Genomic DNA, 144179 nt, shown 5'->3' on the forward strand with positions numbered 1-144179 from the left:
GACAAACTTTTCTAGTGAGGAAATGGTGCCCAGCAGACTCATCCACTCCCTCACCGAACAAGCTTCTCTCTCTAGGAAGGCTGCGACTTTCTCTAACCCCAGTCGCTGACGTTCCTGGGATGGAAACGCCCGAAAAGCCACTGAATCCATCTGAATCCCCAGATACACGATGGACTGTGTCGGGGTCAGATGCGACTTTTCGGTGTTGACCAACAGACCCAGAGACTTTGCTAGGGCTAGCGTAAACTGAAGGTCCTTCAGACACTTCTGCCTCGACGACGCTCTGATCAGCCAATCGTCGAGATAGAGGGATATCCTGATTCCTGACGAATGGAGCCACTTCGCTACATTCCTCATAATCATTGTGAAAACCATTGGGGCCGTGCTGAGACCGAAACAAAGGGCTCTGAACTGCCAAACCCTGTTGTCCAAGACGAATCTCAGGTACTTCCTTGACAGAGGGTGGACTGGGACGTGGAAGTATGCGTCCTGCAGGTCTAGAGACACCATCCAGTCGCCAGGTCTCAATGCTCCCAGCACCGACTGAGGCGTCTCCATTCTGAACTTTATCTTCTCTACAAAAAGATTTAGCCTGCTCACATCCAGGACCGGGCGCCAACCTGATGACTGCTTTGGCACAAGGAAAATCCTGTTGTAGAAGCCCGGTGACTCTAGGTCCAGGACTTGTTCCACCGCTCTTTTTTCGACCATCTGGTCTAAGAGATCGAAAAGAACCCTTTTCTTCTCTCCCTGATAGGATGGAGAGAGGTCTCTGGGAGTCGAAGTCAAAGGAGGAGGATGAAGAAAAGGGATCTTGTACCCCCGTTCTACTATCTTGAGGGTCCAAGGGTCCGCTCCTCTCTGCCTCCAAGACTCCGCAAAGAATTCCAGTCTGGCCCCGACTGGTGTCTGAAGGACGAGATCTTCACTTGCTGGTTTTCGGTTTGAATGAAGCTCTTCCTCTTGGAAAACCTCTCCCTCGAGGAGCTGCTCTCGAGGGGGGTGCCCCGCGAAAGGGTTTGACTTTCTTCGGGGGTTTGCTGAAAGTTGACGTGGAAGGAACCGCTGGACGTCTTGAAGATTGAACCAAGAGGTCCTGGGTCGCCTTCTCTTGCAAACTCTGTGCAAGATCCTTTACCATAGCCTGGGGGAAGAGATGGTCCGAAAGAGGCGCAAAGAGCAAATCCGCTTTCTGAGCGGGAGATACCGACTTAGCCGTAAAATTGCACAGCAATGCTCTTTTCTTTAGGAAAGCAGTTCCAAAATTCGAAACTAGCTCCTCCGAACCATCCCTGACGGCCTTGTCCATACATGACAACACGCTGGACAGCTCCCCCAGACTGAGAGAATCAGGACTTCTAGACTGACGGTCCAAAACTCCCAGACACCAGTCTAGGAAATTAAATACATTAAGGGTACGAAGAAGACCCTTCAAGTGGTGGTCAGTCTCAACTGGAGTCCAGGTCACCTTAGCCGACGCTAAGAGAGACCTCCTCTGGGCGTCCACTAAACTGGAGAAGTCACCCAACGCGGACGAAGGGACCTTTATCCCGACATCCTCCTTGGTCTCATACCAAACTCCTCCTTTCCCTGCGAGTCTAGAGGGTGGATGGGCGAAAGTGGTCTTGCCCTGATCCTTCCTTCTGGACATAAAGTCTTGGAGTTTCTTAAACGCCCTCTTGGTCGACAGAGACGTTTTCATTTCAACGAATTCAGGGGTCTTTACGGTCTTAGACGACGAAAGTTGTGAGGGAGGAGACCTAGGGGCTGTAGGCTGGAACTTGTCTCCGAATGCTGAACGTAACAGCCTAACAAGAACCTTGTAGTCCGAGACAGCTGAAGCTACCGGCTGTTCTTCCTCTACGGAACTCCCTGGACTACTATGCTCCCCTTCCTCCCTAAGAGGAACTGGAGAACGCCTATCAGGAGAGGGAGTACGTCCCTTAGGCTCAATCCTGAATAAAGACTTCCGTTGGTTGGAAGTATCCACTACAGGTACGGAAGCAGCCGTACGTTGCTCTTTAGATGCACGGACATCTTCCGAAAGAGAAGCATCCTTAGAAGCCAAGTTAACTGTCTTAACCGAAGCTCCCCTTCGAAAGGAAGAGCGAGCTTCCTGAAGAGCAGCGCCAAAAGCGTCCTGCTTAGAAGAGCGAGCGTCCTGCTTTGCAGGCTCCAAAGCGTCCTGCTTCGCTCGAAAAGCGTCCTGCTTCACACGGCGAGCGTCCTGCGGAGCGTCCTCAACAGCGTCCTGTCTAAGACCAGAAGCGTCCTGCTTCGAACGCCGAGCGTCCTGCCGAGCGTCCTTAAAAGAGTCTTGAAGAGAGCTCAAAGCGTCCTGTCTAGAACGCCGAGCGTCCTGCCGAGCGTCCTCAACCGCTACTTGCCGAGAGCGCAAAGCGTCCTGCTTCGAACGCCGAGCGTCTTGACGAGCGTCCTCTCCTGAGAGAGTAAAAGATCTGCTAGGAGAGCGAGAACGTTGACGATCCGGAGGCGGAGAGAGAGACGAGCGAGCTGAGAGAGAATGAGGCCGCTTCGTCCTCTTGACGGGCAGCCGAACGTCCTTCCTACGCCTAGACTCGACTGCTGCTGGGCAAGTCCTCTGAGCCATCAGCGACGTAATCTGGTCCTGAAGGGACACAAGGATATCCTTCGTAGGTGACGAAGGAGCAAATGAAGGGGCAGGACTGAGACTGCGAGAAGGCGAGGGGCGAGGGGACGCCTCCTTCCTTCTAGCAGGTACAGCTATCTGCCTCTCAGGTGAACACGCCTGTGCGTGGAAACTAACGTCCTCATCGGTAGAACGCCTTCCTCTCTTCTGAGGAGGAAAGGCGTCATAAGCGTCCTCTGACGAAAGAGGAGACATAGGACGTGAAGCGTCCTCAAAGCGAAAAGTCCTTTTCAACGGACGCGAGTCTCTCCGAGCGCTCCACCCCTTGCGCGGGGAGGACGCTTCGGAGGACGAAAAGCAATCTTTCAGGATACGCGCTCGTGCGCGCTCCTTGGCAGCCTGGGATTTAGCAACAAGGCCTGCCGAAGGGACGCCAGATCGGTGGGGAGCCCCCGTAACCCTCTTGCGGCTTTCGACATACCCACTCCCTGAGTCCTGGGAGTCCGATAGAGGTCTAGGCCTAGAGGCATTATGGGGCCGATCTGACGCCCCCTCCACAACACTAGGGCACTGACACAAACTTTCACTGGGCCGGTTTCTAGGGCCAAAACTTTAGATTCGAGAGCACGAATAGACTCTAGAATCAGAGAAAGGGTGTTACCTTCTCCAGACACAGCACTGGGGCCCGAAGGCAACAAAACAGGATTAGGTTGGGCAAAATCTACTGGTGTTAGAGGAGGAGAAATGTTACTATCCTTACCTTTAGTAGAGCTGCCCTTAGAGGAAGACCTCCTGACTCTATCGCGCTCTAATTTACGCCGATAGGTCTCATACATCCTCCATTTATCATCATCCAAATCCTTACATTCATTGCACCGATCATCAACCACGCAAACATGCCCCCTGCAATCCATACAAACTGTGTGAGGATCAACTGAAGGTTTAAGAAGCCTCACCTTACATTCACTCCTCACACACACTCTGAAACTTCCCGAACTTGATCCAGACATACTGAATCCAGAAAAGTCAATCCAAAATCAAAAACCAATCCACTATTCCGCGTGCCAATCCAACAATCCAGAAGTCGATACCAAAAGTCAATCCAGATAATATTAAGCGAGATAATTGAAAAAATCCTAGACGGAGGTACTGTAAACAGATGTTTGCAGCACCGGCGACAGAAAAAATATGAATAGAAAATGGGAATGGTTCCTGATATCCGCCGCCCAGCGGCGGGAATGGGTACTACCACCTGACCGCCCCACTACGTGTGCCGCGAATTTTGAAATTCTGTCGGACGTCAGAAATACAGCTATATATATATCTGTCAGGTAAGTTTCATGAACAAATCTTAAATTATGACACTGTACCCAAGAAGCAATTCACTGACTTTGCAAATAATTCTTAATCCTTAGGAGCCGGGGTAATAAATCAATATGCAACTTATCTCCTATATAACAACATAAATATTCAGAAATGGTTAAATTCAAAACTGAAGCTTTCTTAGAAAATGAAGAGAATTTTTCTAGATATACAAACTTGACTGTTATCCAGGAGATTCTTCTAGCAATAGCTAGTTTGGCCCCTGAAGCTTGTTAACTTGATAGTGCCTGGTACAACTGATGAGTGACACAGCAGGGGAAAGCAAGTCCCAGCCATGCCCCTGACTAAAATCTCACTTTTACCTGGTTATTTCTTTAAATATACAGTTGAATATGTTTGTATATATATAAAAAATGCAATTAAAAGAAAAACTGCTGTTTATTCAAATGGAATAAACAACCTTTTTCTTATAACAAAGATTCATTTATTGGGTTAGAGGTTTTGTCTCCAGGAACTGCAAGGTAGGGAACTTCAGATACAGTTCAACATTACCAAGAAATGTCAGCATGAACAGGGACAGCCAAGTCCTGCCACTGATGCAGAGGCTAATAAGCTTCTGTGCCAGAGTCAGTACATACCCTAAGTCTGGGAGAACCTCTCCCTCCCAATTATGTACATACATACTTGGTAGGTAATATTTATTCTAAAACACAAGATAATAGTTAGTTCTACAGTAATTCCCCCTTGTTAATGGAATGCAAAGGAACTCACATCCTCTAGCTATAGTCATCAGATAAGAAATTTGGTTATGTAACATACCTGCATTAAGCCAGACCAGCACAAATCATTGGCCACAGACTGTCTGCTGTAGAGATGAAAAGAAAAAAGGCTATCCTTTCCTGAGAGGGAAAAGCCCGAAAACTCAGAGAGTTCAGCCGTATCCCGAGATACACACACTCTTGTTCGGGAATTAGCGACGACTTCTTGAAATTGACGAGAAGTCCCAACGCCTTCGTCAATTCCAGTGTTACTTGCAAGTCCTTCAAACAACGATCTTCTGAATTGGCCCTTATCAGCCAATCGTCGAGGTACATGGATATCCTCACCCCTTTCAAATGAAGCCATTGAGCTACGTTCCTCAAGATCCCCGTGAACACTTGAGGGGCTGTCGAGAGGCCGAAACACAGCCCTGAACTGAAAAATTTCCCCCCCCATCATGAATCTGAGAAACTTCCTCGAGGAAGGATGGATCGGTACGTGGAAGTAAGCGTCCTGCAAATCCAAGGAAACCATCCAGTCCCCTGGACGAAGTGCTGCCAGCACTGATGAAGGTGTTTCCATCGTGAACTTCTTCTTTTCTACGAAGTTCAGGGCGCTTACATCCAACACCGGTCTCCATCCCCCTGAGGACTTCGGAACTAGGAAAAGGCGGTTGTAGAAGCCTGATGAACGATGGTCTGTCACTAGTTCGATAGCCTCCTTCTCCAGCATCTGTTCTACTGGTACATGGAGAGCTTGATTCATGATGGGGTCTCTGTACCTGGCCGTCAACTCCCTTGGGGTGGTCGTCAAGGGAGGTCTTGCAGTGAAAGGGATGAGGTAACCTCTCCTCAAAATTGAAAGGGTCCAAGGATCCGCTCATTTCTGGGCCCAGACTTCCACAAATCCTAAGAGTCTGGCGCCCACCGTTGTCTGAAGGACTTGCAAGTTATTTGGGGGCTTTGACTGACTTGGCGAAAGTCTTACCTCTTCTTGAAGGTCTACGACCTCTAAACGTAGAGGTTCTGGAGGAAGAAGCCCCTCGAAAGGGTTCTCGAGTACTTGACTTCTCCTTCTTAGCCTTGGTAGGGAAGGAAGGGCGAGGTTTTCTTGCCGACTGGGCCAAAAGGTCCTGGGTGGCTTTAGCCGAAAGCGATCTTGAAATGTCCTGAACAAGATGTTTAGGGAATAACTGAGCGGACAGAGGAGCAAACAGCAAAGAAGACCTCTGGGCGCGGAGACAGACTTCGTTAAGAAGGAACAATATACAGACCTCTTCTTCACGATCCCGGCCCCATACAGGGAGGCGATTTCACTCGCTCCGTCTCTTACAGACTTGTCCATGCAAGACAAAACACACATGAGATCCTCCGGAGAAAAAGACTCTGGCACTTCTATCTTCTTGGCCAGGACTCCCAACGACCAATCAAGGAAGTTAAAGACCTCCAGCACTCTGAACATGCCTTTCAGCATGTGGTCTACTTCGTTCATTGCCCAAGCCATCTTCGCAGAGTTAAGGGCAGCTCTCCTTGTGGAATCTACCAGAGCCGAAAAATCAGAATCAGCCGAAGACGGTAGACCCAATCCCAAGGACTCTCCTGTTTCGTACCAGAAACCAGCGAGTCCTGATAACTTCGAAGGAGGGAAAGCGAACATCGTTTTCCCCGCTTCTTCTTTGGAAGCCATCCAGGAACCAAAACTCCTCAGTGCCTTCTTCATTGAAAGGGTCGGCTTCATCCTCACACAAGAAGAACCCTTCGCTGTCTTCGCCGTTGAAAAAAGTGAGTGAGGAGAAGGAGGAGCCGTAGGAGTAAGGGAATCCCCAAATACTTGCAAGAGAAGCTCTGTAAGTCCCGCAAGGACTCTAGTAGGAGAATCTTGCTGTTCTTCCTCAGAACCAGGCGCAGAACAAGGGGCGCGAGAAGAAGAACGATCACAGGATCTCTTGGGTTTCTTCGCCTCCAACGACGATTCTTCCGGGAAAACCTCCGGACTAGAAGCCAAAGGACTGCAGGGAGCCTTCCAAGCCCTTTTCAACGGGCGTGACGCATCCGGGGAGTTCCAACCTCTCTTCAGAGAGGGAGACGACGAAGAGGAGAAGCATTGACGTAGGATCTCCTTCTTGTAGCGATCCGAGGCAGCCTGGGAGCGTACTTCAGGATCTGCCGAGGGGACGCCTGACCGGTGGGGGTTCTCCCTAGCCCTCTTGCGGCTATCGACTTTCCTACTCCACTGGAACTGGGAGTCTGGAAGAGGTCTAGGCCTAGAGGCACTAAGGAGCCGGTCAGACGCACCCTCCACAACACTGGGGACACTGCACTGATCACTAACACTCTCCTTACCTTCCAACTGACGAATCTTCTGATCCATAGATAGAATCGTGGCTCTTAAAGCCTCCGCCTCCGAAGACGAATCTTCGGCTTCGGTGCGGGGAGCAGGGGCTGCAACTTGGGGAGAAGGTTCTACTTCTACATTAGTATTAGGATCCACATCCAACTCACTCATTCTAGACCTACTAGAACTTCTAGAGGAAGCCTTACGTACTCTATCACATTCCAACTTCCTAACATAAGAAGAGAGAGCCTTATATTCGTCTTCATTCAAAACCTTACATTCACTACAAGGATTAGCAAAAGAACATTCATTCCCCCTGCATTTCATGCAAACCGTGTGAGGGTCAACCGAAGCTTTCGGCAACCTCACCTTACATCATCCTTCAATCACACAAACCCTAAACAAAACAGAAGTTTTAGCTACTGAATCCAGGTCAGACATTGTTAAAGAAAAATCCAAATCAAAATCAAAACGGTCCACAATTAGCGTATGCCAAGCCAAACAGAGCGAATACGTCACCAAAAGAAGTCCAAATTAACTCCAGGCAAGCGAGAATCGAAAAACTATCGAGAGGAACCGACAACAGTTGTTATCGTTCCCGCGACAGAAAAAAATCTGACAAGCAAGGGGGATTGGTTCATACACCCGCCACCCAACGGCGGGTAAGGTAGACCACCTGACCTACCTGTCGCGTGTGCCGCGAGATTTGAAATTCTGTCGGGAATGTCAGAGACTATAGCTAAGTATATATCTGACAGGAAAGTTCATGTACAAAACCAAAATTTGGGTGCATCTTTTATGCTGAATACAAACAAATCTCAAAAGAGATCTGCCTTGTAACAACAACCAAATTACCACCAAACTTACCATCTTTGACATCCTGAACAATGACAGGACTTTCTCCTGAAACTGTGACTCCATAGCCCCTCTCTCCTCTACTGATAACTACCGTACGCAACCCATTTGAGTCAACGGAATCATCGCCCTCCACGATGGACTCCAACCTGTAATAAAAATGAAAAATCAAAATCTCTCAATTTAAAAATTCATGAGATTAATTTGGACTCAAAATATAAAATGACAGCTAAAGTAAATGCAAAGAAATGAAAAGTTCTCCTTTTTTCAGTGTTCATATAAAAAGTTTTAAATAGTTGTATTACCATAAAAAAATTAGTAACTTACTACATGGACAGCATGTACCAATAAAAAAATATAAAAATGTGTGCACAACTACTTCAGTATAAATTTACTTATATACTATATACAACAATTCTACATACTCTGAGAAAACTGTGACTTCTTGGAATGCTTAACACCCTTCCAGAGAAGAACATACAGACAAAGAAGGATGAAACTGGAAATGATACTAAAACTAAGTAGTATCTTGTTCATGAAATAACTTACGTGGTGAACTTTATAAAATCTAACTCTGAGGGTGAACTCAAGTTAATGTAAACTAAGCACCAAATGTAACTGACGATATATATATATATATATATATATATATATATATATATATATATATATATATATATATATATATATATATATATATATATATATATATATATATATATATATATATATATATATATATATATATAAAATATATAGAAGTGGAGAATTATGTTGTGGTACAGGGGCAAGTCTCCAAAGAGGTACAACATTCCTTTTACCTTGGGGGTACAATGGACTATGACACAGAAACTGAGAAGGAAGTAAGCTAATGAGTGACTACAGCCTGGACAAAATGAAGAAGAAGCAATGGTGTTCAATGTCTGGACTGTAACATATCTCAAGGAATGAGATGGTCTGGGAATGTGATGAGAAAGGACAAGAAGATTTTAGGATATCATGGGAAATGGGGACACATGAACACCCAGACCTGATGGAAGTCTATACATAATGTGAACAGGGCAGAGAAGAGTGAAGAGAACCGAATTCACACCTGATGATCTTAATTATTTAAGGCTTTGTTAATTTCTTAAGGAAAAATGGTATTTATTCCTAGATATACAAAGCTAAAGTCTTATATACAGGATTATCCTTCGGTGCAGGCTGGTTTGGTTTATTAACACTTGTACCCCACTCCCCTTTCAGCTCCAAAGACAAATACCACGAGGGCTCATTCTAGTTTTGGGGAAACATTCTAATTCCATCACACTGGGGAAAACTGTTAATTGCCTAACTGCAAATAGGTATACAGCAACACAATTTCAGAAGGAAAGGTTTTTAATACCAAACGAACTCTTTGCTAAGAACTCCTGTTCCAAAAATACATTTCTAAAATCTATAGGCTAAATGGTCAGTACAACTGCTTTTAAGTTTACTTGCCCTTTTAAAAACCACTAAAACCTACAAATGGAATTAATGCAAAGCCCATTCAAAACATATTCCATAAATGAGAGAGAGAGAGAGAGAGAGAGAGAGAGAGAGAGAGAGAGAGAGAGAGAGAGAGAGAGAGAGAGAGAGAGAGAGAGAGATGTAAAACTAAATGTATAATTAGGCCATTGGGGAGGCAGTAAAACACGACTAAGAGGATGTCTCTTATCTATCATGACAGGAAAGCTATGATAACTAGAGAAGGTAAACAGACTTCAAAGACTGCTACAAGGCTGAAAATTCCTATTTTCTTTGTAACAGTATTAGCCTTAAACAATAATCTTCAGCAGAGTTCAAATTTGTCAGAACCCAAGAACCAACAGTATGTCAGTCACACTGGTGAAGTGAATATCATCCCAAGTGAAACTGGTACTATAAAACCATTGTTATGTGAATGTGACAAGTGGAAATTCAGCATTAAAGTTCATTACAATTCTGAAGATATCAGCTACAGTACAAATTCAAATTCTGCATAAGGGTTCTTCAATTTCAACGGGAATAATACACTTAGCTAAAAAGAGACTGTTTTAATGGCAACTGTATAGTACTCATAATTAGTATCTGTAAAATGACTATCTGTATTAAATTATTCTGTTCCTCAATGAATGTTCATGTGATTGAGGTTATGGAATACAAAAGGCAGTGGCTAAGTCAGTGAATGTTGAACTAGCCAGGATACAAACATCCACCTTTCTGTTGTACGTGGCCCAACTATTCACCTTTTATATTGGTTCTTTTGAAAATGTCTTTGGGCATAAAAATACCAGTACAGTATTTGGGAAACTAACTAGTATAAAAATGCTTTTACCAAATTTCAAAACATAAGGATTAATTCTCTGATGACCAATCACTTATTACTTTCCAATTTTTTCTTGTAAGACCTTACCAAAAAAGTGCACTACAGTACTTGTAATTACCGTACATTTTGAGAGAAAATTACAAAATGTATAATTACCGAATTTAACTACTTTATTTACATTTTGAAAGAAAATTATAAAGCTGAAATATTAAATTTCACTAGTATGTACTTTAATTATAATTTGCAAGAAAAAAATGTATCATTACCAAACCTCATTATATTATGACGTCAATATGGGAAATTTTTATTTGATTTGCATTTTTCATAGCTTACAAACCTGAGGTCGTAACAATAGGATTATCTTTTAGCGCCAGCTGGAAACTGGTTAAAAGTAAAGATTGTAAAGTAAGGAATCTGTGGCATTTCAAATTCTATACAGTTTACGATAATTATTCATCTGCTTGAAGTGGTTTTAGGGGAATGGTACCTGTGAGTGTTTGTAGTATATTACTTTTGGTATTGCAGAAAACTGACTGATTAAATATTTACTCTACGACATAAATTTCATTATAGTTAGCTGGATATAACAGTGTTAATAAAGAACAAAAAGTTACTATCTCAAGTCTACTTCAAATTCAGGTTTCATGCATGTTCTATCTTTAGTTTTAAAACAACACTGAATTCTGGAGGATGAAATAAAAAAAACATAACAGAATTTTATGATGTGTAACTGTAGGACTAACACCTTTTTTCAACTTTTATGACCCCATAAGGAGGCACCAAATCCAGTATGCACAAAACTCAAGATTCTTTCACCATTCCATTACCAATGGCCCAAACCTCCACTGCTTCATTGCTTCCTGTCTTACTTTTCCATTTTCTTTGGTCTTTAATTTTCATTTTTAATATTAGAGATCTGAAAACATCATCTAGAAGATCACTGCTATTCTTGATATTTATTAACAAGACTCCAAAGGTCTGTATCCTGTATAGTAATCAATTTTCCTCAACTTTAGTTCTTGTATAATGATGGGAACAATTCAGAATTTACTGTACTAGTGCCAGTAATAGTAATATGAAGATGACTTGCACAAAGAACAGAAACTTATGCAGATATCATTCCCTCAAACAGTTGCCATCTTCCATCATATACTGTACAGTAGTTGTTCTGTTCCCTGGACCAATGCTAATAGTATAATCAATTCCACATCACATATATGATTCATTTCTTTTTCCAATACTATTAACAAGTAACCACACATTAAGCTCGAGCATTAAATGCCTGCACTACACAAACCTGACAAAATTAGGAAAATACTAACACCATGATTACATCTAGGATCAGATGATGACCTCTATATGGTAAATTTACTGAAATGTGTATGACACAACATAGATCAAAAGCACTCTACACGGTATATAGTAAATCTTAAAATTAACAGTCAGGTTTCCAGAATAGATGGCTCAAATTCTCACAAAGTTGGTACACAAACAGAAACTACAAAAGTGTTCCGTTGTAATAAAGCCTCCCTCCCTTATCTGTAAAACAATGCTATCATCTAGTAATCAGACAGCATTGATTCTGATTCTTTTTTTTTTAATAAAAAATAAAACAAAATTAGCCAGTTAATATGGATAACTAAACAGGCTACCTAAATATTTCTATACAAGATTTTTCATGAGAGAGAGAGAGCCTTAGTATTCCACTACTGTACATATATCCATAATCAAAACTCTTACAAGTACTGAAAAGCTTCTGCATAGTACTGTAAGTATTATTAGTCTTGAAAGCTTTTACATGACCTCTTTCAGTCAAATTTAATCATCCTAAGGTTTTAATAAGTCAGAATTTTGCTTTACAAGTTCTGGTATGGTATACTACTATATGAAATAATCTCTCAACCCGAATTTTATTTTGATGCCTTTTCCACCTAATTCCTATCTAGTCCCAGTCTTTGGCTATACGCTTTCTATTTTTCTTATTAACTGATATCTCCATCTTATAGAACTGGGTGGAAGGTTATTCTTTTATTATTCTGCACTTCCTTATAACAATTACCAACAGACTACTATGTACTGGTTTGGGAACATGATAAACCCTGTTTTCCTATTTATAGGCATACGGTGTACTGTTTACCATGCAAACAGTACACAGCAGAGTATGGCAATCTGGTATAATGGAAAAAACCACAAAAATTTTCACACCCTAAATCTAATAATGCACAGAAACATTTCAACACTAAGTATAACAAATCAGATCTGCGATATTAGAAAAAAATTATCAGAACCCTGAATTACACCACACCTATGGCACCTGTTTATATGAGAACAGGTTCATACCACAGTCCTATGGAATAATGTCCAAAATAAGCAATAATGAAATTACTGCACTCATATGCATCAGAAGAATTCAGATAATTAGTTAACTTTTGAAATCAAGCTTGTAGTTACATGATGCAACAGAAAATTACATGCATAAATTAAAGAAGGTACTTATACTATTATGGTTTCAAAACCTCCCAAAGCCTGGACTGGCCAGAATAATCTACCTGAAAAAAAGTATTAGTAGGATACATGAATAAACAATGGACAAAACTTTCAAGTAACCATGGAAAGATAGCTGCAGTCTGCTAAACACATCACAAATATTGTATTCAGTTTCCAGCTTCTTACTGAAATAGTTAGGCAGAAAATTAAACAAAACCATACATTCTGGTACATACATGGACTCACATCACTGAAAGAGAATGTTCCACCATGGTGTTCATATATGTTAATATAATAGGCTGTACTGGCTTATTGGTTAATATTCGTTGGTATTTATGTAAAAGTTAGAGCTGGCCGAAGGATTAGATATTTTTGTGGCTAGGAACCAACTGGTTACTTAGCAACGGGACCTACAGCTTATTGTGGGATCCGAACCCCAATATATATCGAGAAATAAATTTCAAATCACCAGAAATAAATTACTCTGAATCTACGTTGGCAGAGTGGGGAATCAAACTCACGACTAGGCGGCAACCCACTTGTCCAATGAGGAACTAAAAGTATGTATGCAATACAGTAATGTATTGGTTTTGTCAGTATCAAGAATTATAGCTACAGTATAGAATAAAGTATAGAATATAGTATTACAAAAAGTTGAATAGGCTCTCTCTTGACTCAAGTATATAAACATGAGATTTTACTACCATAGTATTATAGTATAGTATACAACTTTGTATTTGAGTGTACTCTCTGCAGTCATCAGCAATTTAAGCTTGACATAAAGACCTATATAAGTCTAATTTCAAAGTTAAAACATGGGCTAAATTAAATATGTATTATGCACTTGATCTTGGCCCATAGATATACCACATAAAATGTTGAAATGCCCTCACATATAGATGATTATATGACTTTGAAGTCTACCATACTCTAAAAATTCTTTCACTTTTTCAGACTGTAGGGCAGGCACACAGGTGAATTACTCAGATACCCCTGACAGTATACAGGAGTCATACATATACAGTAATGTATTAGTTTGTCAAGATGCATTGTATTATAGTGTAACAAATATTAAAATACACCCTGCTTTCATAATAACCTACCATATACTACGTACCAAAGAGTATAATGTATTTCACTCCTGTCACAAACAGCAAATCATCAATAACAAACTTGAAAAGGCCCAGAACTATTTTGAAAACTTTAGCAAAACATACCATTATGTGGAAAAACGAACATGAAAGCAAACCACATTCACAACCCGGGCTTTGCTTACTAAGATTACTGTACAGCGCACTGGAACCGAGACATAACTAACCATAATATAAGAGAGAAATTAAGTACTATACACCATAAAAGACTACAGCAGTTAGTTCTACTTCTGAATATTATACTACTGAGTTTATTTATAACTAGCTACAATACTGGCAATGGTAATCTTAATGGCAAAGTGTATAGTTCCAATACAACTATTAAGTAGTAACCTAAAACTACTACGTAATAACCGATTAGAAAATCAATATTAATAATGTTAACTATATTAGTACTTGGCAAGTACAAATCCTAACATACTGAAAAAATTAAAAACAGCAACCAATTACGTTCCTACATTATTCCTACAATCAAGCAAACCATTCTACTATATGTTAATTAAACTTTGAATGAATTCATCTGCTTGCACCTTGTGAGGCTATCCATGAATACCAGTACCTGTACAATACCTCCCCTTTATCTTTCTGGAAAAGAGCCTGGGGACAAAACTTGACCATATTCATTACAGAATCCTTGGAAAACATCCACAAAAGCCATATGTCTTTTCTCACTCGATCGTACGTTCCTAGATGGTTACATCTGGAATCCTTTGTGGAAGATCTAGCTACACTTCGAATGGCTGTGGTAACACACTTTTCACTTTCTATATTTCCTCCAGCAATTTCTTCAGTCTCTCCAATAATCTTTTCCTTCTGCAGACCTTTGTTTCTTTTAAAGGAAACTTGAACAGCAGAAAATTTCATTTTATGCTTTCTTTTCTCCATCTTTAACATTCAGTAACTAAAAGAGAGAGAAACAAGGAATAAGAGCTCTCGTGTTTATCTGAAAGCGGGATCAATAAGCAAATAAAAAAGGAACAAGAATGCTAATGAATTAATCTAATGATCAAATGAATACAGCTCCTGAAAGCAGAATTTAAAAAGCTCATACCAAATTCAAACTATGGGACATGTGGGTCTACAATCATGTAACCTTATAATTTACTGCAAAAAATTACTGGATCTGCAATTCTTAATGAAATTTAAATCAAGCAATCTTTAAAGTAGAATTGAAAACTCAACTTACAACCTTTCATTGGAGATGAAAGTCTTCTGTGGTTATTCAGACATTCTATTATGAAACACCTTGTTTCTGCCTGAAAGTATCACCTGAAAAGGAACGTTGTTAAAATAGATGTTTAAACAACTTCCCTATCTGCGTCAATGCAGCCGAGCACCTTCTTGATGTTAGCTAGGCTAGGCTGTAAAACAAAAGTTTTACCATACTACTGTTGAAAAGTAGCCTACACAGCAGAAGGAAAAAAATAAATGCAAAGACACGCTCAAAAGAATTTTTTGCTGAATTACAAAATCTATAATACAAATAGTTAATTATATGATCTAGATCATCACTATATTTTGATATGAGAACACTTTTACTAAAAATGGAATAAAGACAGCATTAGTGCCAAACCAAAACAGTACAGCACAATAGGAAACGGTGACAAGTATTGAAGATTTAACTTTTACTGTACAGTATTTACATACGTAATGTCATATAGGGTAAAGAATATTCACTTGACATAATCATAAGTTTAGACATACTGTATACATACATAATCTTATAAAAAAAATCCAAACTTATCTCTAAGATCAACCTGTAAAACATAATCTTATAGAAAAAATCCAAACTGATCTCTAAGATCAACCTGTAAAAGCAGAACTAATCTCTAACATCAACCAACTGCAAAATTTATAACAACACCTTGAATTATATTTGTCTTCAATAATAAAACAAAGTAAAGTAAAGGATACTCTTGCAAGCATCACCTAATATCACACATTATAACCAAAGATACATAATTCAAAATTTCATCCCAATGAGAAGCATCAAGTACCCTCATGCCTGTGTGCTTGCCAACCAATCTTTCCATTTACTACCTAGGTAAGTAACAAACATGAGAGGTGACACCAACAATAACAAACATCAATATGCCAAATACTGCACTACAGTATAAGCTATAGCCTATAGTAAATGCATACTGTTTGAAAATGATCAAGTTTCCTTTGACCCTTAAAAGAATATGTAGCTCAAGAACTCTATGTACGTACTACTAATTTTTTTAATTCAAATGTTGGACATCATCTCTTCTTCTATGTCTTTCTCTGTTATTAACTTCACAAACACCCAATTTAATTGTTGTCTGGGTTACAAGGGCCTTAAATTGTGCAAGGATGCATATCTAAAACCACTGAATAGCTTAAGAGCTATTCCTAGCCAAAACTCTTAAAGGGAAAACTATGAACCAAGAATTTCATTCAAGTCCTTATTCGAGCAAAGCAAAACATTAGGAAAGATGTGAGGCAATATAATACAGGAAAAGTTTAAAGCATCCAAGATACTATTAGTATTAATATATAATCTGTAATACTTCACTCAGCCATATTATATATTATTGTAATACAGTGGTCCCCCAATATTCGCAGGGGATGCGTACCAGACACCCCCCCCCCCCCTGCGAATAGTTAGAATCCGCGAATAGTTGCAACCCCTATAAAAACACTAAAAACAGCCTATTTTGTTTGTTTAAATTAAAGAAAAACCCACTAAAAATTCTTATACTTTGTTTTTTTAATAGTTTTATCACAAAAAGTGCATTCTATGATGAAATTGATTAAAAAAAAAAAAAAAAAAAAAAAGGAATTTCTGGATATTTCTCATAGAAAAATACCGCGAACAGGCAAATTTTCTGCAAATAATGCAGGGAAATGTTCCCGAGAGAAATCCGCGAATGTGCGAGTCCGCGAATTTGGAGAACGTGAATACGGGGGGCCACTGTATTACATACATTACAGTATTACTTTAATTCAATCCACAATGAAATAATATACCCTTGAACTTTAAAGAACTGTAAAAATCTTACAAATCAAATTACTTTTGGGTAAATTTATCTTGAAACTCATTGCTTTAAGTGACTTACACAATTCTGTTTACAAACATATTCTTTAAGTGCCAGCTTTCTTCAAATAACAGCTATTTCGTTCAGTCACTCAGATAAAACAGCGGTCATATTATAAAAAGTACACCGAGTTTAGCCTACTACGATATCCTACACACTATACTAATATATGAAAAATCTGACTGGATGTAATGTTATGGAAATCAAAATTTTATTCCCTTGAGGCCCTACTGATATCATTACCAGAAAAAAAATTATATATATATATGTGTATACGTTATCTACTATATATATATATATATATACTATATATATATAGATATAATATTTATTTAAACATATATATTACATAACATATATAAACAATCATAACCACTTTGACAACAGGAATGATTGCTAAAGTTGGTTGGGGGATAGCAGTTCAACTATCTTCCCTGCAAATACAGAGGTGTTCATAGATAGTTATTATTATTATTATATATTATTATTATTATTATTATTCAGATGATAAAACTTATTTATATGGAACAAGCCCACAGGGGCCACTGACTTGAAATTCAAGCTTCCAAACAACATGGTGTTCATTAAGAAGAAGTAGGACACGGCAAAAGGGTTAATACAGAAAGGAGAGATCTTGCGTATTAAAAAAGAAAAAAATTAATAAATTAATAAAGAGATAAAGATGTATTCAAATGCAAAAAGAATGGTATTAGGGTGGTAACTCACTGCATCTTCACTTGAAGTTCCCATTGCATGACATTTCCTATACCAACACACCTACTCCACTTCCCACACCCACACCACCTCCCCCTCACCCATTACTGCTCTCTCACATCCTAGGACTTCACCCACCCACAGCCACCCTTTTCCTTTATGATTTATTTTGATGATCCAAAATGGTTGTGGTTTCGGTCATTTTGGTCCCTTGTCTATCTTCTAGGGAAGTATACAAAGAGTAATTAGATTTGAGTATGCATCCAAATTTGGCTTTCCTTTTATTATTACACACATCAATACATTGTAACAAAAGAGTGCATTCTCTCCTATTCGCAAGACTGTGCAAATATACATGAAAACACACAAATAAACAAACTCAATTTAAACACATGCCATTTCGGATCATGTTAATATTTGCGAATCCATTATTTTTCAAGCCAATATTATACGACTTTGATTTATATATATTTTATGTATACCTACATCTACATATTTTATATATATACAATATATATTATATATATATATATATATATATATATATATATATATATAAATCAAGGTGGTATAATATTGTGTTGAAAAATAATGGATTAACTAATCTTGACATGATCCCCCATGTCTTCTTCTTCCCTTGGAAATAAGCAAACTACTGAGCCAAGTCAAGCAATATCACACTCAAGACAGTAACTGTTTTAAAACTTTTGCATCAATACATAGTATGAAAAAAAGACTTACATATCTAACTATGACATCAATAGCATGGAAAAAAAACTTACATATGTACTTTTACAATAATTTATTTTGAATGCGGCCACTGCACAAAAATTTTAATCACTTATAAACTTCTATCCCTCAGCTAAGGTCTACATATGGAAAATGGTTAAAAAAAATTATGTAAATCTCATCACTAACATTTCATCCAAATGTAACATACCTTACATTTCAAACTCTTATCTTTAATCTAAGCAGTAAACAACTACACTTAAATAATACTCCCTTATTAAGTAACAGCCTTGGCTAAGCAAGGATAGGCTAACCCAGTGTCAAAATGGGACTTGCCTTTACTGCTTTCAGCTATTTAAGCTAATGGGTACTGAAATTTATTGGATTTGAAAACCCACAAATGGGAGCCATATTCAGTGATTCATCAGCCTGCAACAAATGTTCCACCTCTCCATACCATATATACTATATGTGGTGTTGCATAAATTTTATTAGAATATCCATTCTCTTACTTAATTTGTAACATTATTTGTTAATTTATATGCTTTGTGATAGCATCATGAGGATTTTACCACAATCTGGTACAAATTATTTAGTCCCAGTTGTGAACCACTATAGTACTTCATTCGTCTTCAGTTACTATTACCTTGAAAATTTATACAAATTTTCAACATATGTTTTTTTATCATTTTGATTTTGTTGAATTTAATATTTGATTCCATGACAAATATTTAGATATACACTGACAAACTTCCATGTCTAATTAAGTGGGGAAATAACCACTCACTGTATAAGGTAGAACGATGCTGCTTAAGCAAGGATTGGTTAGGTGTAACTGGCTAAGCAAGGATTGGTTAGTTGTAACTGCCTAAGCAAGGTTAGGTTAGGTAAATTAGGTTACTATGTACCCCTGTATTTTATATACCCCACACAGTTATTCTCTTTGCCCAAATATAGTCCTGGTTTTAAATTGGGGAAGGGACCCCTGGTAATTCTATGGAAGATACATAATGCACGGAGATAAGTATTGTTTATTAATGAAAATTCTTTGATTGAACAATTGGGAATAATATGTATATGATGCAGTACAGGTGTGAGAGAAGTTTACCAAAATCATTGCAGAAATTTACTGTCTTGCATTTATACTCTTACACAGAAAAGCTCCACTGGATGCCATTTTTGTCACTACCACTACCAAACCCTTGAGGAATGACACCTAAAAACATAAAAGAAAAGAAAGTGGAAAAATTCTCACATTTTGGTCAATTTATCAAATTACCTCACCCGTACTGTATCCTATAGCTACACCTTCTTCTATATTGTTCAGTAAAAAATTATATTACTATCTTCCTGTAATAACCAAACTTCTTTAAATAATAGAAATGGAGGTTTTGTAGTGGGCTAGCTTAGCATCACTGAAGGAAATACCAAATTTGTCAAAATAATATCATTGGAATAAAATTACATTAGGCGTACCGATATCTACTAAGTAAAATTTTTCGTTTGTAAATTAATACACTGATTCGGCTTAGCAACTAGCTTAGCTACCTATATTCCATAACAAACCTTACCCATCAAAGGATAGGCTAAGTTAGACTGGTTTAGGCTAACAGCCTCTTTTTCCCAAAGCTACAAGATAGACCTAGTTAGGATTGACTAAGGTTACCCTTGACCCTAACTTACCTACACCTAGTATGAAACCTTTACAGAAGAAACCTTTACAAAATGAGTTTGGCTTCACAATGTATTTCTAATTTATTTCTAAGGAACAAAGAGAGCTACAGGTACAGATATTGTTTTGAGGCTATACCCATCCTTTAGCTAAAGATGTTAGTTACCAAACCTGGCTAGGCCTAGCTTTCAGTCGTGGTTAAGGCTAATCATTTTTGAGTGGTAAAATGTCTATGTTTTATCGCCGATGTACCTCATTTTAAAATTAGGTAAATCGATGGTAAAACGTGAATATTTTACCATTTGAAAACGATTAGTAGCCTTAACCTTGAATGAAAGCTATGCCTAGTACCTAGGTAGCTAACATCTTTACAGGATGGTCTGGCTTAAAACACAGCTAGCATCTGTAAATAGGTATTTTTTTTAATAAAGTAATATAAATTCAAAGTTAGTAGTAGAAAAATATGACAAATCGACGGTAAAACGTAAATATTTGACCACTCGAAAACGATTAGCCTTAACCTTGACTGCAAGTTAGACCTAGGTAGGTAGGTAGGTCTAGCTAACATCTTTACAGAATGGGTTTGGCTTTAAATTTATATGTAAATATCTTTGAAGTACAAAAAAGGGTCAAAGTTAGTGGAAAGAATGCTGTAAATCGAAGGGTAAAACTCCAAAACGTAAATGTATTAGGTAGGTATATCCCTCTCGAAAACTGTGACAAATACAGAAGGTGGCAACTGTCATCCTAAACAAAATCCCACTTGAAACCCGAAATGACGAATTGACCTTTGGAAATATAAACGCCACAGGGGGTCACACCTCGACTCCCACTGGAATATGACAGAAAGATGAGAGAATTAGGGAAGAGAAACGAGAAATGAGGCTCCTGGAATGATTTGAAGAGGTCACACCCCATGTAAACAATGAGGGCATAATGGGGTTTAACACGCCCATACCCAATTGTATCTGCCAGGATTCATTACTCACCGCTCATCCATTCTGGAGGGTCATTCCTCAGCATAAAATCCAATAACTGTCCGATTATCATAAGAGTTATCCTTTCCAGTTTAAATTATTTCAAATGATTTCGCCCCGAAGAGTGCTTTTGGCAATGCACACAAACTCTTCTTGTTGATTTCACACACGGTTATTTAGGGCCATTCAAATCGACTTTCACTCACTACACACTTGGCGGATTTTGTTTAATTCTTGTGAAATTTCCATTCACGGATCAACTGACACAAAACCCAGTCCTCAAATATAGGCTGGGACACGTGAATTCATCACTACCACTTCTGTCATTAATGCAAACATAAGGCTGCCATATTGGCCGCCGCTCAACCACTACGCAAGCCAAACTAGGTCGCCACTTCTGTATAATTTCCCTGTTAAAATGGCAACGTAATCCTTTCAAAGGATATGACACGTCTCCTTTACATGAATGTTTTATTTTGAGAAATCTACAGGATTTTATAACACCTACAGGAACCCGGATTTCATTGAGTGAGATGAGATGTTAAGTTTTTTGGCAGACTCTAAACAAAAAGTTGTTCACATTTCAGCAAAAAGGTACATAATAAATATCCATTTCTCTCAATGTCAATTTTCTGTAAACATATAAATCTTGAACTGAAAAAGTAAAAAGTGTGATTTTGTCCGAGTGTGTTTGATACCGAGATGTCGCGAAAGTTAATTTCGGCGAATTTGGTCGCTGACATCACTGTTAATAAATGTGAGTTGCTTACTTTTATCGTAATCACTTTACGTGAAAAAAGTAATCTTTGAAATAATTTCTTCTTAACTTATTAAACCCACTAGCTACTGCTGATGTCATTCTTTTTGTAATAATTACATACAGTGAGAACAATACTAGACAAAGGGCAAAAGAAAAAAAACAAGGTCGCGCCCATAAAGTTTTAATAAATGAATCACATGACAGACTTCATCTAAATATGTACTTCAGTTTTCGAATTTCATCCTCAAATTTGTGCGGTGACTCATTGACACTGGCAATCGTGAACCAAGATAAACGTTTAACGTATCCTGTTAGCCGTACTTTCAAGAAATATTATAGTATGTAACATGAAATTACTCCGACACTCGGACACCCACCCACTCAGGTGCAAGAACTTATCGCATACTTGCAAGTTTTCACTGCGTTCTATTGTCCATCGATAAAGGAATACTGTCGTAAGTCTACTTTCCCTAAATGACTATTTATAATGAGTCAAATTCTATCAAAAATTAGGCCTGAGTAAGATGTTTATTCGCCGATTGTACAGTCAAGATGTTACACTAAGAGCATTCTTAGCATCTCAAGTACCCGAGGCTAGACACAATGCATATGATGGACCGTTATCTAGCATGTAAGATCGTTTAACTCTCGCCTTTTTCGGTCTCTTGCCGTTTCTGAACCAATTTTGACAGCGTAGCGGTTACGCAGACGTAAATTATTGCTATCATTGATAATTGCTCGAAACGTAGTTCAGGGTGACTAACAGTACTGGGGTTCTGGTAGCTAATCCATTAAATCAGTTTGTTGACCTCGTAAGTCAGTAACTCTTACTGTGAAAATGCGAAGTGGAATGAAATCTTGCCCCGAAATGCATTGCCACAGGGCTTTAGAGGAAGTTGAGAATAATATAGTACCTCTGTAAGAAAGTCGCGGGATTCTTGATTAAACGGAAATGCTCCATCCTGGCGGTGTTATTAAGTTATTTTCTAACCTCATGAGGATACACACGGAAGGCTTAGCAAATAAACAAAGGAAATTCAGAAGTTTTAAACGTCCCCTCAGCATCTTTTTTTATTTCTCGACCTCGACTTCGCCCTAGCAAGCGTTATGTATCTGGAGAACAAGAAAGATACAGATACTCGGAGCGAATGATCTGTGATCAATCCCTGGTCCTTACCACTCCCTGCCACTTACCCAGAACCATCCTCACCCACCCCCATCCCCCCACCCCTCTCCCTCCACAAAATCTCCTTCCCTCTCACTTGAGGCTTAGCGCCGCTATGACGCCCTGATCATGTCTTCCCCATTCACGTCACGTTGGCCCTCTCATGTCACAATGCTTTTCTTTTTCTTTTTCTTCTTTTTTTCGAAGGCTGCCTCTTCATACCGATTTGCTTTACTTGTAATTGCGCTGTGTAGGAATCAGGTGGTTGGTCTACTTTAAAGTATAGGATAAAAAGGGATTTTTCTATTGACCTATCCTTTTTTATATATATATTCTTTGGTCATTTGTTTATTGGCTTTATCTAACGGTTCCGTATTTTGTCATTCAAACAACTTTTTAAAATTTCGTAGTGTCCTCTGTGTAAAGACAACTCATAATTACCATTTAGGACAAATAATTTTTTTTTTTTAATTAAGTTTTCGGCTAATGTCTCGTCATGTTTACTGTCCTGATATTTAGACATTTGTAGCGTACTGCAGGACGAATTCATAATACAGTCTATGAAGTCGATATATGTTCAGCCATTGCATAGTATTACACACACACACACACACTAAGTGCAATAGACTGATTAACTGGTACTGTAGCTAGCTAGACAAGAAGGGCGGGAATCAGTATTTTCTCTTAAATCTCAAACGAATTATTTTTAGTAAAAGGTAAATGAGTTATCAATATTGGCATTACATCCTATGTGGGTTTCTACTGAAATAGTACAAGAACCCTCTGAAACTCATGGTGGGTTGCACCTTGTAGATGATGTAATCCTGCTCTCTCCCGGTGCGAAATGAAGTAACTGACAAATGCAAAGAAAACCTACGATTGAGGCTTAGAATGTCTCTATTGGTTGTCTGAGTCAAACAAGGAGGCTCAGCTGCTGTAGGCTATTATAAAACCAATGATTTTCACCGAATATTCTATAATGTACCAAATATCCAAAGTCTTCTTCTTCTTCTTCTTCTTCTTCTTCTTCTTCTTCTTCCCAGCGATCAAATATCCAAAGTCTAAATCTTGCAAATAAACATAATTCCGTTCACTGCGCGATGGAAACATTGTTCTCAATGATTCTTATCATTGGATAATACTTTACCTGGCGTTACGTTCATTTAAAGTGCCTGTCAAATTTTTCGTTCGTCAAAAAGTTAAGTATTTTGTAAGTTTTCCTACATCTAGGGGAGCAGTGATATAATTTCACACGGTTTCTGACTTACAATTTACCTCTGTTAGAATTACCGTCCTCCGGTGCTTACGTCTACAGCGTACAATGACATTTAGTTATAGTGAGTTAGACTATCATCAGAGAGCTTCCTGGGTGACTATTCTTCATAAACAGTGAACTTTTTTCACACCTTCCTGGTAAATTGTCTCTACAAACCTATGTCAAGCGTCTACTTGGCAGTATATGGTATGTGCGCATTGTTACCTATAAATGTGACATGCCTCTGTGCGATATCTTATCTGGATTATTTATCTTAAAGTCATTTATTACATAGACTCACCTTTACTATAAGCGTCTATGTGCCCTGTTTCTTTTATATGAGACATTCTGTTCGCTGGAAATCTATAAATGAATTAGTTTCTTATACTGAATGTTAGCAAGAATGTGGAAAATGAGAGCAAAGGGTAGAAACAGAAGTAATGGAAGAAACTTATTTTGTAGTAAATGTAATAGATGAGAATAACTTATGCCCAACGGAAATTATAACCGATAAGGGCTACTTTAAGCCAAATTCCTTGAAATTCTAGTTACAATAATCAATTGCCTTTCCTTGAGTTTTTAGAAATTGTGTAAAGAATCTTACCGCGTGACGTTATACGAAAACTGATTTCAGATTCTGAATAATATTTGAGCTTGTGAGTTAGCCTTGCCCCACGGCTTTCCTTCGGCTAAATCTTCTGCCATGCAATCTTCAGACAGTCATCTTACCTCAGATATTTCTCATAGAATTACCAGCTTAGTTTAATTTCTTCCCACCTCAGTCAACCAGAACGAACCAGGTCTGCCGCCTAGAAGTCTGGCTGCTTTGTACTTATTCTGGGGTCCTGTGATATATCTGTTTCGTTTCTTCCTTTGAGATTTTGTTCGAGTATTTTTCGGAGAACGTGTGACGAAGAAAGACTTTCTCTTTATCCTTGCCTCTTTTATCATTCTTACGGTATATGCATCCAGACTAATATATTAAGTCAAGTGATTATACAGGTTTTCTATCAAAAAAAAGTTTGTGAATAGTAAATCGTGGGAAATTAAATGAAAGTGTACATGAGTTAATCTTAATATGTGTGTGTGTGTGTGTGTGTGTGTGTGTGTGTGTGTGATTAATTGATATTATTATTATTATTATTAGCCAAGTTCCAGCCCAAATTGGAAAAGGAAAGTGCTGCAAACCCATGAGCCACCAATAAGGTAAAATGAGTGTTTGCGGAAAATTCAATACAGAGACGTCAAGACTAAACTACATCCGAAGAACAACAATGACAAACTTATATATATATATATATATATATATATATATATATATATATATGTATATATATATATATATATATATAATATATATATATATATATATATATATATATATATATATATATATAAAACAAAAGAACTGCGTTCTCACGCGAGCCTGTTCAACAATAAAAAGAAAAAAAAATAACTATTAGACCGAACTTGAACTTCTGGGGTTCCCTAATCCAACTACACGAGCATGAAGATCAATCCGCAATTTCGTCACTACTGGAATAAACCGTCAAGAATACCACGATGAACTCATCAAACAACGGTACCAGAGGTTAATGTTCAGATCTGAAATAAGAATTTTAGTAAATCTCGGGTTTTAGTCTCAAAACCTGAGATGAGAATCTGCTGATGAAGATCGTATTTGGAACGATGGTAGTATTATAATTTAAAACATCCCCTCACAAGGCATGTTTCCAGAAATTCTCTGTAGAAGAAATGGGGTAGATATGTCAAGGGATACTGATTTTTTTTTTTTTAGTAAAGTATGAAACCTACAATTTTCAACGAGCTCTAGTTAGTCAAAGAAAAGATCTGGCTGGGAGTGATCCGTTGTCCTAGACCTAGGAATCAGCTTGATTCCCCACAATTTGCACCAAGCGATAAATCTCTGTAATGAGATTCAGCAATCACGGGCTCACACTCAGGTGATGGAATCAACGCAACTAGAGTAGCATCATCTGCATAAGCAAATAACTTGTTTATGTAGGGCAAACCACGAATCATGCACATATCATACAAATATTAGTGGTCCAAGATCACTTACCCTGGGAAAACCAGAGAAACTGTCCTGTGGTAATTGTCGTGTGAAGCAACGACTCTTTGCCATCTGTTAGTAGAAAAATCCAATACTAATACTGAGAAAAGATCCACCAACTACTATATACACACACACACACACACACACACACACACACATATATATATATGTGTGTGTGTGTGTATGTGTGTGTGTGTGTGTGCTTGTGGTAGTTGGTGGCTCTTTTTTCAGTATCATTATTGGATATTTTACTAACAGGCCAAGAAGAGTTACCATCAATTATATGATTGATGTGCAGAAAACTTCCCAAAGTTAGTCACTTCATATACTTACACAAGACTCATCATCAATATGTCAAAGCTCCTACAAACAGTGTCACTCACCTCTATTTCTAGGAAATTCTCCCTCTGGATATTAATTAATAGGACCTTTTTTCCACAACCAATTCCACTCCATTTATCCAGCACTGTGGTACTACAGTCACTCTTCTTCTTTTCTTTATTATAATGTTTATCAAAGAAACAAGCAAAAGAATGCACGATTAACGAGAGACTGAGCGTAGGTAATGGCTAAAGAAAGCAAGATTTTACGAAAAATACAAGGTAACAAAATGTGAAAAATAATTCTATTATATTCTGATGGCCTTTAGTTGTCAACATCCTGTGTAAGCGAGTGTAGACAATGCAGAATAAAACTTCCGAGATTTGTATAACTTACAATATGCTATTGCATATTTTTCTTTATGAAAGTGTGAATTTGGAGCTTAAAGGTTACGATGTTATAAAATGAAGATGAAAAATATTTGCAAAAAACTGTACCAGGAGAATGGTCTTCTAAAATCTGGATTCGTTCTAAACAGGGGATTAACTATATGCTTCCAAGGTGCTCTACGACCAAAATTATAAAGAAAAATTGATTTCACATAACGCTCAGACTTTATATAGTTTTACAAAAACAAAATATTCGCGGTCGTGAATGGCATTTCTACTTTGATAACCTACATGCATCCGCCATACAAGAAATGTAGAGCAGGATGACAGTTCTCTATAGACGCTGTACAGTTGATTTGAATTTGATCATTCTATTTTCGCATTTTTCATTTTTTTCATTAATTAATATTTACAGACTTCTGATGTGGATGACAAACCTGAATATTTATTAAACTATAGCAATAAATAACAAGGGTAAGTATAGCAAAACCGCAATTAAGGACAACATTACTACCTGCAAAAAAACTCTCCTCCGCACAGAGAGTATTTTAGACCAAAAAGGAGGGGGAAAAAAAGTGGAAATACATCGACGACGACCCAGAATCAAATGTCAGGTGCGCGACCTGGTCTGAATGGTTATATGCTTTAAATTTAAAGTTCTGTGGCTGTGAAAAATGCATTCGCAACCTCACGTAATAATGTTGCTTGCTGCGTTATTATACTTTGGCAAAGCATTTATGCATACATTGCATACTTATGAGTTGATGAATATATATCTATAGTAGGATATTAGTATGAGAAGTAATTTCAATGTGGGTGTCTGTGTGAGCACTCCATGGTACGAGAAAAGCCTCTGGAGTCTGGGGAAAATGTTGAATCTCACAGCTGTAGACAATTTTACACTCAACTAAGATCTCCACATCTGCATTCCTTCGCTCTTTATAATGCCAGAGTATTGACCGATAAAGAAATATGATTAGGATTGCGTAAGTTCTTTATCATCTCTGATTTCTCTAAGCTTTATAATTTTCGTTGAACGACGAGTCTCCCTTGCCTAATCAGATCAGATTCCACATTTTTCTTCATTGACTTTTGCTGCTACGTAACAAGATTGTATTTTTAGAACCCGTACTACTCTGCTCTCCAAAATAACAGTAAAAAATGCTTCGGCGCAATCGAGTTTTCTGTAGGAAACAACGTATAATCAAGGCCACTGAAAATGGATTTACCTGTCTCGGTATAATGCTGTCTAAGCAGCAACCCATGGAACTTTAGCAGCCGCCCGGTGGTGACCTGTCTTGTATCGTTCCAGACGCATCATTATGACTAACCTTAATCTTAAATAAAATAAAAACTCCTGAGGCTAGATGTCTGCAATTTGGTATGTTTGATGGCTGGAGGGTGGATGATCAACATAACAATCCGCAGTCCTCTAGCCTCTGTAGTTTCTGTAGTTTTTAAAGATATGAGGGCGGACAGAAAAAAAGTGTCGAAGGACAGACAAAGCCGGCACCAAGGTCTAGACTAGAGTATATTGTACTCTCTAGACCTTTGCCGGCACAATAATTTTCTGAAAACTAACAATGGATAACAATTAACCTGTGTTTGATTAAAGAATGAAAATAGATCCCTACATTCCATAACCTATAGGGCTACAGTAGATTCACATCAACCGTGCATTTGACGTCTAGGCCAGTCTCTTACGACGCTCCTGATTGGATGTTGATACGCTAATCAGAGGGCTGGAAACTCTCAGTCTCTCGAGAGAGTCCACATAGGCAGGATATATGTTCCACCTCTCCTGAAAGACGTAGCCTATACCTCAGGAGAGATGGAACATACATCCTGCCTGTGTGAACTCTCGAAAGAGACTGAGAGTTTCCAGCCATGTGACTGGCATATCAAGAGCCAATCAGGAACGTTGTAAGGGACGGACCTATACTCTGTTTTTTTCCATCTGTCCATCCGCCTGTGGTGTTTTTGTATGGTAACACTGCGTCCCGGGCTTTAGATAGTTACATTCAGCTTACTTTCAACGATTATAATAATATCCTATTTCGAATATTAACGGTGTAATTCGCATACAGTAAATTATTAAAACACTTTTCAGTTAAAAATGTACACCCAGATATCCTTTTATTTACCTAAAACTTACACAGCGTAACTATCTAAAGCCCGGAACGCAGTGTTACCATACAAAAACACCACAGGCGGATGGACAGATGAACAAAAAACAGAGTATAGACATCAAATGCACGGTTGATATGAATCTACTACAGTATAATCGTTCAGTGCCTTTTCTGATAAACAGTTAAGGCTTAACGCAGCTGCGCTAAGAAACGAAAAATTCTTTTCACAAGTCAAAACGGTTTTCTTTAAAGAGCATAAATGACATTTTTGTATAAATATGCTCGAAGAATAGGACTGCCCTTCTCATTCGGCTTTTGTCGTGTTTGTCACCGTTATGGAAGTCACTTCAGTACGTTTCATCCAGAATCAGAAGCAATCATGAAGCGGTTTTATGTTTCTCTCTCTCTCTCTCTCTCTCTCTCCTCTATTCTCTACTCTCTCTCTCTCTCTCTCTCTCTCTCTCTCTCTCTCTCTCTCTCTCTCTTTGAGTTGTTAGAGGAGCCTCTGATTTATTTTTTTTAGTATGGGTACCACCTTCAATTTAGGGTAAACTATCCTTTAGGTAATAATTCTACTTTGCAAAGAAAAAAGGGCTGATTTTTTCCTCAATCAGAACTTAAACTATCCAGGCTGAAGGAATGCGAAGATTAGACCAAGGCTATATTTCGCAATGTCTTTCTTCTTTCTTTCTTTGATCGCCTGAACTAAAGGATGAGCACATTAATTATTGGCCAAAAATAAAAATACCCAATCACATGCACTACTGGGTGATTGCAATGGACATTTGATATTCCAAAGAATCACGTACTGAGTATCAAATGTTACTGCATAGCACCTCCTTTTAACATCATTTGCTTAGTGGAAATAAGCATCTGACTCTTTTCATATGTACCTAAACTTATCCTTTAACTAAACCACCTCTCTCTCCTCTTCTTCTCTCTTCTCCCTCCTCCTCTCTCTCTTCGCCTCTCTTCCCTCCCTCTCTCGTCTCTCTCTCTCTCTCTCTCTCTCTCTCTTCTACCCCAGCATTTTCGCTCTGTAACCGTGGCTTAACGCCTTCGCCACTTTTAATGATAATTCGATCAAATTTAAAGTCTATTTTGCTGTCTGGGACCATCACACTCTTCGACTGTCCTTGCGATGTAGCTAGTCTCAGTCTTTTTCTCTCACACACAGAGCATCGTTTCTTGATGTATTTGAATTGATCTCCTTTTAGGCTTCTCCTACAAAACTGTTGTTACATCAAAAATCGTGACTCACGTACTAGAAAGATTCGAGAAAGAAACAGATGTATGATACACCCACAGTCTAGGCATAGTAGACCGCGGATACACCGAGACTCATTTCCTGCCGTGTATGAATATTTACATACGTCAACGGGTTATTTTCCACGCATGCGTCATGCAGTTACACATTACCTATTGCACTTTACGTTGTTACAGTAACATTAGCTTGCAGCACAACGGTATATAGTTAAAATTCTTTATGGAAAATATTCTTTTATATATATATATATATATATATATATATATATATATATATATATATATATATATATATTTGCTTGCCAAAAGTTTTCAGAGAGCATATTTTGAATTTTGACCTGAACAGCGCATACGTTAAACTGTATTTTGTACAACGCGTCCTAAAAGGATTCGTCCATTATGCCCGACACGATTAGTTCTTCATTTGTTAGAGCTGAGAGAACACTACGGTACCCGACCATGCAAATCTGATTGGTTGGTGCCAACCAGACGAGGTGATGAATACCTAGGCTTATTTAACCAATTTTTCTCCTCTCAGGTGACTGAGGCCTTTCATTCCGCAATTATGATAGTCTGGTGTACTTTATCGGAGAACTTATTGCTCACTTCATTTCAGTGTTTATGTTAGTTGACTGACCACCAGGAACACAATCAGATCAGCAGACATACAGTGTTTGGTTTATCAAAACATGTTTTTGTGTTTGAATGCATATATTGTTTTAACTGTAACATTCATAAGAAAATATTTACAAAATTAAAGGCTCGAAAGACACGATATTAAGAATCTGGAGGATGAATCCAATAAACGCAATGTATTCATACACATAAATGTACATATCCATAAGGAGATATTTGTGTAGTACTTCATGTGTATATCATCAGAACTTTGGACACCACGTTAAGAACTTTGACGAATCCAATAAATACAATGTCTACATAAACATAAATATCTACATATACATAAAGAACTCTTCGTGTGCTTTATACGTATATGTAAAACTACAAAAAAATAAAGTTTAGTAAAAAATAAAAATAAAAAACATTCACGATATATATATATATATATATATATATATATATATATATATATATATATATATATATATATATACATAAGGAATACCTACCATGAGACGAATTTCACTTGTGGATATAATGGAATGCCTGTGACTCCCACTTGACATTCCATCTTGAGACGTTTTGATGGAGTAATGTTCAGTGTGCGTTATGCTGATGTTACAACTAGTGCTATTATTATTATTATTATTGATTCTTATTATTATTATTATTATTATTATTATTATTATTATTATTATTATTAATTATTATTATTATTATTATTATTATTGGGTAGAAATCTCAATTACGAGGGCACAAGTAATGTTCTTTAAGGTCCACAATATTATACTCATGGTAGCAGTAGTAAAAATTTGAGAAAACTATATAATTATATAGTTTTATAAAAAAAAATTACCACTGCTACCATCAGCATATTATTGTGGACCTCAAAGAACATTATTGTTATTATAGCATTAACATGAAATAAGCCTAGACGCAATTATTTCACAATCAAGGGAACAATGCACTGTTATATATATAATTATTCTATATATATAGATCTATATATATATATATCTATTATATATATTAAGCGAATACCACAGAGGAAAATGATAGTCAGAAATCCAAGCGCTTTCCTCTTTACTTGACAATGTCTTAGTAAAGACGAAAGCGCTTGGATTTCTGACTATCATTTTCTGTGGTATTCGCTTAGTTACTGAAGTCACGCGCATCTACTGTGATTTTTTAAGCATAATAGAAGCCACACGCAACTTCTACGCCTTTTCTGTGAATTTTCCGAGCCTTGTTCTATATGTGACATCCTTCTGTAATACTCTCATCATCTCTCACAAACTGGAACTTCGACTTAACTTTCTACGGAAGTGTATGAACGAGCAAGTAAGTGATGCCCAAGTCGATTTTACTATTGAGAATTCTTCGTCTAGCAGAGCGACCTTTCGACGAGTTTCAACACATCATACCTCAAAAACACATCGACATCACAAATGTGGAAGTAGATGATGCGTTTCGTACCCTTAGAAGCAGACGATATGGCTTTAATCAGACGGTTCCTGTGGATTGGAAGAATCGCCTGGTGGATTGTTGCTACGGGAAATTGAGGAAGTGCTGCAACCGTCTTGAAAGGAAGCTTCAATTCAAGCTGAAGAATCTTATTGCTGAAAGCGACTGGACTATGCATGCCAACGTGGACTTCATGATTAATTTATCAGACAAACCAGTGGAGAGTGCTACTACAGCGGCTTTGGAATATGGATTAAGTTTTGGTGTGTCTAACGGTAATCTGGACTATGTCACATTTCAAAATCATTTTGTTTTTTGGAAAAAATTTAATCGTAATCAATACCCTGAGAATATCAATATTTGTAAGGATATTGTATAGTGCTATGAGCAAGCCTTCTCCCCCTAATGTACCTGTAAGATTTCTCCAGGGTTATGAGAAAATTAAAGACGAAACAGTGCAAGTAACAAAGGCAGATAAGTCTAATGCAGTGGTAATAATGAATAAAAGTGACTATGTAAGTAAAATAATGGCATTGCTAATTGATACTGATATTTACACGAAACTGAGGTCTGATCCTACACAGACAGTGAACTCCCATTTTAATAAACAAATTAAATCCATTCTAAAGGGCTTGGACCATTTACTTAAACAGTTTACACCGCAATGCGCCTCCCTACCTTATATGTATGGTTTAGTCAAGACACACAAAATCAATAACCCTATCAGACCAATCATTAGTTCAGTGGGCTCAGTTACGTATAATTTATCTAAATTGGCTTGTAAAAATTCTTACACCTTTAGTAGGAAACATCTCTAACACGAATGTAAAAAACAATGTTGATTTTATGAACAAATTGAATAGTTTAAATTTGAATTTTGATTTTGATATGGTTAGTTTTGATGTTGTCTTTTTATTTACAAAAGTACCTGTAGATGATTTGCTTGAATTTTTGGAGGATGAATTAGAACGTCATAGTAAATTTTGTTTTAATAAGGAATTTTTTGTACAAAAGTTTGGCATGGCTATGGGTAACCCCTTATCTCCTGTCCTTGGCAATATTGACATGGAATTTTCTTAGACAAAACTCTTACCAAGAATTTTGCCCACAAAAGTTATATGGTTTAGGTATGTGGATGATATTTTCTGTATTTGGCCAGTTGACGAAAATCTCCAGGAATTCCTTAATAATCTCAATAATTTAGTCCCTTCTATAAAAATTTACTGTAGAAGAAGAAAGAAATTGCAATTTGAAAATTCTTGAAGTAACTGTCCATAGAAATGATAGAAATTTCACCTTTTCAGTCTTTCTGAAATCAACTAACATTGCCTCTTTTGTTCATTACCACTCCAATCACCATCAAAATGTTAAATTCTCTGTTTTTTCTGAGATGTTCCTAAGGGTTTTACGTGTCTGTAGCCCGCAGTTTATTGACGCTGAAATTAAAATTATTTATGATATTGCATTGAAACTTAAATACCCAAGGACTTTTGAAGATGTGGCATGGAAAAGAGCTGGAAAAACATTTTATTTAACTAGTGACAAACTTGAATTTAGTAAGCATAACATTCTAAAATTACCCTATGATGAAAGGTTTTTAGAAATTCCTAGAATTTTAAAGCTTTTTAACATAAATGTTGTTTTCAGTAATATTAATGTCAAGAGTTTAGTAATAAAAAAAGTTCTCCTAAAGGTCTTCCAGGCTGCATATATGAAAATCCTTGCAAAAAGTGTGAAAAGTTTATTACAGACAAACCGGTAAATCTCTTTCACAACGTCTCAAACAGCACCAATATTCTGTGAGAACTGGGCAAATATCGAATGCATTATTCGTACATATGAGAGATTTAGATCATCCTATTAACTGGAGTCAAGCAAAAGCCTTAATCCCATGTAATGACACAGTTAAAAGGAATAACATTGAATCTTGTTTCATCAAGTCAAATAATGGAAATGTTCTAAATTTAAGTCTTGGTTTATTTAAACTTGATGCCTTCATAATGAAAAATGTTGTAGATAAATATAAGCAACAAAATTAATAGATTCAGTTTTTACATGTTTTGGACTATACGGATACTTTGTAGTTTCTGTTAGGGTTAAATCTATGTTTAGGTTTGTGACCGTGTGATATCCGATAATCCTGGATTATCTCTTTAATTTTTACCTTTTTGACAATTAACCATCTGGTATTCTTGATTTTGTTGTTTACCTGATAACTTTCTCTCCAACTGTATTTCATTCGTTCCTTGACAATGTCTTAGTAAAGACGAAAGCGCTTGGATTTCTGACTATCATTTACTGTGGTATATATATATATATATATATATATATATATATATACATCTATATATATATATATATATCTGTATATATATGTATGTGTATATATATATATATATATACTTATATAATATATATATAATAAAACCTTGTACCTCCTGCACTTTTTTTATCAAATTAACTTCTGTTTGATTATGATCTTGAGAAAATCAATTTTAAAAATAAACATATATGAAACACGCACAGAACTAAATTAACATAAGTAAAGATGAACCAACAATATATTAATATATGCAGTCAAAATATACGCACATATAAAAACCATTAAACGAGTGCAAAGGTGCAATAGGTTTCAATATAAAAAATACACCCTCCCTTCTACATAAAGAGCATAATATCACCATCATTAGCACAGCTGGGAGACCATCCTGCTTCTTATTTACAAAAGAAATGAGACTGCTGACCCTCTACCGGTCAATAGGACTACCTGTCTCCTCAAAAAAGTGTGGGTGATAATGCTAAGGAAAAATTACTTTTACGGACTAATGACGAAAATCATGTTTACCTATCTTTGGAGAGAGAGAGAGAGAGAGAGAGAGAGAGAGAGAGAGAGAGAGAGAGAGGGCCTCTTTCGATATCCACAGAAGAAGTCTTCGTCAAACATAGATCTTATATTTTTAAATGTACGTGAATATTTTTTTTACTATATTCCTGTTGATAGCACGGGCCTCCATTAAGTAGCTGAAAGCATATTACTGACACAAAAACTATAACTAAAACAATAATGACTTTTGTTAAAACATTCCTCGATTCATAACAGTGTAGCAGAATTGTACAAATATTTCTTTAACGTACACAACCTTTCAGAAAACAAACTATTTATATATAAATTATTGGCATTATACCAAGCACTGGGGCAATTGAGGCCATTCAACGCTGAAACGGAAATTGGCAGTAAAAGGTTTGAAAGGTGTAACAGGAGGAAAACCTCAAAGCAGTTGCTCTATGAAACAATTGTTAGGAGAGGGTGGACAGTAAGATGGAAGAAAGAAATTATGAACGGAGGTACAGTAAAAGGAATGAAAGTAGTTGCAGCTAGCGGTCGAAGGGACGCTGCAAAGAGCCTTAAGTAATGCCTACATTGCACCGAATGAGATGCTCTGATGGCACTAACCCCCCTACGGGGGAAAACAAACTATTACTCCTGTTTGTTTTCACGGCAGTTCCACTGACGCATGTGCTACAAAAATTATCCCCCCCCCCCCCCCCCCCCCCCCAACCTTCACACCTTTACAGCATTTATTACTCCTCAGCTTCTCTCTATTAGAATTTCTTCTGTTTATAAAACTTCTCGTGTCACTCTGCTTACCTCGTTCGCTGACATCACTTTGTATAGCGTAGTGATTACCTGAGATGGTCTGATGCACAAACACTGCATTGTATTCTGTCAAACCATCATCTCAGTCTGTCTGTGAGATTAAGTCACTAACCATCATTCACTGTTATTTGCTTTCTTTTTTCATATTTTACGGAAGAATTTGTAACTCATGTACGCCAATATTTTACTAAATTCCTTTATAAGGTGACTGTAAGTAGGACTATCGTTGTATCCAACCCCCTTCCCAATATCTTGAATTTTCCTGAGGAAATGTTCAGTATGATCTTAGCCCTTTTTTAGGCTTCATTGAAGAATTGAATTTGAGCTCATTAACATTCTATTAAATTATCATCTGAAATATTCAAAGTGTGAACGCAAACTGCAGAACCTTGAATGTCAGTTCTGTTATTCAAATTCAGGATAAAATTGCATCGGAGAGTGTTAGCTATGCTGTTAAAGCTTTAGGTATCTTTGAAAAAATACTTTTCGGTAATTAAACCATTTTTTCCACTGTGCTTGACAGTTACAGTCTCGTGACCATGAATTTCGTAATTTCAAACCATATACAACTATCCATTCTATGTTACACTTTTTTTTTTTTTTTTTTTTGCAGGGGGGAGGCAAAACATTAAATGCAGGACGGATGCAATCAATAAAGGTACCTATAAGTAATTTGCTTTGGTTTCTTGCGATAAAAGGCAGCATCAGAAATACCTTTATTTGTTTGTTTGTTTGGTGTTTTTACGTTGCTTGGAATCAGTGGTTATTCAGCAACGAGACCAACGGCTTTACGTGACTTCCGAACCACGTCGAGAGTGAACTTCTATCACCAGAAATACACATATCAAACATCTCAATGGAATGCCGGAGAATCGAACTCGAGGCCACCCAGGTGGTACGCCAACACCATACCGACCACGCCACTGAGGCGCTATCAGAAATTACTGAAACCTTCCCAATGACACCGCTAATTATGGCCGTCCTAACAGGTTCTCTCTCAAAAACTGTGGCACGAGGGATCGCTCCACAAAATTCTGCATGCCACGGACCTTAGCGAACCATACGAGCCTCAACAACTGGTAGCCCGAGTTCGCGCCCAGCTGCAGGCAGCGCGGAATCAGAGGAATGTGTTTCTGGTGATTAGATAGAAATTCATTTCTCGGTATGATGCTGTTCGGATTACCCACAATAAGCTGTAGGTCTCCTGTCGCTAAGTAACCAGTTGGTTCCCAGCAACGTCAATAAAAATCTAATCCTTCGGGCCAGCCCTAGGAGGGCTGTTAATCAGCTCAGTGGTCTGGTTAAACTAAAATAGTATACTGATTTTTTTTTTCTGTCGTCTAAAGAGACTAACAATCTCTAGAACTCTGACCCAAAAGCGATTTTATAGTCATTTCATATTCAATAGCAGGTTTCCTTGAAGTTATTTATTCCTATAACTTGTAATGCTGACTCCTTTTAACTCTTCTGATAGAAAATGAGATCATAATTCTAATACTATACATACACTGACATGTGAAATTCAACCACGTTGCAACTTTGATTTTCATACGACAGATATTAATGTTCTGACTGAATAAACTGTCAAGTTTTCTTAAGGAATTATCTGTAAATGTTTTTTTGTCACGTTATTTCTATTAATTTTATCATTAGTAAATGGCTCGTTTATCGTGGAGAGATTTGTTGCTGAGCCATTTAAAGGGTTAAAGTCTCTAGACTCATGCAAATAATATGACAATCGAAACTATGCCTGTCATGTTCCAAAGGCTATCATGAATATTGACAATTATCAGCTACTTAGTCTCCAGCTGTTATCAGGCAACTAATATAGCACTGCAAATGACGCATCAGCCACATATAGCGTCATGCTACTAAATGAATTCCATAAAACATGACAACTATTACATTGCCCTGCAAATTAAAGTACAATATGAGGCCTTAAAAAATACAGAATACTTCTAAATAAATTTCATAACCCACTAGACAATCTTCAAGCTTTCTACAAGCTTTACAAAGCAAAAACATAAAGGAAAACCCTACAAAAAGTTTTCATGAATGAAACTCTACCAGGCTAATGTACATTTAGCTTACGTATGCCATACAACCACCTGTTACTTTGTATTTACTATACGGCATGGTGGTAATAGTTCACACTGGCTAAAATAAATGTCTAAAATCATATTGGTTTCGTAGCCATTCAATGTTTAAAACCAATTGAAATACTCGACATTATTCAGTCTACTAGGCTCAATAGCATTTCTTCAGCCTTATTCATCCCCACGACTATCCTTTATATTGACTCGACAAATATTTTACATAAACTCTTTGGGAAAAAGTAATCAAACTGCAAAGTGAAATTGACTGAATATAGAATGTAGGCCAACTTGTTTACTTTTTTTTTTTTTTTTAAGTCCAAGAATAATAATTTGTTCGATTATTTGTTTGGCAGACAGGCAGCTTCCATAATATATATATATATATATGAATATATATAATATATATATATATATAAATATATATATAGATATATATATATATATATATAGTTTTTGTTCTCCGCTCGCTTTTAGACAAGGCCTAACCATAAATTTCCGTAATTAGGACTCAATTACCTCAGGACTAAAGGGCTACAAATTGGTATTTTGATCATCCACCCTCCCATCATCAAACATACCAAATTGCAACCCTCTAGCCCCAGTAGCTTTTATTTTGTGAAAGGTTAAATTTAGCTAGGGGTCGCCCATCAGGCAGCGCTTTCCGGAGGCATGGGACGCACCCTCACTCTACCAGTCATAGCTGATGGTTTTATACAGCATCATACGTTGTGCAGAAAACTCGATTGCGCCTAATAAATTTCGGCACATTATTTTACTTATTTACTATATTTATGGAAAAGTTAAGAATATTTGAACTTTCGCTTTTCGCTCCGTTCGAGAGGTCAAGTTAAAGTCGTCGTCTTCTTCTTTTGAAAATAAACTCAAAAGTTTCCAGGACCCTTCTCGCCTATGTAAGTCTTGGTATGTATTTGAAATCCTGCTTAAAATTCGTCTACAGTGATACGCAAAAGCTAAAGGATTTCGATGCGTTTTTGTAACAATATACCAACATTCACACGCGAGAAAAGGGTCTGATTCTATCCAAATCTTTAACTAAAGAACGTGATTGTTCTTCGTAGTATTCTTCAATATTACTGACTAACACTCGCGAGGAGCATCCGAATAATACGCTATCGCAAAGAGAAAAGAACTCTGCTTTAGGGGGAATGACGTCACGTAGAAATGCCTAACATAGCTCCCACTAATAATCATAATAAGAAACTCTGCAATGAAAAAAACAAAACAAAAACAAAAATCTCGTGAAACTAATAAGAAACTCTGCAATGAAAAAAATGCACACACACACACACACCGAAACAAAAATCTCGTGAAACTAAAAAGAAACTCTGCAATAAAAAAAAGCTCGTGAAACTTAGAAGAAACTCTGCAATAAAAGAAAAAAACACAGAAACAAAAATCTCGTGAAACTAATAAGAAACTTTGTTGTCCGGGATTATTATTATTATTATTATTATTATTATTATTTATTATTATTATTATTATTATTATTATTATTATTATTATTATTCTTATTATTATTATATTATTATTATTATTATTTTATTATTATTATTATTATTATTATTATTATTTGCTCATATTACAGTCCTCCAATTCGACTGGGTGGTATTTATAGTGTGGGGTTCCGGGTTGCATCCTGCCTCCTAGGAGTCCATCACTTTTCTTACTATGTGTGCCGTTTCTAGGATCACACTACTATTCTGCATGAGTCCTGGAGCTACTTCAGCCTCTAGTTTTTCTAGATTCCTTTTCAGGGATCTTGGGATCGTGCCTAGTGCTCCTATGATTATGGATACGATTTCCACTGACATATCCCATATCCTTCTTATTTCTATTTTCAGATCTTGATACTTATCCATTTTTTCCCTTTCTTTCTCTTCAACTCTGGTGTCCCATGGTATTGCGACATCAATGAGTGATACTTTCTTCTTGACTTTGTCAATCAACGTCACGTCTGGTCTGTTTGCACGTATCACCCTATCCGTCCTGATACCATAGTTCCAGAGGATCTTTGCCTGATCGTTTTCTATCACTCCCTCAGGTTGGTGCTCGTACCACTTATTACTGCAAGGTAGCTGATGTTTCTTGCACAGGCTCCAGTGGAAGGCTTTTGCCACTGAATCATGCCTCTTTTTGTACTGGTTCTGTGCAAATGCCGGGCATTCACTTGCTATGTGGCTTATGGTTTCATTTTTCGTATTGCACTTCCTACATATGGGGAGAGATGTTATTTCAGTCTATCGTTCTTTGAACATATCTGGTTCTTAGGGCCTGATCTTGTGCCGCTGTTATCATTCCTTCAGTTTCCTTCTTTAGCTCTCCCCTCTGTAGCCATTGCCAGGTGTCATCGCTGGCTTGTTCTTTAGTCTGTCTCATGTATTGTCCGTGCATTGGTTTGTTGTGCCAGTCCTCTGTCCTGTCTCCATTCTCCTGTCTCTGTATATTTCTGGGTCTTCGTCTACTTTTATTAGTTCTTCTTCCCATGCACTCTTTAGCCACTCGTCTTCACTGGTTTTCAGATATTGCCCCAGTGCTCTGTCCTCTCCCTCCTTCCTTTCGTGTTATGTATAGTCAATCCGTATTTGCTCTTGGGTGTAGTGCTTTGTGTATTGTCATATGTTTCCTGGTTTTCTGATCTATGCTGCGGAGTTCTGCCTTCGTCCATTCCACTATTCCTGCGCTGTATCTGATTACTGGCACTGCCCATGTGTTTATGGCTTTTATCATATTTCCGGCGTTGAATTTTGACTTGAGTATCGCCTTGAGTCTCTGCATATATTCTTTCCTGATCGTGTCCTTCATCTCTTGGTGTTTTATATATCCTCCTTCCATTATTCCCAGGTATTTTGTATCCTGTCTCATCTATGTGTTTGATGTTGCTCCCATCTGGTAGCTTTATCCCTTCAGTTCTCGTTACTTTGCCTTTTTGTATGTTGACTAAGGCGCATTTTTCTATTCCAAACTCCATCCTCATGTCCCCAGATACAATCCTTACAGTCTGGATTAGGGTATCTATTTCCTTGATGCTCTCACCATACAGCTTGATGTCGTCCATGAACATCAGATGGTTGATTCTGTTGCCTCTTTTCTTGAGTTGGTACCCGGCATCCATCTTCTGTAGTACTTTTGTCATGGGAATCATGGCTATACGAAGAGTAGTTGGGGACAGTGAGCGCCCTGGAAATCCCTCTCCTGATATTTAACCTCTGCTAGTCTTATTCCAGAGCTTGTAAGTATTGTATTCCAGTTGCGCATTGTATTTTTGAGGAAGCTGATGGTGTTTTCCTCTGCCCCATATATTTTCAGGCATTCTATTCGCCATGTGTGTGGTATCATGTCGAAGGCTTTCTTATAGTCTATCCATGCCATGCTTAGCTTGGTTTTCCTTCTCCTACTGTTCTTCATTACCATTTTGTCTATCAGGAGCTGGTCTTTTGTGCCCCTACACTTCCTTCTGCAGCCTTTCTGTTGGTGGGGGATGGTGTTCGTCTCCTCTAGGTAGTTGTATAGCCTTTCACTGATGATACCTGTTAGTAACTTCCACATTATTGGTAGGCAGGTGATAGGCCTGTAGTTATTGGCTATATTTCCCTTACTCTTGTCTTTTTGTACCAAGGATGTTCTTCCTTTGGTCATCCATTTGGGTGCATGGTGATTTGAGATACAATGCTGGAGTTGTTCTGCTATTCGTGGGTGTAGGGCCTTGAAGTTTTTGAGCCAGTATCCATGGACTTCATCGGGACCTGGGGCTTTCCAGTTTGGCATTTTCTTTAGTTGGTGTCTGACTGTGTCTGTCGTGATCTCTGTGAATCTTTGTTTTATTCTCCCTGTTTCTTCTTCCTTGACTTCCTGGAGCCATTATTATATTATTATTATTATTATTATTATTCTTATTATTATTATTATTATTATTATTATTATTATTATTATTATTATTATTATTATTTCAGGACACTATCTGGACACTATCTGGATAACGACGCAAGTTCCTTCGCTGGAGGCTGGGAGTCCCTCTCAGAAGTTTATATACGTATACTTAACAGCAACAGCCCTGACCACCACCAGTGAAGCTTTATCCAACATACCCACCCGTCCTTGATAAATTTATCCGAAGCATGTGAAAGAACAATGGTATAAAAGCGAAATTAAATTAAAGCAGTTTTCACGCTGATATTAGTTTTTCCAGATAAAAACAACTGATACTAATTTCAAAACGAATATCAGCTGACTCTTTCTCATTTCTCCCTTAATATTCAACAATGGCCTCTCTGAAATAAAAGATCTGACCAACACGAATTTGTGATTTCATTATCCACGGTCATACCGAGAATATAGTAATTGTTTGTTTGTATGGTGTTTTTACTTTGCATGGAACCCGTGGCTATTCAGCGACGGGACCAACCAGAGTCAAAGCGGCTTTATGTGACTTCCGAACCGCGTCGAGAGTGAACTTCTATCACCACAAATACACATCTCTCACACCCCAGCGGAATATGCCCCAGAATCGAGCTTGCGGCCATGTACTCTGAAAATAAAATATACACTTCAAGCCAACTCGCCTAAAGCACGAACGTTCGTGACTCTCAAAGATTGGCGAGACATTGAACAATATAGCTTATCACAAAATTATTACTAATGTTTTTAACAGTGCAATGGGCAACTGGAACACTCGTTTGACTAACTCTTAAATATGTTAAAGTTCTTTTCCTTCGCTAATGAGCGAGAGTTGATACTTAACATTAGTTTTTAGCTTCTATTTGAGATAGGTATATTGATATTCTTTTTTTTCTTTGGAGGCCCAATCAGAATTGGAACTCAACCTGCCTCTTTCTTCGTATCTAAAATATTCTGCGACTGGATTTGTTTTCCTTCATTATCTTAGAATCTCTGGAAATAATCAGTCGTGTATGAAACACGACACTTCTGGAGTCTCCTATGTATTAATGGCTCATGGGTGAATGTTTTCTGCAATTTGCACGTTACTGCCTATACAGTCTATATCAAAATACTAAGTATTATAAAAAAAAAAGTATGCACAAGACTTAAATAATGACAGTTAGTACTGGCATTTAGGCTTCTAAATCCTGTTTCTTTTTCCAATACCTATTAGATAACCCCCTGCAAAGAGAAAAAATTGCAAAATGAGAACAAACTCGCTACTAGTGTAAACCTGCATCTCATTAACTCATACAGGTATTGGAGGTCAGTCACTCTACCTGTTCCCATACGGCTGTTAAATTATATGAACAACAATTTCCTAGAAATTATATAAATACAATGTATTTCCATATCTAGTTGCAATCCACTCCTGAGATTAAGTAATCCACCCTGAAGTGCCTTCTCCTCAAACAATTGCATTCCTTTCTTTCTTAGTCACAAAGTCTAATTTTGGTAAAAATTGCTCAGTCACTAGTCCTGCCACTTTGCCTCTTGCACTGAATCCTTACCTAGTGATGGCTTAGAAAAGGCAAGAAGCAACCACTATATTGCAATAACCCTGGTCTGTGTAATGACCTTCATTCTTGTCATTTTTCATATCACTGATCATAGTGATCAGTTTTGATCATACATTGGTATCAAACAATAGAGACTAAGATGAAGCCATCAATGCTGAAGCAAATACCAAACATATCATGAGGGTTATCCTAAGTCTACTTCTTCTTTCCCACTGTTATCCGTACATTAAGGGGTCGGTTGCCATATGCGCCGTCTCCACTGCCTTCTATTAAAGGCATCATCCTCTACTAACATCAGACCTGGTTTATTGTTTGACAAAGGGGTTTTTATGGTAGATCTACATTACTATTCCGCGGCGGCCTAGACTAAGGCAGTTGCGGATTTTCTATGCAGTTTTACCTCCTGAACAAGAATTTTAAGTAATATTTATTCGGACGACTGTAATTAACCCCCAGGGGCCAGTACTAAACACGGCGAAATACACTGGATGCCCCAATCCCTAGTGGATGTCGTATCCGCGGTTACGTTTCTTGCAGTCCGTGCTGAACTATTCTTTAGAATTACCGTTTTTATGACTGCATGCCCTTGTTGTATCAACCACAATTATTGGCGTGGGCATTGCCTTTGACTAAGAAGTCCACCTGCAAGGCAGCAGTTTCCACAGTTATTGCCAGTGGGCTTAGCCTTTTACTAAAAATTAAGACTGCAAGGCAGCAGTTTCCACAGTTATTGGCGGTGTGTTGGCCTTTTACTAAAAAGTAAGACAGCAAGGTAGCAGCTGTCCTTTTAGTCGCCTTTTACGACACGCAGGACCTTTGGTGGTAGTATTCTTAGACCCATGCCGCAGGGTTATCCTAAGTGTAAACTACAATTTTAAGTTGTCTTTCTGCCTATATCAATAAAATAATCTATTGGAACATAATTGATTACCCACAAGGAAATAATGCATACAATTTTAAAAATATGTCAAGAGGGACACAAAATTCAGAAAAAAAAACAATGACCTGTATACTGATTCCTCACATGTTAGCCAGATGTGGTTTACTGGGTAAGGAAAATAAATGATCATACAGTATTGAAAAATGACCTGAGCATGCCTGGTACTAATAGCAGAGGGACCACGAGCTGAAGGTGCTGAAAGTTTGTCAGTTCTCCATCAAATGACTTTCTTCTGGTAGGTTAAACTTAGAAAATATTTTAAGTAATTCCAAAGTCCATTGTTATACTGCTGGGCATCTACGTATATACTGTGATACGAAAGCTGAGATTACATATGAGCTGAGATGAAAAGACAGTTTTTTCGTTCGGCCTAGTAACAGAAGTCATTAACTGCTAAAATGCATTGCAATATTAAAGAGACTGTCTGCATCCTATGTCCTCTGCTTACATTGTTAAAACATACGCAGCTCAACAATAAATTCTAAAACTAATATTGATTCTAAGTCATTAATTAAGGGTGTAGACTTATATGATGACTTACATAAGGGGATGAGGCAACACAGAGACAAAGGATGATCAGATCACTTTATGCCCATATGATTATGGATTCAATACATTGCAACACCTACTTCATCATATAATGTGTGGACATTACAATCGTATTTTTCTTATAATATATATGATTGCTATTCTTCACAGGTGGGATTTGAACTAGTGTCAACTGAGTTGCATGCGCTCAGCTTTACTGGATAAATCTTTTCTCCTAAGGTTGGCAGTTAGTGCCAATTTATGCATACATGTACACTGGATTATGTCGTTACCGTGGTGAACACAGAATTTTTATTACATTAATTTTTGGGCTGCTACATAGCTCTTCTAGTTATTTAAAAAAAAATTCTGTGGTAGAATGTTTTCAGTATCTTAAGTGCTGATTTCATGACATATTTCTATTCCTGGCATCTTCCTTCACCAAGTCCATCTCATACGCTGACACCCGACACTCCTCCCCATCACTGACATGTTACATATACTGTACCACACATTCTTCTTACATCCTGAGTCTCCCTCCTTTCTGGGAGTGATACTCCAGCAATCATCTCACCATCCATATCTCAGTTGTTTCCAACATCCCTCCTCTTTCTTCCTAAGTGCCAAAGTTATGCCCATTGAATAGTACTACAGGTCTGATAACTGTCATATAAATCTTCAATTTGAGCCTTAATGGCATTTTCTTGTCTAAAACAACTCCAGTTACTTCTCTCCATTTTTCCCATGCTTCTTCACTTTGTCTCACTGCGTTCTCAGTACCTCCCTCCTCGGTTATTTTTTATCCCAAGTAGTTAAAACTCATTATTCTGCTTTAGCACTGTACAAGCTTCCACTCAAATGTTTATTTCATCATGTCCTTCTCTACTACTGATCATTATCTCTTGTCTTTCCAATGTTCACTTTCAATCCTCATCTTTCTAGGGCTCCTTTCCATGCTAAAAACCTTTCTTGCAGTCCTTCTTCTGTGTGCTATTATGAGTAAATCATCAGCAAACATCAGTTCCCACAGTTCTTTGTTGTTCCTTAATTTTGATATCAGTGTCTATAACGATAAGGAACAAAAATGGAATCCGAGGTGATCCCTGATGGAGGCTAACCTCCATAGGGAATGCCTCAGTCTACTGCAATTGTCTCAGATTTTGTGATATTGTAGGAATATAAACGCTAAGAAATGTTTTAGTGCGCTCTGGGTGTGATATTAGCTTACTATCTACCTAAGATGATTGAAAACTTAAATACATGGTAATGATGAACAAGAGGTTGAATACTTAAATAGGCTGTAATGCTTTTAAATTTTATTCATCACCTACTTCTCCATGTTTTAAGGTACAGTAGTATAACGCTTAATTCTTGTAAGGATGAAATGGTAAACAATTTTTGTATAAATATCAAAAAATAATCTACACTAAAAAACAAAGCAAACTTAATGAATAAGCAAATATATACACATTATTTATATACAATTACTGCATCATTAAGTACAGTGCTGTATACCAAATGCACTTCCAACAGAAAAATTTCTCATAATGAGAGAGGAGAGAGATAAGAGAGAGAAGAGAGGGTGAGAGAGAGAGAGAGAGAGAAGAGAGAGAAGAGAGAGCGAGAGAGGAGAGAGGACGATGTGAGAGAGACGAGAGAGCGAGGAGAGAGTGAGAGAGAGAGAGAGAGAGAGAGAGACACTTGCTAAAAAAAAAAAAAAAGTACTCTTAATTTTCCTAATTTCCACTCAAACATTTCTCTTAACAAGTTTATTAAAAAATCTTTCATGATATTTACTTCCCGACAGTATTTCTATTTCAGAAAGCATATCAAATCAGCATATACAAATGTGATGCAGAAAGTGGCTATATATAAATATATATATATATATATATATATATATATATATATATATAGATATATTATATATATAGATATATATATCTATATATTAATATGTATATTTAATATATAATAATATATATATATATATATATATATATATATAAAATTCTTTTTACTTTGGCTCATATGAAGTCCCCAAATTTCAGACTGCTCAAACTTAGCACGTTCTACAAATCCCACACCCATCAATTTCTTGCTCAACTTTTATTCAGTGACTTAGCTGAGGAATTCATGTGTCTAATCATTTTCTCTTACTGAATACACCAGAAAGTAATCATATTTTCAACACTGCAATTTTAGGTGACTGTAGATATACAGTTCAAACAAAATTACCTAAAATTTGTGTGAGATCAGGAACAATACATCCTAATTTACTTTTTTCAGAACTCACTCCTGAAAATAATATAAAATTTTCATAATAAACTTTATTTGGATACTCACCTACTTTTAAAAATAACTTATATCCCCTTGGTTATTGTTGTGGATCTACAAGCTATCTTGAACGGCTCAAAAATATATAATAATAAATTTGACATATCCTACATGTAATCAGCAATGTCATCAATGACTACAACAAAGAATCAACTACAACAAAGAATCAACCAGAATAGACAAAAGACAAGGTTATAAAACCTAAGGGACATCATTTGGGAAAGGGATTTGACATCTAAAACAAAGGGGTAAAAATGTTAGGCTGATGAATACAGCCATTCAACATATGCACTACATATGACTTTGGGTAATATAAATTGCAGTTGGCTGCTTTCTTGAAAGTATGTATCACTAAAGCTGGTACTGACTGTCAGTTGCTTAGTGTAACCCGCGACATCATCTCAAAGGAAGTCATCAAAGTTTATACAATATCAAAGTACTACTACTTACCCCTTCAGAACACTACATTTACCATCACACTAGACATACAACAGGTGTGGTTCACATCGGTCAACCTAGTGAGAACTGCACCTATCCTTCACCATTTTCCAAGGTTCCAAATAATATAATCACACAAATTAGAGTTTAAACCTTACAAATGAAAGTACAGTACTACTATATTCATTGTTGGATAACATAACATAAAACATCACTATAAATACCAACTGCGGTATTAACGTTTCAAAAAATTCTATGAATTTTAAGTGCAAATGATAAGATAATTTTATGGACAAAAGAGAGAAAATCATCAAAGTTGTCTGTGCAGCTACTTCTCAATACTACAAAGAATTAATTTCCACTTCGGCATAATATATACATTTTTGCTTCCAATGTTTTCAAGGTTCATCAGATCCATTTCCTCAGATTTCCAAATCATTTTCTACATTACACCCAAAAGGCCTATTTATGTATTATAAACAGGACAATACAATTCATGTTTACCTTAACAAAACTATTCTATACAAAGCATTTGAGTGCTTAGTACCAGTTTAATTACATTAAATGTGAATATATACATGCCAAAATTAGAAATTTTAATTAAAACTATGAACACATCTGAGCAAATTTCAAAATCCACTTTTCACTTGGTATTTCCAGCACAGTCTCTTCATTGGTGACCCCACTGACAATGCCCATAACCTGCCTGACTTTATCAGGCTTGACGCCTTTAGACAACAGATCCTTTACGAGTTCCTTGATGTGAGGTGAAACATCTGTGCAAGAGGATTCCAGGTCAGAATCTACCATATCCAAGTCACTCTTCCTTCTTTTGTTTTTCTTGTTGTAATAGCTTTCTTGACGTCTTTTCTGAGCAACCTTATGCAATTCTACAATACTGGCTCTCATCGTCTGTACAAGCCTTCTGTTTTCTGGGCCTTTAATTTCTCTCAGTAACCTTTCTCTTTTCCCAAGCAGATCAGTTAATCTTTTACCTATCACCTCATTATTTTCATTGAACACCTTCAATTTTTCTTCAACAATTATCATCTGAGAACAAAGGTCTCTCAAAATAGAAGCATTAAGATTTTCATAAGCCATTGTTTCTAATTCTTCAAATCTTTCTACAGCATCTTTAATATCATCAACATCATCATCATAGTTTGGCAAATTATTTTTCTGTTTCTTGAAATTAATTAGATTTTGAAGAAATTTCTTTGATACAATACAGCATCCACCGATAAATGGTTCATCTAATAAAACTTTGGCCAACTCCAATTCTTTTTCTTCATAAACGAATCTAATGAATTTGGTATACAGTCTATAACACGATCCAAAGTAATCCCCATTCCTTATATTGTGAAACTGCCGAAGAGACTGCAATGCTTTGGACAATGACTGGTCATTGGGTTCCTTCCCAAGGTTCCTCCAGGTGCAAAATATTGAAATGACATCTCTGTTGGTTACTTCTTCAAGATTTAGATTTTGGCCTTCAAGCCAAGCATCATCTGCAGAGTATATATTATTAGGATCCCAGTTTTCATTCAAAATTTGGATACTCAGGTCTTTTGACTTTACTCTATTGTATTCTTTTCTAATATTTTCAGTTACTACTAAAAATGTATGGCTATCAGGGATTAACAAGACTTTCTTTCTAGATAAAAGTATTTGTACAAAAACCTCATAAAAGAGACTTATATCTGGTGTCTCTGGATTTAAGATAAATATACTTTGCAATGTCAAGAGCTCCCTCTTGGTCACAAACCTGCTTTTTATAGAGCCAAGTGATGTTACTGAATGCTGATTATTAGACTCATAAAGCAAGAGATCAAAAGCAATTAATGCATGACCATTCAGAGCTGACCGTTCCTTCAACATACTGAAATAGCAAGGTGATATTTTATCTCTCTCAGAGGGACAATCAACTTTCATCTTATTATTGACTGGTATATTACAATATGAAGAATAAATGTTAACATCTTTAATGTCTAGATTTAAGGCCTGTAACATTTCTCGTATAACAGGTTCCTGACTGAAAATCATAGATTCAACTTCTGTTACAAAACCTTTTACATCCTCCTGTTCATCCTGTTCATATTCCATAACATGGGCCCTTTGAATCTGACCTTGGGACATCATTTTACTTAACGGCCTTGCTTGCTGAAGTATGGGCACTTTATTCCCACCTGTCTTGGACAATTCTTTACTGTTGAATGTGTTGCCATGACCTGTAGGTCTGAGAGATTTATCACGACTTGAACTTAAACCAGGCTTTCCTATGGGTGACCTAGAGGGACATTTACTGCTAACAGTAGTTTTACTTTCTCCAGACTTCAAGCCTGCTGATGATCCTAATGGATGAGATTTTGTGCTCGGTCTATTAGGATTCTGAATATTATCTTTAGTTCTCACAGGTACTGGATTCTTCAGAATTATTTTACAAGGTTTCATTAATGATGAAGCAGAGCTTGGAAGAACTGCACTTTCTTCATTGGGTAACGATTTTGCGGAGAGTGCAGATGGCAAAACCGAAGCCACAGCGGGTGCTGGTACTAAATAAACTCTTCCTTTGGGTAAGTCTGGGCAAGTAGCGATAACTGAACTCTGACCTTTATTGGCTGTTGGACTTTGACTTTTATTACCAGTCAGACTCTGACTTTTTGCAACAGGAGGCCCTTTAGTACCTGATGACTTTTGACCTATGGATACTGCTGACTTCTGGTTTTTAGGAATGGGAATGCCTTGGGAAACATGTACTTTTGGTTTTTTTGTTCCTGCTTTAGTTTTATGTAATGCTGTGTCTTTTTTTGGCTGGTATACAGCTGTAAAAACCTTACAACATTTGTTTTTCCCTCTGTGAAGAAGTTCTCCAAGCCACTGATCGAGTTTTGTGATATTCAACTGAGCAATATTACTTCCTAGATCTGTTCTTTCAAAGACTTGTGTGATTGCCTCCTCCTTATCCACACTGAGGTTACGATTAATCCAGTCATTAATACAAACAATTGCACCATATGTAATTTTGGAATTTACAGTAACTGATTCAGTCCCCTTAAAAATCATACGCAACACTTCATCATTCCAAATATCTCTACACTTTTTGCAAACCATATCAATTGCATCCTTATATCTACTCTCTGACTGCTGTTCTTCCTCACTTGAAATATCTACGAATTCCACTTTCATATCCACAGGTGATGTGCCTGAAGAGGATACTTCTACATCATCTTTATTATCATGGTCAGTGTTTTCCTTGGTGTCCAAAGAAACTTTGGAACGTTTGGGCCCAGGAACACCTCGTGATTTACCAGGATCACTATCACGTGATCGTTTTTTCCTTTTCATGACATGTGTACCACCAGAACCTTCATCTCCAAGAGAGTCTCCTGTTAACTGTAATTTTTCATTGCTAAGTGTGGATGATGTGATACTTTGGACTCTTTCTGAAGGATTTAAAATGTCTGATTCTGGTAAAGAATGATCTATTTCGGTATCTTCTCCTGAGACTCTCATTCCTTCATAACTGCCATCACTACTGGTACCTGAGCCTTGATCATTTTCAACATTTCCTACCTTCTGATCATCCTCCAGACTCCTTTCATCAGTTCTTGACTTCTCTTCGGTGTCAGCTGTCAATGGCTTAACATCTTTGTCCCCAACTTCCACTTTTTTTCTTTTCTGGTCAGCCAATGCGCTTCTTTTACAGAGAGAGAGTAAACTACTAGAGGCTACACTATCCACAGGCTTTTTAGATGCTTCATTATCCTCAGGCTTTTCAGAGGCTACACTATTCTCAGACTTTTCAGAGGCTACACTATCCTCAGGCTTTTCAGAGGCTGCACTATTCTCAGACTTTTCAGAAGCCACACTATCCTCAGGCTTTTCAGATGTTACACTATCCTCAGGCTTTTCAGAGGCTACACTATTCTCAGACTTTTCAGAGGCTACACTATCCTCAGGCTTTACAGAGGCTACATTATCCTCAGGCTTTCCAGATGTTACACTATCCTCAGGCTTTTCAGAGGCTACATTATCCTCAGGCTTTCCAGATGCTTCATTATCCTCAAGCTTTTCAAAGGCTACACTATCCTCAGGCCTTTTAGAGGCTACACTATCCTCAGGTATTTCAGATGCTACATTATCCTCAGGCTTTTCAGAGGCTACACTATCCTCAGGCTTTTCAGAGACTACATTATCCTCAGGCTTTTTAAAGGCTATACCATCCTCAGACTTTTCAGGCTTTATAGAGGCTACACTATCCTTATGCTTTTCATGGGCTAAACTATCCTTGGGCTTTTCAGGAGCTATAATAGCCTCATATTTATCAGAATGTATACTGTCCTCAGGGCTTTCAGAAGATATATTCTCATCTGGGTTTTCAGGAGCTATACTATTCTCCTGTTTTTCTAAAGGTAAACTATCTTCAGGGTTTTCAGAAGGCATACTATCCTCATGGATTTCAGAAGGTATACTATCCTCAGGCTCTTCTGGAGCTATAATATCCCCTGGTTTTTCAGAGGTTATACTATCCTTAGAGTTTTCAGAAGGCATATCATCCTCATGGATTTCAGAAGGTATACTACCATCACGGTTTTCATAAGGCATGCTATCCTCAGGGTTTTCAGAAGGTATACTATCCTCAGGCTCATCTGGAGCTATAATATCCCCTGGTTTTTCAGAGGTTATACTATCCTTAGAGTTTTCAGAAGGCAAACTATTCTCACGGGTTTCAGAATGTATGCTACCATCACGGTTTCCATAAGGCATGCTATCCTCAGGGTTTTCAGATGGTTTATCATCCTCAGGCTCTTCTGGAGCTATAGTATCCCCTGGTTTTTCAGTGGTTATACTATCCTTAGAGTTTTCAGAAGGTATACTACTATCCTCATGGGTTTCATAAGGTATACTACCATCACGGTTTTCATAAGGCATGCTATCCTCAGGGTTTTCAGAAAGTATATTATCCTCAGGCTCTTCTGGAGATATGGTATCCTCTGGTTTTTCAGAGGTTTTACTATCCTCAGAGTCTTCAGAAGGTATACTACCCTCATGAGTTTCAGAAGGTATACGAACATCACGGTTTTCATAAGGCATGCTATCCCCAGGGTTTTCAGAAGGTATATTATCCTCAGGCTCTTCTGGAGCTATGGTATCCTCTGATTTTTCAGAGGTTATACTATCCTCAGAGTTTTCAGAAGGCATACTATCCTCAGAGTTTTCAGAAGGCATACTATCCTCCAGGTTGTCAGAAGGTACACTACCCTCATGGTTGTCAAAAGATATACTCTCCTCAGGGATTTCAGGAGCTATACTATCCTCTGGTTTTTCAGAAGGTATACTAACCTCAGGGTTTTCAGGAGGTATAATTTCCTCAAGTTCTTCAGGAGGTATACTATCCTCATCCTTTTCAGGTGCTATACTACCATCAGGCTTTTCAGGAACTATAATATCCTGAGGGTTTTCGGGAGTTATACTATCCTCAGGCTCTTCATGACCTATATTAATCTCAGACTTTCCACGGACTAAACCATCCTCAGGCTTTTCAGGATCACTGTCCTTTACCTTACAAAAGTCCTCAGAAGATGTACTGTTGTTTACATCACTCTCATTTTCATCAATTCCCTTGGCATATAAACTAGTAGTTTCTTTTCTGTAAAAAGACAGAGACAATTTCCTTTCAACCTTCAATAAGGGTTTATTAAGAGGGCTTGCTTCCTTACTTAGCTCTGAGTTTTCAGGCAATTTATCAAAACATGGCATTGGTTTTCCTTCAGTATGTTTTTTGAAAAATTCCCCCTCCATCACATCTTGAATACATTTGTCAGAATCTAACAAATTTAAGTCTTTTGAACTTTCCTCCTCAATACAAGATGATGTAGATGCAGTATTATCAATTTTTGATGGTGAACTTTCTTGATTTTCTGTCACCTGCTCCTTACCCATAAAATCTGGTGTATGCATTTTGTCTTCTTTTACTTTTTTGTCCTCATTTCTTTCACTTGATTGTTCTTGATTAGATGTACCTCCACCTGGAGCACCTAATTCTCTATCAAAGACATGCACTTTTAGTCTCCGTCTCCCACCTAGCTCAGGTGATTTGACAGGTGATGTTTCTGACATTTGAGAAGGAGATCTAACGGGAGATGAAAGAGGTGAAAACTGACTCAAACTTTTCCTTCGAAAACCAATTTCTGGCGATTTCGGTTCTATATCCACAGCAGAATTAATTTCAAAGCTTTTGTCAAGATCAGTTACATTTTCTTTATCTAAAAGATCTATTCTACTTTTATCAACTAATTTAGTAGCTGAATTAGGTTCTAGTTTATCATAAATTTTCCCTGCATCTTCTGCCACAGTGTTCTTTACAGCATCAGAAATACATTTTTCAGCCGGGTTCTGATTTTCCAACTTTTCATCAACCCTCTTTTCATTTTCAACTTTAGCATAATTTCCTACAGTCTCCAAACTATTTCCACTGCCAGGATTGTTCTCAGTCAAATCTCCCAACGAATTTTCAGTCTCCCCACTTGTAAAAACCTCATCTGATTTAGCTGCATTTCCCAACTTTGTTTCAATGTCACCTTTAGTGCTAGAAGACACACTGATATCCACATCATTTTTCACTCCCTTGTCATCCTTGAGAACACTTTCATTAAGACTCAGTTTACCATTAGGTTGTCCTTCAACATCAGACTCCATTATTATTGGTTGCTGCAGTTTTCATCGAAGATAAAATGGTAGCTGTAGTTGTCAGTCACCCTAAGAATACTTCAACCATTTGTCTCCAATATACACTCCTCTCATGGGAATACTTGGGTTCCCACTCCTGTGAAAAAAAAATGGCAGCTATATTTCTTTATATCTTAAATCTTATTGAAGAAAAAGAATTTGAAATTATATTTAGCACTGTGCATATATGATATGCAAATTCAATTAAGACTACAAGCCTGTTAACAGAAAGACTAACTGTTAAAAAGCAACTTGAAATGACTAAGAGATCCTTAACAAAAGTGCAAGACAAAGACCTTCCTTAACAGGAAGGAATGATTTCATTTCTGTGCAACAAGTCAAACATGTTTACTAATTTGGGATGCATGCAAATTGCATGCATTTTTCCTAAATATAGATACCTGAGATCTTTTATACAAGGATTTGTTTCCATCAGTATACAACCCATCACCTGATAAATAATTACCTCGCTCCTTAAGAGGAAGTATAATCTACTGCATTGACATTGATCCAAATAGCATCTGAAAATGTCAACTTCTCAGTTAAAAGCATGATTATGGGAAAGATGATTCCTGTAACCTCCTATACAGTCTGGCATATACTGATGTGACAGGCTCATAGAGGTTTTGTCCAATTTGGGATTTTGTATAAATACACATCAGTAAGTAGTCATTATAACCATTAGATTCTTACAGCTAATAATGCTCAACATCTTGCACCCCACGTATGAAGGAAGGTGCGGGAACCATCCTCCGTATAAAGCCTTTTGACACGATGGTCTTTTGAGTAACTCACTGACAATTTGCCAGTCTCAAAAGTACAATGCCTTGGCTGCTGTGGTCCAGATGAAGCAATACAGAGAGAGAGAGAGAGAGGAGAGAGAGAGAAGGAGAAGAGAGAGAGAGAGAGAGCGAGAGAGAGGAGGAGAGAACGGAGAGATAGAGAGAGAGAAGAGAGAGAGAAGAGAGAGAGAGAGAGAGAGAGAGAGAGAGAGAGAGAGAGAGAGAGAGAGATTCCACCTTGCACTGTCTGATGTATGACAACCCATGAACCTAAGGCAAGGTGCTTTTCTATCCAATGGAGCTAGAGAATGCCACATATGTTGAGCAGCCATCACAGATCCTAAGGAGAACTTGTCCAAGGCCTTGTGAGTGACATTCTGTAAGTATTAAGAAGTGAGGTGGCCTGGATACACATGACACATGCTCTCAAAGACCTGAGCCACTAAAAAGTTCCACCAGAAAACAAGGGAATGGGGTCAACGTTCCTAACCTTTGGGCTCTCACCTGGAGTATGTATAAAGGCCCTAATGTGTGGTTGATCACTAGATGAAGCCAGCAAAAATTGTGTTCTTGAACACCTCTTCTTGTGCATGCCAGTGTTAATATAGAAACACTAACATTCATGCTTTTGATGACATTTTCTTCTCTGGTAGTGGTATAACATAAAGATTTCACTGGACACCTAAACAAATTTGCCTTAATTGTCACCTGCAAAATCCTCTGAAGAGAGGGGATTTGCAACCCAACTTCTCATCATAACCTGACAGGTTCTGAATTGTGTAATAAATTCAGGAATGACTGATAACTTAAGAGTCCAAACCCCTGAGGGCTGGCCTAGGAATGAAACACCCCAAAGCTTGCCTAAGCACATTGTCAATGTTAAGATTAGCAGATTTAGTCATAAGTATGATACCTCAATCTGTAGACTTAATAAGGGGTTAAAGGCCATGGTTTATGGGGGTGGTAAGACAGTTCAAAGCTCCCCATTCTAAAAAGTTGAGCTACAGTAGCCTAGAGTATACAGTATGCAGAATAACTTCTTTTAATTATTGAAAAATTCAATAATTAAAAGAAGAGATCTCTCATTTCTTCTCTGGAATGAATGGAAGTCACAGGAATCTGTACAGAATCCTGGGATGGAAAAACTGACTGAAAGATGTAGCAACTATCAAGACGCTATTACAATGTAGTTGACATAAAAAATTTTCTGGGATTCCTGGTGGATGAGGGAATGCCAGAAATTCTCTTCTAAATGATGAAATCTTTACCCATACCTAAAGGAAGATTGAAGAGTTCCAGTGCAAAGAAGGATAGGGTGAGAAAAATAAACCAGTTCAACTCTGCTCTCCAAAATTGATCTTACTTGCATTTAGTACATAAATAATGGTAGATTTTTTCCAATTCTTTTTACCTAGGTTTTTAATGTTCACCTCAAACAATGAATAGTACGGACAGGAAGTTGCTCAGTTTGTCTAATCTTGGCATATGTCAAAGTAAAAATATTTTTAATTACTTCACTATTCTTATTAACAAAGTTATTTGTATTTTCATTTACTTTGGCGAAAAGTGCTTTTAAATGACGGTTTAACAAAAAAGATAGCAAACAGTCAAAAACAGGAAGGAGACAATAAGGTAAGCTGTTAATCATTGCTCTGAGGTCAATTTAGAAAACCAGGATAAAAAGAATGGATACTTTTTACTTTAAATCTATTATACAAATATATTCTAGAGTTCAACATTGAATAAACAGGTTTTGACAGAGGAAAAACCTATTTTTGGGAGTCAATATAAGCCCTCAAAGAAGCTCCATAAGATTGACCAACCAATATCAAAGAATTATCTTCAAGTTGGTCTCAGCCAGCATAATGCACAGTTGACACTGATAGGGCCTAAGACTCAAGACGAGTATTTTCTCTTGTCTACAGTTACTGCCTAGGGTCTAACCTGTGGATGTGGCAAAAGCACATCGCACAGCAGCTATTATTGTGTCAACCACGTGCTCTGTGCAAGACTATTTACTTATTACTGTCTTGATCTGTATGACCGTAAGACGTGACATTCTTTCGTCCGACTACAAGCATAGATCATAATTTGGTTGTCATAGATATACCAAACTTAGAAGACAGTTAAGTGCATAAAGTCCCAGTGAAAAAACAATTTATATTCTCAGTATATTAAACACTTGAAGGGCTTTCTTGAGAGAGAGAGAGAGAAAAAAAAACATTTCTAAAAGAAACTCACCTCAAACAATGAATAATGTCTGTCTGTTGATGAGTTTGTCTATCCAAGAAGTAGCCCTGGAATTAGAAAATTATTCTGTATTATTTCTTACTCTTATCAAAAACCTTAATGAAAAACACTGGACAGAGAGACCAAGAGTTGTATAACAGACAAAATGGGAAGATAACTAACACACTATTCATACAAATTTCTTACTCTATTTTCATAGCATACAAATTCAATTTTTTGTGCATCTGAAGAAGTAAACAACTATGTTTCTCAACAGTGAGTCATGAATGACATCTGAATATTTAAATGAGCCAATTTCCTATAGGAAAAGCCAGCAGTTGCAAAGATCAAATGTATTTTTAGGTATATTGTGTAGAAGTGTATTGAATTTGAAAATCCCTTTCTAATGGCTTTTGTTGATTACAAGGCGGTATTTTATGGCATCCACAAACCTACAAGTATATTATGGATGGTCTTATATTACTACAGCTCTTCCATTAAATACATATCCATGAACAAAGTACCTGTAGATGGTATTTAATGCCAATGACATCTTGTCTGTGAATCTGCAGTAATATATGGAATGCTGAAAGGGAGTACGTACATATAGTTTTAGTAGTTTTGCATTTTGCTCTTTTCATACATTTTATAATGAAAAAAGTGGTCAGAGATGAAAGAAATTTTACAACAGAAAGTTGCCAGACTTACAATTAGCAGTTGATGTTTTCATCAGCAGAACACCACTAGATCTACAAACCTTGCTTTATTATAGAATACGTATATCACAATCTGGAGAGGTGAGACAGAACATAAATCTAAGGACACCAGTGAGGGCAGAATATCCACAAAGTGATGAAATAAATCATAACAATTAAATTTCTTTACAAAAGTTAAACTATGCAGACGTCTAATGCAGTTTGTACTGTACGCATATGGACTTGAGGCATGGTATGACAATGAAACTACAGTTCATCAAAGAGATTTTGTCAATTTGAGAATGTACCTTCAAGAAGAATATGAGGACAGATGGCATGTTAATGATGGGAGTTCCACATACAGATGAGATAGTAATTACGTATATGTAAAGGCGCTGGAGATGGCTTGGACATAACTTCTGCATAACCTCCAAAAGAATAGTACAAAACAATGTCACTAAGGCTCATGTGGGCACCTAATGCATTGGAAGACCCATACTTACTGTGATGAGAAGTATAAGAAGCAATGCCAGAGATGAGTGGAGATTTGTGAAACGTTAAAGCACAAGTAAGACATGAGCAGCAGGAATTCACAACAGCCCTTATGTGTCATGGGAAACTACAAGTGATTTAGATGATGGATCAATGTTTAATGAGCGTGCAACTAACTTTTGTTCTCCCAGTTAATGTTTACTAAATTAAAAAATGAAATTCACAATTTCTTTTACATCAGGAGGCCTTGTTGCGTACTTTCTGCAACTCCTATGAAACTATGAAATTTACCAGTGAAGGAATGCTAACACAAATGGTTGGATCCCTACGACTCATTTCTCCATGATTTTTAAGGTAAGGCATTTATTTCATTTTTCTGTGTAGGACTGTATGGTGAAAAACAATTCTTTTGGTCTACTATCCCAAACCACGTGTTCAGGTGGAAACTTTGCACTCATCCTTGGACTTCATGCTAATGTTCAATGTCACTTAGAAGGTTCAAGAGGGCCAAAACCCTCCCAGCCAAGTCTGAGAATTTTGTCTCGGGTAAGGTTAGGTAAAAATAGGTCTGGTCAGGTTGTATTACTTCGGAAATCCATTCTACAGTTAAGCAGTAGCTTAGGCCAGGCCATATGTTTAGATTTACTGAACTGCACACTGAACTGAGGGGGAGGGGGGGACCCCATCCAAGGAAAGTAAGGTTGGGCACAACATCCAAAGTTTGGTTATGCAAAGGTAGCTGCTTAGGTCATACTAATTCTGCAAATTCATAGTATAATTAACAGGTAGACTAAGCAGCAACATATATCTGAACATATTATTGCACCCATCGATCATATATCAGTGGGTGTAGCTTAACACTATGTATGAATTCTCCCCAAGGAATGGATATTCCATCCAAAACATTCCAAAAAACATAGGTTGCTCTTACAGTTCAAGATAATGGAACCAATTTATATTCTGCAATCTGGGACAGCAAGTTGGGAAAGTGAGGCTTTTTGGGTTGGGGAATAAGTTTGGATTTCCATAGGTTTCTGCAGTTACCCCCTAGATCTACTTTCTCTTCCAGGCTTTAAGAATGAAAAAGAGGGGGGAGGTTAAATGCCCACATATACTGGTTATTCAAAGAATAAAATATGGTCTTGTCACAGTTGTGCCATTTTTCCACCTGCCTAAAATCTTACTCTCCCAATGTATCCCCCCAAATCGTAGGATGTGATGGAGTTCCATTATCTTTAACAGCACAAAACTTACATTTGTGGCATTTTTTGGATTGGAATTTCCTCTCATAGCCCTAACCCCTCAATCTGGCTTTGCTCCCCCAAAACCCACTAAAGCAGGTTACAATGCCTACGCATCAAACATAATAGTACAGTTACCAGAAAACTGGGATAATGTTTGTTTCCGGTCCAACCAGCCCTTCTTGATTTTTTAGTATATCTTTCAATTCTTCATAAAAAATGAAAAAATACTCTATACAAATAATTCTTGAAAACTAGTATTTATTGTAATATAAAATTAAATATAAGTAAATAATTGCAGATTTTTTCTAAGTGAGAATTTCTACTCAAAGTGAGGATTTCTTCCACGTTTCAGTTTTGCAAAACATGCTTGGTAGGGACATTTGATCCCCAAGGGGCTAGTACAAAACATGCCAAAATACACTTGACCCTGCAGGGCATAGTATAGTTATGCTCAGAACTCATGTTACATGACTGCATAGAATTTTGTTCAAAATTCACTAACTGGCAACCTAACATGCTCCATATTAATCTATCATTTCAATGCAAAAACACAATTACTGCATAAGAGAGAAATCTATCATATATTATAAAACTGTAAGAAAATATTATGTGTAGCCAAATTCCAGAAAAAATAATTATGAAAACTTTTCAAAACTTTTGTTCACTCATCGGTGGAGCATTTGACCAGAAAAAGTTATCGTCAAACCTCAGTTCAAATGTTAAATTAAAAAACTAAAACATTTGTCATAATATTGGTATTACTTCCAATGCAACCATAAAGTTTGAAATAGTCCTATTTGATTGTTTTTACTCCTCAACTCTGAAAAAATATAAACAAGTAAATACAAAAGTAGAATGCATCCATCGATATCAGTGGGTGAGCGGAGTGTGTCTAACGAAAAATAGTACATACTAACTGTGAATTCGCAAACTTGTTGACATATATGACATTGGAAATAAAAATAAAAAGTTTAACACTACTTAACAACGTTACGTTGAGTCTGAGATTGTGGACGATACAAAAAGAATCATGTCGCACCACATTTGAGCATAGCTGTACTAAGCACAGCAAAATTAGTACTAACCCTCATGTGGAACTGGAGTTCTGACCGGAAACGAACTTTTACCAAAAATTTTTGTTCTTACTGACTAAGGTATTTCTACGTATAATAACTCCGCACAGACTGCAAGGAATGGTTCTGTGACCACAGAAGCCACTAGGGGTTTGGGAGTCAAATGTATTAAATTCAGGTTGATTGCAATCAACCGCAAAATGCTAACGTCAAATTGTTAATGAGCAACCAAAATACAATGGTAAGCTGAAATTTCCAAAGAAATACCCAACACACCAATATTGCTCAGATTAATGACAGTTGACCGACAAAAAAATAACAGTAAATTCCTAATACTAAGCAACCAAAATAGTACAGAAAAATGTTATTGTTATTATACAATTAAGTTTGTTCATACTTACCTGGCAGATATATATATAGCTGTATTTTCTGACGTCCGACAGAAATTTCAAAAAAACGTCGCGGCACACGCAGTGGGCGGCCAGGTGTAGTACCCATTCCGCGCTGGGAGGCGGATATCAGGAACCATTCCCATTTTCTATTCATATTTTTTATTAATGCCTCTGTCTCCTGAGGGGAGGAGGGTGGGCACTTTAATTATATATATCTGCCAGGTAAGTATGAACAAACTTAATTGTATAATAACAATAACATTTTGTTCATGCCACTTACCTGACAGATATATATATAGCTGAATCACACCTTCGGATGGTGGGAAGAGACAGAATAGGATTTTTTGGGAAACTTAAATTAAGTAGATGATATACATCTTGGTTCCTTACCTGTTTGCAAAGTAGACTATGTGATTACTGTCACGTAAGGCTGCTTTTGCTTAATCACAGAGTTGCCAGCCAGGTGGAGACCTGTAGTGCTGGTGCGCTCTGGATGATCTGTCAACGGGTGCGAGACCTCAGCGTGACAAGATCATCGAGGCCATACAAATGAGGGCAACGAAGCAACTGACCACCACCTGACCAACTATACACAAAAACCCCTTAAGACTAACTAAAGGATGGGAGATCTTCACATAAGACTCACCACAACCTAAAAACACAACAACCTAACTTAAACCTAACTAAGGAATAGGGAAAGAGCTACTTCCGGACCCCAATACTGTGTCCGCAGAAACGTATGGCCCCAGTGCATTACAATCGTCATAGATCGTTCTCACATCCCTTAGGTAATGTGAGGCGAAGACGGAGTTGCTCCTCCAAAAGGTGCAATCAAGGATGTCCTTGATTGACATGTTCTTTTGGAAGGCAAGAGAGGTAGCGACGGCTCGTACTTCGTGCGCTTTTACTCGGAAGAGGCTCAAATCAGTCTTCTGGAAAGATGAATGAGCCTCCCGAATGGTGTCCCTTAGAAAGAAAGCCACAGCATTCTTCGATAAAGGTAACTCTGGCCTCTTCACAGAGCACCAGAGGTTACCTGAGGGACCTCTTACCTCTTTAGTTCTATGCACGTAGAACTTGAGAGCCCTTACCGGGCAAAGGACTCTCTCTGGTTCTTGGCCCACCAGACTTGACATACCCTTGATCTCGAAAGTCTTCGAACGATGGGTTCAACGAGCAGACAGCATTGTCCCCTTTGAATCCCATTAACTTGCTAAACGCTTGAATTTCACTAACTCTCTTAGCCGTCGCAAGAGAAGTTAGGAAAAGAGCCTTCCTTGTCAGGTTTCGAAGAGACGCTGTCTGAAGCGGTTCGAAAGTGCTCGACATAAGGAATTTCAGGACTACATCCAGATTCCATGATGGAGGTCTCATTTGAGGAACCTTCGAGGTCTCGAAAGACTTCAAAAGGTCATGAATATCCTTGTTGTCAGACAGGTCTAGGCCTCTGTGCCTAAAAACCGCTGACAACATGCTTTTATATCCCCCCTTGATGGTAGGGACTGCTAATTTCTGCACATTTCTGAGAAATAGCAGAAAATCAGCTATCTGGTTCACAGAGGTCGAGGAAGAGGAAACTCCCTCCTTTTTACACCATGCCCTGAAGGAAGCCCACTTCGATTGGTAAACAGCTCTTGTGGAAGCACGTCTCGCATGTGCGATTGCTCTCGCAGCTGCTTTCGAAAAACCTCTCGCTCTGGCCAACTTTTCGATAGTCTGAACGCAGTCAGACTCAGAGCGGAGAGGTTTTGGTGAAACCTTTCGAAGTGAGGCTGTTTGAGTAGATCTTTCCTCCAGGGCAATGTCCTTGGAAAGTCTACAAGGAAAGACATGACCTCTGTGAACCATTCTCTCGCTGGCCACATCGGAGCGATCAGGGTTAACCTTGTCCCTTCCGAGGCCGCAAACTTCCTCATGACTTCCCCCAGAATCTTGAATGGTGGGAAGGCGTATAGGTCTAGGCCCGTCCAATTCCAAAGCAAAGCGTCTACCGCGATTGCTTCTGGATCCAGGACCGGGGAGCAGTAAAGAGGAAGTCTCTTGTTCCTTGACGTTGCGAATAAGTCGACCAGTGGACGTCCCCACAGCGTCCACAGGTCTCGACAAACGTCCTCGTGCAAGGTCCATTCCGTCGGAAGGACTTGGTCCCGACGACTGAGAAGGTCTGCCCTGACGTTTTGCACTCCTGCAATGAATCTCGTCAGGATCGTTACCTTTTTCCTTTTTGCCCACAGCAGAATCTCTCTCGCTAGGGAGTACAACGTTCTGGAGTGTGTACCTCCCTGGTTTTTTAAATAAGCGAGTGCTGTGGTATTGTCCGAGTTTATCTGAACAATCTTGTTCTCCAAACTCTTCTCGAAGAACTGCAGGGACAGAAATACTGCTGCCAGTTCTTTGACATTTATATGCCAGGCTACCTGTTCCCCTCTCCAGGAGCCTGACACTTCCTTCCTAGTGTTGCTCCCCATCCTGTGATGGAAGCGTCTGAAAACAACACTAGGTCGGGGCTCAAAAGACTTAGGGACACGCCCTCTTGAAGCTTCTGAGGGTCCAACCACCATCTTAGGTGGTTCTTGATTGGAATCGATATTCTCAATATTGCATTGAGATCGTCTTTGGCCTTCCACTCGTCTGCCAAGAAAAATTGGAGAGGCCTGATGTGCAGTCTTCCCAAGGAAACAAACCTTTCTAGCGAGGAAATGGTCCCCAGCAGACTCATCCATTCCCTCGCCGAGCAAGTCTCTTTCCTTAGAAAGGATGAGATCTTTTCTAAGCCTAGCCGCTGACGTTCCTGGGACGGAAACGCTCGAAAAGCCACTGAATCCATCTGAATCCCCAGATACACGATGGACTGTGTTGGGGTCAGATGCGACTTTTCGAGGTTGACCAGAAGTCCCAGGGACTTCGCTAAGGCTAAAGTGAACTGCAAGTCCTTCAGACACTTCTCTCTCGACGACGCTCTGATCAGCCAGTCGTCGAGGTATAGGGAAACTCTTATTCCCGAAGAGTGTAGCCACCTCGCTACGTTCTTCATCACCACTGTGAACACCATCGGAGCCGTGGTCAGTCCGAAGCACATAGCTCTGAACTGCCATACTTTGTTGTCTAAGACAAACCTTAGATACTTTCTTGAAAGAGGGTGGATCGGGATGTGAAAGTACGCGTCCTGCAAGTCTAAGGATACCATCCAGTCGCCCGGTCTCAACGCTCCCAGAACAGAATGAGGCGTCTCCATCGTGAATTTGATCTTTTCCACGAAAAGATTGAGCCTGCTTACATCCAGAACTGGACGCCAACCTGACGACTGCTTTGGTACCAGGAAGATTCTGTTGTAAAAACCTGGAGACCCCAGGTCCGCGACTTGTTCCACCGCTCTTTTGTCGATCATCTGCTGAAGGAGATCGAACAAGACTTTCTTCTTTTCCCCTTGGTAGGATGGAGAAAGGTCTCTGGGAGTCGTAGAAAGAGGAGGAAGATCTAAAAAGGGGATCTTGTACCCCTGCTCCACGATCTTGAGGGACCAAGAGTCCGTGTCTCTCTCTCTCCACGCTCCCGCAAAATACTTCAGTCTGGCTCCGACTGGTGTCTGAAGGACATGCTTTTCATTTGGAAGGCTTTGGCTTAAAGGAAGCTCTTCCTCGTGAAAACCCTCTCCCTCGAGGAGCTGCTCTCGAGGGGGGAGCCCCACGAAAGGGCTTTACTTTCTTCGGCGGACGAACTGCAGCCGAAGAGGTCGAAGGTACGGCTGACCGTCTTGTAGACTGGGCCAAAAGGTCCTGAGTTGCTTTCTCTTGTAAGCTGTTCGTCAGGTCCTTTACCAAAGTCTGGGGGAAGAGATGGCTCGAAAGAGGCGAAAACAACAAATCCGCTTTCTGAGCTGGCGTCACCGAACGAGCTGTGAAGTTGCACAGCAAAGCTCTCTTTTTTAATAAAGCTGTTCCAAAGTGAGATACGAGCTCCTCCGAACCATCCCTGACGGCTTTGTCCATACATGCTAACACGCTGGACAGCTCCCCCAGACTAAGAGATTCTGGGCTTCTCGCTTGCATATCCAGAACTCCCAAACACCAGTCAAGGAAGTTGAAGACTTCCAGCGTCCTGAGCAAACCTTTCAAATGATGGTCAGTCTCCGACGCGGTCCAAGTTACCTTAGCAGAGGGTAAAAGCGACCTCCTCTGTAAATCCACAAGGCTGGAGAAATCTCCCTGAGCCGAAGAAGGGATACGAACTCCCACTTCATCTTTGGTTCTATACCAAATGCCCCCTTTTCCACTAAGTCTAGTTGGAGGCAAGGCGAAGGTCGTCTTGCCTTGGTCTCTCCTTCTTATCATCCAATCCTGGAGCTTTTTAAAAGCACGTTTCGTTGATAGAGAAGTTTTCATCTCTACAAACTCCGGGATTTTACCAGTTTTCGATGAAGAAAACTGTGAAGGAGGAGACTTGGGAGCTGCGGGCTGAAATTTGTCCTCAAAAGAAGAACGCAAGAGTCGTACGAGGACTTTATAGTCCGAGATAGAAGGGGCTGTAGCAGGTTCCTCTTCACCCGATTCAGCCGAACTACTTAGTTCTCCTTCTTCTCTAAACGGAAGAGGAGACCGTCTGTCAGGAGAAGGCGTCCTAATGGCGGGTCTTGGCATGATCAAAGGACCCCTATCCTTGCTAGATGCAGCCTTATTTCGGCTGTCTTCTTTATGACGCTTACTGCTCGTTGAAGGTAGAGCGTCCTGAGGAGGACGAGCGTCCTCAGCGCCTTCCGCAACAGTCTCACCTGCCCCGAGAAGCGTCCTTACATTTCTTCGCTGGCATACGTGCCTGAGCGCGTAAAATAGCGTCTGGGGGTAAGACTTCTTGATCAGAATCCCCAAAAACGTCTTGAAAGGAGGCCTGAACGTCCTGGCGAGCTTCCTGCCAAGCGTCCTGTCTAGCGTCCTGGAGAGCGTCCTGCCGAGCGTCCTGTGTAGCGTCCTGGCGAGCGTCCTGACGAACGTCCTGCCTAGCGTCCTGCCAAGCGTCCTGACGAACGTCCTGCCTAGCGTCCTGCCAAGCGTCCTGCCAAGCGTCCTGACGAGCGTCTTGACAAGCGTCCTGACGAGCGTCTTGCCGAACGTCCTGCCGAACGTCCTCCTCAAAAGCGTCCTGACGTAACGTCCTTCTAGCGGACGGACGAGATCGGCGAATCGCCGAAGGAGAAGCGATCGGCGAACGAGACGAAGTAGGAGAAGGCGAAGGAGACTGCTTAGTCCTCTTGACAGGCAGTCTAAGGTCCTTCCTCCGCTTAGGCTCGACTGCTGCTGGGCGAGTCCTCTGAGCCATAAGCGAGGATAGCTGGTCCTGAAGGGACAAAGAATGTTCTTCGTCGGGGAAGAATGAGCAGAGGAAGCAGGACTGATCCTGTGAGAAGACGAGGGGCGAGGGGACGCCTCCTTCCTTCTCACAGGTACAGCTACCTGTTTCTCAGGTATACGCGCCTGTGCACGCAACCTAGCGTCCTCATCGGAGGAGATCCTACCTCTCTTCTGAGGCGGAAAGACATCATAAGCGTCTTCCGACGAAAGCGGCGAAAGAGGACGTGAAGCGTCCTCCGCAAGAAACGTCCTTTTTAACGGACGAGTGTCTCTCCGAGCGCTCCACCCCTTGCGCGGGGAGGACGCTTCGGAGGACGAGAAGCACTCTTTCAGGACGCGCGCTCGTGCACGGTCCTTGGCAGCCTGGGTCTTTGCTACAGGGTCTGCCGAAGGGACGCCAGATCGGTGGGTGAAGCCCCCGTAACCCTCTTGCGGCTTTCGACATACCTCCTCCCTGGGTCTTGGGAGTCTGATAGAGGTCTAGGCCTAGAGGCATTATGGGGCCGATCTGACGCCCCCTCCACAACACTGGGGGCACGATCACACACTTGCACCGAGCCAGTTTCTAAGGCTTTCACCTTGGTCTCCAGAGTGCGAAGAGACTCCAAAATCATAGAGAGAGCATTCGCTTCTCCCGACACAGAATCAGAGCCCGAAGGCAACACAGGTTTAGGGGTTGTAAACACTACAGGTGTTAGTGCAGGAGAGATGTTAGTCTTACCTTTGGAAGAACCACTCCTTGAGGAAGACCTCCTGATCCTATCGCGCTCCAATTTAAGGCGATAGGACTCATATACTCTCCATTCATCATCAGTCAATTTCTCACATTCATTGCACCGATGATCAAGCAAACAATTAAGTCCCCTACAACTCATACATACTGTGTGGGGGTCTACCGATGCTTTCGGTAGCCTCACCTTACAATCAGCCCTCACACACACTCTGAAACTCACAACACTTGATCCAGACATATCTTATAGAGAAAAGTCAATCCAAAATCAAAAAATGGTCCACTATCGCGCATGCCAATTCAACAATCCAATTCAATACCAAAAAATCAATCAGATACTTAAAAGCGAGTCAATTTCCAAAAAATCCTGAGCAGAGGTCTGTAAACAGATGTTTACCGACCGGCGACAGAAAAAAATATGAATAGAAAATGGGAATGGTTCCTGATATCCGCCTCCCAGCGGCGGGAATGGGTACTACCACCTGGCCGCCCACTGCGTGTGCCGCGAGTTTTGAAATTTCTGTCGGACGTCAGAAAATACAGCTATATATATATCTGTCAGGTAAGTGGCATGAACAAAAGTAATTTTCTCAGGAAATACCCCACACGAAGCAATTAGCTACTTAGATTCACCCTGACTAAGCCTAGCCTATCATGATTTGGATTTAGCTAGTTGGGTAAATGACCAGTAGATCTATATTAACATTCCGCGGTGGCCTAGACTATGGCAGTTGCAGTTTTTCTATGCAGTTTTACCTCCTGAACAACAATTTTAAATAATATTTATTCGGACGACTGTAATTAAGCCCCAGGGGCTCGTACTAAACACAGCGAAATACATTGGACACCCCAATTCCTGGTGGCTTTCGTATTCGCGGGGACGAACGGTGAGGAATGCTTATATAGAAATACCGGTATTTCTACAGAAGCAGTCCGCACGGACTGCAAAGAACGTAACCGTGGATACTATATCCACTAGGGATTGGGGCGCCCAATGTATTTTGCCGTGTTTAGTACGAGCCCCTGGGGCTTAATTACAGTCGTCCGAATAAATATTACTTAAAATTCTTGTTCAGTAGGTAAAACTACATAGAAGAACCGCAACTGCCATAGTCTAGGCCGCTGCGGATAAGTACCCTAGATCTAACGAAATACCAAATGACCAAACAGCAACATAGCAGCCACCTCTCTCGGAACACGGCTGATTCTTGTAAAAGCGTTTGAATTATGGCACTAGCCTATTTCGTAACTTAGGAGAAGGATACAAGAATTTAGCTGCCATAGTCCTACGCTTCCTCAAGGCTGAGACAAACACTAAAGTACTCTTAAACTATTTGCAATCACTTTCAAGGTAGATCTATACCTAGGCTAGGTTACGTAGCCTAGGTCGACAGTACGTTCGGATCTAGGTACCTACCTATAGCCTAGTAGTAGTACCTATTTCCTTAGACCAAGTTAATCATTTCCTAGGCCTAGCCTAGTCTCTTTAGCCTTAAATAAGACAAAGCATAGGTCTACCTAGTACAAGTTACCTAGGCTATAGGCTAGTAGTCAATCATGCAAACTAGGCCTAGTACTATATACCTACTACATACCTAGCCTACTAGGTAGTAATGGGTAGAAGTAGCTAGTAGCCTAGCTACTACAGTTGAATGTTAGTATACCTACTAGGCTAGCTAGGTGAGACTACGATGTTACGTATAGGCTAGTAGGCTCAACCTGCTATAAACAACGAGTAGCACAACGAGGTAGGTCTACGGCGCGTTACCGAGTCTTCGGCGGCAATTGTCTACAAAAGGCAACACGAAATATAAGATGTCAATAGGCCTACGCTATTTATACTATTTGTAGTACCTAAAGCTACCTAGGTAGCATGCAAGTTCTCTTGTGCACTTACCTATACTTGCTATACGAGGCGGAAATGTGAATGACTCAGAAAAAAACTACTTACGTAGACCTATGCACTTAAGAGAAACAGCTAAACAGGAACTTAGGTCAATGAGCCATCAATCACCAAGGCTATTTCCGATTAGGCCTAGGCAGTAGGCACAGGAATGGCTTCTGGCTCAGGTTAAAGAGAAGTTGCTGCGACTCCATACAGAAAGGTCCGCGTATTTCCTATGTAACGCGTCTCCCTTGTTGTTAATCGTGTTATTTTACTGTATTTTTATTACTAATTTTTCCTATACATACGCCTTTTGACTTCTTAATGCACTATGTCCCGAATTCACTTTTATATTCATATTATCAAGTGGTTTTTCAGGGTTTATTTTCTCCGTCAAACATTCTCGTAGCCTAAATTTCCTTGCTTATAGTACTACATGTATTCTCCAGTTCATTTGTGGTTGTTTTAAAGATTAATATTATGCATTTATCTAAAATTCATTTGTATAATGCTCATACTCATGGATATAGAGATACTCTCTCTTTTTCTACAGTTCTTTTCAATATCTATATGATACCTATATGTTGTCTTTAGAGTGTATATTTCCCATTTTACACTTACAGAAACTACTATAACTCTTCCTCGTTCTACATTTTCAAGTTCATTTATGGTTGCTGAGTTGAGAATTTCTGTCTGAATAACTAACATTGTGTGTTTATGACAAATTAATTCATAATTCGTGCGTTCCTCGTCGATGTCTTACAGATTTAGCCGACATGAAAGTTATCCTATAGGCTATTGATGCTTTTCTGAATAATTTTTCTTGTCAAAGATCTTAAGGCTGTGAAGCCAGGAAATTTATATTAAAATTAATCAATTCTCTGTAATAACGGCTTGCCAACCCTTCATCCTGTAGTATTATTACGGTTTCAGAATTTATCCGATACAAATATACTTTATATATATATAATAATATATATATATATATATATATATATATATATATATATATATATATATATATATATATATATATATATATATATATATATATATATATATATATAATATATATATATATATATATATATATATATATAATTTTCAGGAAGGTTAAGACAATAAAACAATGAAGAATTTTAAATAAAAAGAAGCCTACAGGAAAGTTGTTTAATTGTGGAATGAGGTGAGTAGGGACAGGCTCAATTAGATTAAATCACAATATGTCTTAAATAGTTAAACTTTTCTTTGTTGTCGATGTTTTTTAATGAAACTTTCCGTGCAATACATTTAACTGATGTTTATCAAAACTGTTATCATATGACATATTGTCTTATATCTATCATTACCATGTTATTCTAATGCTAAATATGACAATAGGACATTCACAATAGCTCCATTGGTTTCTTTACTCATATGAACAGGCCAGTGAAACGACTAAATACTTTCCCTCTGCTTAGACTCAAATTCTCTCAATTCTCAGATATGGTAGTACTAGCTAATTAATTGTTAATATTACTTTCCCATTCTAGTAATTTTCCACTATTCTCTTCTCAAATATGATACTACGTACCAGTAGCTGTAATAATTGTGAATTGAAATTAACTACTATAATAAATATTAACTTTCTTTCCATCTCCTCTACATGATGGAGAGCTGCGATTCTTCTTCTTCTGAATCTGTTCTCTTGCCTAATTTTCTGCAAACCTGGGTTGTGGCCCTCTAGTTTTGTTTTCTTGCGGAAGAAAACTGCGATGTAGGTGGACCATCATCTCATGAACCTTATCTTCATAATGGGTAAATCTTTCTTCTTCTTACTCCTTCGATTCTCTCTCTTCTCCATCTCATTTCCATGATGTTGGGCATTTGCAAATTTTCCTCATACAGTTCAATATATTCTATCAATACTGCCTCATTTTCCACCTCATGATGATTTGCAACTGTCCTTATTTCTTCTCCTGCTCATACATCTTTTTTTTAATCTTTCTCGTAACCCATTTTCAAGGCCTAGCTGGTTTTTCAATGGCGTCTTCTTTTAGTTTTCCAAATCTTGTCTCAGTTCTTTTAAATTCTTTATGATGCTCAAACCTTAAAGCTGGTAATTTGCGATAAAGGCCACTGCAGTGGCAAGTTGACGATGGCTGCAAGAAATCCCGCTATGTCCATCCATAGTACTAAACAGCTTGCTTCCTTAGTCTCCTTTATTAATGCAATATCCATATTTATTGACCACCAGTCCAAAAGTAGAAAATTCAATAGCCTAAAGTTAGTTTTATGATGCTTCAGATACTATGTGTATACTGTCATATCAAGACTTCTCATTAAAATTAAAAAGGCAAAGTTCTGTTATCAAAATTATTTTAACGTACTTTACATCTATTGCAATTGTTAGATGGACATACAAAAATCCCATATAGCGATTTTCGCTGATAATATTATTCATTTATACACACGGATATATATATATATATATATATATATATATATATATATATATATATATATATATATATATATCATACACACACACACACACACACACACACACACACACACACACACACACACACATATATATATATATATATATATATATATATATATATATATATATATATATATATATATATATATATATATATATATTTAGTTTTTTTATGAAGAACGACCTTGCCTCCCACAAAACATTTCCGATTATCTATTGTTTCAACTTAAAATATTAATTCTACATTTCTTAAGTTTTATACACAGACATAAATAACTATTGAAAATCTTGTTTTCATTATGTATACAGACATTTTGTGTCGATATGCTGTGTCCTGTCGAGACATGTAAGAATGCTATAGAGTTGTACTATTTCTGAACGCTGCTTGATCAGTATAACATTAAATTTGTTCTTGATTTTATCCTTGTAGTTTATAAGCATATGAATAATAAAATTAGAATACACTCCTTTACTGATGAACGTTTATGAAAGTTGGTGGCCCAACTGTTTTGTCCTGAAATTCTCGCATAACCGTGGATGTGTTTTGTTTGTGTTATGTCTGTAATCTTCCGAGATTAAAGCAGTATTTAAGGCGATCTAACATCTTTGCGTTGTTAACTGGTAAGTCGATGCTGCTCTGAATATCTCTGGACAACACTGAACTGAAAAAAAATGAAAAGGGACAGCGAGAAATTGACATATTCCTAACAATGCATGATGTTTTGGCGGGATGGGCGTTTTGTACTTGACTGCATTTCATACTGGACATTGTTTACATCTGAACGTGTTGAGAAGAAACTGCGAAGGGGAGTTTTGTCTGTATTGAATATTTCAAGTGCACGTTGTCCTTGTCTTGCTAGGGTTTCATGTGGAATTCCACCCAGAATAAGTAGCCTATGCGTGTGTTTGGTCATTTCACGCTAGAATTTTCTAATGATTTCTGTACCGCCTTTAAAGTTGTGTAGAAGGCGACCATTTTCGGGATGAATTCCTCTTTCAGCGTCGAGGATGATGCAAGTAGCTCTTTCGAGGAGGATTTTGTGGAGGGTTTTGACGAGAAAGCTGATAACTCGAATAATGTAGTGTTAGTTTTATCGGATGACGAGGTCGATTTTGACAATTGCCGGGAGGGGAGGGCACCAGGGGAACAGTTTGTCCCAGTTGTTGTAGGAAGCGTCCCGCTCTATGTGGCAGAAGGTGACGATGGGAAACCTGTTTACATTCGACAGATGCCTCATGAACCCCCTGACCATAAGATCACTTCTAATAACAATTCTGATGACGATGACAATAGTTTTGGAGGCTTTTCTGATAACAGCGAGAGCACATTCGAGGGGTTCGGCCCCGTTATGTTCGAAGGGTTCACAGACGAGGACAGTGATGATGACTCTCAGTTCGATGGGTTTTCTGAAGGGAGCGCGGAGGCTGTCGAGGGAAAGCAGAAGATTGAGTATATTAGGAATTGGCAGAAAACGAGTAAATGCTACGATGACTTAGATGTGTACATGGAGAATTCCAATGATAGCATGCCAGATCTCAGTAGGATGGGAAGGCCCAGCACCTCCAAGGGATCTAGGCCTTTGCCTGGTTCCAAAGAGAGGAAAAATGTTAGTAAGTTGTCAAGGGGCTCACATTCTAAAAGAAACAAAAACTTTTCCCTCCAAGATAAGTCCTGTGTAGATGGCAAACAAAATAAAGCTGTTTTAGACTTAGGTATGCATAGTAACAGTTCTCCTTCTGCAATAGTCTATGAAGGTAAAGGGAAACAACAGTGTCTTGTCATAGCACCACAGTTAAGATCTAAAGATATTCAGTCTCAAAATGAGAAAGATGCTTCTAGGTTTAGGGGTGGTAGAGAGAAAACTGACCGTACGTATGTTGCACCAAACGTAGATGTAAAAGAAGAGATTGAAGTCAGAGAAGAAGCAAATCATCTTTATGAAGATGAAGATTTGATAGGACCATATTGTAGTAATGTAGGTTGCACAATAAGTTGGTTGGAGAGTATGACTACCAAAAAAGTTCCTGTAGTTAATGGTATAGTGTACGAACTTTCTGAGTTTGCCAAAAAGATTAATTGGGAACAATCTGATGTAGCAAAGTGGATATTGCGTCTTCATGGTATCTTGGATGTTGAGCCCACGGAGGCAGATGTAAGTATGATTCGTTCAGTAATGAAACGCCGGAAAGCTTTGATGGTCACTCTAGCAGGAAATAAGAGAGGTCATCTTAAACTCCAAGAATTTGATGCTATTGAATTCATTCTTCCTGCATTTAAAAAGGGGTTGGATGAAGCTGGAAGAGCTCCATGGAATGTCAGGGAACATGGCAACAAAAGGAAGGGGAGAAGTAGTATTGACGTAGGATGTCCTTTACCCAGTAAGAGGAATAGAAGTAGTTCAGTGGATGTCTTGAGTTCTCGACATGGCAAGGTTAGTAAGGAAAAGGAGGGAGTGTCGGTCACATCTCGTGTACATTCAAGAAAGTCCAAGAGGGGACGCAGACGTAGTCATCTAGATACTAGACCAGTGGATTTCACCAATAATGCATTGAAAAAGTTAAAGAAATCTGATAGTAGAGTGTCATTTCAGTATCGAGAAAATTCTGTATATCCACATTTCACAGAAACAGATGAATGTCTTGGAAAGCATTCTAAGAAAGCCAACTTAACGATTAATGATCTAAATTCTTGTGATGAGAAAGACATACATGTAACAAATGGATTAGTTATTGAACTCTATCGTTTTTATCGTGATCGAGGTTGTACTGTAACTTCTTTGGCACAGAGGTTATTACAACTAAAGAATTTGAATTCTTTAAATCTGGTAAGTTTGGTTGTTAAAATTACAAAATTGGCTCAAAAATCACATCATCCTGCTGCATTTATAGAGGAAGAGTTCCTGTTTCCTCGCCCAAAAAGTGAGGAGCAGTCAAAAAGAAGATTTCGAGGTGGTCTGTCAAAGAGTAAAGCCAAGCAGGGGTTACCTGATCATCCAAGTGAGGAGCAAAGAAATCAGCTGTCTTCTGTTGAAAGTATGAGCAAAAATATTTCGGATGAAACACTAGTTGTGAAATCTGATAGTGATGTACTCAAAGATGATGATAGTGGAAATATTAAGCATGATAAAGAGATGGATACACCTGTTGTTCAAATGAAACCAAAAATTGATGTTGAAGAAAAGGCTGTAGAGGAGGTGGTAATGGAGAAAAAGGTTGTTAAAGTAGATTCACCAAAGAAGGGTGGAAGTTTCTTAGTTTCAAGGAAGCCAGATTTAGATGCAAATCAAGAAAATGCTGGGGATACTAATGAATTGCACCCTGAAATGGAACTAGTTCAAGAAAATGGGAAAGAGCTAAAGCTTGCAACTGATGAAGCAAGGGAACTTGAATTGCAGAACAGTACATCAGGAACATCAGGTCAAGATGTCAAGTGTAGTGTGACAAATCTCATTATAAATCCAAATAAAACTAATGAAGATGAATGCCACAAGGAGGAGGCAGTGTTTGAAAATAAAAATAAAGCAAGCTTGGAAGATGTAGAAAGAGCAGAGGACATTTTAGGGGAGAAAGGACCCGACCTCCAGATCAAGGCAGAAAGCTTGAATGAGGGAAACAGAGCTGTGGGCGTTGGAGAGGAGGTTACTGATATTGTGAAACAGGAGCATTCTGGGAATGATTATGATCAGACAAATGTTCAAGATGATGACTGTCAGAGCCAGGGTAGTTGTAGTCATAGTGACAATTATTTAAGTGATGAAAATGATTCCAGCACTTCCGAAGTTGCTGGAAGTTCCAGAGAAATTCTGTCTGAAAGAGAAGAGAGTGAAAATAAGCTGAGTCTAAATAAGGAAAGCCAAAATTGTCAGGAAATGATGGGTGTTCACAATGATAAAATGGTCAATGAAACCTTCAATGAAGATGTGGAAGATAAAATAATTGAAGAGAATAAATGCAAATCTGAAGAACATGGTGTAGATATAGTTGTTAAAAGTGAACAGGGATGGAATGAGAGTGTTTTTTCAAATACTGTTCAAGACTTTGAGTTACCTTATTCTGAAAGGAGTATTAACTACAGTAATAGTCAGTTGGATAGTTCAAGCAATAGAGCTTCAAAGGAAAAGGATTCTGCCAAGGTGAAACATTTGGAAGGAAAACCAAGTGAAGTTCGGAGAAGTGAAAGGGAGCGAACGCTTAGTGCTCGTGTAAAGGAGTATCATAGTGTTTCTGAATTCTATAATGAACCTATACCCCAGGTTTCTCCTAAGAAGTTGAAATTTAGTAAACCTTATGAAAAATTACAAGATAATTATAAGCACCCTACTGCAAGTTTTTCTGGTAAATCTCAGAAGCGTATAACAAATGGTATGGCCTTGGAATTCTTAGCAAGGCAGGACCCTAGAGTATCTTTTAGTATTTGTGATGGGCGTATTACTCCACACTTCAATGATGTTAGTTACTATTTAGGAGAGCATTGTGAGGCTGCCGGACTGACTGTTGAAGATTTAAATTCCCAAGAACCCAAAGATATTTATCTCACCAGAGGGGCAGTTGTGGAACTGATCAAGTTTTACAGATTAATGGGCTGTACTATGACCTCACTGGCAGATCGATTGCTACGTTTAAAAATGATATATCTTGACAGTATTTTGAATCTGGTTGCTAGGTTTCAGCCGTTGATGAAGCAAGAGGGAAATTTTTCCAGGATGCAAGAAGAGTTTGTTTTCCCACCGGGTCAGCACAATGTTTTGAAGAGAACACCAAACAGAAAGAATCCCAAAACCAAGAATAAGACTGATTCATTAAAGAAAGGCAAGAAGGAGAAGGCACCCACTTATACTTGTGAGGTCATTTTCAAACCAAAGAAAAAGAAAAAGAAAAAAAGAGAAACTGACGCCACTTCTGAAAATGTGGTAAATGTAAAGAAACTCGGTGATTTTAAGAAGAAAAAGCAAGTCTCTGAAGTAGATGTTAGTAAAGTGCATGGTCAGGTGGTTGTAGATAAAGAGGTTGAAAAAGCAAGAGGCAAGGAAGGCTCTGTCACACGTGCAGATATTGTCTTATTATATGCTAATTGGTTGAACAATAAACATAAGACAGGGAATAATGTATTTGTCACGGATCTTCTGCAAGATGTCATGAAACTAATGGAAGAAAGGAAGGTGCAAACAATACGCATTCCAGCTGGGACTTTGATGTCGTCTTCTGTTAAACTGTACGAGGAATATAGGCAAATGTGGAATACAAACAAAGCTGATGCCATGATGTACTTAGAGGATGACTGGCTGGAAGATATTCAGTATCTTGTCTCTATTACTCAGACATCACGAAGAAATACAATGGAAATGAGTGAGGGAGATGGAAGTGTTACAGATGATAATAGACCCACAGCAACAAGGAATTTTGAAGATGGGGAAAGAGAGTTTTCAGATTCCTCCAGTGAAAGAAGCTTAAGGATTGATGAGTCATATGTTTCTTCTGATGAAGATCTAAGGGACTTTGAAAATCAAGAAAAAACAAAGAAAATAAGACAACAGCAGAATGCCAAACATGGGACCTCAATAAAAATGCTTATTAATAAAAGTAAATTGAAAAAAAAATCTTCGCCTCACAGTCAGGTCGTTGCATCCTCTAGTTCTGAACTTCAGGAAAAATGTAAATGGAGTAAGAGACATGAAATTGAGGAAATAATTGACTATAGATGCACTGTGGATGAAAATTCAAAGAAACAGGTTTCATATCTTGTGCGTCGTAAAGGCTCTGCATCCCAGAAAGCAACTTGGGTTGATGAAAATCAATTGCGATGTCCTACAAACTTGAAGGGATGGTTGAAGGAAGGTAAATTTTTTAGAAACCCACAGGATAAGCTAATTTGGCAGCAGCCAACATTTCAGCAAACAGTTGGCTTTCCAATAAAGTTAAACACATGTGAAGGTTTAAGAGTTGCAGATTATGCTAGTGTTTCAAAGGCAGGTAATGCATTTCATGATGAAGTAAATGATAAGGAAAACTCACCCCATAACCTTTTTAATATAAAGTATAATACTGACAAGGGTTACATGACCAATGGTGAGTTGTTACACATGTATGATTGCTGGAGACAGGATAATGCACAAATTTCATCCACTAAAGATTTAATTGATATTCATACTTTCACAGAGAAAGTTGAGGAAACAATGCAAAATTATGGTATAAAAACAAATTACTCTGAATATTTGCTGCAAGCTTGCTTCACTTTAACTCTTGTCTGTAGAATGCTTAGCTCTAAGGAGGCTTTAAGGGAATTTCTGGATAAAGATTGTTTGCCTGCTCTAGAATCCAGTAAAGCAAACCAAGAAAGTAATAAGAAAATTAGTGGTATATCAAAAATTGGAGGTTTGTCAGACAGTATTCTGAATATTAAGTCTCTTTTTAGAGAAATGAAAGGTAAAAGATCAGCAAATCAAGCGAGAGTTCATATAATTGAGGATGAAGTGGAAAAGTTGGAAAGATCGTTAGACATATCTCTAGGCCAACCTGAGTTACTGAGTGGAGCTTTGCATCAGGAAATTAATAGGTTAACTAAGAAACTGACCAAACTCAATCAGGAAGAAGATATTCCCATAGCCAAAGAATTTCAGTCAGAGAACCCAGAGAAATATGAAAAGGCTTGCCAAGATATACTAGAGTGTGGTGTACCTGAAAGAAATATAGAATCTATAATGAACTCTGTCTTACAAGTTATTGACAGGTTTTCTGTGGATGCTAAAAAAGCCAGTGACAAATAAAAGTTGTTTCTGTTCCAGTCGTTAAATTATCTTGCTCAACATTAAGTGCTGAGTTCTGAGATTTGCACATGGATACAGTATGAGCACTTGGTTAGTTTGTGTCCTTATGTGTCCTTTCTGTTTGAGTTTAGTTTGTGCAGGCATGGAAGAGAACTTAAAGTTATCGTTTTGAAATGCCTCCACTTGGAGGTCATGGGAATACAGTATGTATGTGTTTACTTCAAAGTCATATCTGTAGTGTTAAAATGTTAATTTTCTCTCTTCGTCTTGTTAGCATTTTATTTTATATGTTATAAATGTGATGTAGCTTTAAACAAAATTTATAGTTATGCTGTGGTAGTATGTTTCATTGCTTGAATGTTTACAGCATATGCAAAAGATTGTACAAATTATGATGCATTCAATATGATTAGTAGAAATGCAGTACTTTGTACCAGTGGTGTTCATAGTACTGTACTGGAATGCTTTAATTGCAAAAATCATGTGCTATAGGACATGTATTTTATTAGTTTTATTTTTCTACCTAGGGATAGTTGTAGACTGTAGACAAATTATAGCTCATTTAGAAAACCATAAAGTATAGTATGTATTTTGTAAATTTGTACCACGATTTACTGCGCAGTTTGTCAAGGAGCTGTTTGTGGGGTTGCATTCATTCTGTGGTATATTGCTAGGAGTAGGATGTGTAGTACATTGTTAAAACCAACACTTGATTTGGTGAGAGCATCTTTGTGTAGGACTAGTATGGTATTGGTAGAATAAAGAAGTCATTGGAATACACTGATTTTGTTCTCTGTAGCTGTCATAATCTGATTGGGTCATTATAAGATAGCAAGCAAACAAGGCTACTGCACATGCACTCAAGGATTTGGGCAAATGTTTGAAAAATCTGATTGGGTCATTATAAAATAGCAAGCAGAAAGGCTACTGCACATGCACTCAAGGATTTTGGGAAAATGCTTGAAAAAGAAGGTGCACAAATACCACTGAAGGTAAGTGTATTAGTTGCCCTGTGTTTTTTAGTGTTCATATGGGATGCTCTTATGATTTTAGATTACCTCATGCAGGCCAGTCCAAATATTCTGAAGAGAAAATTTAAATCCATTTCTTTGCCAAATAGCTGCTATATGGTTATGATAAGTTGTCGTTTTTCCCAAGGGGGAAGTTTGATAGGGTGACCAATGTGAAAGCCCCACATGTTTTTTCATCATAACTTCCAGTCTGTTTAGATGCAAAATTAAAATTTGTGAAAACAGCAATATTTTTTTATACAAATGTGTCACTTTATGTGATCATGTGTGGTCATTACTCCAAGAGACATTATAAAATAAAGAAATTCCTCATTACTGGCCATGAATTTATCATAAAAAGAAGAAAGGCCACCCCTTGCTGGTCATGACTTCATAAAATAGTAAAGAAAACCCTTGCCTTGCTGACCATGAATTCATCATAAAATGAAGAAAGCCCTCGATTTGCTGACCTGACCATAAGTTCATCATAAGATAAATAAAACCCTCCCTTCAAGGTTGATGCATGTTTGATGGTGGCCACAGGTGCATCTAAAACCTGAGGTCCCTAAAAGACTTAGATATCACTTTTGTTACTTGCATCCATGGTAAAAGCTAGGATTCATGAAATGGATCTTCTTCTTTCCCACTGTTATTCCTTCATTAAGGGGTCAGTTGCCTGATGCACCTGCTCTCCACTGCCTTATATCAAAGGCATCATCCTCCACCAAACCTCTTTTCTCCATGTCTTCCTTCATTTTATCTCGCCATTTCATTCTCTGTCTCCCTCTATCTTATTCCTCTAACAGGTTCTTACCAAGTCCTCTTCACTCCCTCCTCAACACATGCCCATACCATCTCAATCATGACTTTTATCAGCTCTGTTATCTTTACTAAGCCTACCCTTCTCATTTTATCATTTTCCAATCTCTCAAGCAGTGATATTCCCATAATCCACCTCAGCATTCTCATTTCTGTTCTCTCAAGCTTTGTTTCCTCTTTTCTTCATAGAGCCCAAAGTTTCCGCTCCATACATTAACACTTGTCTTAGCACTGTGTTATGGATCTTGACTTTTAGCTTGATTGGCATTTCTTATCACATATATATATGTACTCCAGATCATGAAATGGATGGTGGATTATAATTCTTTTATTAATGTTGCTTCTGTAAGATCTCCTTTCTCATAACTCCTATTCTGTTCCTGCAAGACCGGATGCTGGGTCATTTTATTCTTTGGAGTGTGTGTGTGTGTGTGTGTGTGTGGTAAAAGGAGCTGCAGACTACAGGATAGGAAATTGTAGCAATATTATAATAGCTAATCTTATTGATCATTTTTCAAAAGTTTGCTATACACTTACAGGAAGCTTTTGTTCACAGGTTGGTTATAATAATGGCTGCTACTCGTGACCGCCGCAACAATGCTGGAACAAAGATGGCTAAGTTGTTGGAGGAGGAGGAGGAAGATGATTTTTACAAAACGACATATGGTGGATTTGAGGAAGAAGCAGATGACATTGACTACCAGTAAGTTATAAATTGGCTCTGTTGATGAGGGAAGATGAGGAAAAATTTTTGTCCAAGCCTACAAGAACTTCAGTTTTAATGCGTACATTTTTTGCCAAGATAATTACAAATTACAAGTGTTTTGTCACAAAGTTTTAAGTGCTCTGAATTACATGCACCTGTAGCTTTAATGAATAATTTATAAACAATAACTTGAGAATTTAGAATATTGAGATACTGTAGATATTATAATAGAGGGGAGATGTTGAGACCCTTTAGCCTAGCAGTATTTTTTTGTAGACCAAGCAATTAGTAAGCTGTCTCATGTTAGGGATGGAACTGAGAGAATTTTGCAGTATGATATTTGGAACTTGAGTGAGGAGGAGATGATTAGGATAAAAAAAAATGTTCAGATCTACTTTGTGATAAAAGGTCATTGTAGCAACCCTTACATACTCTGAAGATGGAATCCTTTTGATTGAGAAATGGAGAAAAGTTAAATGTTACTTCAACATTTAGCTTGTTGCCCTATCAGGAAAGGATATACATATGTATTTTCCTCAGCTCCAGGGAAAGTACTTTTCATTGTAGAAAGCTTAGTGGTTATGCTAGTTGCAAAGAAAAAGTCTCATTCAGATTCTAAATGCAGTAAAAATAAGCTAAATAAGTAATATTCAGTTTAAGTTTTGAAAATTATATCTGTGACTTATCATAATGAAAGTTATTGAAACTTGAGGGTAGGAAGGGACATAAGCATAACAAGGGTGGAGTTGCCTCCTTTTCATACCAGTGCTATGTAACATTGTTATGATTAATTTTTTATATTTGTGCAACTTTGATTTTTAGGTCAGAAGTTGAACAGGATGATGAAGTTGACTCAGACTTCAGTATTGATGAGAATGATGAGCCTGTCTCAGATCAGGAAGACGATGGTAAAGGAGAGAAGAAGAAACCTCGAGGAAGGCTAGTAACAAAAGCTTACAAGGTAAGTTGTAATGGTTCATAGAAAATCCATATATTACAAATTGCAATTGCATTGTCCTCCAGCAATTTAATTCAAAAATCCTTGACTATTGAATCTATTGAAAAGGTGGTAGAATGATGATTTGATAGTATTTTTAGACATGTCAGTGAATCAGTCTCTCTCTCTCTCTCTCTCTCTCTCTCTCTCTCTCTCTCTCTCAATCTCATCTCCTCTCCTCTCTCTCTCTCTCTCTGCTCTCTCTCTCCCCCCCCCCCCCCCCCATTAGTCAGTACAGTAGTTTTCCCTTCTACAGTGTTTTCAAGGAAATGACAGTCTGCTCATTGATGAACACATGGAATTTATATGTAATTGCTAATTAAAGTTTCATGTTTGCAAAATTCTTACTCTACTGGAGTCACAACCAGCCAGTTGTAATGGTTCTGTAACCAGCTTGGCAATGCTAAGGAATAAGTTTTAATGACACAGGAAAATGGGCGAATACTGTTGGATAAAATTCTTCTAACTTAATAGTAACTATTACTGTAGGATGAAATTCTTCCTTGAATAATAACTCCAACTCAACTCTCCTCCCACTTTGTGATATGCATTACATGAAACGAGGATTGTTCTTAATTTTCAGGAACCCAAACCTGTCCCAAAGGATACTGTGCCAAAGGTTAAAGAGAAGAAGCTTCCAAAAAAGAGCAGCCCTTTCGACCCTGTAACTTTAGGTAAAGTACTAATGTTTTTATGATTTTCGTCTAATAACTGTTAGTGTTACAGTAACTTGCGTTTTCATCATCACTTAAATATAAAAGGCAGTGTGTATCCACATATTTATTCTGACACATAGCATTGATAGTCTGGAAGTAATGAATTTGAATATCTGACAGTCTTTGTTAAACTCCATAGATAATTTTGTAAACTGCTTTCATGATCCCATTGAGTGTATTTTTTTAAATAATAGCATATTTTAAGGTAAGTATAGTTGGATAATAGACCTTAACTGAACAAAATTTTTGCTTTCAGAGAAAAAAGGTATTAGAAAGTCAACACAGTTGAAGTCGGCGGAAACTGTGAAGCGACAGAGGGAGAGAGCAGATCTTGAAAGGAGGAGGGCAATGAAGAAAAGAGACAAGGTGCCTTTGTATCCAAGACTGACCCAAGAGGAATTGTTGGAAGAAGCCAAGATAACAGAAGAGATTAATCTTAAGTCTTTAGGTAAAATGATATTTCCCTCTCACTATATTCTTATGACCTTATTTTCTTCATCTCGGATTTTATCAAATTATACAGAATTGGAAATCCTAGAGAAGACTAATCTTTCTGTGGTATGAAATATAAACATCTATTTTCATATGCTGCTAGTATTGTAATCATGGTTTATCATAAGAATACTTTAGTTTAGATTTTTGCATGATACAAGATATAATTTCTAAGGTATTTTGAAATTTGATTTTAATTATTTTTCTTTTTTATTGAGTGCATTAAAGAAGCATTTCGGCAATGGTGCTATCACTTTCATTTTTTGTTTTATCTGGGTTATCAGTTAAGAGAACATGAAAATAGAATATCCTCATATTATTTGCATTCTCCACAAGTTCATCATAAGACAGCAGCAAGGATTGTATTAAGATTTAAATAAATCACTTATTTAGTTTGGACATACACTAGATGATATATAAATCCAATTTTTATTTTAAACAAGGAATTGAAGAATTGAATTGCAAGCTGCCCATACCTTCATCTTGCAGAGCAATATTTCCAACAAAAGTTTGTTGGAATACAGATGTTATGATTAGGTCGTTGCTATCACAGACAGTACCAAAGCAGTTTTTTTCAGTTTATTCTGAGTAGATTTTTTTTGGAATTTTATTGAGTACCTATATTGTATTTATTTCTGTATTGGTATTTTCAGACAAAGAGCCCATTTCCACCTTACAGGTATTATATACATATACAAATTTTTAATTTAATTTTTATTTTACTGCACATTACTTATTTAAGATTTAAGTGTTGTGGCATAGGCAACATGCTTATTTAATGTTAGTTATGAAAAATACAAATTAGTTACAAATTTGGTATGTTGTGACATAGGCAACGTGCTGAGGAGAGAGTGGAACTTGGAAACCTGTTTGAAGTTTTACAATGAAAGAAGTCCTTATCATCAGTGGTTGTTATTAATGATTAACTATTTTTAAATTATTGTGTTTTCTGCTGTGCAACTGCATAATTATGAAATTTTAGGCAACTTTTTTTTTTTCAGAGTACTGTTGTTTTTATATTTTTTGTTAATTCTAATGTGTTCCCCATTTCTTGTAAGATGGAACTTTTTATGAGTCTTACCTCTTAAAAATCAGGTATTAAAAAGAGTATTAAAACTTTCGCAGAGAAATATGAGCTAGCTGAATTGGATCGTAAGAAACCCAAAGTTGTACGACGAGGTTTCACAACAGCATTCATTCGATATCAATCAACTGCAATGCCTCTTATTCAGGAAATTAAATCAGAAGAGATGGAAACCGAAGAACCCAGTGTTGATGTGGATACACAGGTATTTCTTGCTTCTGCTAGTTGGTAGGGTACTTCATTTGTTCAATTTTTTAACATTTGAATTTTGTTTTGAATTTTTGGATGTCTATACCTGGAAACCCACTTATTTTACTTGAGCCATATCCAGACCTCTTGAGTGTAATAAAGGCTTTTGTCAGATTGGTTAAGAAAAAAGTATTATTCTTACATTCTCCAAGTTTACAATATTTTACCATTGAAGGAAAGTTCCTTTCTAAAAATTAGTGTGTGAAATGGGCTTTATTTCATAATTTGTAACCAACCTTGCATAAAAGGAATTTTGCAGCTTAGGAACTTTTTTCGTGTAAGAATGGACTATTAGAAATTAAAAGTAATTCTATAGTACGTTTACTTTTCTAAGATCGCTCTGGTGGGGCCAAGTAGAAAAGGCAGAGTTGTCATATCTACAGGTATGTAATGCCCTTTAAATGATTCCCACAGATATAATCCTTAGGAAGGTTTCCTGTAGACTTTCTATAACTATAGAGGGGGTGAATGGTTTGTTGGCCTTGGGACATAAATTCATAAGTCAGTCGATCTATTATGACCTTAGAGATTCACCATCTTGTTTTGTTCGGTTCATTTTATAAGAAAAGACATCCAGTGATTCCTTCTTAGCAGAACATTTTTATCCAAATCGTCCAAGTCAGTCACAGGGCTCACTTTTTGTCTTTTCTTTTTTTGGAACACTGGATATTCCACTATATTTTCCATCTCTACGAATAGTCATTTCTGACACTTTTGTTGCTTCAGATGTTCTTTGGATCGCCTTCGAAACATCAGTTACAAGACCTCCTTGTTTTTCTAAAATGAAGTATTTCAGGACATTATAGACTATTCCCTTGGCCTCAGGTGGTGGGGGAAGGGATTTTGGGGGAGTCACTTGGGCTGTCCATACCTATCACAGTCCTTGATTGAGAGCCAGTATCCTTTAATGATATTGACCATAACCTCTTAAATCCTCTTATAAATTATAGGACCCCTAAACTCACATCTGGCAACGCCCTGGAAAAAATATGCCATAGCTTAATGTTTATTAATGAAACTGAGGTTTTAACCAAGAATAACCAAGCTAATATGATTGTCAGAACACGAAAATTGGCAATGCATGATATCTGTACAAGCCACACTGCAGCGATCTTAGAAAAGTAAATTCCCTGTAGGAGAATCTTAATGTTATGTAAAATTATCAATTACCTGAACACACACCCCTCCATCACAAAGGAATTTCACTCATATAAGATTGTAGTGATTTTTTGTAATTACATGTTTTTTTAATCAGAAATATTCCATCATTAGTTAGGTGTGGTAGAAAGCAAAGCATTCAAAATAGTAAAAGTGTTGAAAAGTGAATAAATAGAAAGGGGTATTATATTGTTAACAGCAGCATTCACCACCCTGAGAGCTGTTACCACCACTACCAACTACAGTAGCTACTCTCACAGATTGTATAATTGTCTCTTAGTCATTGATTGTGTGTTGCTACCACTACTTGTTTATTTATTGGTAATGAATGGAAAAGAATAGGAATTCTTAAAGAATATCATGAGAGATATATAACAAAAGCTCATTTACAAGATATTGCACTTTCATTCCTTGATTGTTGTCCGCTATCTTCCTCATTGTCATTGTCATCCTTGTATTTTTTTTTGCACTCAGCATACATGAAAATTTTTTTTGACAACCTGTATCTCAAAAGTAAGTTTTTTATTTTTATTTTGTAATTGAACTTTTATTGTTTATTCTTTATCCTATTCATTATTTATTCATATTTTTATGTATGCAACCTACCAAGTAGTTACATAGCTATAGTTTCTAAAACCGTCGGCAGCTAGAAATTTGCGGAAGCGCTAGTTTGTTTTGGTCACTATCGGGGGAGTGAGGAACCAACACCGTCCGAAAATCAGTTGTTTCTGCCGGCTGGTACTGTCAACACAGTTTCAGTAGCAGCAGAATTTTTGGAATTCTTTGCCGTTGCTCATTGTTGGAGTTATTTGGTGAAGTACTCTGAATATTGGAAGTTTTGTTTTCGGTGATAGCTATTTAGGAATTGAAATAGTTATAAATATTTTTGCACCGATATTCGCTAGTTTTGAATTGGTGTACATAATGTCAGACACTAGTTCATCTGGGATTAGGTATTGTAGTAAAGGCTGCAATACTAGGATCGCTAAAGCGGGTAATGATCCACATTCAGTTTGCACAGGTTGTGGGGGACAGACTTGTACACCAGATCAAACTTGTGGGGAGTGTATTAATTGGGATCAAAGAACTTGGAAGATCTTGACTAGTTACACGAACAAGTTAAAGAGAGATAAAAAGAGAAAAGTGGCTTCTAGAGCTAAAGCAAAAAGCTTAATTAGTCAGGAATTGTCTAATGATAATTTGTCTCTTTCTGAACATTCCCCTCCACCTGTCATTCCCAGTCCTAATCATGGCTCTCTCACACCCGTACCCGATGCTGTGGCCAATTTAGAGGCAAGAGTCGATCAGAAATTTTCGATCATGCTCCAAGCAATGGAGAAATTAGGAGCGTCCGTGAAAACCCTAATGGACAAGGTAAGTGGTGAAGTGAGTGCAAGTGTAAGTGTGGTGGAGGAGGTGGCTGTTCAGCCCACTGATTCTCCTAGGCAAAGGTCCCTGTCAAACTCCCCAGAACCTGGGAGGAGGCATACTGGTAGCCCAAGGGAGGTTAGTGGGGTCTGCCCACGAGCAGTCGCCCCTTCAGGCGATTCTGTTGACAAATCCCAGGCGCCCGTGGCGATTCCATGACAAGTCCCGTTCATTGAAAAGGAGGGCTCGTAAGTTGTCTCCCTCTCTAGTCCCCTGTAAAAAGGCTAGCCCTTTACGGAAAGAACAGCCTTCGTGTAGTTTTTGGGACTCTCCAGAGAGATTCTCTCAGGATACGGTAGGAGAGGGACGTCGTAGTGAGAGGAGGATCCTCTCTCATCCTCTAAGTCGAAGTCGTCGTCGAGAAAGTCTTCCTCTAGCAGACGTTCAGAGGTGAAGAGTACGGGGAAGAGTAGACATCTGGAGATGTCTTCAGCACCGGTCCGCACCTGTAATACTGAAGGACAGGTAAGACTGCCATCAGTCCCTCATGTAATTCCCGAGACTCCTGGGAGACATCTTCAGCGTTCGGAGCATGAGAACCCGCCGACTCCCGAGCACCCATCAGCGCCACAGTTTGCCCGCTCGCCAGAGCAGCCTTTGGCACCCGGAACTTTCGCGCGACGTTAGAACAACCTTTGGCTTCTGAGCGTCCATTGGCGCCCAGGAATACAGTTGCAACCGAGCGCCCACTAGCGCCCGAGAATCCATGAGCACCCGAGCGTCCAAGAGCGCCCATTAGCGCCCGAGCATCCACAGGTATTTATGCAACCAAGTGCACAGAGGGACCAGTCTGAAGCGCTCGGACAGTCTGTCATCAATTTCAGCTTCGGGCCTACTGACAGGACTTCAGGTGACAGGTGATGGCTGCCCCCAATCCTTCTCTGTCAGCCATCCAGATTAAATTAGACAAGCATTTTGGGCTTTATTCAATCTGTGGCGCCCCCTATCCAACCTGTAGAGACCTTATCACCTATTTCTACAGCTGAAGAAGAAGGAAAAGGAGAAGAGGAGGATAAAGAGTCTTCTCTCACTGCCTTCAAAGCCTTGCTTTTTTACTTTGTAGACAATTTTTCAGATTCATTCTCGCCAGTAACCCCCATGTCTCCAGTGTCTTCTTACATGAGGGACAACCAGGAAGACTCCAGGAAATTACCGAAACTAGTACTGTCCTTTTCGGCTCGAAAAGCGTTTTAAGGAAATTAACCGTTGGCTTGAGGAGAAGAGGGATCAAGGCAAGGTCAACTTCTGCTTCCCTCCTTGTCTTTCAACTAGGAGACACTTGTGTTACGAAACCGGAGAGGCGCTCTCTCTGGGTGTGTCTGCCTCTGCCCAGGGAGACTTCGCGCGTATTGACTCGGCGAGAAGATCGGCTTTCAACTCGGCCAAGATAATGTTTACGACATCAGAATTAGACCACCTCATTAAGAATATCTTTAAGGTATTCGAAGTTTTTAGTTTCCTAGACTGGACAGTAGGAGCCTTGGGACGTAAACTGAAGAGCTATTCAATGTTGAGTGAGGAAGCTTTTACAGACATTTCGGGAGTGATCTGTTTAGATAAGGGGATTAGAGACAGTTCTGCGGAACTAGCCTCTCTCTTCATGTTAGGTATCCTAAAGAGGAGAGAACTATGGTGTTCTTTTATATCCAAGGGAGTATCTTGTACCCAAAAGTCTGCCTTGTTGTATTTGCCCTTGGATAAGAAGCACCTGTTTCCAGAAGAGACAGTAGTGCTAGTTGCCTCCGAATTGCAGAAGAAAGCAACACAGGATCTTCTCTTGCAATCCACTAAACGGACTGGAGAAAATATCCCTTGTGTACGCCCCTCACCAGCCAGCCGAGGACAACCCTTTGGGGCAGAGGATTTGGTAGATATTTTCCAAGATCAAGGGGCAGAACACGTTTCACCCTTAAATCTATTAAAAAATCCTCAACCAACCCCTCGACCAAGAAGTAGTGTATCAGTCCTTCGTGTGCCAGTAGGAGTGAGGCTCCATCATTTTTGGGAAGAATGGGAAGCAAGAGGGGCGGAACCTTGGATCGTAAAGGTTTTAAGAGAAGGATACGATATTCTGTTCAAGAGAAAGCCACTGTTATCAGGCTCTCCGATAGCTTTGACAGCTTACTCAGAAAATTCAAAGAAGTTCATCGCCTTTTCGGAAGAGGTTTCGTCTCTCTTGCAAAAGAAAGCAATAGAGTTAGTAGAAGAGCCACTAACACCAGGGTTTTACCATCGTCTGTTCGTTGTCCCCAAGTCATCGGGGGGATTGAGACCCGTATTGGACGTAAGCACTCTGAACCTTTATGTGTAAAAGACAAAGTTCAAGATGGACGAATCAGTCTGTCCTTTCATCAATCCGTTAAGGGGATTGGATGATCTCCATCGATATGGAGGATGCATATTTTCACATCCCAATACACCAAAACTCAAAGAGGTTTCTGCATTTTGTCTTCAGGGACAAAATATACCAGTTCAGAGCGCTGTGTTTCAGGCTTTCGACCGCACCACAAGTGTTCACCCGAGTGCTAGCTCCCATTGCGAAATGGTTACATCTAGTTGGGATAAGGATATCCCTTTACTTGGACGAGGAGAGGTGCACGGAGGACCTTCAGAAAACCCTGACTTTAGCTCAGGATCTAGGACTGTTAATAAACAAACGAAAGTCGCAGTTACTCCCCAGTCAGGAATTAGTCTGTTTGGGGATGAGGATCAACTCAGTGAGTTTTCAGGCTTTTCATCCCCACAAAGAATCGAGTCATGCCTACAGAAGGTAGAGAAATTTTTAGTTCTCCAGGAATGCTCTGCAAAGGAATGGATGAGTCTTTTGGGCACTCTATCCTCAATAGAACAGTTCGTGACACTAGGGAGACTGCTTTTGAGGAACCTACAGTTCTTCCTCAGAGCGAATTGGAACGGGAGAAGTTTCTGGACTCTTTTGTGTTCCCTATCACACAGGAAATAAAGGAGGACCTGCAATGGTGGAAGTTAAGAGACAGACTTGCGGAAGGGAGATCCCTCCTCCCACAGAGCCCCAACCTAGTGTTCTTTTCAGACGCATCAGATCAAGGTTGGGGAGCGATTCTGGGGGAAAAAGAAGTATCAGGCGTTTGGAATGCAGAACAAAAACAGTGGCATATAAATCAGAAGGAACTGACTGCCATCCACTGGGGATTGCTGAAGTTCGCAACAAAGTAGTGGCGATACTCTCGGACAGCACGACAGCGCTCTCCTACATAAAGAAACAAGGAGGGACACACTCGTTTTCTCTTTGCTAGATGGCAAGGAGCCTGCTGGTATGGGCGAATTGGAATCAAACCACGTTTATTCCTAGGTTCGTTCAGGGGAAACTCAATGTTCTCGCGGACGAACTGAGCCGCAGGAGGCAAGTACTTCACACGGAATGGATGATGAACCCAGTGGTATGCCTTGAATTGTGGAAACTCTGGGGGAAACCTATGATAGATCTGTTTGCCCCGGCAAGAAACCATCGTCTCCCCCTTTATTGTTCACCAGCCCCGGACCCGAAAGCATGGTCGACAGATGCGATGCTTTTGGATTGGTCGAACAAAGACTTGTATGCTTTTCCTCCATTCAAGATGGTGAGAGAAGTCGTCAACAAATTCGGAACGCATCACAATGTTTCGATGACTCTCATTGCTCCATTCTGACCAGCGCAGGAATGGTTTCCAGATCTTTTAGATCTTCTAGTGGATTGGCCAAGGTTACTTCCTCAGAGAACAGATCTACTCAGACAACCCCACTTCAGGAGGTTCCATCAAGGACTATCCACTCTGTCTCTTAACCGTTTACAGACTGTCTGACAACTCTTACGAGCAAAGGGGTTTTCAAGAGAAGCGGCGAGAGCTATTGCGCAGTGCAGAAGGGAATCTTCAAGTAAAGTCTATCAGGCAAAGTGGGCTGTGTAAAGAGCATAATGTTTCGTCTTCTAAAACAACTATAACAGAAATAGCAGATTTTCTTTTATATTTGAGAACAGATAGAAATCTGTCTACTGCGACTATCAAAGGCTATAAGGCGATGTTGGGACCTGTTTTCAAGCACAGAGGATTGGAAGTGTCGTCGAATAGAGATCTTGCAGATCTCATTAAGTCCTTCGATATAGAAAAACCCAAAGGTTCGAAGATATTATCTTGGAACCTAGATGTAGTACTTAAGCGGCTGTCGGAAACTCCGTGTGAGCCATTGCAAAGAGCATCGTTGAGAGATTTGACGAGAAAGACCTTATTCCTAGTAGCCCTTTCTACAGCTAAAAGAGTGAGTGAAATAAATGCCATGGACAAGAGAATAGGCTTTGCACAGGGTAAGGGGTGCGCATTAACCTTGGGGTTTTTGGCAAAAAACGAGATCCCGTCCAAACTGTGGCCTCGTTTGTTCAGTATCAAAAACCTCACAGACTTGGTAGGACCGGAAGAAGAGAGAGGTTACTCTGCCCGGTCAGAGCTCTGAAATGTTATTTAAGAAGGACAGAGAAAGTTCAGGGCCTGTCCGATCGTTTATGGTGTTCAGTAAGGAATCCGGCATGCCCGATGTCTAAAAACGCCCTGGCGTTCTTCTTACGTAGCATAATTGTAGATGCTCATTCACAAGTGAAAGAAACTGACCTTAATAAACTTAAAGTGAAAGCTCACGAAGTAAGAGCAGTGGCAACCTCTCTCGTTTAAATGTAAATCAGTATTCGCCTCGCATTACTTGAGTGATATTGAAACAGTATATGAAAATTGCAGTACCCTGGGTCCGTAGTTAGAGGCGGGCACAGCAGTGGGTAAGGGTGTGTAGGAAGTCATACCTTCCTAGCCTATATCTTCGCCTTGAACGAGGTTGTTGAGTTTTTTAGGGGAGCCTGGAGGTACTATGGATGTACTAGGAGTACCCTTCAGTCAAGTGTAGAGTTGAGTATGAATTTTATGGTTATGGTTGAGGTGATAGGTTTTTTACTCTGGTATCATTTGGTTATTTGGTACTGCACCTTGGGCAGGGGCATCCTTTGGTTGACCATGCTAGCCATGGACATTCCTTAGCTGCATGGGTCCCACTGTTTAGAGGACGAGCCATGGCTATACCGCCACGTCCCTATAAGTTAAGACGAGCGACTTCTAGAGGCAGTAATCAACTGTTCAGCTCTCTTAACAGGTAAGGAACCAACAAGCATCTGCATGGATGCTAGCACTAAATATATATTTTGTATTTATTAAATTTTAAAAAGTTATGAGCATATCCATGGATCCCACCTCCTACAATGTGGGATTCAGTTATGTAACTACTTGGTAAGTTGCATACATAAAAATGACTTTTTTATGATAAAATAAGACTTTATGTATACTTACCAAGTAGTTACATGATCAAAGCCCGCCCTCCTCTCCTCACATGGATAATAGGGCATAAACAACTGATTTTTGGACGGTGTTGGTTCCTCACTCCCCCGATAGTGGGCGGGGGTATCACCTGACCAAAACAAACTAGCGCTTCCGCGAATTTCAAAAATTCTAGCTGCCGACGGTTTTAGAAACTATAGCTATGTAACTACTTGGTAAGTGTACATAAAATCTTATTTTATCATAAAAAAGTAATTTTTTTTCTTCACTTATGCATAAATAAGCAGTAGCAGTAACATAATCAACTAGGTAAGGGGCACTTAAACCATCCAGTTATGGAACTAGTAAATGTATTGTTGGAAAAAGTATATAATCATTTATAGATTGTAGAAGGCATTCAAGATAACTAAGTTTTTAACCTCTATATTATAAGGATCATTCAGCAAAAAATAAATATGTACATGATTTTGAGATTTTGGGATAAACACCAAAACTGGGCAGGATAGGAACTTCAAATTTTAGCTGGTTGGTGAGAGAACATGCCTATACAATAATTTAAATGGTATATGAACCTTGACAATTTTATGATAATTTAATGTTTTGTGAAATATTACCTTCTTTAAATTAAAGTTATGCATTTCCTTGTAAAGCAATTCTTAATTTTGGTTTATGTAATTTGCAGGAGCATTTGGTAGACTCAATAGATGTTTTGAAAGCTTCCAACATTAACAGTGAAAATCAGCTGGTACGTAAAACTCCCAGCAAACCGGTGGAAAAATGTGAAAGGTCTTTCATTACATTTTCTAATGAGGGGACATATAAGAGGGTTTTTCGTAAAATCAAACCCAAATTAGTACAAAAGAATGTCTGCCCCATCACAAGGTGAGTACCAAAGTAAAACTTCTTTACATATTCAGAATTCAAAGTAAGATTGTAAAAGTTAAAAGACTTTTCTAGATAATGTACTGTTGTTGATATTTACAAAATTATTTTTGAAATAATGTTAAACAGTAATTATTAATAGGATTAATCTCAGGATAATCTCCTTATCCATGTAAATGATTTTTACTTAGAATACTCGAATAGTTTGCATTTTAAGCTACTTTTAATATGTTGCCAGTGATTTGGTGCATTTCATCATTTATAAATGTAGTATGGTTTTCTGTTGATTAGTCATTATAGAACTGTAAGACTTGAGTCTGTGATATGACAAAATTTATTTTCTTGGTTTTTCAGTCCTCTCTTTCAGAGAACTTTTTCTGAGAACACTTTGTGAAAAATAGACACAGCAAGTGGTTGGTTTGGGTTGGAAAACTTGATCTCACCTTATTAAGCATTGCAGATATTCTTGATGCTTTTCATCATTTCAAGTATGTATACTTAAGTTGCCAAATATAACGTTTCAGTGGATATGAAAATGCAGTCTTCAGTTGTGGAATATTTATTGTTTCAGGTTGCCAGCGAGGTACTTTGATCCTGTAACACAGTTACCGTATGCCACACTACAGGCTTTTCGTGTGTTACGTGAGGCATATTACCAACAACTCGAGGATAAAGGTGATCGGAATAATAAGGATGTAAGTGTTACTTTTCAATCTTTCTGGTTAGCTACACCATTGGGATAATTTTAAAATTCGTTGATGATTTTACAAATCCGTTATGTAACCATAGTTTCCAAATGCTTTTTACTTAGAGCAACAAAATCCCAGTGAATGAAGCTGTTGTTAAGCGGTTGAAACTTTTTGTTGAAGAGGTCCTTAACTCTCATACCTAAAACTCTTGTTAATGCAGCAACCCAAAGCAGTGATTTTAGAATGTTACTAGTTTTTTTTTACTAAACCATTTTTAGTAAAATAGCCTCATTTTGTGGAACACCATGAAGCACTGAAGGCAAAATTTTCAAGTAGAGAAAATACTACTGCATATTCCACCAACAGAAAGCTATCACTTACTTAGTGCCACACTCCTTGCAAAAGGAAGTGGAAGGAAGGAATCCTTTAAGATGATTATTAATTGTACATAAAACTTATATTATGAGAACAATAAGGTATTTGACAATGTCTGTAGAGTGAGGTTATATAAGAGGTCTTTGTTCACTGGTAGTATTTCCATTGAATATGTAAAACTAATTGAAATTTGCCATAAACGAATTAAATAAAAATGTTTTTATTGCAAAGGTAATGATGTTGAGGGTGGGTGGAACTAATAATTTTATAGATTGGACAAAATCCGTATGAATTATGCATTATTGAAACCCAACAGTTGGGTAATATTTCTGGGGTATAACAAGCATCATTAACCTTGTAATACTAATTCCTGATTCATGTATACCTTTACTGAAGTCACCTAAATGTAAAAAAAGAAAGAAATAAAAAGTGGTTTCCTTTATGAAATCTGTAAGGACAGTATTTATTAACAAAGAATCTTGAAATTGATTTACTCCTACATTTCAAAGTGGCAGGAGCCCCAGGAAACTAAAGAAGTCTTTATAAATATGATTATTATTAGTGTTGAAATTTGTATTGATTGATTTTTAATCAGGTGAGAACTAGAGCAAGGAAAAGTTGTTCATATGCGAAACAAAACTTCGGTCTTGATATTAGGACAGTCTTTTAGCACCAGCTGGAAATCCGGTAAAATTAATTTGAAAAAACTTGTGTAGTCTAGGAACTATTTGCATCTGTGCTCTTGATCACGGGGTATGTGGGAGCTCCCACAATGCCTTGGGCATCCTGTGAGTGCATCAGTTACTTCCTTACTGCCTTTAAGAGAGGATGTGATTACTCTCTGTCTCTTTAAAGCTGGTTTAGTTTGCCATTTTTTCTTTTTAATCTTTTCTCTTGGTGTTCTCAGTGTGTGTGATCTTGTAGGTTTGTATAAGTTGTGAGAGATCATGGAGTGTATTGCCTCGCCAACGAAGAAATTTTAAATTTAAACTGCCAGGTGGAAGGAAGTTAAAAGGACTGAATGGTAAGTCAATGGCAGGAAGTAGTGTTACTGGAACTTTGTGTGTGTGTGTGTGTGTGGTGTTAACCTCCTCTGAAGCTGTACATAAGATAACTGTAATTATTTATTTCATAAGTTGTTACTATAAATTACATTATCTGTACAAACCCCAAAATGTTTGTAGTGTTTCCAAACTCATTGTCTTTACGATAAATGACCTCACTGCCATGTTATTTTTATTTATAGCGTTATGTCTTTGCATGGTTCAGTCATGTTTGCAATTGTAACAGTTTGATTTCTTGAATATTTTGGTTTCTTAATGACTATTTTGGTTTTAGGTAGCTAAATGGTTAGCATGGCGACGAGAATATAAGAAGGCACGTGCATCAGCCCAAAACATTAAACCTACTGTAACACCAGTGCAACCTGCAACAAATTCAGCTACCCCAGTTTCAGTAGCACGACCAGTAACTCAGGCTGCTCCTATACCAGTATCATCGGCATATACATCAGCCATCACTTTAGCTACCACTCCCACCTCAACTGTCACCTCTGTTGCTGCTGTGGCACAAATACTTCGATCTGCTGTGTCAGCAACTAGTGCTATGCCAACGACTATTCCAACTACTTCAATAGCAACTGTGCCAACCTCTCTTCATATACCTCGACCTGCAGTAACAGCTGTTACTAACGCACAGACAGGTACAATATACTTTTCTGTATAGTTTTGTGTTGATGTTTTGGACAAGTTAATGAGATATATTTTGTTAGTGTTATTTTATGGAATATAAGTACTATTATGGAACTATGAGTCATTTCTCTTACTATGATGTAAAAAAGACTTCAGTAATTGATTTGACTCCTTTTATGGTTGGAGTTTCTTTATTTTTTTAAAATTATGCATTTTTTATTTGATCCTGAATTCAGGTGGAGGATTTACTAATCTTCAAGGGCAGACAGTTCAGTTGGTGCAGACAGTTGGACGTAACATGGGAACTGCAGTGCGTCCAAGCCATCAAATGGTGGTTGTAACTAGCGCAGGTCCAGCAGGTGGTCTCCAGCTTGGTGGAGCCAATCTTTTGGTTCAGGGAGGAACAGGAGGTACTACAAATCTGCTGGTCCAAGGCAGTGCTTCCGGTACTGTTGGTAATCTTCAAATTGTCCAGGCTGGTGGAGGAAGTGGTGTGCAGGTATGGTTTCACTTGAGTCTTTTTTTATTTTTTTTTATTTTTTTTTATTCATATATATTTGTCTTGACCTGAGAACTCCTGATGGAAGTACTGTTCAGATTTATTTCATAAGTATTGATTCGTTTCCTCTCCTTTTGTGTTGCCATTTTTATTGGTGTATGTGCACCTTTGTGAAAAGTTTTATGTAATCTTACTGTTGTCCTGTTTGGTAGTTTTGTGACAAGGAAATGTATTTACTTGTATCCTATTAGGAAAACTACATTCATCATGTCTCTTTGTTGATAGAACACTTGTAGGTGGAATCACAAGTGGTATGATTCAGGAAATTTTATTTAGGCCAGTTTTTCATTTAGGTAAATTGGATAAGATTATTTTACATTTTAGTGATAGCTTTTGATCAAATATTTGTAATGCAAAGTGACCCACTAATAGGCATGCATTAGATTTATTGAAAGAGGAGGCAAGTACATTTTTACAAGTGTATATACTTTTGTAATGTTTGACTTTATGTAATGTGCAACCACTGCTCCCATTTTTCTCCTAAAATTAATGAATATTATACTTCAAGGTAAGTTTAAGTCCAGATTTTCCTAGGCCTCCAAAAAGATAAATACTATACCAGGCCCATGTAAATGTTTGGAAGAAAACTTTGCTTTGTAGGCTACTTTGCTTATTACTATCAACATATCGTAAGCTATACTAAAGATTCTAAACTTAGTCTAGCCCCAAATTTTTTATTTTTCAATAGTCTACTTCACACAATGATCGACCCATAATTATCTGGGAAAGAAATCTTTAAAAGTTGAATATTACAGAAGTATATATGGTATTTGCTGTAATAGCCTCTTGAGCTGTCAGGGTAGAGTAATTGATGGGAGGCCAGTATAAGTTTTTAAATAGTTTTCCAGCATAAATGAAATATTTTAATTTGTTAAAAGAAGGTAAAAACTGCTTAATAGAGATGGTGAAAAGATAAGAGATGTTCAGGGGAAAGTTGTAGATGTATTTTGAGTGCAAATAGTTGAGATTCCCACTTTCCTCCATAAAATGGTTTCAGATGAAAATAACCAACTAGTTTCTCTCATTCGTTTGTGCCAAATAATTCTCAAGGTTAGGTTGTGACAGTTCTATATATATACATTTCCATAAAAGACTCGCTGAAGAATTTGTTTGGCATTAACTGCTAAAATATAGAACATGAGATAGCAGTGGAAGATATATAAACGAGATTTTGCATTTTGCTTTTGTTCACTCTTGTGTTTTTTTCCATGTTACTTCTGATAAGGCTAAGCAAGAAGAGCTTTGATGGTTCATCCAGTGAAATATGTGTAGGCTGCTACAAGTTAGTGCCCAAACTGCATCCACGTATCAAGTTGAAGGGTCAGAGTTTAATTTGGGTTACTAAATGTGCCAAGTTCTGCCAGCTTGATAAAGGTCAGAAAGAATTGGTCAAATATTTACCCATCGAAGGCCTGTGAGGAGAATTTTAAAGATATGCTTATGTAAACCTTTAACATGGCAGTCATAAAATATATGAATAATCTTTAATTCAGTTGCATAAGCCCTCTTCCTGATAAAATAGTGAACATCACACACCCTAGGGCTCATAAATTATCTGCTTATCATGGTATGTTTGTACATATTGACTTATATATGCCATAAGGTGCACATAGAGATGACTACTTCCTATTCTTCATAGATATGGGCCTGCTTTGTTCTTCCTTTGAATGCCACATTCTTAATGTCATTCCAGAAACTAACACCCTAAGCATTCAGTAGATGGTCAAAGGACAAGGTACTCTCGTAGAAACACATTGTGTTTACCTGGAAATGCACACTCAAAATTGCTCTTATAGAAACACTTCAGAATTTATGGGCCTAGCTCATATCTATTTTGACAACTATGAACCTGATCGGTTCTGTTAAATTTTGACAACAACTTTGTCTTATGAAATATTGAACCTTGTTTAGGCCATTTTTTCTAGGAGTGATTTTTTAAAACTAATCTAGGTATTTGTAGTTTTTGCATGAATCACATGTTTTAATCTGCTTATATTTCTGCAGACTAAATGGAAAGTGGATTTTAATAGGTCATTGTATACATGTAGGTTCGGTATCAGTAAAGTCTTTTGATACCATGAAAAAGGAAAAAATGAGTGCATTTTTTATATTCATGACTCTAACCCTAGGATACTTTATTTTAACTATGGGTATTTAAATAAGAGGTGTCTACTCATGATCAAGTACAAATCACATGTACGTATATGTGCTCAGTTTACTATTGCCTGCAGTTGTGAGGTTGTATCAAACCCTTGCAGTATGAAGCCAAGGTATCTGAAGGTGAAAAATACTCATGAGCAGAGTCAGAGTTTCTAGCCTATATGCACATATGTTAGTTGCCCAGTTCTGCTTTGTTTTGAATGGTGAATTTTCCTATTTTGATTGTTGCCTGTAGATATGTTAACCTTGATTATCTCCAGTAGGTAACTTATGAGAACAAATCCCTCAGGCAAGTCCTCTGTTAGTTATATGTGACTCTTGCCTTGTTAGAGTAAATTATAATTGTAGGACAGTTTATAATAATTGTGCATGACCAAATTTATTCATCAAACCTGTTAATCTTGTATACCTGTATTCATGTCACAAATGCTTTTGGGTTCTGTATGCCAGACAAAAGAAGGTAGTCTCAATACGCACGCAACCATATGGATCTTCAGGAGTGTCTCAGTCAGTTATCTCATATTTTGTGTAGACTTTTGTTTGTTGTAAGACTCCTGTGGTTTGAAGGAGACTTTTCACTAAATGATTTATACATCTTAGCTGGGTCAAAGAGATAGAACTTAATGTGACAAGTTGAGTTGACAGTGGTAGACTTGTGTTAGAAAACCGAAAGACGACCATCATCTTAAGAACCCTGAGGACCAAAGACTCCAAGGTAGTACATTGTTCTCCCAAACTTGCCTAAAACTCTGGAGACATGTTCCTACCAAAGAAAACCCAAGTTTGTTCATGAAACTTACCTGACAGATATATATATAGCTGTATTTCTGACGTCCGACAGAATTTCAAAATTCGCGGCACACGTAGTGGGGCGGTCAGGTGGTAGTACCATTCCCGCCGCTGGGGCGGCGGATATCAGGAACCATTCCATTTTCTATGCATATTTTTTCTGTCGCCGGTGCTGCAAACATCTGTTTACAGTACCTCCGTCTAGGATTTTTTCATTATCTCGCTAATATTATCTGGATTGACTTTTGGTATCGACTTCTGGATTGTTGGATTGGCACGCGGAATAGTGGATTGGTTTTTGATTTTGGATTGGCTTTTCTAGATTCAGTATGTCTGGATCAAGTTCGGGAAGTTTCAGTGTGTGTGTGAGGAGTGAATTTAAGGTGAGGCTTCTTAAACCTTCAGTTGATCCTCACACAGTTTGTATGGATTGCAGGGGGCATGTTTGCGTGGTTGATGATCGGTGCAATGAATGTAAGGATGGATGATGATAAATGGAGGATGTATGAGACCTATCGGCGTAAATTAGAGCGCGATAGAGTCAGGAGTCTTCCTCCAAGGGCAGCTCTACTAAAGGTAAGGATAGTAACATTTCTCCTCCTCTAACACCAGTAGATTTTGCCCAACCTAATCCTGTTTTGTTGCCTTCGGGCCCCAGTGCTGTGTCTGGAGAAGGTAACACCTTTCTCTGATTCTAGAGTCTATTCGTGCTCTCGAATCTAAAGTTTTGGCCCTAGAAACCGGCCCAGTGAAAGTTTGTGTTAGTGCCCCTAGTGTTGTGGAGGGGGCGTCAGATCGGCCCCATAATGCCTCTAGGCCTAGACCTCTATCGGACTCCCAGGACTCAGGGAGTGGGTATGTCGAAAGCCGCAAGAGGGTTACGGGGGCTACCCCAACCGATCTGGCGTCCCTTCGGCAGGCCTTGTTGCTAAATCCCAGGCTGCCAAGGAGCGCGCACGAGCGCGTATCCTGAAAGATTGCTTTTCGTCCTCCGAAGCGTCCTCCCCGCGCAAGGGGTGGAGCGCTCGGAGAGACTCGCGTCCCGTTGAAAAGGACTTTTCGCTTTGAGGACGCTTCACGTCCTATGTCTCCTCTTTCGTCAGAGGACGCTTTTATTTGACGCCCCCTTTCCTCCTCAGAGAGGAGGAAGGCTTTCTACCGATGAGGGACGTTCGTTTCCACGCACAGGCGTGTTTACCTGAGAGGCAGATAGCTGTACCTGCTAGAAGGAAGGCGGCGTCCCCTCGCCCCTCGCCCTTCTCGCAGTCTCAGTCCTGCCCCTTCTTTTGCTCCTTCGTCACCTACGAAGGATATCCTTGTGTCCCTTCAGGACCAGATTACGTCGCTGATGGCTCAGAGGACTTGCCCAGCAGCAGTCGAGCCTAAGCGTAGGAAGGACGTTCGGCTGCCCGTCAAGAGGACGAAGCGGCCTCATTCTCTCTCAGCTCGCTCGTCTCTCTCTCCGCCTCCGGATCGTCAACGTCTCGCTCTCCTAGCAGATCTTTTACTCTCAGGAGAAGACGCTCGTCAGGACGCTCGGCGTTCGAAGCAGGACGCTTTGCGCTCTCGGCAGTAGCGGTTTGACGACGCTCGGCAGGACGCTCCGGCGTTCTAGACAGGACGCTTTGAGCTCTCTTCAAGACTCTTTTAAGGACGCTCGGCAGGACGCTCGGCGCGGCGAAGCAGGACGCTTCTGGTAGACAGGACGCTTTTCCGCAGGACGCTCCGCAGACGCTCGCCGTGTGAAGCAGGACGCTTTTAGAGCGAAGCAGGACGCTTTGGAGACTGCAAGCAGGACGCTCGCTTGTCTAAGCAGGACGCTTTTGGCGCCGCTCGTCAGGAAGCTCGCGCTTCCTTTCGTAGGGGAGCTTCTGTTTAAGACAGTTAACGTGGCTTCTAAGGATGCTTCTCTTTCGGAAGATGTCCGTGCTCTAAAGATCAACGTACGGCTGCTTCCGTACCTGTAGTGGATACTTCCAACCAACGGAAGTCTTTATTCAGGATTGAGCCTAAGGGACGTACTCCCTCTCCTGATAGGCGTTCTCCAAGTTCCTCTTAGGGAGGAAGGGGAGCTTAGTAGTCCAGGGAGTTCCGTAGAGGAAGAACAGCCGGTAGCTTCAGCTGTCTCGGACTACAAGGTTCTTGTTAGGCTGTTACGTTCAGCATTCGGGGACAAGTTCCAGCCGACAGCCCCTAGGTCTCCTCCCTCACAACTTCGTCGTCCAAGACCGTAAAGACCCCTGAATTCGTCGAAATGAAGACGTCTCTGTCGACCAAGAGGGCGTTTAAGAAACTTCAAGACTTTATGTCCAGAAGGAAGGATCAGGGCAAGACCACTTTCGCCCATCCACCCTCTAGACTCGCCGGGGAAAGGAAAGGAGTTTGGTATGAGACCAAGGAGGATGTGGGGATAAAGGTCCCTTCGTCCGCGTTGGGTGACTTCTCCAGTTTAGTGGACGCCCAGAGGAGGGTCTCTCTTAGCGTCTGCTAAGGTGACCTGGACTCCGGTTGAGACTGACCACCACTTGAAGGGACTTCTTCAGTACCCCTTAATGTTTTTAATTTCCTAGACTGGTGTCTGGGAGTTTTGGACCTTCAGTCTAGAAGTCCTGATTCTCTCAGTCTGGGGGAGCTGTCCAGCGTGTTGTCATGTATGGACAAGGCCGTCAGGGATGGTTCGGAGGAGCTAGTTTTTCGAATTTTGGAACTGCCTTCCTGAAGAAAAGAGCACTGCTGTGCAATTTTACTGCTAAGTCGGTATCTCCCGCTCAGAAAGCGGAATTGCTCTTTGCGCCTCTTTCGGACCATCTCTTCCCCCAGGCTATGGTTAAAGGAATTCTTGCACAAGAGTTTGCAAGGAAAAAGGCAACCAGGAACCTCTTTGGTTCAGTCTTCAAGACGTCCAGCGGATTCCTTTCCCACGTCAACATCTCAGGCAAACCCCCTTAGAAAAAAAAGCAAAGTTCAAACCCCTTTTCGCCGGGGCAACACCCCTCGAAGAAGGCAGGCTTCCTCGAGGGAGGAGGTTTTTTTTTCCGAGAAGGCAAGAAGAGCTTTCCATTTCAAAACCGAAAAAAAAAAACAGCAAATGAAGATCTCGTTCCTTTCAGACAACGCCAGTCCGGGGCCAGACTGGAATTCTTTGCGGAAGTCCTTGGTAGGCAGAGAAGGAGTCGGATCCTTTGGACCCTCAAGATAGTAGAACAACGGGGTGGGGGTACAAAGAATCCCCTTTTCTTCCATCCTCCTCCTTTGACTTCAACTCACCAGGAGGGGAACCTCTTTCGCCAATTCCTATCAGGGAGAGAAGAACAAAAGTGTTCCTTTTCGATCTCTTAGGACCAGATGGTCGGAAAAAAAGAGGCGGTGGAACAAAAGTCTTGGACCTTAGGGGAGTCACCGGGACTTCTACAACAGGATTTTCGTTTTCCTAGTTGCCGAAGCAGTCCGTATCAGGTTGGCGCCTAGGTCCTGGATTGTGAAGGCAGGCTTAAAATCTTTTTGTAGAAAACGATAACAAAGTTCAGAAATGGGGAAGGGACGCCCTCAGTCGGGTTGCTGGGGGAGCATTGAGGACCAGGCCCGGGATATTGGATGGTGTCTCTTAGGACCTGCAGGAACGCATACTTCCACATCCCAGTCCACCCCTCTTTCCAAAGGGAAGTACCTGAGATTTCGTCCTTTGGACAAACAGGGTTTTGGCCCAGTTCCAGAAGCCCCCTTATTTGTTTTCGGTCCTTCAGCACGGCCGGCCCCAATAGGTTTTTCAACCAATGATTATGAGGAAAAATGGTAGCGAAGTGGCTCCATTCGTCAGGAATCAGGATATCCCTCCTATCCTCGACGATTGGCTGATCAGAGCGTAGGTCGTAGGCGGGAGGAAGTGTCTGAAGGGACCTTCAGGTTTACGCCTAGCCCTAGCAAAGTCTCTGGGTCTGTTTTGGTCAACACCGAAAAGGTCGCAATCTGGACCCCGAACCACCATGTCCATCTTGTATTCTGGGGATTCAGATAGGATTTCAAGTGGCTTTTTCGGGCGTTTCCATCCCAGGGAACGTCAGCGACTGGTGGGGTTAAGAGAAAAGTCGCCAGCCTTCTTAGGAGAAGAGAAAGCTGTTGTTTCGTTGGTGGTGAGGGACGTGGATTGAGGTCCTTGCTGGGCAACCATTTTCCTCACCTAGGAAAAGTTTGTCTCGCTCCGGGACGGGAAAGACTGCTACCATCAGGCCTCTTCAATTCTTTCCTTGCGAGGAAAGGAAATGGAACGTCCGAAAGGAAGGGGACCTGGAATGCCGATTCCTTAAGGATCTCCAACGAAGTAAAGCAGTACACTTAAGGAATGGTGGCTCGATCCCGCTTCAGAAAAGTTACGGATGGAGGGCCTCTCCTTAAATCTTCTGAAGCCACCCCGACCTAGTGTTGTTCTCAGACGGCTTACCACTTCGCGGTTGGGGAGGCAACACTAGGGGGGGAAGAAGTGTCAGGACTCCCTGGAGAGGGGAACAACAGGTAGACCATGGCACATAAATGTAAAGGTGGAAACTGGCCAGCGATATTTTCCTGTCGGCTGCAGTTTCTTCAAAGAAAAAAACTGTCCAAAGCCAAGGTTGTTCAAAGTTGCAACGCGGACAGTAACCAACAGCCCTTGCGTAATCTAAAGAATCAGGGAGGGGACTCGCTCCAAGATCCCTTTTTATCCTGGCGAAGGAAGTTTCTGCTATGGGCAGACGCAAGGCACATCAAGATCCTGACAAGAAATTCGTGGCCAGGGGGTTCAGGAATGTCAGGGCGGACCTTCCCACAGCCGCCAGGAATCAGATTCTTTAACCAACAGAATGGGGACCTTGCACCAGGAAGTCGCTGTTCAAAAAGTTTTTCATTGGAAATTTGTGGGGACGTCCTCCTAGTAGAACCTGTTCGCTACATCAAAGGACGAAGAGGCCTTCCTCTGTAATTGCTTTCCCCGGTTATGGGACCCAGGGGCAATTTGCAGTGGAAACGGAGCGGCTTGCTCTGGGAAACTGGGGACAGGAACCTGGGAAATCTTTTACGCCTTTCCCCCCATTCAAGATTTCAATTGGGGGACGTAATGAGGATAAAGTTCGCAGCGTCAAGGAAGGGACAAAAGGTTGACTCTGAATTTGGCCCCAATGTGGCCAAGCAAGAGGAGTGGTTTCCACCTAAGAGGTCAAATGACGTTCCTTTGTGGACCTTTCCCAAGAACGTTTGCCCTGGAGGGAGAGAATCTACTCAGACAAGCTCCCAACTTCAAAAAGGTTTCCAACCAAAAACCTCTCCGCTCTGGCCCTGACTGCGTTCAGGGGGACTATCGAAAAGCCTGGCCAAGAGCGAGGAGGGCCTTTTCAAAAAAGGCCAGCTGCCCGAGGAGCCAATCGCTAATGCTTCGAAGGGCGGAGCCTCTTCAAGAAGCTGTCTACCAGTTCTAAGTGGAACTTCCTTCAGGGCATGGTGCTAAAGAAGGAAGCGGAATTTTCCCTCTTCCACGACCTCTGTGAAATCAGAGAAGCAGATTTCTTACTCCTAATCTAAGGAAAAATGTGCAAAAAATTGGCCAGTTCCTACAATCAAGGGGTTATAGGAAGTATGTTGTCTTGCCGTTTTTCGCCACAGAGGGGAATGGGGACCTCTACCGACCAATTAAGGATCTGGCCACGATCTCTTAAGGTCGGTTGGAAAACTAACCAAAATTCCACAAGCAAGACCGCCCTCATGGTGAATTTAGATGTGGTGGTTTGAAACCATTCTGATGCTAACGGTCCCTTTGAGCCTCATTCCATGGAAGCTTCTTTCTTAAGGGACTTAAACGAGGAAAAAACCGGCTTTTTCCTAAACTTCTTTATGGGCCGACGCGGGAAAAGAGAGTTAGTGAAAATCCAAGCGTTCAAGGTAAGCCTAGTGGGTTTCCAAAGGGAAGACAGCCGCTGTCTGCTCGTTGAAACCCTTCTTTTCTTGGATAAGAACGAGAAAACCGTCTCTAATCCTTGGCCAAAGAGCTTTGAAAAATCAAAATGGAATATCGAGTCTCGTTGGGGGTCAAGAACCAGAAGAGCAGCCCTGTGCCCTGTCAGGGCTCCTCAAGTTCTATGTGAATAGGGGACTAGAGAGATAAGGAAGGTACCCCTCAGGTAATCTCCTGGTGCTGAGGTTGAAGAGGGGGGACCGGATGTTTTGCCCGTCTTTTTGTCGAAAGAATGCTGTTGCTTTCTTCTTGAGGAGGGGGACGTCAAATTAAAGAGGCTCATTCATCCTTGCCCAAAAAAAAAAGAAGGGACTGATATGAGCCTCTTTAAAGTGAAAAGCTCCAACGAAGGTCAGAAGCCGTAGCTACCTCTCTTGCCCTTCCAAAAGGAAAACAATGTCTAATGCAAGAAGATATTCTTGATAGCACCTTCTGGAGGAGCAATTCCGTATTCGCGCCCTCACATTACCGTCCGGGATGTGAGGACGATTTACAAAGGAGAAGAATTGTAGTTCTTTGGGACCTTACATTTTCGGCCAGGGACAAACAGTTTTTGGGGGGCCTGGAAGGTTAGCCTTCTCTCCCTATTCCCTTAGCTTTAAGTTTTAGGTTTAGTTTTAATTGTGTTTTTTTGGTTGATGGTGAGATCTTCTGTGAAAATCTCCCATTCCATAGTGTTTAAAACCTCTTCATCCCCCAGTTTGTTTCCAGGTAGGTGGGTACCACAATTCAAGTCTACTACACCGCACCGGGGTTTTTTGCATAAAAGGTGGTTATGCGTTAGTACCACCAAAACTCCTCTTTTCAGGATAGGGACTTCCAATCATTCGGTAATTTCGGTTTGAAGAGGTTTGGAGCAACAAATAAAGAACAGTTATGACGATGCCAGACCGTATGATGAACCCAAAAAAAAATATAATTATTTTGCTTATAGTAGTGTGTAGGTGACAGATGAACTTGCGTCCCTCAACAAAAATTCACAAAACCAGACAAGCGTAAACTGGTAAAAACTTCCTACCCAAGTAAAAAACCCCCATGTTGGTATCATCATTTACTGGTATTTATTATTTATTCACATTAACATTTAAAATATAAAAGATATGAACACCCAGATAATGAAGGGTAAGAAATAAAAGGCCTTATAGTACTTTATATATATTAAAAAAACCCAACCAGAGAAAAGCGGATTTTTTTTCTGAGGAACAAGAAACCTTGAAAAATTAGGTTTTAGGACAAAACCCCTTGGATGCCCCCTAAAGTTGTTTTCTGTGATGAAACTAAAGCTTAGGAAAACGTTTAGAAAATGGACCATTGAACCAATTTATTGAAAGATATAGCTATAAATTTGCGAAATTTCCATATTTATTGGCGGGGCTTTCCTTTAGTTTTTGTCTTTTTTTTGTTATTACGTGCTATATTTACGGGTTCTAATTTGGATAATAAAAACTTTAATGTGCAATGTTCCAAGGTGCGATTTATTTACCCAAACAATTCTGTTTAAGACCGAAATTTCCTAAAAAATTCAAGACCGTAGTTTTCTCCCAGACCACCAGTGTCCCTTGTACAAGGGACACCTGAGTTTACCCATTTTTTTTTCCATAAAATCCAGAAATTTTCCCTGGTAGGATGATAAAAACTTAACAGAGAAATATACGTTATTATAGTGCTAATAATACCTGATAATTTTCATTAGGCCCTAAGTTTCATTGAAACAAAAGTGTTATTTTTGGCAAATTATTTTTAACGAATCGCACCCCTCCAAAACTTGAAGTCACTTTACCAGGAGAGATTCAGTTCGGCAGCAAACGCAAATTGTTACATTCTGGCCTCACGGGCCAACCCGGTAAAGAAGGGGTTAATATCAGGGGTTTTTTTAACCGTTAGGTTGGTCCCAGGTGGTGGTCGGTTTGCCCTGTGTTATCCTGCCCATATGTTTTGCCTAGGATGGTCTTGTCACAATTGTGGTCAACGGGCCCCGTTGACAGAAACATCCAGAGAGCGCCAGCAAACTAGCAAAGGTCACACCTGGCTGGCAACTCTGAGATAAAGCAAATAAGGCAAGGCTTTAGGTTGACCAGTAATCCAATAGTCCTAACCTTTGCCCTAGCCAGGGGTAAGGGAACCAAATAAGGGTTAATCTTTTAATTTTAATTTAAAATTTCTAAAAAATCCTAGGACCCTGTCTCTCCCCACCATCCGTAAGGTTGGATTCCAGGCTATATTACTATAATCTTTGTCAGGTTTTAAAGTTTCAAATGACAAAATGTTATTGGTTATAATACAATTAAGGTTTGTTCATACTTACCTGGCAGATATATATACTTAGAGGGCCCAAACCCTCCTCCCTCAGGAGACGAAGGGCCATGATAAATATGAATAGAAAAATGGGAATGGTTCCTGATATCCGCCGCCCAGCGGCGGGAATAGTACTACCACCTGACCGCACGGCCACTAACGTGTGCCCGCGAATTTTTGAAAATTTCTGTCGGAAAAGTCGAATACACGCTATATATAATTCTTGCCAGGTAAGTTATGAAAACAAACTTAATTTGTATTTATAACAATAACATTTTTTTGAGGAACAAGCAGAGGCCGGTATTAACCTCGTACTGTTTCCAAAACTTGGTTGGTGGTATAAGTGGCTGGAAACTGCCTTCAGCTATGAGGATGAATGGTGATTTTAACAGTGAGGGTGTGAAGGAGCATAATTCTGGCAAGGAGTGTAAGCATGCTTGTGGTTGGGATGTAGGACTTTGAATGCTTAAGGATGTCAAGTCTTTGCTGCTGGCTAGAGGAGGACCAAGATAAGTAGTAAAACTTAGACTTGGGAGTAGATTTGGAAGTTGAAAAAACATTGATGAAGGGAACAATAAAAACACCCAGGTAATGATTGGGAAACGTAATGCTTCTCCCCAAAACATACAAACCAAAGAACTAGCTTAAGAAAAAACGGTTTTAAATGGGACAATTGAGTCAGAAGATCCTGGATGTTCATAGAGGTCAACTGCTGAAAGAAGGCAGGAAAGATCCTTAAATGCAGTACATCTCATTGGCTAACTCATAGTGTTGTCTATGTCTTAGGGAGAGGATGAAAAGGTAGGTAAATCCTAGCTCCATTCTCAACAAAAGGCAAACCATTGGCAAACAGAAAGCTGGCACCACCCAAGGATCCACTCTTGCCAATTCAGCAGAATTGCTTTTGGAAACCATCTCCAATGACGACCATGCAGTCAACCCTTGCAGTAAATTAGGGGGCTGTCAAGCATTTGGGGAGCAGCCTTGACTTTAGTAAAATTTCCGAAGGTGCTGATCCAGCAGGGGAAACAAGTGAGGTGTAACTGGTGGACACTCATAATGACATCTTTGTTTGGTTTTAACGTCAGTGAATGAATGCATTTGAATTTATGAACCTTTACTAGATTATCACAACCCTGCCTCCTAGGGAAGGTTTAGAAAGGGTAAAGGATCCACTGATGTCCCAATTTGCAAAAGTAGGTTATCTGTTGGCACCCATTGTGGGACTAACTAGTCCCAATGAAATGAGGTTTCTATTTGTGTTAAACAACCATCTTAAATGATTAAGTGGAAGAACTTCCAGAAAAGCCCACCTTTGAAGATCCTTCAAGATATATGATGTTTTTGTTCATCGAAAAACTTAACCTAGTCAGATATATATATAAGCTGTAATTTTCTGAAAGGTCCGACAGAAATTCAAAAAACCCTTCCGGCACCACACAGTGGTCGGGCCAGGAGGTTAGTAACCCATTTCCCGAGCCTGCTGGGGAGGCGGGTAATCAAGGAACCAGTCCCATTTTCTATTTCATTAAATTTTTTCTGTTCGCCCGGTGCCGGGAAACAACCTGTTTTTCAGTAACCTCCCGTCTTAGGATTTTGAAAAACTTCATTGGCCGCTTAAATATTCCTAATTGTCTTTTGGATTTATTGACTTGGATTTGTGGCTAGGTCAATACGCTATATTAAAATTGTTTTGATATGATTCCATTTTTTTGTATAATCTGGAAATCTAGTTAAGTTGGCTAGTTTTCAGAGGGTGTTGGTCTTGCTAAGATAGGGTGTTGGAGGCTACCGAAAAAAGCTGTTCGGTAGTTCACCGCACTATCGATATTGCACGATGAGGGCTATGTGTTCTTGCTTCTTTGTTGAGATTTTGTCAATGTAAAGGAGTGTGAGGGGGACTTTGTCTAATTCCATAAGGGAAGGACGTTATGATTCATATGGTATTGCCAATTAATCCAGTAAAACAAAAGTCAGGGTAGGCTAACCTACCTGTAAGGATCTATTTGTTTTTGCCCTAACCCATGTAGTATGGCCTTACTCGGGGGGGCTATAAATTATGGTATCGTGAGGTAATGGCCCTTTACGTTATAGATTCCATCTGTAATCTTGGAATCGAAGGTTGGCTCGCTCTCCATATCAATTGTGGTTGAAAAAGTGCTACTTCTGGTAGGTTGTTTACCTCCTAAACCCTGTAATGTTGCCTTTCGGGCCCTTAAACAAGTTTCCTGTAGAGGGTTATTGACCTCCTTTCTCTGATACTCTATCGATTTAGTAACTTAGAATCGAAAGTTTGGCTGGGCTTTGGAGAGCAAAAGTGGAAGTGGGCTAAGTGCAGTGACAAGTGGCCCACCCCTTGGTTGTAGTGGAGGGTTGCGTTCAGATTCGGGCCTTATTTCGCCTCTAGGCCGGGACCCTCTGCTTGACTCCCAGGAACAGGGAGAGAGCATGTCGAAAGCCGAAGGAAAGGGTTACGAAGGAAACTCCCACCCAACCGATCTGATTTGTGCCTTCGGCAGACCTGAAGTTACTTCCCAGGCTGCCACAAACCAAAGTGCGTGCACTGAAATCCTGCAAGGATTGCTTTCTTCGTCCTCCGAAAGCGTCCCTCCCTGCGCAGGGTGGGTTTTGGAGCTTTTCGGAAAGGGACCTCGCGCCCTCTAAATTAGAAGCTTTATTTAGATAGAAGAGGACGTTTTCACGTCCTCTCTCCTCTCTCTCGTTCATGCGGTTGCAGTGAGAAGTAAGGAAGTGGCGAAACGTTCCGCCTGAACCTCGTGTACGTCTTTCCAACCGAGGGAAAAGGAAAAGGGAAAGGGCCAAGTTCATATTAGCAGGACGCATTTTGAGGCGCGGAACGTCACCTAGCTTTTGTTGCTGTGAGGAATAAGAAGGCGTTTCCATCGCCCCGGCGTATTCTTTCACACGATCAAACCCTTCACCTGAGACTGCTTCGTGCAGTCGGTTTTCTCTCCGAGATGTCTAATGCTCTTCCCCTGAAGGCAGTTTCGATTGCATTGACGCCTGTCAGGAGCGTGACACTTTTCTGCACGCTTTTTTTTTTTTTTTTTTGACGCTCGGCTTGGACGGGACGTTCGGAATGGACGCCAGGCGCGCGCGCGGGTGCACGCCAAGCGCGCACCGGACAGTAGACGCCGAGGCCCGAGCGCACGCCAGTTTGATACCGAGCTGGCGAGCGGCGCGCCGAGAGTGCTCGCTGCTCGCCAGTGGACAGCCGAGCAGGGCGCGCCGAGAGTGCTCGCTGCTCGCCAATGGACGCCGGAGCGTGCTCGCTGCTAGTCAGTGGACGCCGAGCGCGCACAAGGCCAGGTGTGTCGCCTGGCTGAACGTTTCTGTTGAAGTCTTCAAGCTGATTTGGGCCTAAAGATTTTTTACCTAACTTCGGTGATCCCTTCTACATCGCCTGCGAAGAATGTGAAGTAAGCAGTGCTTCGGAGGAAGCTTAAAGGGAAAAGGCAACTTCGTTTTCGAAACCCAGCAAGACCACGGGTTTCGTGATTTATAGAGGTCTTTGTCAGTAATATTGCTTTTCGTAAAGTCCAGGATTGGATGGAGTTATGGAAAGCTCAAGGAAAGATCTCTTTTGCTCTACCGCAGTCAAGACTTTGCGGTAAGGCAGCTATGGGTTATGTAAAAGCTCGACGTCCTGCACGTCAGGACTCTCGGCAACGTTCAGTAGGATTCTTGCAAAGGCACTCATCAAAAGGAGGAAAGCTCAAGAAAGACACTTCCTTTGCCATACTGCCAATAAATTTTGATACGGGAGAGGAAGCTGGTTGGAGAGTTTCTTCCTCTTCCCAGGATAATTTTGCAAGCTTTTTAGCCCATCTGAAAGGGCTTTTTCAGATGATGATTTTGTTAGTTCCTAGTCGGGACTTACGCTGCCGAATTGAACATCGTCGTTCTACCTGTCGTAGCCGTCTCTTAACAGGATTCTTGCCCCTTCCTCGTTTGAGACGGGAATCGAAAATAAAATGCTCGACTTCCTGGATTACGTTTTGTCAATTCAGTGAATTTCCCCCATTGACAATATTCTATCGTTTTGTCAAGTAAGTGGGTATTTCCTCCCCTCATTGACAAATTATCTCTTTGTCCCGTAAATGGGTTAGTTCTCATTGACAAACTTCTCATTAACTTTATATTTGCGTAAGCGGATAAGCTCTTATTGACAAGATTCGGAAGAGCTCTCATTCATCATTCGCAGACTCGTACAAGAAAATAGACTTGTAGACTACGTCAATGAACGCTTATGTCCAATAACATAAGAAGCTTGAGCTGTCCGCTTCAATTCTCTTGAGTTTTGTTTATGAAAACTTGCCTGTCAGATATGTATGTAGCTGTATTTCCGAATTCAGCTATAGTATATATGTCTGCCAGGTAAGTATGAAAAAAAAACTTTATTGCAATATAATATCATATTTTGCCTTGCGTTATTTTACTACTGGTTGGCTCAAGTCATATACGCTTGCTGTAGTTACCTCTTCGGATGGCAACCGAGAGGTCTATTGTCTATTAATTTAAGGACATTTAATCGTTATCTCCCTGCAGCCTTCCAGGAGTTTCCTTTATTTATCTTTTACCGTTGTATGGTAGTGTTATGACGACACAAACGCATCTATATATTTAGCGTTTTCTGTTTCGCTTAAATATACCAGCTTGAGAGTCTCTTTATGCTAAAAATTACGGACCTATTTCTTCGTAGAATAGGGTAGCTGGCAACCCAGGCATAAAGTTAAGAGACGACGATCGTAAGCTGCTGCTGTCACTGTCCTCTCCGCCAGTCCAAACGAGGCAGTACCAGCTCGTTCGCTGTCATGCGCTGTAGGTTACGTCTCTCTCTCCTGCGGGATTGACTGACTAACCGTATCTCTGTGCTGGCAGTTACGTCTCTCTCTCTCTCCTGCGGGATTGACTGACTAACTGTATCTGCCTCCCACAATCACGGACTTTAGCCTTAGATTGAGGGGATTTCTTACATGAATGAATAAACATTGCATTCGTTTTGCCTTACTATGTTCTCAGAGATATCTCTTACTCCTTTCGGTGCTCGTTACCGCACGGGTATAGGAACTACGAGTCTACCGCAACATTTCACTATTATATGCTCTCCTGCTTAGGCAAAGCGCAGCCTTTTTAGGGAAGAAATAAACATACTGTGTGAGGGAATGGATGAGCTTGCTGGGGACCATTTCCTTCCTAAAGAAGTTTGTTTCCCTGAATAGACTGCAATTCAGACCTCTACAGTTTTTTCCTACCGGGAAACTGAAATTTTATTAAAGATCTAGGAATGATTCTGAACATCTCTCGGTGCGTTAAGTATCACTTGAGGCGGATAGAAAAGCAAGGTTGCAGGACATCTGGAGAGGGTTTCAGATGTCCTGGATCATAATCTGAAAGAAGTGGAAGCAATTCTGTCGTCCCTCCAGTCCTGGAAACGAGTTTTTGGAACCAGTGGTCCATATCAACTCTGATCTTCCACAGCTCTCTCATATCTTAGGAAGTATCTTCTCTCGGTCCCTGTTCGGGTTTACGAGAAAGAGCCTATTATAACAACAGACGTAGAATGTAACGATCCTCTAGAGGTTCGTTACAGGATTGCAAAAGTCCGTACGAATCGTCTCGATCGACGGCAGCAACTACTGACTTCCGAGTGGAATCTTTCTTTAGAAGTATGTTGAGAGTTATGGAGACTTAGGACGTCCTTTCATACATCTCTTCGCTATGATATTGAACAGGGATGGATGTTTAGTCTCTTTTCCCTTTTTTCAAAACGCTTAGGAAATGTAATAAGATGATTTATACCATCACAGGGAGCGACAATGACGCCTAATCGCCCCATGTTGGCCTTGCAAGATCCTAGATTCACAGAGGTCACGTCCTTCCAAGGACCTTTTCCGAGAGAGTCGGTCTACTTTATCATGAAAGGTACCTATAACCTCTCCGCTCTGAGTCTGACTACGTTCAGACTATCGAGATGTGTGACAGCATAAGATGCCAGTCTTCCCTTTCCGTTTGAAGAATGGGATAAGCTGGCAGTCACAACTATTAAAGAATAACGCAAATTATTGTTTGTTTACGGCCTTTGGGCTCCAGAGATTTGCTTCTGTCAAACAACAAAGCCCTTCACGATCTTTGAGTTCTGTGGAATCTCGAAACTCGCAATCACCATCTACTTTTTGTCTCACCTGTTTTCTCGGAGTCAGACACTCGTGCGAGATCAGGAGACACATAGTAGCCCTGAGTTTCTTGTTGACGAAGTCGGTTGCGTTTACACACCCCCGATGATCGTTTTAACATGAGACCAGGTTGGACTGTCAGGCATTCGTCCTTCGGGACTGAATCGCCTTTTTGCTCCTCGCTCCTTTCTCCTGGCACCAGAAGCTTGAGTCAGGAGTGGCTCAGGAGTTGATTCGCTAACGACGTTGGGTTGCGTTCATACCCCAAGGTTTGCTTAGCTTGAATCGCCCAGGCAGTCCAGACACTCATCCTTCAGCGAAGAATAGTGCCTTATGTGGTCTTCAGGGTACAGCCTTGCTGTCCTTGATGCGTCTGACTGGTCACTGGTCGGTCACCTGACTTTAGTACAGACTGACTGACTGTGCATGTCCAGATCGAAGCTTTCAATATGGAACTTAGACATAGTCTGAAGTTCTTGATGTCAAAGCATTCGAACATCTCCTACCTGTTAACTTCTTGCACGTGATCAGGAAGGCCCTTTTCTAACCACCCTAGATACGACAAAGAGGGTTAGTGAGGTTTTCAGCCATCGTCAGAAGTTTTGGCATTAGAGAACACAAGGGCGGTGCGTTCTCTAAGCCTTCCGTTGTGGCCTAAGAATGGAAACCCGTCTTGTTCTTGGGCCAGGAGCTTGGAATCAAGGATGGCACAAGTTATTGGGCAGGAGCCAGAGAGAGTCCTGTGCCCTGTCAGGTCTCTCAAGTTTTATCTACATAAAACTCAAGAATAAAGTCGAAGTCGTACGGACAATCTGCAGTGTTCCGAAAAGACCAGACTTGCCCATATCGAAGAACACCTGGCTTTATTGTTAAGGAGTTCTTTCAAAAAAGCTCCTTCATTGTGTTGGCACAAAGATTTGAAATCTTTTGATTTGAATGCTCACGAGGTGAGGGCGCGGCCTCGGAAGCATTTCAACAGAGCATGGCACTCAGCAACATCCTGAGTACCATGTTTTAGCGAAGCAACTCTGTGTTCAATTCACACTCCCTGCGAGATGTGAAGATGGCATATGAGATCTGCTGCTCGCTAGGGCCATACGTGTCTGCAGACACAATCTTGGGGGCAAGTAGTACCACTCATCCTATCCTGTAGAAAATGGTTAGGAAGAGCTCTTAATTTAGTAGTTGAGTCGCCGACAACGGTGACTTCTTAAACTCTTAAGCCTTAGTTTAACACACCTTAACTTGGCTAGGTTGGTCAGGTGGTGATATATATTTTTATATATATATTTATTTTACTTCTTAGCCCTATGGTATGGTCAATATGGTCTAGTCACGTCGTGGTCTCGCCCCTGTTGACAGATCATCTGGAGTGCACCAGCTATATAGGTCTCTACCTCGCTGGCAACTCTAGTAGCACAAGCAGACTTACGTGGCAATAACCACGAAGCCAGCAATGCTAACAGGTGGAACCAAGATGTAAATCATCTGCATGCATTTGTTTCCCAAAATCCTTCTATTCTGTCCCTTCCCACCTCCAACGGTGGGATTCAGCTATATATATATCTGACAGGTAAGTTTCATGAACAAAATGATATTGTTATGATACAATAAAGTTTGTTCATACTTACCTGGCAGATATATATAATTAAGTACCCACCCACCTCCCCTCAGGGGACAGTGGAAATAAAAATTATGAATAGAAAATGGGACTGGTTCCTGATACCCGCCTCCCAGCGGCGGGAATGGGTACTAACCACCTGGCCGACCACTGTGTGTGCCGGAAGTTTTTGAATTTCTGTCGGACTTCAGAAAATACAGCTATATATATATCTGCCAGGTAAGTATGAACAAACTTTATTGTATCATAACAATATCATTTTGGTTTAATAGAAATACTGCCATAAGAAATTTTGCAAGTTGTAATTGAAAGTATTGCAGTCCAAATCTGCTTTATAGGACCATTTCTCCAGTGACAAAATGTGTGATCAGAGATACTGTTTTCATGTTGTTCAGGCCCAAGTGGAAGGCACTAGATTGGACTTCTTCCACTTAATTTGGAGTCGGTCCAGGGTGCTGACACAATTTGACAAAACTATGGCTAGGTGCTGCTTTTGACCATTAACCTTGGTAATCATAAGGCCCTTGTTTTCTGACTTAAGTATGAGGTGGTGGATCATTTCTCTGTGTAATTATTGAGTGTTTAATAGATTACAAACTATAGTTTTAATGAGATTTTAATTGATTACAAACTTTAGTTTTTGATGAGACAAATGTAATCTCTGGTGTTCCCAAGGCAGTGTTATTAGCCTGTTATTTTTTGTATTAAATACTGTATGGTATGATATTTGGTTTGGTGTTGATTATGCAAAAGATGTTACTCTCTCTATAGTGATCCCATCTCCTGAAGATAGACCTGTGGCTGCTGAATCTTTTAAAAGAGGTTCAGCTAATATTAGTGCATAGTAGATTAACCCTCTTACGCCGACTGGACGTATTTTACGTCAACATTTTTTGTCTCCCGTGTGCCGACTGGACGTATTTTACGTCGACTTACAAAAGTTTTTTTAAAATTCGCGGAAAAATACTTATAGGCCTACCAGCCTAAAACTTTTGAATCACGCGCCTTGGGGGATACTGGGAGTTCACAGATCAAGGTGTTGTTTTGTTTACAATCGTTACGCAGGCGCGCAAGCGCGAATTTCTTTCTTGCCGCACTAAAAAGTATCTGTGACACATCACAGAAATTATTTCGTCACTTTGACAATTTTTGTACCATTGTAAATTAGCCGTTACATGAAGTATTATATATGAAAATGTGTGCATTTTTATGTAGAATACAACAATAAAATACTCATGGTTGCAGCTTTTATCAGTTTTGAGATATTTTCATATAAATAACGATAATTGCCAAAATTTCAACCTTCGGTCAACTTTGACTCTACCGAAATGGTCGAAAAACGCAATTGTAAGCTAAAACTCTTATATTTTAGTAATATTCAATCATTTACCTTAATTTTGCAACTAATTGGAAGTCTCTAGCACAATATTTCGATTAATGGTGAATTTATGAAGAAACTTTCCTTACGTCCGCACGGTAACTCTTCCGAAAAAAATCATACATGCGATTGTGGTAATGTTTGCACCATTTTAAAATTAGCCGGTATATAAAGTTTTATATATGGAAATGTGCAAAATTTCATGCACAATACAACTAAAAACAACCCATGGTTGTAGCTTTTATCAGTTTTGAGATATTTTCATATAAATAACGATAATTGCCAAAATTTCAACTTTTGGTCAACTTTGACTCTACCGAAATGGTCGAAAAACACAATTGTAAGCTAAAACGCTTATATTCTAGTAATATTCAAGCATTTACCTTCATTTTGCAACAAATTGGAAGTCTCTAGCACAATATTTCGATTTATGGTGAATTTATGAAAAAAATAAACATTTTCTTTACGTCCGCGCGGTAACTCTTCCGAAAAAATCATACGTGCGATTGTGGTAATGTTTGCACCATTTTAAATTAGCCGTTACATAAAGTTTTATATATGAAAATGTGTGCAATTTCATGTAGAATACAACAAAAAATAATTGAAGGTTGTAGCTTTTCTCATTTTTGAAATATTTGCATATAAATCACGATAAATAGAAAAAAAAACACGTTCGGTCAACTTTGACTTTACCGAAATGGTCGAAAAACGCAATTGTAAGCTAAAACTCTTACAGTCTAGTAATATTCAGTCATTTATCTTTATCTTGAAACAAATTCGAAGTCTCTAGCAAAATATTTAGATTTATGGTGAATTTAAAAAAAAATCTTTCCTTCCCTCCGTGCGTAGATTCTCCGCCACAAATCTCCGAAATGCGTACATCCCATTCTCGGAATATTTGCTCTGTTTCATATTAGGCATTTCATAGCTTTATATATATGAAAATGTGCACAATTTCATGTAGAATAAAACAAAAAATATTTGAAGGTTGTAGCTTTTCTTATTTCCGAAATAATTGCATATAAAAAAAATATATATAAAAAAATTCGACATTCGGTCAACTTTAACTCGTCAGATATGGTCGAAAACTGCAATTGTAAGCTAATACTCTTACAGTATAGTAATATTCAATCATTTGTCTTCATTTTGAAAGAAATTGGAAGTCTCTAGGACAATATTTAGATTTATGGTGAATTTTTTAAAAAAATATTTGCTTATGTCAGCGCGTTACGAATTCATGCATTATTTTGTGATAATATTTCCTCTGTGTTGCTTTTATTGTTTTACAATGTGTTATATAACAAAATGATCGCAATTTAGTGTACATAACAATAAAAAAAGGTAACTTGTTACCTTTAACCGTTTTGCGCACAGCGCGATTTGAATACAATTATATATGAAATTTCGTTTTTGCGCTATCATATATCGCATTATTTATATATTATAATGATAATTTTTTTCATTTCTGATGGTTGCATACTAAACTTCAGCCAATGACAAAAAAAGGAGCCCAAAATGAACTCTTAATCTTGAAAACTAAGCGCGCTGTGATTTTTTGAAAAAAATATTTTTTTCCGCTTCCGCGCTCGCTCTGAAACACCTCCGGCACACGGGAGACAATTTTTTTTTTACCGCTTCGGCATAAGAGGGTTAAGGGGGAAGAAGGTAAACCTTCTGACCACGCATACTTTGGTTTAATTTAGTGTTTGCAGTTAATTTAGGAGTGAAGTTGGTAATTTGGTGAATATCAAATATGATTATTCAAGTAATGACCAGGGCGTGCATGGGATACTTGGTGTCAAGTATACTATGGCAATATTCTCTCTCTCTCTCTCTCTCTCTCTCTCTCTCTCTCTCTCTCTTCTCGTCCTCTCTCCTCTCTTTCTCTCTCTCTCTCTCTCTCTCTCTCTCTCTCTCTCTCTCTCATTTTTAAGAACTAGATTGTATGCAATTTCAGGGGACTATTTATAATAAGGAAGGATTTTAATTTTAGTGGACTTTATCTAATGTTTTTATTATTGTCCCTGTAATTTGTGGTTGTTTTTTGAACATGAAATAGTGTTCTGTCCACTGAGCCTATTCTCTTTTTTTTTCTTTATTCTACAGGTGGTTCAAGCTAGTCAAGTGGTTCAAGGTGGTCGGTTCACCATTCGTCCAGTGGCTAACCAGACATTCACAAATTTACAGTCCCTTCTTAAATGAGTGCACCATCCTTCTTCATAGCACCAGAGGTTCTAGTTTAAGTTGACACATTAATTTTGTTTAGGTCTTTAGTATGGTATATTGCCTATATAATCTTTAAAATAAAGCATTGTTATTTCCAGTTGCATTCCTTTGTTAAACTATATAGCAAGTAGTATGACTGAAAGAAACCAAATCCTTTCTGTTCCAAAAGCCATTGATGCTAACTTATTGACATAACTTGCGTAACATTTCAGGATCTTTGTGCCAGGTGTTTTTAAGTTGATGGAAAGTGTTTTTTTAAAATTTTTGTACAATGGTAAAGATTTCACCAACCTTTCTTTAGGTTACACTCAGTTTTTGGTTGTAGCCTCAGTTTTTGAAATGTATAGATTTTTGGAATTATTTACTTTAATTTCTTGAATGTTTTTCACTTTGGGTAATCTCAGTCATGGGTTACATTTTAAACCTGTGGAGTATACAGTGTTTAGAAGCCACTTTTGCTAAAACTAGTTTGTGAAACTTATTTTATATTTTATTTTGATAATTTATATCAGTTGGATTTAAATATATGTATATACAGAATATTTCATAAACTCTATGTATGTTATTCCTAATAAAAAAATTTTCATTATATTGTTGTTTTTTCTTTCTTTCTTTATTAGTTATTAGTTGATATAATAATAGTTGCCATTTGTCAAATTGCAGACTACTTGAAAAGAGTTAATTCTTGGGTCTTGACTTGCCTTAGTGATAAGTTCATATCCTCAGTTTTACTGATGTTGGCAGGTTTGAGATCTTCCTTTTGTAAAAGCAGTTATTTTTGGAAAAACAGCTTTTTGCAATTCCACTTTTATTGTATGACTAATATCCCTCACATTCACAATTGATCCCTGATCTCTTTATCTGCCTGGAGCAAGTGATTCGCTGGACAGCAGCACTAATATGCAGTGAATGTGTGTCCTTTCTTCCTCACACTGTTGGACTGTGGAAGAGCCTCCTAGAGGAAGTTCCCGATACATTACTTCCCTAAGACTATTCTCCTTGGATTTGAATACATTTTTATCCATTTAATAATTAATTATTTTTTTTATTTATAATAGGGAATCTCCTCGTTTTGTATTTCCCCTTTACCATGTCTTACTTCTTCCTAGTGAACGCCACATTCTTTGGAAGCTTGAATTTCTAGTGAATGGCCCCTGTGGGCTTGTTCCATATGAATAGGTTTCATCTGAAGAACAATAATTTGTACAAAAATCTCAGAATTCTTTGAACCATATACGTATTACTGATTGTTTATGCGTGAGAAGGATCTCTTACTCTTCTTGACAGAAGTTTAATTGCAGTTATTGCATAGGCTTTGGAAAAATGAACATTGTCAGAATGAAGGCGTTTCTAGCATGGGAAAGCATCGTGTTATTGAATTATATGAAGATCTTTGTCCGGGTACCCTAACAAGTGGTCTAAATAAAATATTGATGATTTCCAGAGAAGGGAAGTGATATGGAATACATTTAAATGATCAAAATTGAGTACGTATATTGAAATCTGTCTGCTTCGCTGGGTTAATTTAGCCTTTGGTCACTGCTTATTACCCATGAGCAAGATCCCTTTCTGGCAATGGCTAGCATAATCTTTCCCTGACTAGTAGGTAATTTAAGTGCACAAGTGAGTTTAGACGTGGGAAAAACTGTTGAAAGTCACAAAGAACTTCTTAAGTCTGAAGAATATTTCAAGTTGTGGGATGCAAATTGAACATAGATTTCATTGCTAATCCTTGAATTGGAGTTAAAATGTATTAGTGATCTGGCACTATAGCAGAGGTTAGACAATTTGTGGGACAGAAAATAAGCACATCAAAAGGTGTTTAGTTAATGCTATTGCATCTGCCTTGATCTGATCATGAAAGGAACGATGTCATAGTATATAGACAAAAAAGAAACTCACTTTTTTTCCCACAGAGCATTAATACACAGTTTATCATTAAGGTAAAATCTACTAACTGCTATAACATACGCGTAACTCTCTCCCATCTTGCTGTCCACACGCTCCAAACTGTGAGGTTTTCTTCCTGTTACACCATTCAAGCCTACCTACCCGCAATTTCAATTTCCAATCCTGAATGATCTCATAGGTCCTAGTGCTTGGCCTTTGGCCTCAACAATATATTCCATTCCATCCCACTAGGTGCATCGACTAGAACTTTGTAATTTACAACGTAGTAAAAAGTTATTTAAGTGAAAATTTGAGGAAATAAGGTAAATAACTTTATTAAGGCAAACGGAGGATAACCTAACAATTATAACTCAAAAATAGGAACAAAATATAAGCACGAAGCATATAAGACACACACACACACACACACATAGATATATATATAATAATATTATATATATTAAATGTATATATATAGAATAGAATTATATATATATATATATATTATAATATGGTGTTGTGTGTGTGTGTGTGTGTGTGTGTGTGTGTGTGTTTGTGTGTGTATATATATATAATGGTATATGTACATGCCTCGTATATAAAAAATGTGTGGTAAGAGAAACATCACTAACATAGTTGTTGCAGAATAAATAAATCGAGTAATTACGTTTACGTTACGTGAGTTACGTCTATTGTTACTTTGTTAGTGATGTCTCCTAATCGTGATTCCTTGTTAAGTGTCATAGTGAATAATTATATTTATTTATTGATTCAAAGTATGTTGAAACATTGTTTGCAGAATCAACGGTTTACCTAGATACACCTTAATTATTGAGGTTAGTTTATGAGACAAGTGTTTAGGCAAATGTGGCGGAAACGGGAGACATCCTTTGAAATATGCTTAACCTCTGCTGCAGCCATGTTCCCATTTGGGAGTTTTTTTTTTTTTTTTTTTTTTTTTTTATTTATAAGCTTCTATATTTTTTTGGCCTAATTGGCCAAATAAATTCCTTTCAGCTAATAGAGCATGTATATTTGTCGGACTATTAAACAGGTGTCATTGATGTTTTTCGACACTAGACCTAGCTACCTACTAGTACCAATTGTTTGGGCGAACCATGCATAGACCTATCATAGTTTGTTGATCTTGCGAATAACCTCCCGATGGGTTATTTATTTATATTTATTATTTTTGCTGCAAACTGTTTATTTTTATTTTTTTTTCGTAGCCTAGGCCTATTGTATCTTCACTTAGCCTAGATCTATATTTGACAATTGTTTTAACCACAGTATGAAACCGGAAGTGATTGCAGCAAGGCAATGAGATAGGCCTATATATAATTCGAAGCATATTGGGTAAACCATAGAGGCATCCAAATCCAAGCTAGTCTAAGGCCCAGTTTTTGCATTTGGTGTAGGGTTGAACCCCCAACCCTAACCTAATCTAGAGCATGAATTTTAAAAAGTGAAATGCAAAAATTTCATCAAGGCCTGACCTTGCACCCTGGGTCCCAACTGGCAATTGCAGTGGTTCTCAAACTAGGGGAACACAATTTCCAAGGTGGGCGCGAGCCCTAGGGAAAAATTAAGAATTCTCTAAAAAAAAAAAACTAGTTATAGCTTATTCATTATGCTTTTAACAAGAGTCGCTAAGCAGCAGTGCCAAGTATCTCTCTAATTCATTACCAAAAGAATTAAAATACCCTTGCTCTTTAACTTTTTTTCCCCCTTTAATTCAGGGAGGGATCTTACTCATAGATGCAAGGTGGGCGTGGCGGGAAGGCCAACATTAGAGGGGGCGTAGTAATTAAAAGTTTATAAGAACCACTGGGCTAGAGGGGACCCCCCATAAATCTCTCTGAGTAAAGCACAGACAATGGGAAGTGTAGGTACATTTCTTTTTGTTCCATTTCAAATTGTAGTACTAATGACAACTTCTGCCAAAGTTTGGCAGTTGGAATAGTTAACCTACTTCTAGATGGATTAAGAATAATTTTGCATCGTCAGTGATGTAAAAATACAGGCCTGTCACTTCAACACATCGCATACGCAAGTTGGGCATTATTATACCTAAGAAATGGTTGTTAAAAGTGGAGGAGTCAAGAAGACTTCTGAATCCATTAGGATAATGGTTTATGAAATTTTAAAAGGTTTAAATTTTAGGTAAATGTTGCATAACAGAAAATACAGAAAATGAGGCATAATAGATTTGATTAATGCCCAAAACCTTATAGAACAAAAATCTTCAGATCAACATTTAGTTACCTAGAACATGATGCTGGCATATATATTTCTATCAGTAAATGATGCGAGCCTTCATATTTCTCTTAGTAAATACCTAATTTATGCGCCTGTTGCATATATTCTATAAGAAAAAAAGTGCTCAAATGATCCACACTTTGACCCTTTTATTAAATGTGGTGTTAGCTAGACATTAAATTAGGATAGCACAGTAATACCAGACATATCATCTAACAGGTTTTTTGTGGGTCTTTCTTGCTGGTGTACACCTGAATTTTCCTCTTACTAATCAGATAATTTGCAAGTGAAGGATGCAGATTTTTGTTAATGCTTTGGTTAAGTCTGTGGGTCTTTTTTTTTTTTTTTTTTTTTTTTTTTTTTGGCACCTGCATAGTGCACAGCAATTTAACACTTGTTTTATACTTTTATACATCCTTCTCTTATCATACTCAGAAACTATCTTATCAAATTTGTCATTGCTTGCAAATATAGTTACTATTAAAGTCACTTAGAAACCTAGAATCGAGTTTTAACTCAAGGTACTGTACAGTTCATTCTTGTGATTTGGGCAAATTTGGCACCAGTTTCTGCCACAAGTGTGTGGTTTAGCCTTCACCAGTATTAATGAGATTGAGGTCAAAGTAAGTTAACTAGTTTTTTTCTATGGGTGAATAAAAAAAAAAGAAAAAAGAAAAATATTGTACAAGGGTGCATCTAATCTTACTTGACTTAGGACCACCCGTCTGAGATTACCTAGGAACCTGTAAATCATTTAGCTAAATACAGATATGCGTCCTACATTAATCTTCCTAACCTAACCTAAGGTAGTGGGCATACCTGAGTGTGTCAACTATCCTCTCCCTTCAACCCTTTGTAATAAGACTGTGCTTTTCCGATGTTTCCCCTATTAGTTAGAATATAGGGATGTGTGTCATAGGTTAATCAGCCATTTTGTGGTGGAAATAGATGCCACTTTTGTCAAAACACAAAAGAATTTTAGGTAAACCCAAATCTCTCATTGAAGTCTGTTACTTCTCAAGTAATCTGTTTTCAAAGCCCTCAAACACCAAATACAAAGATTTTTTTTTTCTAGTCAGTCATTAAATTCAAAAGCCAGACAGTTAGGATGTTCAATTATCTTCTGAAATACATAGGCGAACATTTTAGGTGAATATAAACGACTTGCAATTTTTGGACAATTTTTATATTTTTCCAGAATCTCAGTAGTACATCATTTGAAAGTTCTAATTTTGCTGTCCTTATCCTGAAATATCAAATGTAAATGCATTAGGATCATTATATATTCATGTTATGGTATTCCCATACACAATGCAGTGGTCACACCATATAGAAGACTCTATGGTAGTTAAATTACAGTCTAAGTTAAACACTTACTACTTTGGTGATACACAAAATATTGCATGATATAAAGTGTTAAAATCAATCATATAGTTGTGGCAGTTCTGGTTGAAAGTGCATTTCCGATCTTGTTAAAATACAGGGTCCACGTAATCGAAGTTTGGAAAGACGAGGATACCAAAAAGTCTATGAGATGTAAACAAGAAGTAGAAGAAAACGAAGAAAAAAATTGAGTGTTTAAAGAGAAAACGGGTTTAATGTACGTGATAATGTTCATCCTAAAGAGTATCCCAAAATAAAAGTCTGTTACTTTCGTTAACTTTGTGGGCAAATTCCTAGCTGGAATATTTTGATAGGGAATATGTTGCTGTATGTGACTGAATTTATATTACTGAGTAAACCCACGAAATTATAGACGTATGTGTTACAAAAGCAAAAGGAGGCAAATCATTAGACTAACGTTTTGAGGGATTACACAATCCCCCCTCCTTTTTTTTTTTTTTAAATAAGATCGAAAATTCATTTAGTAATGCGAGTGAGAAGGGAATTGAAGTTTGCATAAGAAGGCAGAAACTTCAAATTGCGGTTGCTTGTTTTATTAGAAATAGAAGTGGGTCTAATGCAAAACGAGATATAAAGTTCAGAGCCATTATAGTCTAAACGTTAATAGGACTAAAGAAGCACTTTACGGACTGTGAATTATATCTGTGATTGAATTTTTGAAACACTGTAGCTATGTAGTTTTCGTTTTATGACCATACATCCTGTTTAAAACTTGTAAGAATCGATAAATGTCCGGTAAAGGATGACTTCGGTTTCAAGCAGCAAGATTACGGAGTTAGTTTGAAATATTCGGGAACACAGTGAAGTAGCGGTTTGAGTAAGTGTGTAGCCTATGTCGTTCAAATATGTACTCTTCGGTAAATTTAGAAAGAAAAAAGCAAGTTACTAAGGCCTTTAGATGGAAGTTCATCCCAAGTTATATGAATTCGACATTAAACAACATATATGAGTTAATATGCGTGATTATGATATATATATATATATATAATATATATATATATATATATATATATATATATATATATATATATATATATAATATATATATATATATATATATATATAATATATATATATATATATATATATATATATATCACGTGTCTATCTGTCTCCTGTCTGTCTGTAGTTAATATCCGTTTTGGTAAGCGATTATTGTTTCAAAATCTGTTCGATTTTACGTATTCCAAGAGAGGCGTGTCGTATAGTTTGTGTATTTTTTTTTTTTTTCAGGTATCCCGGACTTTCCATAAAAAAAAGTTCGTTGGCGTAGTAAACTGATTACCGAATACAAAAAACTTTGGAACCTAATTAGCCAAGGAAGTCCAGTATATTGAAATTCACGGCGAAGGAAGACTTGCAGGGTCGACCCCGAGCGAAGAGAGGGTATTTCTGTCGGGTAAGTTGGTTTATTAATCAAGTTAGTTTAACTGTATGAAGTTCTAACCCATTTGAAAACTAACGTTCGCTGGACATTTAATGTTTCTTGGTTTGCTGTTTGAAGAGGGTTATGTGAAAGGAGAATTCAGAGGAGGGAAAAAAGTAGAAAAGAAAAGATCGGAAACAGTTAGTAACTGCCTTGTTTGGAGTTGAAAGAACATCTAAAAATTTCACATTGATTCATTACAAAACTACGGAATGTTTTATATTTATATAATACTGGGCAAGCGTAAGCACACACATTTGTTTTCTTGTATAAGTACGTGCTCATATATATATATATATATATATATATATATATATATATGATACGTACATACATTATTTGTATATGCATGTAATATCTTTATGATTAACTTATGTATTTAATCTAAACCTTCATCTATTTTGATTTCGGACACAATAACATATAACACTTTATTTTTATATGCTAAGCAGATTACATTAAACATGACATCACCGAGAAGTATCTCCATAGAAAATCACAAATACCAAATTATACTATATACCACACGTACGTACGTTATAGGATACTGAATACCACATTATATATCGTATGCAATCAGGAAGTCTAGAACGATGAACGTATATGAAAAATGAAGTAGTTGATTATTCGAGTTGATTTATGTACGTGAAGGAAAAAATAAAAGAGTTACCTCTTAACTATTAAGTTTCTTTTATGTTTTGTTAATATAAGTGTTGGGGGCAGATGAATATTTGCGTAAATTGCCGAGCAATCAGTATAATGTTACGTTAAATACTAACATAATGTCAACGTGTCGAAGAATGTTTTGGTATCACAAAATTTTCAACATTGAAATGTATGTGAATATTTTAACGTTGACAATATTATCCAACGAAAATAATGAATGTCAGCGTTTCACTCATATTTCTCATCCCCCAACGCCTATATTAAAAAAAAAAAAAAAAAAAAAAAAAAAAAAAAAAAAAAACGAAACTGCACATTGAAACAAAAATCAAGAGTAGAAGTTTGCTATAGTAGATTCACATCACCCGCGCATCTGATGTCTAGGCTAGTCCCTTGCGACGCTCCTGATTGTCTGTTGATAAGCCAATCATAGGGCTGGAAAAACTCAGTCTCTCGAAAGAGTTCATATAGGCAGGATGTATGTTCCACCCTTCCTGAGGGATACTTGAGGTGGAACATATATCCTGCCTATGTGAACTCTTGAGAGAGAATGAGAGTTTCCAGCCCTGTGATTAGTTTATCAACAGACAATCAGGAGCGTCGTAAGGGACGGGCCTAGACATCTGATGCACGGTTGATGTGAATCTACCATAGTAGTGTTGCAAAGTAATAACTTTTCTTGAAAGAATTGTAATAGTAATTTGTCAAAATGTAATAGTCTTAGTTAATTAGATAGATCCGCACTAGACTTCTTGGCAAACTAAAAAGCCTTGATTAACTGTTTTAAGGAACATGCCTAGTACAAAGTGACATTCATTAACGTATCAAAATGACTAATTTCCAGAATTGAAATTTGCCCGACCTCCTGAAGGCCCGACATTATCAAACACCTTGATACTCACTGTAGGTACCATATGACTCCACGAATGCTATTCCTGTGCGATTATGAACATTTTTATCTCACAATTTCGTTTAATGAACAAAATTAATGATTTGATTTTGACTTTATGAAAAAAAATAAGTTTTGAAGACCATTTGTTTTACCTTACATTTATGGAAGAATACAGATATACGATTTATCATATTAATATATAGTCACAATATCTCTAGGCCTGAATATTATTGTAATTCGAGATCTAGAGATACTGATCACTTCATTTAAATATATATTTATTATTTTTTTTTTTACCTTTTTATGCAGTAACTGTTATAATCGAAGGTGCAGTTTTTTTGGTTGTCACATTGTTTTATTTTTTTGTTTACTTTGTAGCCTCTGCAACCTTTTTAATAATGTACAATATCTCTGTTCATGAACGAATGTGTTTACATTTTTTATTTTATTTTGGTTACCAGTATGTCTCGAAAGTAGTACACTGAAGAAGTTATGTATTGACAGCTTTATATAATATATATATATATATATATATATATAATATATATATATATATATGTACGTATATTTATTTATATATGTCTTGTTCAAGGAGTTAAAAGGTGGTCTGTTCAAGTGCTATTTTTTGGAATGTTGTCTGCATTCATATCTGTTGCAAAGAGTCTTGATATAAAACCAGCTGAATTAGCTCGTTACTGATATAACTACTAACAACAGGTGAAAGGGTATAATAAATCCAGTAGCCTCCGAATGCCTCTTAATAATAATACGAAAAGAGCTGGCTGCTGCCTTAATGAAAAGACGCACCAAGGAGTTATACACGATTGAGGTGACATATCGCTGAAAAGTGTCAGCTAAAAGTCAGTCGTTTCAGTTGAAAATATTTTTGGACGCTCTGAAAACTGTCCTCAAAACCTGCTGCGTTTATGAACGAGAGGGAACCAGATGATCAGTGGAACTACCTTCACGAAATATTGGGAAATTTGACAACTATATTAACATCTTCTGGCGATAGTTGGTTATGACATTTACATCCAAAGATCTGAAGTGAAGTAAAATCGCATTTTATACAGCAGGTTCACAATTGAGAGTCGAGATGTATGAGGAGGCTCATTGAGCTTCAGTGGTCAACGTTTTGGTCGAGAACGGGGATTCAGTGGTGTCTCAACATTTCTGAATTCTTTAGTTTGTTTTTCAAGTGCTCTTCCACAAATGCCCTTGATGAATGCTCTTCGTTTTGCGATGGGAATTTCTGCAGGCGTAGATATTTGCTTTTAAAACCTTGTGGTGGCATGAAGAGGTCATCGGTTAAAACAGGTTTCTGCAAACGGATGCTTGAACCCTTGTCTCTGAAATCTGGGTTATTGTTATTATTATTGGTCTGTCACTCTCACCTCCCAAAGTCCTGCAACACAGTGCACCGAGAGAAAAGTACTATACATTTCACATCAAGAATTTTTTTTTTTTTAGAGATGGTCGTCTAACAGGAAAAAGAAGTCGAAAGCTTATGAGATAACAGTGGAAAACGACAATCCTATGAAGAGGCATTTAGCGTCATTTGACAGATCTGTCTGGAGAGGGCAAAGAGTCGCAGATCGGACGAGAATGGTGAGTGGGAGAGGGAAGAGGAGAGCAAGACAGGTTCGTCTGAGAAGTTTGGGAAGAGTTGGCGTGTCTTGTGTTCTCCAGGATAACTATAGAGCTTTCTTCTTCTTCTTCTTCTTCTTCTTCTCTTCTTTCTCTTGGAATCTTTGCTTCGTGAAGAGCGGCCTGACTCAGGAGACCAGGCGGAGGATAGTCCTCTGTGGGAGAGTGCGCCCGCAGGGGCGAGCTCGAAGGGCTGTGGTGGTGGTGGTGGTGGTGATGATGGTGATGATGGTGGTGGTGGTGGGCATTGTGGCCTTGGTGTTTGGAACCCGGATGGTGTCAAGGGTCACTGCTCGTTCTGTGGAGGGTCACATGTTGAGGCTTGTTGGAAGTTGAAGTTGGGACGTAGTATGTCGTCTCCTCTGGGGTGTGACTGTGCAGGGAGAGAGAATTAACACGTATTAATTGAAATATGTTAATCTGTCATAACTGACCATAAAGTAATGTTGTCTAGAGCTGGTGGGTTGGGTGACGGGAAATGTTTATTATTTTTAACGTTCAGCATGCATACTAACGTGCGCTTTACGTAGGTAGTGTAAGATTAAATGATGGTTTCCACCATATGATAAATATCTACCACCTTTTGGTTTTGCTAATGCAGGAATTCCTGAAATCAGACTGTCATTGATACCCTCCCGAGGCTAAAAAATCCACTACAACACATTTATTCTCTCTCTCTCTCTCTCTCTCTCTCTCTCTCTCTCTCTCTCTCTCTCTCTCTCTCTCTCTCTCTTTCTTTCAGCAGGTACAACGAAACATTTGAGAAAATACAGATATAAATGTATTTTGTTAGAACGATCAAATGAATCACTCCTATACCGTTACAAAGTATCGAAAAGGCTCGTTATCATGTACAGTTCACCAGTTTTTATCGTAGATCCGTAAGCTAAGCAAAAATAAGAAGGCTTTGACTGGAATTTTTAGAATAATTGAATCAAGACCAATTTATATATTCAAATTATGTGCGAAAATGGAATCAATAAATATATCCAGTTGGAATTTTAAAAGCACACACTGTTGCTTTACAAAGGGAAGCACGTTGATTATTGTTTTTATACTAAAATGTAAAACTGAGGTATAATTGTTATACAGTGTAGTTAAAACGACATATGTGTGGATTAAGTATTAACAGTATTGAAATATATAAGAATGTAGTGTAAAAGGTGAACTTTATCTTGTCAACCACATGCAGATATTACGGATGACTTTCCTGAGGGAAAATAGTTAACTACCTTTGTTGTCAGATAACAGAGGAGCGATTTGGGAATCTTGCCGAGAAAATACATCAAGGATTTGGTATTGATGGACACGTAATTTATTAGAAGTTTTAAGCAACTTTCAGATGTTTGACTTGTTGACGAGAAGCGAACCATAGCATACATCCTCAAGCTTTTACTGAGTTTATTCAGCTGCATAATCTGGATTTGCATTATTCACGCGTAGTTTAATTCGGTTAGATCTGCGAGTTTTATTTATATATTTATTTATGTTTTTTTTTTTTGTAAACTATATCGAAAATGTTTTTCGATTTAAGCTTCTACGACGAGTATTAAGAGAGGCAGATGGCGGAATAACACGAGGAGTGATAGAAGTGAAATTACGAAAGTTCCAATTGTTGAGAGAAAATTATGAAAAGGGAGATAGAGATAGCTTGGATATGTCATTGTCATCAACCCATGGGAGATCCTTGAGGAGGGGAGTACTGTCAGTGCACCTCAGGTGGTACACTGTAGGCATTACTTAAGGTTCTTGACAGCGTCCCTTCGACGCCTAGCTAACCCCTTTCATTCCTTTTGTTTATTGTGTAAATTTAAATAGTATGCACTGAAAGTGAGTAAAGCTGCCTTGCAATTTTTACCCTTCAGTTGTTGCAAAAGGTTAAAGGGTCTGTGGTCTAGGGTGGTAAGATTGTGACGCTGTAAGTCTTCCAACACATTATCTGGAAGTGCTTTATGTTGTAAACATGTTCCGATGACGTAGGGCTCATTCATAATTCAGTGGCTCCGTTTCGTGTCAAACAGCTGGTTTTATTAGACAGCTCTCAGTGTGTGGTAATGAATAGGCATTGCATCGTAGTAACCTGCTTTTCCCACCAATGTTGTATTCTGTCTACAAGTTTGTTAGTGCCCTGTTTTGCATTTTGTTGGTAAAAAAAACCTTTTAGTTCATATTGTGGTACAAGTTGGAAGACTGTCTCATGCAAACCGCTCAATGTTTCAACCCTTTCCTAGCAGTTGATACATAATGCAACTGCACGATTTTCCTCCTGTTGCACCTTTCAAACTTTATACCCTCAATTTCGGTTTCAGCACTGAATGACTTCATAGGTCCCAGTGCATGGCTTGGCCTTTGACCTAAATTCTATATTCACTTTAATTCAATATTTATTTTGAGACGGGGCTTATCTTTGTCTAGGTCTTTACCATCGTTCGGGAAATGTAGTGTATTTTGTAAACATTTGGATTTCCCCATGGGGACGTTGTTTTTCCTGAATATTTCACATATTATTGATGAGTGCTGCGTTCACGGGTGATGTCCTGTTAGGTCACTTGTCAAAAGAAAATGTACTAAAACCGATGAGAAAAATTACTTTGTCATTTATTATACGTACATATTACACCATATCCAGTAATGCGGAATGCCATAAGGAAACCGCCTCCCTCATTTTGATATTGACCAAGTGGTCTCGGCTTTATGACGCCGAACATAATATCGCTGTGGAGGAGGGGATGTAAGGGGGGTGGGTGTGGGGTTTAGTGGGCCGGACATGGGGCCTGAAGATTTTGGCAGACAGCCATGAGCACAGGGAGAGATGATGGGGGATCTGTACCAGCCGCCATGACTCCTTTTGCCTGAACAAGCTATTGATTTCATCCTTTCATGTCTTAGTAATACTTCTGCCGAGATGTGCGACTCTAATGCGTCTTAAGGAGATGTTGGCAGAAGGGTTTTGAATCGATTATTTTTTTTATTGTTTTCTTGCATTGTCTCAAACCGAGGTTATCATCGATCGTTTCTGCTGCTCGCTAAGTTTTTTTTAAAAGATATTTTGTCAAGACAACATCATGGATGCATTGTTTACGTTTAGATTTCTTATGTATTGCAAACGTACTTGATTATATAGGAAGAATATGTTTATATACTGTTTCCGAGGTATAGCAAATTGGATATAAAACGATATTTGTAGCTTGTGTATAAAAATGGTGATGTGATAAAAATTCGTTCATATATATATATATATATATATATTATATACGTATATATATATATGTATAATATATATGCATATATAATATATTATATGTATATATATATATATATATATATATATATATATATTAAATATATTTCTTAATATTCTTAAAGAGATGCATTGAAGAATTTCATCTTTCCAAAAACCGAGACTACCAATTATACACACACACACACACACACACACACCACACACACACACACACACACACACACACACACACATATATATATATATATATATATTATATATATATATAATATATATATATGTGTGTGTGTGTGTGTGTGTGTGTGTGTGTGTGTGTGTGTGTGTGTGTATAATTGGTAGAGTCTCGGTTTTTGGAAAGATGAAATTCTTCAACGCATCTCTTTAAAAGAATATTAAGAAATCGAGGAAATCCTCTGCAAAATGTGTTATATAGTATTAGTTTTTATTCCTTAATGATTAGTTTTTTTTTATAGAGCTTTCACGATTTTTATCTTTTATTTCCATTTGATAGGTTGTATGAAGATTGTTATTTTTGTAGTCTCCATTATGAGTCCATTTCTTCTTGTAAATATCGTTTTGGATCTTGAGGTTACAAAAGAAATCTGTTGCAATATGAGGAAATATGTGTGGGACACTTCATAAAAATGTCGAATTATTTATAAACTTTTTTTTTTTTATAATGATCATGATGCAACGTCTCTGTGCATATATGACTCTGTAGACCTTGATAAGGACTAACACAGGGCGCACATCTACGAGTGATTCGATCTGTAACCTTACAGACTATTCCAGAGCTGGAGGAGACCTCGTTGCTTTCATAACTGTTGCCACTATAGTAGATTCACATCAACCGTGCATCTGATGTCTAGGCCAGTCCCATACGACACTCCTGATTGGCTGTTGATAAGCCAATCACAGGGCTGGAAACTCTCAGTCTCTCTCAGGAGTTCACACAGGCAGGATGTATATTCCACCTCTCCTGAGAGATACTTTTGAAAGGCGTATCCCACAGAAGAGGTGGAACATACATCCTGCCTATGTGAACTCTGTCGAGAGACTGAAAGTTTCCAGCCCTGTGATTGGCTTATCAACAGCCAATCAGGAGCGTCGTAAGGGACTGGCCTAGACATCAAATGTGAATCTACTATAGTGTCGAAATCCACTGTTTTTTTTTTTTAATATATATTTCCACAGACTTCCCCTTATGTCTCTATCCTGCGAACTTCGTCACTCTCTGAAATATGAAGATGGAATCGTGAGTTGATCTCCTCGCAGCCTTATCGTGGAAGTCAGGCGGTGACTTATATAGATAGCTTAATGCGGAGACTCTTCTCAGGAGTTGAGCAACTGGGATGAAAGTTGCGGATTTCCATGGAATTGGTTCCCCGAGTTTTTTATCTTCTTCTTCTTTAAAAGCAGGTTTCCCCGAGGAGAGAATTTGGGATGCGACAGACGTCCCGTCCGCCTGTTGTTCTCTCCCATCAATTCTTTGTTTATGGCTCGCTTTCTCTCTTTTGCTCTCTCGCTCACACATTTTATTGGCTCATAATTATCTCGCTTCCTTTTATTGCTGGATTGACCACCTCTCTCTCTTTCTCTCTCTCTCCCCCAGAGATGTGCAGTGGGAGAAATTTCTAGCTCTTGATAATGTATCGTATTTATCCCAGGAAAATCTCTCTCTCTCTCTCTCTCTCTCTCTCTCTCTCTCTCTTCTCTCTCTCTCTCTCTCTCTAAGTGGGTAGAATTAAATCCTTTTTTCTGTGCCGTTCTTCTTGTAATGCTTTTTGGTTCCTGTTAAGTAATCTGAAATTTTCGGAGATATGTGAAAGATTTTTTTTTTATGTTAATCAGTAGTTTCAGTTTATAGAGATGGCCTGATAGTTATCGTATCAATGGGAGAGTGCAGGTTGTCGAGTAGGCGATCTTGTGAGTTTAATACATTATAAACTTTGGTTTTTGTATTTTGTGGCTTTTATCATCATTTTATATTTTCTGTTTACTTTTCTCTCGCGTAATGAGTAACTTTCGGAGATGAAGGGAAAGTGTTTCAAGCGTGAGTCTTGGAATGAGGGGTTGATGGGTATTTTCACGGGAGACTGGCCCGGGCCAAGTGAATGTCCATTTTAAGCCTGTGTCCTCTAAATCTTATATCCATTTAAGCCTGTATCCACCATATTCATATAAGTCTGTGATTTGACCGATATTATGAAGAAAAGTCCGTATGGCACGATTCATTTGTGACATGAATTTGAAATCCTTTTGGAGTTTAGTGTTGATATGGACACGAGGAATTCACTGACAAGATAGGAGTAACGAGAGAGAGAGGGCGAGAGAAGGAAATGAAGTGGAGCCCATTGACAATCATAATATAATTGTGATACTCTTTAGGCGGAAGAGGATGGTACGAATTTCAAGAAGGAAACTTCTCTAGGAAGCAGCGTACTCGGGTGGACTGCTGTTGGAAACCGGGAGTTAGGGGGGGTGGGGTGGTTGGTGGGGGGGTAAAACACCAAGGAAGGAGGGCCATGAAGACGGAGGTAGGAGACCAATGTCGTGGTGACCTGAGGGAATTTGTAAATGACTCAGAAATGATGGGAATTCATCACTCTTAATAGATTGGGTAATCAGTGCTCACGATAATCTAATGATTATTTTTTCACCTAAGTGTTACTAATGAATTAACGGGAAGCAAGACGAGATTTAATTTTACATTGAGATTTAACTCATTTCCTGGGAAGTTTGTTATTTGAATGGAGCGAATGAATTAGGGCGCACTTTAGTGATAATGATGAGATGATGTTTGTGCACCGTCCAATATCTGAGACAGGTGTCTTTATGTATCCAAGGCTGTCAAATATCTTCATGAATCAAATAATTCGAGAAGGGAAGACTGATTTAGGAATGCTTGTTTGCAGATAATACGCTACTGATAGGTGCTAGTGAAGAAAAACTGCAGGAACTGGAGTGAAAATGTTCGTAAGAGAAAAAAAAACTAAGAATTAAGATGAGAAAGAGTGAGGTAATGGGAGTGAATGAAAACCAGGAAGATATTTCCCAAGATGCACTCATATACTCTCCTTCTCTCTGGCTGCGACCCACCTTACTCAAATAATTAGCAGGTCCCTATCTCATTGCATAGCTTAACGGAGTGGACCTTTGATTATGGCGGTCGCAATTGAGGTAGTGATGATTATGATAATATTAAAAATAATTGTAATTGTATCTAGTGATTTCAGTTGTTGCTGTTAGAATTATAATTAGTGTAAATTATTTTGTGAAAATACTAAATTACCTTTAATTATGGCGGTCGTAATTGAGAGGACAATATTTATAAAGATAACAGTAATTACGTCTAGCTGTTTTCGTTGTTGCTATTAGAATTGTAATTTTGTAAATTATGCAGAAAATTACTAGTAAATTACCTTTAATTATGACGGTCGTAATTGATATGATAATATTAATAAAATAACAGTAATTACATCTAGGTATTTTCGTTGTGCTATTAGAATTGTAATTGGTGTAAATTAATAGGAAAATTACCAGTAAATTACCTTAAATTATGACGGTCGTAACTGAGATAATAATAATGATATAGATAATACTAATTACTCGTTATTGCTATTAGAATTGCATTTACAGTAAAATGATTGAGAAAATTATCACTAAATTACTTTCAATTATGGCGTTCGTAATTTAGATAATAATAATAGCGATAAAAATACTTGTGATTACATCAAGTGATTTTAGTTGGTTGCTATTGCGAGAACCGTAGTTGCAACATCCGGAAATCAGGACTTTCCGTGACGGGTTGTTATCTCGCTCCCACCCCCGTAACCCCCCCCCCCCCCCCTACCGGGCATAGCTGGCGGTTTTACACAGTATTATATGTTACACAGAAAACGAGTTCTTCGGAGGAAAAATTCCCTCGTTTACTATTTTAATGGAAATAATTTATGCATACTTGTTCCATTATAATTTTTGTTCCATTTTTAATTTTGTCATTTTCGTCATACTTTTGTTTGAGATGTCAATTTTATAAGTGGCCGTCTTCTTCTTTTGAAAATAAACACAAGTGTGTTCAAGTTGGCGACGAAATCAGACCCTTTTCGCCTATGTAAGTCTTGGTATGTGTTTGAAATTCTGCTTGAAATTTAGTTACAGTAATACGCAAAAGCGTTTTTGTAACAATATACCAACATTCACACACGAGAAAAGGGTCTGATTTTATCCAAATCTTCAAGAGGGAGTAGTTTAATTGTGCAAGAAATTCATTATTCATACCCCTGTTGATTTGATTCTTAGAAAAAAAGCATTAAAGTCCCTGTTTTTAGTCAAAAGGAATTCTTCTGGTGATAGAAGTTTACTCTCGACGTGGTTCGGAAGTCACGTAAAGCCGTTGGTCCCGTTGCTGAATAACCGTTGGTTCCATGCAACGTAAAAATACCATACACACAAACAAACATCAAAGTGAATTCAGTCTCTCTCTCTCTCTTTTGTGTTTTAAAAAATGTCTATGGAATAGTCAGTCTTACGATTTGCCGAGTCTCTCTAGGGTACGGGAAGGTTCGTGACCCTTATTTGGTCATATGGGGGCCCGAAATCTTTTATTAATTTTTTTATTAACTACCTTAATTAAATGCCTTATGGGATTTTCGATCTAAAATTATGTAATTTTACGCGTTGTGTTTTGGGTTTCACAGTTCTATAAGTCACCTTTTTGTCGTGAATTTCTGGAAATGATTTGCTTTTATTGGGGTTTATGTCAAATTTCCAGTAATTGTCTATGAATCATCTTTCAGTGTTTTTAACGTAAAGATAGTGATTTAAAGTATAGTTTTTTAAACATTGGTTATGTGAGTCATAACTTGAGGTACGTTTAGCCCATTGTAAACCTATCGTCCTGTGCATCTCCATTTGTTTTATTTTTACTTATTTTGAAGCCCTAAATTAGGCTTTAATTACTTAGTGCTTTTTGGTATGTTACCATTATGGATTTAATTCTGGATCCATTAGATGATCACTCAATTTTAATATGTCCGCATATCAAAACTATGTAGAAGGACAACTGTTTGACTTTTATAGCCTTGATGATATACTGAAATTTGGTTCCACCAGTTGCCACACCTTCTTGGGCTTGGAAGCCGTTACCGGGGACGGGTACTGGACAGGTTTGCCTTGCTCATCCTTTGGGATCTCAAGGTACATTAGAATATTTACTGTATTCAGAACAGCTGAATCTGAGAATAATACTGTTTGGGTGAGGTTTAAGTTACTCTCTCTCTCTCTCTCTCTCTCTCTCTCTCTCTCTCTCTCTCTCTGAACAGCTTAATCTGAGAATAAGTGACGTTGACACCAATACTGTTTGGGTGAGGTTTAAGCAACTCTCTCTCTCTCTCTCTCTCATGCGTACATACAAACATACGTTGTATATGTGACCATGTGTCTATGCCATTCACATGCAGGTGTATGCAAAGTATTTTGCCTGACACAGTAATCGTTAAGTAGTCATTTTTCAGTCTCAAGTCAGCATTAAAGACTAAAGCTAATACACTAACACACATGCCATTACCATCTTATCAGTTTCAGATGAGGGATTTAAGTTAGAGGCTGCTTAGATGAGGGATGATGTTAGCAATGGAACAGTTATTTCAGGTTCAAGTTTTTACAGATGCAAAACACACCGATTGAAGGAAGCATTCCCATGGCACTTCAGTCTCACAGACAGAAATTTAAAGGAGGGGTTTTGACTTTAGAATTAGGTGCATTGTGGGGCGACCTTTCACTATTATGATGAACTCTCTATGATTTCCTAGAGGTTATTAATGATTTTTTATATACATACGACCATAGAAACACAAAAGACTAACTTTTCTCTAACTGAAACATAAAGAAAGCTACTATGCTGATTAGTTTCTCTGGATATTAGTCTACATTGTAATACCACGCATCGCTACGATACAGACACACATTCTATCGCTACGTTAGACAAGTCTACTCCACAGTCCACTACACATACTACTACACTATTTTATTTACCCGTTCAGGAATATACAGCAATCCACTCTCTAACACCATACGTACTCTACGGTGGCTACAGAACACGAACAGACATCTGAACAGGGATTAAGAGCAACGCTTCAAACGTTTGCTTAACGAAGCGACGGCAGTGAGAGCACCATGCACAGGAGAGAGGAGCGAAACGCCTACCTATATATGTCGAGATGTTGTGTGGTGGTGGTGGTGTCTGCTAGTGTGAAGGTGAGGAGGTGGAGAGAAGAGGCCTCCCTAGGGAGTGGTGGAAAAGGACGGGTCAGTATGGAGGGAGGTCACACTACTCCGACCTATGTCCTTCTCGTTCTCACACAGCGTCTCTCGCTCGATATCCCCTCGCTCGGCGCGCATCGACCTCCTACGGATTATATATACAGACACGTGGCTTTAGATCACACTGACACGTGGTGGTGGTGGTGTACTGATACTGGCTTAAAAATCACACTAACACCTCACATGTGATGTATATGTATACAAGTGTACCACGGGGAAAGTGAAGCACTGGGTGTTAAGTCTGACTGGTTTCGTCTTCGTATCTCAGACAAGGTCTGTTTATACCCAGTTGTTCTAATGAAACAGGTTGTTAATCCTGAAGATGTCTTCGTTATAAAGACGAAACCGGTCAGGATTTACATCAAGTGCTTCACTTTCCGTATGGTACATCTGCATGCAAATTTGTTTGCAGCATACACTGTAATTTGCATAGTTGAGAGGGTCGGGAATAAGGTATTGCAGGTTTTGAAAACAATAGAGGAGTTGTTTTGGAAGAGAGGGGCTAAGAAAAATACTAGTCTATTAATTTTTTATTATTAAAGATACTTAATATTAACTTTTTGTATTGATGAACTAAGTACCTGACAGCAGTTTACTTCTAATTTAATTCGCAGTTTATTTTGATGACATCCTTTCTTTGCATACCAACTCTCTACAAAGACATCAGTGGCAACATTGCAAAATGCTGAATAGGGAAGATACTGCCCACAAAGACATTCAGTATATTTCATTACTGAATGAGATTTAAACGTAGAGTAACTTCAAGTTCAAGGGATGTTATAAAAACCATTGATATGAGGATACCAAATATTTTTTAACGAAATGTTTTTGGGGGACAAGATACCTGTTGCGTCATCGCATGAGAGAGAGAGAGAGAGAGAGAGAGAGAGAGAGAGAGAGAGAGAGAATAACTTCTGCAAGGAGAGAGAGAGAGAGAGAGAGAGAGAGAGAGAGAGAGAGAGAGAGAGAGAGATACTCTTCAAGGTTTAGTTATACCCCGTACAGAGAGAGAGAGAGAGAGAGAGAGAGAGATGGACCTTTCATAACACTATATGGATTTCCTTTATGATTTTATTCATTATTGGATACTGCCCTTTAAAGTCCGAGATCAAACGACACAGGTCACGCAAATATTAATAGCAATAGTAATGTTGAAAGTAGATACGAGTATACAATTATGTAGCGTTGTATTTTCATGGACCCTAGGGGGTAAAGTATTGCTCCAATCATCTACATATAAAGATAACTGATACTGCTTGGCGCTTTCGGGAACTTCTGTTTTATCGAAGACATTCCATACGTGGGATTAGCGTTATTTATTTTGTTATTTTTACGGTTTTTATTTATTTATTCATTTATTTATTTATTGGATTATTAGCGTTTCCCCCAACACCACCTGCTTCACGTGTGCAATGAAGTGATGGAGAATAGTCAGGTGGGGGGCATTATTGATCGAAGCTTCCTCTCGCAGAATTAAAGACTCTGTCGTTAATGTGACGAAGCGATGGTTGGAGCCAATGAAGTCTCCTTCCCCCAACCCTCCTCCCCCTCCTCCTCCTCCTCCGCCTTCCGTTTTTAACCATTTTGACTCTCATGCTTTTAGTTTCGATGGTAAAAGATTGATTTTGGGATGTAAAAGATGGTACAGCAAGTGCGTGCATCATGTTTCGCGCTGTTATTGTTTGCTAGTAAGGAAAGGATTGAATGAAAGGTTGCGTTTCATTCTGTTGAAATCTCTCTAACTATGTATATATATAATTCATATATATATGTCTATATATATAAATAAATATATATATATATATATATATATATATATATATATATATAATCTATTGGTCATTTTAACCAGATACTTATGTAATGTAATAGCCACAATACCCTCTTAACTTCTCGAAATCTTTGTGCTTGTTTTGGATTTTTTTTGGACACGCTCGTCGCTACAAAGCCTTAAGATTCAAGCGCAAGAAATACGAAGAAATTATGATATCCGGTAGCGGGAAACGAGCCAGGTTACCATAATCACGACGAGGTCACGTTGCCGACCTGACCACGGCAACGTGACCACGTCGTGATTATGGCAGGGTTCGTTTCCCGCTACCGCGCATCATAATTTCTTCGTACTTCTTGCACTTGGATCTTAAGGCTTTGTAGTGACAAGTGTGTACCCGCCCCCAAAAAAACATTTCAGAAGTTAAGAGGGTATTCTGACTATTACACTTACATTATATATATATATATATATATATATATATATATATATATATATATATATATATATATATATATATATATATATATATATATATATATATATATATATATATATATATATATATATATATATATATATATATATATATAGATTTTATTGAGCTTTATTTTCCTAGTATCGTCTTTCAAGCATTTGTATTTTGCTTTTCCGTCGTTAAAGTGATATGTTTTTGTGCTACCGAGGAGAACATTGCGCAATCATTGCTCACTGAGGGATCAGTTTTCACATTCAATACGTTTGTGTCGTCAGTCTCTTAGAATATCTAGCACGTTGACCTGATCTTACTCGTTGTACCAAACATCCCTGTCATGCACACACACTTTAATTCCCTTTTATGCAACCACTTTTTGCATTCATCTTACCGGGCTCGTCCTTCTCTGTCACAAAACTTTCGAATTAAACTTTTTTTTTTTTTTATTGAGAACTTAAAGTCCTATGTTCTCTCTGTGTTATCAGACCAGCTCAGAGCACTCTGCTCCATCTTATCACTTACGCTAACCGTGAACTCTTCTTTATATGTCTGCAATTCTCTCTCTCTCTCTCTCTCTCTCTCTCTCTCTCTCTCTCTCTCTCTCTCTCTCTCTCTCTCTCTCTCCACCTTTTGCTTCACAAATACTGTGGTAAACCATTCATGTCTAACAGTTCTGCCATTTTGCCTCTTATTCGTTTCAGCATCCACTTTCCGCTTCCATAAGCGAGAGTTGGCGTCATAATCCCATCATACATTTCAGCCTCTTCTCTTCCAGTCACCCTGTTTCATCATAATACGAGCTTTACGTATTTATCTTTCATGCCCAGTATTTTTTTTTATTAAATTACTTTTTTCTCCACTCTGCGGAGAGCCTGTTACCTTCCTAGTTTAACCTATTTTCTAATTTACGTATTCTCTCAGAACAGCGGATGGAATATGACCGCTAAAATAAATAGAAAGCGAGGCTATTTTTTTTTATTGTGAGCAGGACCCTCGTAGGCATTACTTAAGGGCCTTTGCAATGTGCCTTCTGCCCTTAGCTGCAACCCCTTTCGTATCTTTTACTGTACCTTCTTTCATATTCTCTTACACATGATTCTAGTGCAACTGCTTTGAGCTTTTACTCCTGTTCCTTTCAAACCCTTTTCTGTCTATTTCCGTTCCAGCGCTGAATGACCTCATAGGTTCCAGCGCATTGCCTGTGGCCCAAATATCGTATTGAAATTATGAGCAGGACGGTTTAATTAATGATAAATTGGCGCTAGGATAATTCACGACACATAATCATTAATTTGATCTTTCGAGGGCAAGAGGGCACGTTTGGTTTGACAATAGTGTAAATTTCTTGATAAGGTTAGTGAAAGAACATACCGGATAGAACGTGGTTTGGAATGTGATAAAGGGCAATTTTAAAAGTATTATCATCTGTATAGATGAGAAATGGTGTCATATCTCGTGAGTTGTTTCATCATGCTTCCATATTATGTGAATGCTAGAAAGCGCACCGTGATCATGATGTGTGGTTACAATAGTGTTAGGGAAATAGCTAGAATACTGGAGTGGTTTTCTTAACATACTTAAGAAACCCTGGTTCAGATGCTAAGAATCATCGTCATAGAAAGAGGTTGAAAGGTAGCATCAACTTTGTGCTGTACTTCCTTTTAAGAAAGCTTCAGGCAAATAGATTTACAGAGATTTTCTTGAAGGAATATTTGTAAGTAGAAATCACTTCCCAGAATAGGTTCCTCGTTGGACGAGTCGGTTACGTACGTGCTCCGCTACCGATCTCAGGGTCCGGGTTCGATTCCCAGGAATCGGAGGAATTTATTTCTGGTGATAGAAATTCATTTCTCGATGTGGTTCGGATCCCACAATAAGCTGTAGGTCCCGTTGCGAAGTAACCAGTTGGTTTCCTAGCCGCGTAAAAATATCTTAACTTTCGGGCCAGGCTTAGGAGAGCTGTTAATGAATCAGCTTAGTGGTCAGGTTAAACAAAGATATATACTTAACTTTTAACTTCTCCTCAGAATAGTGAAAATAGACTGTAGAACTTTGTCAGAGGAACATATTCTTGTAAAGTATGGAAAATTATTACATAGTTAAAATAATGAATGAGAAAATATAGAAAGTTTTTTCGTAATGAAGAGAATGTGCAAAGTTTTGGTGGTAGCAATTGAAGGAATAACGTCTGGGATCTTGGAAATGAAGTGTTATCACCATCGTGACCTGATGAAGTAAAATTGTGAAAGTTGAAACATTTGGGGACCGAAGTAGGAAAGAAAGGAAGGAAGGAAGGGGTTTATTGCAAAGAAGAAGAAATTTAACACTTTGTAGTTTTATCATTCGGGATTTCCTTTGTTCCGGGAGTTTTTTCAAGAATATTATATCTTTCCCTTTTATCTTTTGAAACGATTCATTAATCCATTAGTTGGGCGAGAATGTTGTACGTATATTGGTTAAACACTTTCGACATTTAATAGATTAGGGAATAATATTTTTATTTCATTCAGTATATTAGGAAATAATATTTTTATCTAATTCAGTGGGTTTTGTAATTACTTAATTAGAAATAGGTGTTCCAAAGTGGAAT

The 144179-nt window shown here is 38.7% G+C and overlaps 4 protein-coding genes and 1 long non-coding RNA gene across 26 annotated transcripts in view; 3 read left to right on the forward strand and 2 right to left on the reverse strand.

Moving 5' to 3' along the window:
* The window catches only part of LOC135216228 (rho guanine nucleotide exchange factor 12-like), an 823284-nt gene extending 801909 nt beyond the window's left edge, over positions 1–21375 (reverse strand). For 10 of the 17 annotated variants that reach the window (XM_064251378.1, XM_064251375.1, XM_064251372.1 and 7 more), the window contains exons 1-4: positions 21010–21374; positions 15033–15115; positions 14406–14747; positions 7895–8031 (exon numbers count right to left, since the gene is read on the reverse strand). In XM_064251378.1, coding sequence (XP_064107448.1) covers positions 7895–8031; positions 14406–14740 — 472 coding nt within the window. In that variant the 5' untranslated portion in view covers positions 14741–14747; positions 15033–15115; positions 21010–21374. Of the gene's footprint in view, positions 1–7894; positions 8032–11530; positions 11554–14405; positions 14748–15032; positions 15116–21009 lie in introns of those variants that run through there. The other 7 variants (XM_064251370.1, XM_064251373.1, XM_064251361.1 and 4 more) reach the window with 4 other exon arrangements.
* Positions 21376–47633: 26258 nt separating this feature from the next.
* LOC135216232 (titin homolog) lies at positions 47634–70053 on the reverse strand. 4 transcript variants are annotated; one of them, XM_064251384.1, is made up of 3 exons: positions 69578–70053; positions 57668–57723; positions 47634–54741 (listed from the first exon to the last, which is right to left on the reverse strand). In XM_064251384.1, exon 3 carries the CDS (start codon positions 54612–54614, stop codon positions 48522–48524), a length of 6093 nt encoding a protein of 2030 aa, XP_064107454.1. In that variant the 5' UTR covers positions 54615–54741; positions 57668–57723; positions 69578–70053; the 3' UTR covers positions 47634–48521. The 4 variants fall into 4 exon arrangements, with proteins under 4 accessions (XP_064107454.1, XP_064107455.1, XP_064107456.1 ...); XM_064251385.1 differs by having other exon boundaries at positions 69524–70053; XM_064251386.1 differs by lacking the exon at positions 69578–70053 and adding an exon at positions 69295–69457.
* A 2430-nt stretch (positions 70054–72483) lies between these two features.
* LOC135216239 (vacuolar protein sorting-associated protein 72 homolog) lies at positions 72484–120183 on the forward strand. 3 transcript variants are annotated; one of them, XR_010314835.1, is made up of 12 exons: positions 72484–72617; positions 81146–81292; positions 82118–82256; positions 82876–82966; positions 83265–83456; positions 84626–84789; positions 93435–93634; positions 94206–94329; positions 96037–96400; positions 96626–96888; positions 98174–98322; positions 119475–120183. XR_010314835.1 is itself a non-coding variant. In XM_064251396.1 (11 exons), exons 2-11 carry the CDS (start codon positions 81159–81161, stop codon positions 119568–119570), a joined length of 1767 nt encoding a protein of 588 aa, XP_064107466.1. In that variant the 5' UTR covers positions 72484–72617; positions 81146–81158; the 3' UTR covers positions 119571–120183. The 3 variants fall into 3 exon arrangements, 2 of the variants coding, with proteins under 2 accessions (XP_064107466.1, XP_064107467.1); XM_064251396.1 differs by lacking the exon at positions 98174–98322; XM_064251397.1 differs by lacking the exons at positions 72484–72617; positions 98174–98322 and adding an exon at positions 79616–79752.
* On the forward strand, positions 72749–78765 carry LOC135216238 (uncharacterized). The gene has a single exon (XM_064251395.1). It carries the CDS (start codon positions 72980–72982, stop codon positions 78758–78760), a length of 5781 nt encoding a protein of 1926 aa, XP_064107465.1. The 5' UTR covers positions 72749–72979; the 3' UTR covers positions 78761–78765.
* A 6035-nt stretch (positions 120184–126218) lies between the features above and the next one.
* The window catches only part of LOC135216245 (uncharacterized), a 187103-nt gene continuing 169142 nt past the window's right edge, over positions 126219–144179 (forward strand). Inside the window, exon 1 of the long non-coding RNA XR_010314836.1 lies at positions 126219–126546. This is a non-coding gene — a long non-coding RNA (uncharacterized LOC135216245). The remainder of the gene's footprint in view (positions 126547–144179) is intronic.

This window comes from Macrobrachium nipponense, chromosome 6 (assembly GCF_015104395.2).
Source record: "Macrobrachium nipponense isolate FS-2020 chromosome 6, ASM1510439v2, whole genome shotgun sequence".
Classification (NCBI taxonomy): domain Eukaryota; kingdom Metazoa; phylum Arthropoda; class Malacostraca; order Decapoda; family Palaemonidae; genus Macrobrachium; species Macrobrachium nipponense.

Excerpts from the sequence above, each read along its gene's own strand:
- LOC135216239 (XM_064251396.1), top strand. The coding sequence starts at position 81,159 with ATGGCTGCTACTCGTGACCGCCGCAACAATGCTGGAACAAAGATGGCT. Across the intron at positions 84,790-93,434 it reads GTGTTGATGTGGATACACAG|GAGCATTTGGTAGACTCAAT; the intron begins GTATTTCTTGCT and ends TGTAATTTGCAG. Across the intron at positions 96,889-119,474 it reads GTGGAGGAAGTGGTGTGCAG|GTGGTTCAAGCTAGTCAAGT; the intron begins GTATGGTTTCAC and ends TTTATTCTACAG.
- LOC135216232 (XM_064251384.1), bottom strand. The coding sequence starts at position 54,614 with ATGGAGTCTGATGTTGAAGGACAACCTAATGGTAAACTGAGTCTTAAT.
- LOC135216238 (XM_064251395.1), top strand. The coding sequence starts at position 72,980 with ATGAATTCCTCTTTCAGCGTCGAGGATGATGCAAGTAGCTCTTTCGAG.